Here is a 139807-nt window from a genome sequence, read left to right as displayed (position 1 = left end):
CTGGGAAGGACTGGGTTATACTGGGAGGGGATTGGAATGGACTGGGAGGGAACTGGGACAAACTGGGACAAACTGGGACAAACTGGGACAAACTGGGACAAACTGGGAGGGGATTGGGATGGGATTGGAATGGACTGGGATTGGACTGGGAGGGACTGGGACAAACTGGGACAAACTGGGAGGGGATTGGGATGGGACTGGGGGGACTGGGAGGGAACTGGGACAAACTGGGACAAACTGGGACAAACTGGGAGGGGATTGGGAGGGACTGGGAGGGACTGGGTTATACTGGGAGGGGATTGGGATGGACTGGGAGGGGATTGGAATGGACTGGGAGGGAACTGGGACAAACTGGGACAAACTGGGACAAACTGGGAGGGGATTGGGAGGGACTGGGAGGGGATTGGGACAAACTGGGAGGGACTGGGAGGGAACTGGGACAAACTGGGACAAACTGGGACAAACTGGGAGGGGATTGGGAGGGACTGGGATCAGATTGGCGGGCACTGGGTTATACTGGGAGGGACTGGGAGGGAACTGGGACAAACTGGGAGGGGATTGGGATGGACTGGGTTTGGACTGGATTATACTGGGAGGGACTGGGATGGGATTAAGGGGCACTGGCATGGACTGGGAGAAACTGGGAGGGACTGGGATGGGACTTATCCATACTGGGAGCACTGGTCCATACTGGTTTCTACTGGTCTGTACTGGTCCATACCAGCCCATACTGGGAGCACTGGTCCATAGTGGTTTATACTGGTCTGTACTGGTCCATACTGGTCCATACCAGCCCATACCAGTCCATACCGGTCCACACTGGCCCATACTGGTTCCTACTGGTCCATACTGGGAGCACTGGTCCATAGTGGTTTCTACTGGTCCGTACTGGTCCATACTGGTTCCTACTGACCCATACTGGTCCATACTGGTTTCTACTGGTCTGTACTGGTTCCTACTGGTCCTTACTGGTCCTTACTGGTCCCTACTGGTCCATACTGGTCCATACCAATCCATACCGGTCCCTACTGGTCCGTACTGGTCCATACTGGTCCATCCTGGTTTCTACTGGTCTGTACTGGTTTCTACTGGTCCATACCAGTTTATACTGGTTCCTACTGGTTCCTACTGGTTTATACTGGTCCCTACTGGTTTCAGTGCAGCAGGATCAGATCGGGCTCCGTTTCGGGATCCGGCAGCACCAACTGGAGCAGCAGGAGCTCATTGGTAATGAACAGAATCCCCCCCAAAATTCCCAAAATCTCCCCCAAAAAATTCCCCAAATTCCCAACAATTCCTAAAAAAAAAAAAAAAAAAAAATTCCCTAAAAAAATTCCCCCGAAATTCAAAAAAAAATCCCCAAAATTCTCCCCCAAATGCCCAATTTTTCCCCCATAATTATAAAAAAATCCCCCAAAATTTCCAAAATTATCCCCCAAAAAATTCCCCACAAAAATTCCCGACAATTTCCCCCCCAAAAATTCTCAAAATTCCCCCCAAAATCCCAAAATTCTCCCCCAAAAATTCCCAAAATCCACCCTAAAAATTCCCAACATTTTCCCAAAAATTCCCCCCCTCCCCCCAAAAAAATCCCCTCAAAATTAAAAAAAAAATCCCTCAAAAAATCCCCAAAAATTCCTGGGATTTTTCCCATTTCCCGGATATTTTCCTGGATCATTTCCTGATGTTTTCCTGGATAATTTTCCAGTTTTTTCCAGTAGAAATTTCCCATTTTTGGGTGTTTTTGCCCCAGAGTTGCTGTGCTGAGCCCTGGGCAGCTCCCGGCGCTGCGGGGCCGTTTCCCTGGGGTTTCTCACAGATCATTTCCCCGGATTTTCCTGGATATTTTCCCAAATAATTTCCCAGTTTTTCCTGGATATTTTCCTGGATAATTTCCCGGTTTTTCCCGGAATAATTTCCCAGGATAAATTTCCCATTTTCGGGTGTTTTTCCCCCAGAGTTGCTGTGCCGTGCCCGGGGCAGTCCCCAGCGCTGCGGCCCGGGCTGGCTCCCTCACAGCTCCAGCTGGTTCCTGTATAAATTCCTGTAGAATTTCCCTGTATTTTCCAGGATATTTTCCCGTTTTTTTCCGGATAATTTCCCACATTTCCCATATTAAATTTCCCATTTTCCGGTGTTTTCTCCCCAGAACAGCTGTGCCGGGCCCTGGGCAGTCCCCAGCGCTGCGGCCCGGGCTGGCTCCCTCACGGCTCCAGCTGGTTCCTGTTTCCGGTTTCCTGTATAAATTCCTGTATAAATTCCCTGGATTTTCCCGGATATTTTCCCAGTTTTTCCTGGATAATTTCCCACATTTCCCACATTAAATTTCCCATTTTCCGGTGTTTTCTCCCCAGAACAGCTGTGCCGAGCCCTGGGTAGTTCCCGGCGCTGCGGCCCGGGCTGGCTCCCTCACGGCTCCAGCTGGTTCCTGTATAAATTCCTGTATAAATTCCTGTAGATTTTCCCGTTTTTTCCCGGATAATTTCCCACATTTCCCACATTAAATTTCCCGTTTTTCCCTGTTTTCTCCCCAGAACAGCTGTGCCGGGCCCTGGGCAGTCCCCAGCCATGCGGCCCGGGGTTGGCTCCCTCACGGCTCCAGCTGGTTCCTGTTTCCGGTTTCCTGTATAAATTCCTGTATAAATTCCTATAGATTTTCCCGTTTTTTTCCCGGATAATTTCCCACATTTCCCGTATAAATTTCCCATTTTCTGGTGTTTTCTCCCCAGAACATCTGTGCCGGGCCCTGGGTAGTCCCCAGCCATGCGGCCCGGGCTGGCTCCCTCACGGCTCCAGCTGGTTCCTGTATAAATTCCTGTATAAATTCCTGTAGATTTTCCCGTTTTTTCCGGATAATTTCCGGATAATTTCCCATATTAAATTTCCCATTTTCCCCTGTTTTCTCCCCAGAACAGCTGTGCCGGGCCCTGGGCAGTCCCCAGCCATGCGGCCCGGGCTGGCTCCCACACGGCTCCAGCTGGTTCCTGTTTCCGGTTTCCTGTATAAATTCCCTGTATTTTCCCGGATAATTTCCCGTATTTTCCCGGATAATTTCCCACATTTCCCATATTAAATTTCCCATTTTCCGGTGTTTTCTCCCCAGAACATCTGTGCCGGGCGCTGGGCAGTCCCCAGCCATGCGGCCCGGGCTGGCTCCCTCACGGCTCCAGTTGTTTCTCGTTCTCCCCGGACGCTCTGAGCTGGGGCCGGGCCCTCAACGCCTGCGCGGACCTGGGCGCGCACCTGGCGGTGATCAGAGAGCAGGAGGAGCAGGTGGGGCCTAAATCCCTGAGCCGGGGCCTAAATCCCTGAGCCAGGGGCCTAAAGCACTGAGCCAGGGCCTAAAGCACTGAGAAAGTAGCCTAAATCCCTGAGCCAGGGGCCTAAATCCCTGAGCCAGGGCCTAAATCCCTGAGCCAGAGCCTAAAGCACTGATCCTAAATCCCTGAGCCAGGGGCCTAAAGTCCTGAGACAAGGGCCTAAATCCCTGAGACAGGAGCCTAAAGCACTGAGACAGGGGCCTAAAGCACTGAGACAGGGGCCTAAAGCACTGATCCTAAATCCCTGAGACAGGGGCCTAAAGCACTGAGACAGGGGCCTAAAGCCCTGAGACAGGGGCCTAAAGCCCTGAGACAGGGGCCTAAAGCACTGACCCTAAATCCCTGAGACAGGGGCCTAAAGCACTGAGAAATGAGCCTAAAGCACTGAGACAGGGCCTAAATCCCTGAGACAGGGGCCTAAAGCACTGAGCCTAAATCCCTGAGATAGGGGCCTAAAGCCCTGAGCCTAAATCCCTGAGACAGGGGCCTAAAGCACTGAGAAAGGAGCCTAAATCCCTGAGACAGGGGCCTAAAGCACTGAGAAATAAGCCTAAAGCACTGAGACAGGGGCCTAAAGCACTGAGACAGGGCCTAAATCCCTGAGACAGGGGCCTAAAGCACTGAGACAGGAGCCTAAAGCACTGAGCCTAAAGCACTGAGACAGGGGCCTAAAGCACTGACCCTAAATCCCTGATCCTAAATCCCTGAGCCAGGGCCTAAATCCCTGAGCCAGGGCCTAAATCCCTGATCCTAAATCCCTGAGCCAGGTGCCTAAATCCCTGATCCTAAATCCCTGATCCTAAATCCCTAAGCCAGGCGCCTAAATCCCTGAGCCAGGCGCCTAAATCCCTGAGCCAGGTTTTTCTGCAGCTTTTCCTGCTGGAGAACAGCAACCGCAGCAGCTCCTATTGGCTGGGGCTGAGGGACCTGCAGCAGGCGGGGCAGTGGCGCTGGGTCACTGGAGAGGAGCCCACGGTGATGTAAGAACCCCAAATTTGGGGGAAAAACCCCAAATTTTGGGAAAAAAAAATCACAATTTATGGGGGGAAAAATAATCACAATTTTGGCCAAAAAAAATCCCAATTTTGGGGGGAAAAATCTGATTTTTTTGGTCAAAAAATTTGATTTTTCAATCAAAAATTCTGATTTTTCCCGAGTTTTGGGGGGGGAAAAAATCCCAATTTTGGGGGAAAAATCCCAATTTTTAGCAAAAAAAAATATCAGAATTTTTCTTTAAAAAGAATCCAGAATTCCAGGAAAAATTCCCGAGTTTTGGTTCAAAAAAACGGATTTTGGGAAAAAAAAAAAATCACAATTTTGGCCAAAAAAATCCCAATTTTGGGGAAAAAAATTCTGATTTTTAGGCCAAAAAAGTGGATTTTTTTGGTCAAAAAATTCGGATTTTTCCTGAGGTTTGGGGGGGAAAAATCAGATTTTGAGGAAAGAAATCCTGATTTCCAATAAAATTCTGATATTTGATGAAAATTCCTGGTTTTTTGGATAAAAAAATTTTAAAAATCCCAATTTTGGGGGAAAAAAATAAAAATCAGAATTTTTCTTTGAAAAAAATCCAGAATTCCAGGAAAAATTCCCCAATTTTGGTTAAAAAATCCTGATTTTGGGAAAAAAACCCCCACAATTTTGGCCACAAAATCCCAATTTTGGGGGAAAAAATCTGATTTTTAGGCCAAAAAATTTTGATTTTTTGGTAAAAAAATTCTGATTTTTCCTGAGTTTTGAGGGGAAAAAATTGTGGTTTTCTTGTAAAAAATCCGATTTTGAGTAAAAAATCCTGACTTCCCATAAAAATTTGGAGTTTTGGAAAAAAATCCCAATTTTTGGGTAAAAAAAATCCCAATTTTTAGCAAAAAAAAAAAAAAAAATCAGAATTTTTCTTTGAAAAAAATCCAGAATTCCAGGAAAAATTCCTGAGTTTTGGTTAAAAAAATCCTGATTTGGGGAAAAAAAAATCGGATTTTTTGGGGGAAAAAATTAAAATACTAAAAATTGCTTTAAAAATCCATTAAAAAATTTAAACTATTAAAAATTACAAAAAAAATTTTATAAAAATAAATTAAAAATACTTAAAAAATTAAATTATTAAAAGTTGCTTTAAAAATCCATTAAAAGTTTTTAAACTACTAAAAATTACAAAAAAATCAATAGAAACCCTTTAAAAATTTAAATTCTTAAAAATTGCTTTAAAATCCATTAAAAAATTCAAACTACTAAAAATTACAAAAAAAAAAAAATCAATAAAAAATCCATTAAAATTTAATTAAATTCTTAAAAATTGCTTTAAAAACCCATTAAAATATTTAAACGACTAAAAATTACAAAAAAATCAATAGAAACCCTTTAAAAATTTAAATTATTAAAAATTGCTTTAAAAATCCATTAGAAATTTAAACTATTAAAAATTATGAAAAAGAATTTATAAAAATCAATAAAAAAATCCTTTGAAAATTTAAATTACTAAAAATTGCTTGAAAAAGAACTAAAAGTCAATTAAAACTCAAATCAATTACTAGAAATCATAAAACTCATTACCATTAATAAAAACTACCCCATAAATCCAATTTTTTACTCCATTTCTACCATGAAAAAATTGAATTTCCGGCCTCGTTTTCCCCTCAAAAATCGCTTTATTTGTGCTTTTAAACCCTTTTTTTCGGGTTATTTTCATCCCTCGATTTTACTTTATCGTTTTTGTGATGTTTTCTTTTGTAATTTGTTTTTTTTTTTCGTGGTTTTTTGTGGTTTTTTGTGGTTTTTCTCAGGTTTTGGGACGTGTGGCTGCAGGAGGAGCAGCGGGAGCCCGGGGGCTGCGGGGCCCTGGGGCCCAAGGGGCGCTGGGTGAGCGTGAGGTGCTCGGAGCCGCTGCGCTGGGTGTGCCAGAGACCCAACCGCTGCTGAAACTGGGATTTGGGGCAAAAATCGGGCTTTTATTAAAGGGATTGGTGTAAAAAATCGGGATTTTATTAAAGGGATCGGTGTAAAAAATCGGGATTTTATTAAAGGGATCGGGGTAAAAATCCTCGGAGCCGCTGCGCTGGGTGTGCCAGAGACCCAACCGCTGCTGAGGGCGGGATTGGTGTAAAAAATCCGGGTTTTCTAAAAGGGATTTGTGTAAAAAGTCGGGGTTTTATTAAAGGGATTGGGGCAAAAAAATCGGGATTTTTTTAAAGGGATTGGTGTAAAAAATCGGGATTTTATTAAAGGGATCGGGGTAAAAATCCTCGGAGCCGCTGCGCTGGGTGTGCCAGAGACCCAACCGCTGCTGAGGGCGGGATTGGTGTAAAAAATCCGGGTTTCTAAAAGGGATTTGTGTAAAAAATCGGGGTTTTATTAAAGGGATTGGTGTAAAAAATCGGGATTTTATTAAAGGGATCGGGGTAAAAATCCTCGGAGCCGCGGCGCTGGGTGTGCCAGAGACCGAATCGCTGCTGAGGGCGGGATTGGGGGAGAACATCCGGGTTTTTTTAAAGGGACCGGGGCAAAATGTGAGGGGGAAAATTTGGGAAATGTGAGGGGGAAAAGGGTGGGAAATGTGAAGGGAAAAAGGTGAGAAACATGAGGGGAAAAAGGGAAATATGAAATGGGAAAGGGTGGGAAATATGCAAAAAATACGGGTTTTTAAAGGGATTGGGGCAAAAAATCAGGGTTTTATTAAAGGGATTGGTGCAAAACCTCGGGATTTTATTAAAGGGATTGGGGCAAAAATCCTCGGAGCCGCGGCGCTGGGTGTGCCAGAGACCCAACCGCTGCTGACAACGGGATTGGTGTAAAAAATCCGGGTTTCTAAAAGGGATTTGGGGCAAAAATCGGGGTTTTATTAAAGGGATTGGTGTAAAAAATCGGGATTTTATGAAAGGGATCGGGGTAAAAATCCTCGGAGCCGCGGCGCTGGGTGTGCCAGAGACCGAATCGCTGCTGAGGGCGGGATTGGGGCAGAACATCCGGGTTTTTTTAAAGGGACCGGGGCAAAATGTGAGGGGGAAAATTTGGGAAATGTGAGGGGGAAAAGGGTGGGAAATGTGAAGGGAAAAAGGTGAGAAACATGAGGGGAAAAAGGGAAATATGAAATGGGAAAGGGTGGGAAATATGCAAAAAATACGGGTTTTTAAAGGGATTGGGGCAAAAAATCAGGGTTTTATTAAAGGGATTGGTGCAAAACCTCGGGATTTTATTAAAGGGATTGGGGCAAAAATCCTCGGAGCCGCGGCGCTGGGTGTGCCAGAGACCCAACCGCTGCTGACAACGGGATTGGTGTAAAAAATCCGGGTTTCTAAAAGGGATTTGGGGCAAAAATCGGGGTTTTATTAAAGGGATTGGTGTAAAAAATCGGGATTTTATGAAAGGGATCGGGGTAAAAATCCTCGGAGCCGCGGCGCTGGGTGTGCCAGAGACCGAATCGCTGCTGAGGGCGGGATTGGGGGAGAACATCCGGGTTTTTTTAAAGGGACCGGGGCAAAATGTGAGGGGGAAAATTTGGGAAATGTGAGGGGGAAAAGGGTGGGAAACATGAGGGGGAAAGGGCAGGAAACGTGGGGAAAAAGGGCGGGAAATGTGAGGGGGAAAAGGGTGGAAAATGTGAGGGGGAAAGGGTGGGAAATATGAGGGGGGAAGTTGGGAAATGTGAGGCGGAAATGGTGGAAAATATGAGAGGGAAAAGGGTGGGAAATGTGAAGGGAAAAAGGTGAGAAACGTGAGGGGAAAGAAGGGAAATATGAAGGGGGAAAGGGTGAGAAATGTGCAAAAAATCCGGGGTTTAAAGGGATTGGGGCAAAAATCCTCGGAGCCACTGCGCTGGGTGTGCCAGAGACCGAATCGCTGCTGAAACCGGGATTGGTGTAAAAAATCCGGGTTTCTAAAAGGGATTTGTGTAAAAAATCGGGGTTTTATTAAAGGGATTGGGGCAAAAAAATCGGGGTTTTATTAAAGGGATTGGTGTAAAAAATCGGGATTTTATGAAAGGGATCGGGGTAAAAATCCTCGGAGCCGCGGCGCTGGGTGTGCCAGAGACCGAATCGCTGCTGAGGGCGGGATTGGGGGAGAACATCCGGGTTTTTTTAAAGGGACCGGGGCAAAATGTGAGGGGGAAAATTTGGGAAATGTGAGGGGGAAAAGGGTGGGAAATGTGAAGGGAAAAAGGTGAGAAACATGAGGGGAAAGAAGGGAAATATGAAATGGGAAAGGGTGGAAAATGTGAGGGGGAAAAGGGTGGGAAATATGAGGGGGAAAAGGGTGGAAAATGTGAGGGGGAAAATTTGGGAAATGTGAGGGGGAAAAGGTGAGAAACGTGAGGGGAAAAAAGGGAAATATGAAGGGGGAAAGGGTGGGAAATGTGAGGGGGAAAATTGGGGAAATGTGAGGGGAAAAGGTGAGGGGGAAAAGGGTGGGAAATGCAAGGGAAAAGGTGAGAAATGTGAGGGGAAAAAAGGGAAATATGATGGGGAAAGGGCAGGAAACATGAGGGGAAAAGGGTGGGAAATATGAGGTGAAAAAGTTGGGAAACATGAGGGGGGAAAAGGGTTTTGTGAGGGGAAAAAGTGAGGAAAATGTAAGGGGAAAATGGTAGGAAATGTGAGAAGGGCTGGAAACATGAGAGAAAATTTGGGAAATGTGAGGGGAAAAGGGCAGAAAACATGAGGGGGAAAAGGGTGGGAAATGTGAGGGGGAAAAAGGGAAATATGAGGGGAAAAAGGGAACTAAGGGGGAAAAGGACGGGAAATGTGAGGGGGAAAATTTGGGAAATGTGAGGGGAAAATGGTGGAAAATGTGAGGGGGAAAAGAGAGGGAAATGTGAGGGGGAAAAGAGAGGGAAATGTGAGGGGAAATGGTGGGAAATGTGAGGGGAAAAGGGCGGAAAACATGAGGGGGAAAATGGTGGGAAATGTGAGGGGGAAAAAGGGGAAAATGGTGGGAAGCGTGAGGGGGAAAAAGTGAGAAATGTGACAGGTAAAAGTTGGGAAATGTGAGGGGGAAAGTGCAGGAAACACGAAGGGGAAAGTGCAGGAATTTTCCAGTGCCTGGGTAGATTTTAAGCACCAATCCAGAGCCCATGGATGAGGATTTTGAGCCTTCTTTGTGTAAAAAAGAGGGGGCTGGAGGAGCAAAAAGCTGATTTTAAGGGGTAATTTAACAAAAAATCCTAAATTTTGTATTTTTGGGAGTACTTTATCCCAAAAATGAGGGACTAAGGCACCTTCCAGTCGCCATCCTTGTGCTGGTCCAGAATACCCAGCGCTCCGGGATGTGGTTTGCCAGGAATTTCTGGAAATTCCTGGAAATTTCTGGAAAGAAAGCAAAATAAAGAAGAATCAGAAGATGAAGGGAATGGAGTCTGGAAAATCAGTTGGGAAGAGCTGGGATGTGCCACATGCTGGACAGAAAAGAGAAGTTTTCCTGTGAAGAACACGGAAAGGTGGTGAAATTCCTGACATTTGGAGGAAAATTCCCATTCTGTGAGAACAGGGATCCCAAACCCCATCCCTGGGCATTCCCAGGGTGAAATCCAAAGCTGTGTTCGGTGTCAGGTACAAACAGGCCACGTGTGTATCTGTGAATGTGAAATGTGTGGAGTCTAGCAATGGCAGAGCTGTGAATTCCAATAATAACTGAGGAAAATAAAGCATGGGAAAAGGCCTTTGAACCTATCTTTTGTTTGCAATTAGCCCTGGTGGATTTAGGAGCACTGGAATTAAGGTGTTAAGGATGTTGCTTTTTGCTTGCAGTTAATCCATAAAGAGCTCTGCAATAATAACCTTTTGAAGTATAATTTTAGAATATTACTTGTATCCTTGAAACTATAGCTTTAGAATATATATATAGGAAATATGCTTATCTCACGCCTTATGGAAGCAGAGAAAAACAGCTTGAGAAAGGAAGATGAACATCACCTCAAGGATTTATGGTTTCGACCAAAGGGAAGCTGGACATCACTGTTGTTAATTTATAGTCTCTATAATTAAAAAATAGACCCATATCTGGGGAGCTGGACTCCACCAGATGGGATTCGTCTTTCTTCTTTCGGAAACTGGACCACCACCATGTAAAATACTCCTTTTGAGATACATCCTGAAAAAAAAAACCTAAAATCACAATAGTGTATAGAATTGTGATGTAATAATTTAGAATAAGAATTGCTGATGAGTAAAAATTAGAAATAGAAACTGCTGAAAAAAGCTGATGAGTACCCCTATAAACAGCTGTAACCCTCAATTATCAGTGTGCAGGTGGAGGGAAAACTTCCCCCACTGTACTCAGCGCTGTATTGCTCATACTTTACCATATTAAATAATAAATTGATTGCTGCTTGAATATTGGCCTAGTCAAGCTTCTTATTCATAACACCACATCCCTGAGGGAATGAGGGATCCCCTCAGCCCATTCCTGATCCCTGAGGGAATGAGGGATCCCCTCACCTCATCCCTGGACATTCCCATATCCAGATCCCGAGGGAATGAGGGATCCCCTCACCTTAGATCCCTGATGGAATGAAGCATGCCCTCACCTCATTCCAGATCCCTGAGGGAAGGAGCGATCTTCACTCCATCCCGACTGATCCCTCACCGCTCTCCCCCATCCCTGAGGTCTCCAATGGCGCCGCTCCCCCTCCACACAAGGCTCCTCGACGCCCCATTGGAGCAGATGCCTGTCAATCATCGCCATCGACCAATAGAAGTCAGGACTCTCCCTGGGAGGGCGGGACCAGCGCTGAGCATTGTAGGGCGGGACTCCGCCTCGTATCCGCGCTTCCATTGGCTGTCTCAGCAGCTTCTGCCGCGCAATTGGCTGAGACTCCTGTCAATCACATCCAAGCCTTCAGGTGCAGCGGCGGGGTCTGTTGTCCTCTCCTCTCAGCCAGGTGCCACTCCTCCAAGCGAGACGCGGCAGTTGATTGGCTGTTTAACCCATCAATCATCCTCACCTGAGCCTCAGTTCTCACATCGCTTCCCAGCGCTCCGCACCGGAGCCTTCCATTCGTCGCTTCCACACCTCTTCCCACCGCTTCTCAGGGGGGTGTGGGCGCCGAGCCCCTCCTTGGCTTTCATTGGATAAACCCCCTGCCCATCAACTCTAGTGCGCAATCTCATTGGTTAGAGGAGCGGCGGGCAGGGCTTGTCATTGCAGCTCCCTCTCGTGATTGGCGAAGACGCTGCAGGTGGGCGGTCGCAGACGCGGAACTCGAGCGCTGATTGGACGCGGTGCTTGCCCGCTGTCAGTCAGTGCCGGCCGGGGCGGCGGCGGCGGCTCCGCGATGGCGGCGGGCGCGGGGCTCCCGGTGAGGGGCGAACGGCGCCGAGCGCCCCCGGGAGGGCGGCCGGGGGTCGCCATGGCCACGGACCGCAGGTAGGAGGGGCCGGGGGGGCCGTGAGGCAGCTGTCAGCGAACAATGGAGGAGTTCCCCCCTCAGGGATGAAGGCGATGGGGGGCGGGGCATCGCCCCCCTGAGGGGAAAATGGAGGCGCCCCCCCTCAATGGGGTGAGGGGGTGACAGCCCTGAGGGGCCTCTGGGGTCACCCCCCTTTGTGAGGGGGTTTGGGGTCACCCCCATTTTAGAGGGTTTGGGGTCACCCCCCTTTTAGGGGGTTTGGGGTCACGCCCATTTTAGGGGGTTTGGGGTCACCCCCTTTATGTGGGGGTTTGGGGTCACCGCCCTTTGTGAGGGGGTTTGGGGTCACCCCCATTTTAGGGGGTTTGGGCTCACCCCATTTTTTGGGGGGGGGGTTTGGTGTCACCCCCATTTTAGGGGATTTGGGGCCACCCTCCTTTGTGAGGGGGTTTGGGGTCACCCCAATTTTGAGGGGTTTGGGCTCACCCCATTTTTGGGGGTGGTTTGGGCTCCCCCCATTTTTGAGGGGTATTTGGATTGACCCCCCCCTTTTTAGGGGGGTTTCCAGATCAACCCAATTTTAGGGGATTTGGGCTCAACCCCATTTTGGGGGAACTTTTGGTCTGACCCCCCCATTTTTGGGGCTTTTGGGTCAAATTCTCCCTTTTCTGGGTTTTTGGGGGGGGTTTGGGATTTTTTTGGGAGGGTGAAATATGAAATTGTGAGGGAGAAATGGAACATTTTGGGTCTAAAATGTGAAGATTTTGGGGGCCAAAATAGCAAATTTTGCTTCCAAAAAGTCAAATGTTGGAAATTTTGAATATGAGATTTGGAAATGTGCGATTTTGGGGGTGAAATGTGCAAATTTGGGTCTCAAATGTGGCGTTTTGGGGCCAAAAAGTCAAATTTTGGAAATGAAATGTGGAATTTTTGGGGTAAAATGTGGGATTTGGAGCAATGTGAGATTTTGGGGCCAAAATATCAAATTTTGGCACCGAAATGCAGAAATTTTTGGGACAAAATGTGGGATTTTGGGGGTGAAATGGGAAATTTTGGGGCCGAAATGTCAAATTTGGGGGATGAAATGGGAAATTTTGGCACCAAAATTTGGCATTTGGGGGTAAAATGTGGGATTTTGGGGGCAAAATGTCCAATTTTGAGTAAAATGTGGGATTTTCATGTGAAATTTGGGATTGGGGGCTCCAAAGTTGAATTTTGGAGGTGAAATGTGAAATTTCCAGACCAAATGTCAAATTTTTGGTATCAAATGGGAGATTTTGGGGATAAAATGCAGGAGTTTGGGCAGAAATGTGAAATAATGCTGGATTTTTGTGCTGAAATGGGAATTTTGGAGGTGAATCAGAGGATTTTGGGGCTGAAATGGGAATTTTTGGAGTCACAATGGGAATTTTTGGTGCCAAAATGGGAATTTTTGGGGCTGAAATGTCCAAATAAATCTGGGATTATGGGGTTGAAATGTGGGATTTTGATGCCAAAATGGGAATTTTAGGGCTGAAATGGGAATTTTTGGAGGCACAATGGAGATTTTTGGGGCTGAAATGGGAATTTTTGGAGGCACAATGGAGATTTTTGGGGCTGAAATGGGAATTTCTGATAATGAATGGGAATTTCTGATAATGAATGGGAATTTTTGGAGGCACAATGGGAATTTTTGATGCCAAAATGTCAATTTTTGCTGCTGAAATGGGAATTTTCGATGCCAAAATGTGAATTTTTCCTTCTGAAATTTGAATTTTTGCTGCTGCAATCTGAATTTTTGATACCGAATCGGAATTTCGATGTTGGAATGGGAATTTTTGCTGCCGAAATGGGAATTTTTGGTGCCAAAATGTGAATTTTGCTGCTGCCAAAATGGGAATTTCTGATACCAAGTGTGAATTTCTGATACTGAATGTGAATTTTTTGCTGCCAAAATTCAGGATTTTCAAGGCTGCAATGGGAATTTTTGTTCCTAAATGTGAATTTTGCTGCTGCAATCTGAATTCCTGATACCGAATGGGAATTTCTGATATCAAATGTGAATTTTGAGTTCTGCAATGTGAATTTTCATTCTGAAATGTGAATTACTGCTGCTGCACTGTGAATTTTTGTTCCTCACTGTGAATTTTTGTTCCTCACTGTGAATTTCTCTTCCTCAATGTGAATTTCTCTTCCTCACTGTGAATTTCTCTTCCTCAATGTGAATTTCCCTTCCTCAATGTGAATTTCCCTTCCTCACTGTGAATTTCCCTTCCTCAATGTGAATTTTCCTTGCTCATATGAATTTCCCTCCTTCACTGTGCATTATTTCCATTCCCCAATATCAATTATTTCCCCCCCCTCACTGTGCGTTATTTCCCTCCCTCTCTGTGCATTATTTCCCCCCTCACTGTGCATTATTCCCCTCCCCACTGTTCATTATTCCCCTCCCCACTGTTCATTATTCCCTCCCCCTGTGCATTATTCCCCTCTCTGTGCATTATTCCCCTCCCTCACTGTGCGTTATTTCCATCCCTCACTGTGCATTATTCCCCTCCCTCACTGTGCGTTATTTCCATCCCTCACTGTGCATTATTTCCATTCCCCAATATGAATTTCCCCCCTCACTGTGCATTATTCCCATGCCTCACTGTGCATTATTCCCATCCCTCACTGTGCATTATTTCCATTCCCCAATATGAATTTCCCCCCTCACTGTGCATTATTCCCATCCCCACTGTTCATTATTCCCCTCCCCACTGTGCATTATTTCCCCCCTCACTGTGCATTATTCCCATCCCTCACTGTGCATTATTTCCATTCCCCAATATGAATTTCCCCCCTCACTGTGCATTATTCCCATCCCTCACTGTGCATTATTTCCCCCCTCACTGTGCATTATTCCCCTCCCCACTGTGCATTATTTCCCCCCTCACTGTGCATTATTCCCATCCCTCACTGTGCATTATTTCCCCCCTCTCTGTGCATTATTCCCATCCCCACTGTTCATTATCCCCTTCCCCCTGTGCATTATTCCCCTCTCTGTGCATTATTCCCATCCCCAATATGAATTTTTCCCCCTCTCTGTGCATTATTCCCCTCCCCACTGTGCATTATTTCCCCCCTCACTGTGCATTATTCCCATCCCTCACTGTGCATTATTTCCCCCCTCACTGTGCATTATTCCCATCCCTCACTGTGCATTATTTCCCCCCTCACTGTTCATTATTCCCATCCCTCACTGTGCATTATTTCCCCCCTCACTGTGCATTATTCCCCTCCCCACTGTGCATTATTTCCCCCCTCACTGTGCATTATTCCCATCCCTCACTGTGCATTATTTCCCCCCTCTCTGTGCATTATTCCCCTCCCCACTGTTCATTATCCCCTTCCCCCGTGCATTATTCCCCTCTCTGTGCATTATTCCCATCCCCAATATGAATTTTTCCCCCTCTCTGTGCATTATTCCCCTCCCCACTGTGCATTATTTCCCCCCTCACTGTGCATTATTCCCATCCCTCACTGTGCATTATTTCCCCCCTCACTGTGCATTATTCCCATCCCTCACTGTGCATTATTTCCCCCCTCACTGTTCATTATTCCCATCCCTCACTGTGCATTATTTCCCCCCTCACTGTGCATTATTCCCCTCCCCACTGTGCATTATTTCCCCCCTCACTGTGCATTATTCCCATCCCTCACTGTGCATTATTTCCCCCCTCTCTGTGCATTATTCCCCTCCCCACTGTTCATTATCCCCTTCCCCCCGTGCATTATTCCCCTCTCTGTGCATTATTCCCATCCCCAATATGAATTTTTCCCCCTCTCTGTTCGTTCTTGCCCAGGTAGGGCCATGGCGTCCCCGCAGGGCCCGCAGCCGCAGCCGGAGCCGTCCCGGGAGGGCCCCGCGGGGTCCCCGGGGGCGGAGCCCGAGACGCTGAGCCCGGACGAGCAGGAGCTGCTGGCCAAGCTCGAGGAGCAGAACCGGTGAGGAATGAACGGGATTGGATCGGTTCTGGCCTGGATTTAGGAAAAATTGGGATTAAAACCCATTTGGTGAATGTCTTCATTGTTAGGGGAAATATCTCCATTTTTGGGGGAAATATCTCCATTTTTGGGGTCATTTTGGGGACAAGATCTCCATTTTTGGGGTCATTTTGGGGACAAGATCTCTATTTTTGGGGGAATTTCTCCATTTTTGGAGTGGTTTTAGGAGAAATATTTCCATTTTTGGGGTAATATCTCCATTTTTTGGGGTAATATCTCCATTTTTGGGATATTGAAGTTTTGGCCAAGCTCGAGGAGCAGAACCGGTGAGCAAGGAACGGGATTGGATCGGTTCTGGCCTGGATTTAGGAAAAATTGGGATTAAAACCCATTTGGTGAATGTCTTCATTGTTAGGGAAAATATCTCCATTTTTGGGGTAATATCTCCATTTTTTGGGGTAATATCTCCATTTTTGGGATATTGAAGTTTTGGCCAAGCTCGAGGAGCAGAACCGGTGAGGAATAAAGCAGATTTTATCAATTCTGGCCTGGATTTGGGCAAAAATTGGGATTAAAATCGATGTCACGTGGGTTTGGGCCAATGGCTCCATTTTTGGGGGCATTTTGGGGACAATATCTCCATTTTTGGAGTGGTTTTAGGAGAAATATTTCCATTTTTGGAGTGGTTTTCGGGGAAATATCTGCATTTTTGGGGGTAATATCTCAATTTTTTGGAGTAATATCTCCATTTTTTGGGGTCATTTTGGGGACAATATCTCCATTTTTTGGGGTCATTTTGGGGACAATATCTCTATTTTTGGGGTCATTTTGGGGACAATATCTCCATTTTTTGAGTCATTTTTCACATCCTCTGGGCATATTTTGGGTCAATTTTGGGTCACTCTCTCCAGGTCAGCTTTGGGTCACTCCCACCTCCTTTGGGCCCATTTTGGGTCACTCCCACCTGCTCTGAGGACATTTGTGTGTCACTCCCACCTGCGCTGTGCCCATTTTGTGCCCATTTTGTGCCCGTTTTGTGCCCGTTTTTGGTGATTTCTGCCCGATTTTTCCCCCCAGGCTGCTGGAGGCCGACTCCAAGTCCATGCGCTCGGTGAACGGCTCCCGGCGCAACAGCGGCTCCTCCTCCTTGTGTCACTCCCACCTGCTCTGTGCCCATTTTGTGCCCCTTTTGTGCCCATTTTGTGCCCATTTTGTGCCCGTTTTGTGCCTGTTTTTGGTGATTTCTGCCCGATTTTTCCCCCCAGGCTGCTGGAGGCCGACTCCAAGTCGATGCGCTCGGTGAACGGCTCCCGGCGCAACAGCGGCTCCTCGCTGGTCTCCAGCTCCTCGGCCTCGTCCAACCTGAGCCACCTGGAGGAGGACACCTGGATCCTCTGGGGCCGCATCGTCAACGAGTGGGACGAGTGGAGGAAGAAGAAGGAGAAGCTGCTCAAGGTGGGTGGGGCTGGAATTCTCCAATTCCTCGGGTTTTGGGGTGGAATTCTCCAATTCCTTGGGTTTGGGGTGAAATTCTCCAAGTCCTTGGGTTTTGGGGTGAAATTCTCCAAGTCCTTGGGTTTTGGGGTGAAATTCTCCAATTCCTTGGGCTTTGGGGTGAAGTTCTCCAATTCCTTGGGTTTTGGGGTGGAATTGTCCAATTCCTTGGGTTTTGGGGTGGAATTGTCCAATTCCTTTGGTTTTGGGCTGGAATTCTCCAGTTCCTTGGGTTTGGGATGAAATTCTCCAATTCCTTGGGTTTTGGGGTGGAATTGTCCAATTCCTTTGGTTTTGGGGTGGAATTCTCCAATTCCTTGGGTTTTGGGGTGGGTTTGTCCAATTCCTTGGGTTTTGGGCTGGAATTCTCCAATTCCTTGGGTTTTGGGCTGGAATTCTCCAGTTCCTTGGGATTTGGGGTGAAATTGTCCAATTCCTTGGGTTTTGGGGTGGGTTTGTCCAATTCCTTGGGTTTTGGGGTGAAATTCTCCAATTCCTTGGGTTTTGGGGTGAAATTCTCCAATTCCTTGGGTTTTGGCTGGAATTCTCCAATTCCTTGGGTTTTGGGGTGGAATTGTCCAATTCCTTGGGTTTTGGCTGGAATTCTCCAATTCCTTGTGTTTTGGGCTGGATTTGTTCAATTCCTTGGGTTGTGGGGTGGAATTGTCCAATTCCTTGGGTTTGGGGTGGAATTCTCCAATTCCTTGGGTTTTGGGGTGAAATTCTCCAATTCCTTGGGTTTTGGGGTGGGATTCTCCAATTCCTTTGGTTTTTGGGGTGAAATTCTCCAATTCCTTGGGGTTTGGGGTGAAGTTCTCCAATTCCTTGGGTTTTGGGGTGGAATTCTCCAATTCCTCGGGTTTTGGGGTGAAATTGTCCAATTCCTTGGGTTTGGGGTGGAATTCTCCAATTCCTTGGGTTTGGGGTGAAATTCTCCAATTCCTTGGGTTTTGGGGTGGGATTCTCCAATTCCTTGGGTTTTGGGGTGAAATTGTCCAATTCCTTGGGTTTTGGGGTGGAATTCTCCAATTCCGTGGGTTTTCAGGTGAAATTCTCCAATTCCTTGGGTTTGGGGTGGAATTCTCCAATTCCTTGGGTTTTGGGGTGAAGTTCTCCAATTCCTTGGGTTTTGGGGTGGAATTCTCCAATTCCTCGGGTTTTGGGGTGAAATTGTCCAATTCCTTGGGTTTGGGGTGAAATTCTCCAATTCCTTGGGGTTTGGGATGAAATTCTCCAATTCCTTGGGTTTTGGGGTGGAATTGTCCAATTCCTTGGGTTTTGGGGTGGAATTGTCCAGTTCCTTGGATTTTGGGGTGAAATTCTCCAATTCCTTGGGTTTGGGCTGGAATTCTCCAATTCCTTGGGTTTGGGGTGAAATTCTCCAATTCCTTGGGTTTTGGGGTGAAGTTCTCCAATTCCTTGGATTTTGGGGTGAAATTCTCCAATTCCTTGGGTTTTGGGCTGGAATTGTCCAATTCCTTGGTTTTTGGGGTGGAATTGTCCAATTCCTTGGGTTTTGGGGTGGGTTTGTCCAATTCCTTGGGATTTTGGATGGGTTTTTCCAATGGGAGGAGTTTTGGGGTGGTTTTGTCCAGTTTGTTCAGTTTTGGGGTTAAATTGTCCAATTTTGTGGTGTTTTGGGATGGATTTGTCCAATGGGAGCAGTTTTGGGGTGGATTTGTCCCACTTGTCATGTTTTGGGGTGAAATTGCCTCAATTTCTTGGGTTTTGGGGTGGATTTGTCCAGTTTGTTCAGTTTTGGGGTGGATTTGTCCAGCAGGAGGTCACAGCTTGGGTCCTGCTTTGACCACGCCACGTTCTGAGCACGTTTGGGGTCACCCTGACCCCACTGTCCCCATTGTCCCCATTGTCCCCATTGTCCTATTGTCCCATTGTCCCCATTGTCCCATTGTCCCCACTGTCCCCATTGTCCCCATTGTCCCATTGTCCCCATTGTCCCCATTGTCCCCATTGTCCTATTGTCCCATTGTCCCCATTGTCCCCATTGTCCCCACTGTCCCCATTGTCCCCATTGTCCCATTGTCCCCATTGTCCCCATTGTCCTATTGTCCCATTGTCCCCATTGTCCCCATTGTCCCCACTGTCCCCATTGTCCCCATTGTCCCATTGTCCCCATTGTCCCCATTGTCCCCATTGTCCCCACTGTCCCCATTGTCCCCATTGTCCCCATTGTCCCCACTGTCCCCACTGTCCCCATTGTCCCCATTGTCCCCATTGTCCCCATTGTCCCCACTGTCCCCATTGTCCCCATTGTCCCCATTGTCCCCACTGTCCCCACTGTCCCCATTGTCCCCATTGTCCCCACTGTCCCCATTGTCCCCACTGTCCCCATTGTCCCCATTGTCCCCATTGTCCCCATTGTCCCATTGTCCCCATTGTCCCCATTGTCCCCACTGTCCCCACTGTCCCCACTGTCCCCATTGTCCTATTGTCCCATTGTCCCCATTGTCCCCATTGTCCCCATTGTCCCCACTGTCCCCATTGTCCCCACTGTCCCCATTGTCCTATTGTCCCATTGTCCCCATTGTCCCCATTGTCCCCACTGTCCCCACTGTCCCCATTGTCCCCATTGTCCCCATTGTCCCCACTGTCCCCATTGTCCCCATTGTCCCCACTGTCCCCACTGTCCCCACTGTCCCCAGGAGCTGATCCGCAAGGGGATCCCGCACCATTTCCGCGCCATCGTGTGGCAGCTGCTGTGCCCTGAGCAGGAACAGGGGAATTTGGGATCCCATTTAGGGTCACATTTGGGGTTTTGGGGTCACATTTGGGATTTTTCCACGTCCCCAGGAGCTGATCCGGAAGGGGATCCTGCACCATTTCTGCGCCATCGTGTGGCAGCTGCTGTGCCCTGGGCAGCAGATCTGGGGACAATGGGATGACTCTGGGGTCACATTTAGGATCACATTTAGGGTTTTGGGGTCACATTTGGGATCTCTCTCCCCCCAGGAGCTGATCCGCAAGGGGATCCCGCACCATTTCCGCGCCATCGTGTGGCAGCTGCTGTGCCCTGAGCAGGAACAGGGGAATTTGGGATCCCATTTAGGGTCACATTTGGGGTTTTGGGGTCACATTTGGGATTTTTCCACGTCCCCAGGAGCTGATCCGCAAGGGGATCCCGCACCATTTCCGCGCCATCGTGTGGCAGCTGCTGTGCCCTGGGCAGGAACAGGGGAATTTGGGATCCCATTTAGGGTCACATTTGGGGTTTTGGGGTCACATTTGGGATCTCTGTCCCCCCAGGAGCTGATCCGCAAGGGGATCCCGCACCATTTCCGCGCCATCGTGTGGCAGCTGCTGTGCAGCGCGGCCGAGCTGCCGCTCAAGGCTCAGTACTCGGAGCTGCTGCGCATGAGCTCCCCCTGCGAGCGCCTGATCCGCCGCGACATCGCCCGCACCTACCCCGAGCACGACTTCTTCAAGGGCCAGGACAGCCTGGGCCAGGAGGTGCTCTTCAATGTCATGAAGGTGACACTGGGGACATGGGGACACTGCTGGGGTGGCACTGGGACAGAGACAGGGACAGGGACAGGGCCAGGGCCAGGAGGTGCTCTTCAATGTCATGAAGGTGACACTGCTGGGGACACTGCCAGGGGTGGGACAGGGCCAGGAGGTGCTCTTCAATGTCATGAAGGTGACACTGCTGGGGACACATGGGGACACTGCTGGGGTGGCACTGGGACAGAGACAGGGACAGGGCCAGGAGGTGCTCTTCAATGTCATGAAGGTGACACTGGGGACACCTGGGGACATTGCTGGGGTGGGACAGGGCCAGGGCCAGGGCCAGGGCCAGGAGGTGCTCTTCAGTGTCATGAAGGTGACACTGGGGACACCTGGGGACACTGCTGGGGTGGCACTGGGACAGGGACAGGGACAGGGACAGGGACAGGGACAGGGACAGAGACAGGGCCAGGAGGTGCTCTTCAATGTCATGAAGGTGACACTGCTGGGGACACGGGGACACTGCTGGGGTGGGACAGGGCCAGGGACAGGGACAGGGACAGGGCCAGGAGGTGCTCTTCAATGTCATGAAGGTGACACTGCTGGGGACACCTGGGGACATGGATCTGGGGTGGCGTTCTCCTCAGCGACCTGGAGGTGACATTGGAGACACAGGGACAGGAGGTGGCACAGAGGTGACCCTGGGGACACAGGGGTGGCCCAGAGGTGACACAGGGGACACAGGGACAGGAGATGTCCCCGAGGTGTCCCAGAGGTGACCCTGGGGACACAGGGGTGGCACAGAGGTGACACTGGGGACACAAGGGTGGCCCAGAGGTGACCCTGGGGACACAGAGACAGGAGGTGTCCCCGAGGTGACCCTGGGGACACAGGGGTGGCCCAGGGACAGGAGGTGTCCCCGAGGTGACCCTGGGGACACAGGGGTGGCACAGAGGTGACCCTGGGGACACAGGGGTGGCCCAGGGACAGGAGGTGTCCCCGAGGTGACCCTGGGGACACAGGGGTGGCACAGAGGTGACCCTGGGGACACAGGGGTGGCCCAGGGACAGGAGGTGTCCCCGAGGTGACCCTGGGGACACAGGGGTGGCCCAGAGGTGACCCTGGGGACACAGAGACAGGAGGTGTCCCCGAGGTGTCCCCGAGGTGACCCTGGGGACACAGGGGTGGCCCAGGGACAGGAGGTGTCCCCGAGGTGTCCCCGAGGTGTCCCCGAGGTGTCCCCGAGGTGACCCTGGGGACGATTTCCAGGCCTACTCGCTGGTGGATCGCGAGGTCGGTTACTGCCAGGGCAGCGCCTTCATCGTGGGACTGCTGCTCATGCAGGTGGGAGCTGCGGGATCCGCTGGGAATTCCGGGATCCGCTGGGAATTCCGGGATTCGCTGGGAATTCCAGGGATTCTGGGGGAATTCCGGAGATTCTGGGGGGATTCTGGGGGAATTCCGGGATTCTGGGGCAATTCCGGGATTCTGGGGGGATTCTGGGGGAATTCCGGGGGTTCTGTGGGAATTCCAGGGATTTTTTGGGAATTCTGAGAGGTTTTGTGGGAATTCTGGGGATTCTGTGGGAATTCCAGGGATTTTTTTGGGGATTCTGTGGGAATTCCAGGGGTTTTTTGGGAATTCTGAGAAGTTTTGTGGGGATTCTGTGGGAATTCCAGGGATTTTTTTGGGGATTCTGTGGGAATTCCAGGGGTTTTTTGGGAATTCTGGGGATTCTGTGGGAATTCCAGGGATTCTGTGGGAATTCTGGGGACTTTTTTGGAATTCCAGGGGTTCTGTGGGAATTCCAGGGGTTCTGTGGGAATTCCAGGGGTTTTGTGGGAATTCCAGGGGTTCTGTAGGAATTCCAAGGGTTTTGTGGAAATTCCAGGGACTTTTTGGGAATTCTGAGAGGTTTTTTGGGAACTCCAGGGATTCTGTGGGAATTCCGGGGATTTTTTGGGAATTCCGGGGTTCTGTGGGAATTCTGGGATTCTGTGGGAATTCCAGGGATTTTTTGGGAATTCTGAGAGGTTTTGTGGGAATTCCAGGGATTTTTTGGGAATTCTGAGAGGTTTTGTGGGAATTCCGGGATTCTGTGGGAATTCCAGGGATTTTTTGGGAATTCTGAGAGGTTTTGTGGGAATTCTGGGGATTCTGTGGGAATTCCAGGGATTTTTTGGGAATTCTGAGAGGTTTTGTGGGAATTCTGGGGATTCTGTGGGAATTCCAGGGATTTTTTTGGGGATTCTGTGGGAATTCCAGGGGTTTTTTGGGAATTCTGTGGGAATTCCAGGGATTCTGTGGGAATTCCAGGGGTTCTGTAGGAATTCCAGGGGTTCTGTGGGAATTCCAGGGACTTTTTGGGAATTCTGAGAGGTTTTGTGGGAATTCCGGGGATTCTGTGGGAATTCCAGGGATTTTTTGGGAATTCTGAGAGGTTTTGTGGGAATTCCGTGACTCTGTGGGAATTCCAGGGATTTTTTGGGAATTCTGAGAGGTTTTGTGGGAATTCCGGGATTCTGTGGGAATTCCAGGGATTTTTTTGGGAATTCTGAGAGGTTTTGTGGGAATTCTGGGGATTCTGTGGGAATTCCAGGGATTTTTTTGGGGATTCTGTGGGAATTCCAGGGGTTTTTTGGGAATTCTGTGGGAATTCCAGGGGTTCTGTGGGAATTCCAGGGGTTCTGTAGGAATTCCAGGGGTTCTGTGGGAATTCCAGGGATTTTTTGGGAATTCTGAGAGGTTTTGTGGGAATTCTGGGGATTCTGTGGGAATTCCAGGGATTTTTTGGGAATTCTGAGAGGTTTTGTGGGAATTCCGGGATTCTGTGGGAATTCCAGGGATTTTTTTGGGAATTCTGAGAGGTTTTGTGGGAATTCTGGGGATTCTGTGGGAATTCCAGGGATTTTTTTGGGGATTCTGTGGGAATTCCAGGGGTTTTTTGGGAATTCTGTGGGAATTCCAGGGGTTCTGTGGGAATTCCAGGGGTTCTGTAGGAATTCCAGGGGTTCTGTGGGAATTCCAGGGATTTTTTGGGAATTCTGAGAGGTTTTGTGGGAATTCTGGGGATTCTGTGGGAATTCCAGGGATTTTTTGGGAATTCTGAGAGGTTTTGTGGGAATTCCGGGATTCTGTGGGAATTCCAGGGATTTTTTTGGGAATTCTGAGAGGTTTTGTGGGAATTCTGGGGATTCTGTGGGAATTCCAGGGATTTTTTTGGGGATTCTGTGGGAATTCCAGGGGTTTTTTGGGAATTCTGTGGGAATTCCAGGGATTCTGTGGGAATTCCAGGGATTTTGTGGGAATTCCAGGGGTTTTGGATGGGAATTCCTGGGGTTTTTTTGGGAATTCCAGGATTTTCCCACCAGATGCCGGAGGAGGAGGTGTTCAGCGTTTGATGTGAATTCTGATGGGAATTTAGTGGGTTTTGCTGGGAATTCCTGGGATTCTTCTGGGAGTTCCAGGATTCTGCTGGGAATTTAGTGGGTTTTGCTGGGAATTCCAGGATTCTGATGGGAATTTAGTGGGTTTTGCTGGGAATTCCAGGATTCTGATGGGAATTTAGTGGGTTTTGCTGGGAATTCCAGGATTCTGATGGGAATTTAGTGGGTTTTGCTGGGAATTCCAGGATTCTGATGGGAATTTAGTGGGTTTTGCTGGGAATTCCCGGGATCCTGATGGGAGTTCCCGGGATTTTCTCGGCCGCAGATGCCGGAGGAGGAGGCGTTCAGCGTTCCATGGGAATTTAGTGGGTTTTGCTGGGAATTCCTGTGATTCTTCTGGGAATTCCAGGATTCTGATGGGAATTTAGTGGGTTTTGCTGGGAATTCCAGGATTCTGATGGGAGTTTAGTGGGTTTTGCTGGGAATTCCCGGGATCCTGATGGGAGTTCCCGGGATTTTCTCGGCCGCAGATGCCGGAGGAGGAGGCGTTCAGCGTCTTCGTGCGCCTGATGCAGGAGTATCGCCTGCGGGAGCTCTTCAAGCCCAGCATGGCCGAGCTGGGGCTCTGCATTTACCAGTTCGAGTTCCTGCTGCAGGTGGGCACGGGCACGGCCCCCAAATTCCCACTCTTGTCCCCGTGTCCACGTCCCAAATTCCCATTTTTGTCCGACCCCAAATTCCCATTTTTGTCCGACCCCAAATTCCCATTTTTGTCCGACCCCAAATTCCCATTTTTGTCTGACTCCAAATTCCCTTTTTTCTCCCCAAAACCAACCCCAAATTCCCATTTTTCCCCCCGAATCCAACCCTGAATTCCTGTTTTTATTTGGTCCCAAGTTCCCATTTTTGTCTCCAAATCCAACCCCAAATTCCCATTTTTCTCCCCAAATCCAACCCCAAATTCCCATTTTTATCTGACCCCAAATTCCTCTTTTTCTCCCCAAATCCAACCCCAAATTCCGGTTTTTGTCCAACCCTGAATTCCCATTTTTGTCCGACCCCAAATTCCCATTTTTGTCTGACCCCAAATTCCCATTTTTCTCCCCGAATCCAACCCCAAATTCCTGTTTTTATCTGACCCTTAATTCCTGTTTTTCTCCCCAAATCTGACCCTGAATTCCCCATTTTTGTCCGACCCCAAATTCCTGTTCTTCTCACTAAATCCAACCCCAAATTCCCATTTTTGTCCCCAAATCCAACCCCAAATTCCCATTTTTGTCTGACCCCAAATTCCCATTTTTGTCCCCAAATCCAACCCCAAATTCCCATTTTTGTCTGACTCTGAATTCCTGTTTTTCTCCCCAAATTCACATTTTTGTCCGACCCCAAATTCCCATTTTTCTCCTGCAATTCCTGTTTTTCTCCCCAAAACCGACCCAAATTCCCCTTTTTCTCCCCAAATTCCCATTTTTTGTCCAACCCTGAATTCCCATTTTTGTCCGACCCCAAATTCCCGATTTTTTCTGACCCCAAATTCCCATTTTTCTCCCCAATTCCCCTTTTTCTCCCCAATTCCCATTTTTCCCCCCCAATTCCCCTTTTTCTCCCCAATTCCCATTTTTCCCCCCCAATTCCCCTTTTTCTCCCCAATTCCCATTTTTCTCCCCAAATCCAACCCCAAATTCCCAATTTTGTCTGACCCCCAATTCCCCTTTTTCTCCCCAATTCCCATTTTCCCCTCCAATTCCCATTTCCCCCCCCAATTCCCATTTTCCCCCCCAATTCCCCATTTTCCCACCCCCCAATCCCCGTTTTCCCCCCAATTCCCATTTTTCTCCCCCAATTCCCCTTTTTCTCCCCAAATTCCTATTTCCCCCCCCCAATTCCCATTTCCCCCCAATTCCCATTTTCCCCCCCAATTCCCATTTCCCCCCCCAATCCCCGTTTTCCCCCCAATTCCCCTTTTTCTCCCCCAATTCCCATTTTTCTGCCCCAATTCCCCATTCCCCCCCCCAATTCCCATTTCCCCCCCCCCAATCCCCATTTTCCCCCCAATCCCCATTTTTCTCCCCCAATTCCCATTTCCCCCCCCAATTCCCATTTTCCCCCCCAATTCCCCTTTTTCTCCCCCAATTCCCTTTTCCCCCCCAATCCCCATTCCCCCCCCAATTCCCATTTTCCCGCCCCCCAATCCCCGTTTTCCCCCCGAATCCGCCCCAACCGCGGCCGTTGTCCCCAGGAGCAGCTGCCGGAGCTGAACGTGCATTTCCGCTCCCAGAGCTTCCTCACCTCCATGTACGCCTCCTCCTGGTTCCTCACCCTCTTCCTCACCACCTTCCCCCTGCCCGTGGCCACGCGCGTCTTCGACATCTTCATGTACGAGGTACCCCAGACCCGCCCCTTCCCACCAAAACTGGGGCTGGGGGGAGCAAAAATCCCAAAAAAATGGGTTGGGGTTGGACCGAATCACTAAAAAATGGGTTTGGGGTGGATCAGACTCCTCAAAAATGGGCTTGGGGTGGATCAGACTCCTCAAAAATGGGTTTGGGGTGGATCAAATCCTTTAAAAATGGGTTTGGTTTGACCAAGTCCCTCAAGAATGGGTTTGGTTTGACCAAGTCCCTCAAGAATGGGTTTGGGGTGGATCAGACTCCTCAAAAATGGGCTTGGGTTTGACCAAATACCTCAAAAATGGGTTTGGGGTGGATCAAACCCATCAAAAATGGGTTTGGGTTAGGGTTAGGGTTAGGGTTAGGATCAGACTCCTCAAAAATGGGCTTGGGTTTGTCCAAATCCTTTGGTTTGATCAAACTCCTCAAAAATGGGTTTGGGTTTGACCAAGTCCCTCAAGAATGGGTTTGGGGTGGATCAAACTCCTCAAGAATGGGTTTGGGTTTGACCAAATACCTCAAAAATGGGTTTGGGGTGGATCAAACCCATCAAAAATGGGTTTGGATTGATGAAATCCCTCAAGAATGAGTTTGGGGTGGAACCAAATCACTCAAAAATGGGTTTAGGGTTGACCCAGTCCCTCAAGAATGGGTTTGGTTTGATGAAGTCCCTCAAGAATGCATTTGGGGTGGATCAAATCCCTCAAAAATGGGTTTTGGTCAAAGAAATTCCTCAAAAATGAGTTTGGGGTGGAACAAACTCCTCAAAAATGTGTTTGGGTTTGACCAAATCCCTCAAGAATGGCTTTGGTTTGATGATGTCCCTCAAAAATGAGTTTGGGGTGGATCAAATCCTTCAAAAATGAGTTTGGGTTTGAGCAAGTCTCTCAAAAACGAGTTTGGGGTGGATCAAACTCTTAAAAATGGGTTTGGGGTGGATCAAACTCCTCAAAAATGGGTTTGGGGTGGATCAAACTCTTAAAAATGGGTTTGGTTTGACCAAGTCCCTCAAAAATTAATTTGGGTTTGACCAAATCCCTCAAGAATGAGTTTGGGGTGGAACCAAATCACTCAAAAATGGGTTTAGGGTTGACCAAGTCCCTCAAGAATGGGTTTGGTTTGATGATGTCCCTCAAGAATGAGATTGGCGTGGGTCAAATCCCTCAAAAATGGGTTTGGATTGATGAAATCCCTCAAGAATGAGTTTGGGGTGGAACAAATCCCTCAAAAACGAGTTTGGGGTGGATCAAACTCCTCAAAAATGGGTTTGGGTTTGAGCAAATCCCTCAAGAATGGCTTTGGTTTGATGATGTCCCTCAAGAATGGGTTTGGGGTGGATCAAATCCTTCAAAAATGGGTTTGGGTTTGACCAAATCCCTCAGAAATGGTTTTGGGGTGGAACCAAATCCCTCAAAAATGAATTTGGGTTGGACCAAATCCCTCAAAACTTGAGGTAGGACCAAATCCCTCAGAAATAGTTTTGGGGTGGAACCAAATCCCTCAAAAATGAATTTCAGGTGGAGCAAATCCCCCAAAAACGGGCTTGGTTTGATGAAGTCCCTCAAAAACGAGTTTGGGGTGGGTCAAGTCCCTCAGAATTGGGTTTGGGTTTGACCAAACCCCTCAGAATTTGGGGTGGGACCAATCCCCCCCGGTGGCCCTGGGAATGGCTCTGGTGACCATTGCCTGACCCAGGGTGGCCCCAGGGTGGCCTTGGGGTGGCTCTGGTGACCATTGCCTGACCCACGGTGGCCCCGGGGTGGCCTTGGGGTGGCTCTGGTGACCTGGGATGATCTGAGGTGGCCCCAGGGTGGCCTTGGGGTGGCTCTGGTGACCTGGGATGATCTGAGGTGGCCCCGGGGTGGCCTTGGGGTGGCTCTGGTGACCTGGGATGATCTGAGGTGGCCCCGGGGCGGCCGTGGTGGCCCCGTGACTGCTCATGGGGACCCTGGGGTGACCAAAGGTGGCCCTGGGGCGGCCCCGGGGACCCAGGGATGAGCTGAGGTGGCCCCAGGGCGGCCGTGGTCATCTGGGATGACCCAGAGCAGCCCTGGCATGGCCACAGGGTGACCACGGTGACCAGGAGTGGCCATGGTGACCCAGGGGTGACCCAAGGTGGCCCTGGCGTGGATGTGGGGTGGCCCCGATGACCCAGGGTGGCCCCATGGTGGCCCCAAGGTGACCCAGGGGTGACCCAAGGTGGCCCTGGCGCGGATGTGGGGTGGCCCCGATGACCCAGGGTGGCCCCATGGTGGCCCCGTGGTGGCCCTGATGGCCATGCTGACCGCCAGGGCGGTGGCAGGGGTGGGGTGGCCCCAATGACCCGGGGTGGCCCTGAGGTGACCATGGTGGCCCCAATGGCCGCAGTGACCGGGCGGGCGGTGGCAGGGATGGGGTGGCCCCAGGGTGACCATGGTGGCCCCGTGGTGGCTCCATGGTGGCCGCAGTGACCAGGCAGGGCTGTCACAGGGGTGGGGTGGCCCCAGTGACTCAGGATGGCCCCAGGGTGACCATGGTGGCCCCGTGGTGGCTCCATGGTGGCCATGGTGGCCCAGGGATCACCCAGGGTGGCCATGGTGGCCCTGTGGTGGCCCCAATGGCCGCAGTGACCAGGTGTGGTGGTGGCAGAGGTGGAGTGGCCCCAATGACCCAGGGTGGCCCCATGGTGACCGTGGTGGCCCCGTGGTGACCGTGGTGGCCCCGTGGTGGCCATGGTGTGACCGTGGTGGCCCCGTGGTGACCGTGGTGGCCCCATGGTGACCATGGTGGCCCCATGGTGACCGTGGTGGCCCCGTGGTGACCGTGGTGGCCCCATGGTGACCATGGTGGCCCCGTGGTGACCGTGGTGGCCCCATGGTGGTCCCATGGTGTGACCGTGGTGGCCCCATGGTGGCCTCGCTGACCGGGTGCGGGGGTGGTGGCAGGGTCTGGAGATCGTGTTCCGCGTGGGGATGGCCCTGCTGCAGTTCAACCAGGCCGAGCTGGTGCAGCTGGACATGGAGGGCATGTCCCAGGTACCGACCCCGCAACGGGGGACCCTGGGGTGGCCTTGGTCAGTGGGGTGCGCTTGGGATGGGTTTGGGGTGGGGTTGGTCAATGGGGCGGCCATGGGGCTGGTTTGGTCAGTGGGGTGGGTTTGGTCAATGGGGCGGCCATGGGGCTGGTTTGGTCAATGGGGTGGGTTTGGTCAATGGGGCGGCCATGGGGCTGGTTTGGTCAATGGGGTGGGTTTGGTCAATGGGGCGGCCATGGGGCTGGTTTGGTCAGTGGGGTGGGTTTGGTCAATGGGGCGGCCATGGGGCTGGTTTGGTCAGTGGGGTGGGTTTGGGGTGGGTTTGGGGTGGGTTTGGTCAATGGGGCGGCCATGGGGCTGGTTTGGTCAGTGGGGTGGGTTTGGTCAATGGGGTGGCCATGGGGCTGGTTTGGTCAGTGGGGTGGGGTTGGGGTGGGTTTGGGGTGGGTTTGGTCAATGGGGCGGCCATGGGGCTGGTTTGGTCAGTGGGGTGGGTTTGGGGTGGGTTTGGGGTGGGTTTGGTCAATGGGGCGGCCATGGGGCTGGTTTGGTCAGTGGGGTGGGTTTGGGGTGGGTTTGGGGTGGGTTTGGTCAATGGGGCGGCCATGGGGCTGGTTTGGTCAGTGGGGTGGGTTTGGTCAATGGGGTGGCCATGGGGCTGGTTTGGTCAGTGGGGTGGGGTTGGGGTGGGTTTGGGGTGGGTTTGGTCAATGGGGCGGCCATGGGGCTGGTTTGGTCAGTGGGGTGGGTTTGGGGTGGGTTTGGGGTGGGTTTGGTCAATGGGGCGGCCATGGGGCTGGTTTGGTCAATGGGGCGGCCATGGGGCTGGTTTGGTCAATGGGGTGGGGTTGGGGTGGCCTTGGGTTGGACTTGGTTAATGGGGTGGGGTTGGTCAGTGGGGTGGGATGGGTTTGGTCAGTGGGGTGGGGTTGGGATGGGCTGGGCTTGGTGGCCTTGGGGTGGGTTTGGGATGGGGTTGGTCAATGGGGTGGGTTTGGGGTGGGGTTGGTCAATGGGGTGGGGTTGGGGTGGCTTTGGTCAGTGGGGTGGCTTTGGTCAATGGGGTGGGTTTGGGGTGGGGTTTAGGGTAGGGTTGGTCAATGGGATCAGATCGGGAGGGCTTGGTCAGTGGGATGAGTTTTGGGGTGGGTTTGGCCAATGGGGTGGGATTTGGGGTGGATTTGGGGTGGGTTTGGTCAATGGGGTGGGATTTGGGGTGGGTTTGGGGTGGGTTTGGTCAATGGGGTGGGATTTGGGTGGATTTGGGGTGGGTTTGGGGTGGGTTTGGCCAATGGGGTGGGGTTTAGGGTGGGATTTGGGGTGGGTTTGGTGAGTTCATCCCCATTTTGCCCTGGTTTTCCCCCATTTGGGGTTGGTTTTCCCTGTCTTGTGTGGTTTTTCCCCATTTTCTGCCGTTTTCCCCCAATTTGGGCTGAATTCCCCATTTTTGTTCTGAATTCCCCATTTTTTGTGTGAATTCCCCATTTTTGTTCTGAATTCCCCATTTTTTGTGTGAATTCCCCATTTTTGTTCTGAATTCCCCATTTTTGGGGTGAATTCCCCGTTTTTGGTCTGAATTCCCTGTTTTTTGGTGTTCATTGCCCGTTTTTGGTGTTCATGGCCCGTTTCTGGTGTTCCTGGCCTGTTTTTGGTGTGAATTTCCCCGTTTTTGGGTGAATTGCCCGTTTTTGGTGTTCATGGCCCGTTTTTGGTGTTCATTGCCCATTTTTGGTCTGAGTTCCCCATTTTTGGTGTGAATTTCCCCGTTTTTGGTCTGAGTTCCCCATTTTTGGTGTGAATTTCCCCGTTTTTGGTGTTCATGGCCCGTTTTTGGTGTTCCTGGCCTGTTTTTGGTCTGAATTCCCCATTTTTGGTGTGAATTTCCCCGTTTTTGGTGTTCATGGCCCGGTTTTGGTGTTCCTGGCCCATTTTTGGGTGCATTGCCTGTTTTTGGTGTGAATTTCCCTGTTTTTGGTGTTCATGGCCTGTTTTTGGGTGCATTCCCCCGTTTTTGGTGTTCCTGGCCTGTTTTTGGTGTTCCTGGCCCATTTCTGGTGTTCATGGCCCGTTTTTGGGTGAATTCCCTGTTTTTGGTGTTCATTGCCCGTTTTTGGTCTGAATTCCCCATTTTTGGTCTGAATTCCCCATTTTTGGTGTGAATTTCCCCATTTTTGGTGTTCATGGCCCGGTTTTGGTCTGAATTCCCCATTTTTGGTGTGAATTTCCCCATTTTTGGTGTTCATGGCCCGGTTTTGGTCTGAATTCCCCGGTTTTGGTGTGAATTTCCCCGGTTTTGGTGTTCCTGGCCCGTTTTTGGTATTCATTCCCCGTTTCTGGTGTTCCTGGCCCGTTTTTGGTATTCATTCCCCGTTTTTGGTGTTCCTGGCCCGTTTTTGGTGTGAATTCCCCGTTTCTGGTGTGAATTTCCCCATTTCTGGTGTTCATGGCCCGTTTTTGGTGTTCATTCCCCGTTTCTGGTGTTCATGGCCCGTTTTTGGTGTTCATTCCCCGTTTCTGGTGTTCATGGCCCGTTTTTGGGTGCGTTCCCCGTTTCTGGGCAGTATTTCCAGAAGGTGATCCCTCACCAGTTCGACTCGTGCCCGGACAAGCTGATCCTGCGCGCCTGCCAGGTCAAATACAACCCCCGCAAGATGAAGAGGTCAGGGGACACCTCTGGCCCTGGTCCCTGCGTCCGTGTGTCCGTCCCTGGCCCTGTGTCCTTGTGTCCCCTCTGGCCCTGTGTCCCTGTCCCCATCCCTGGCCCTGTGTCCTTGTGTCCCCTCTGGCCCTGTGTCCCTGTCCCCATCCCTGGCCCTGTGTCCTTGTGTCCGTCCCTGGCCCTGTGTCCCTGTCCCTCCATCCCTGGCCCTGCGTCCTTGTGTCCCCTCTGTCCCCATCCCTGTCCCTGTGTCCTTGTGTCCCCTCTGGCCCTGCGTCCTTGTCCCCATCCCTGTCTCTGTGTCCTTCTGCTTGTCCCATGTCCCTGTCCTTGTGTCCCCTCTGTCCCTGTGTCCTTGTCCCCCCATCCCTGTCCCTCTGTCCTTGTGTCCCCATCCCTGTCCCTGTCCCCTCTGTCCTTGTCTCTTTCCCTTCTGTCCCTGTCCCTTTCCCATCCCCATCCCTGTCCCCACCCTGTCCCCATCCCCATCCCTGTGTCCCTCTGTCCCCATCCCTGTTGTCCCCCCTGTCCCTGTCCCCTCTGCCCCTTTCCCATCCCTGTCCCTGTCCCCCACTGTCCCCTGTCCTGTCCCTTCCCCTCTCCCTTTGTCCCCTGTCTCTGTCCCCTCTCTGTCCCGGTCCCTGTCCCCTCTCCCTGTTCCCTTTGTCCCTTTCCCATCCCTGTCCCCTCTCCCTGTGCCCTGTCCCCACCCTGTCCCTGTCTTTGTCCTCTCTCTGTCCCTGTGTCCCCATCCCTGTCCCCACCTGTCCCTGTCCCTGTCCTTGTGTCCCCATCCCTGTCCCTCTGTCCCTGTCCCTCTGTCCCTGTCCCTGTGTCCCTGTCCCCCTGTCCCTGTGTCCCTCTGTCCCTGTCCCTCTGTCCCTGTCCCTGTGTCCCTGTGTCCCTGTGTCCCTGTCCCTCTGTCCCTGTCCTTGTGTCCCCATCCCTGTCCCTGTGTCCCTGTCCCTGTCCCTCTGTCCCTGTGTCCCTGTGTCCCTCTGTCCCTGTCCCTCTGTCCCTGTCCCTGTGTCCCTGTGTCCCTGTGTCCCTGTCCCTGTGTCCCTGTGTCCCTGTCCCTCTGTCCCTGTCCCTCTGTCCCTGTCCCTCTGTCCCTGTGTCCCTGTGTCCCTGTCCCTCTGTCCCTGTCCCTGTCCCTCTCCCTGTGTCCCTGTGTCCCTGTCCCTGTCCCTGTGTCCCTGTCCCTCTGTCCCTGTCCCCGTGTCCCTGTCCCTGTCCCTGTGTCCCTGTCCCTGTGTCCCTGTCCCTGTCCCTCTGTCCCTGTCCCTCTGTCCCTGTCCCTGTGTCCCTGTCCCTCTGTCCCTGTCCCCGTGTCCCTGTCCCTGTCCCTGTGTCCCTGTCCCTCTGTCCCTGTCCCTGTCCCTGTGTCCCTGTCCCTGTCCCTCTGTCCCTGTCCCTCTGTCCCTGTCCCTGTGTCCCTGTCCCTCTGTCCCTGTCCCCGTGTCCCTGTCCCTGTCCCTGTGTCCCTGTCCCTCTGTCCCTGTCCCTGTCCCTGTGTCCCTGTCCCTGTCCCTCTGTCCCTGTCCCTCTGTCCCTGTCCCCAGCTGTCCGTGTGTCCCCAGGCTGGAGAAGGAATACGCCGCCCTCAAGAGCAAAGAGATGGAGGAGCAGATCGAGATCAAGGTGACCCAGCTGGGGACACTGCAGGGACACCTGGGGACACCTGAACACACCTGGGGACACCTGAGGGACACCTGAGGGACACTGCAGGGACACTGCAGGGACACCTGAACACACCTAGGGACACTGCAGGGACACATGGGGACACTGATGGAACATGGGGACACTGCAGGGACACATGGGGACACCTGAACACACCTGGGGACACCTGAGGGACACTGCAGGGACACATGGGGACACTGCAGGGACACCTGGGGACACCTGGGGACACCTGCAGGGACACATGGGGACACCTGGGGACACTGCAGGGACACCTGAACACACCTAGGGACACTGCAGGGACACCTGGGGACACCTGAACACACCTGGGAACATCCCTGGGGACACTGCAGGGACACGTGGGACCATCCCTGGGGACACACGGGGGGACACCTGAACACACCTGGGGACACCTGAGGGACACTGCTGGGACACACCTGGGAACATCCCTGGGGACACTGCGGGGACACGAGGGGGACACCTGAACACACCTGGGGACACTGCAGGGACACCTGGGGACACCTGAACACACCTGGGGGCACCTGAGGGACACATGGGGACACCTGAACACACCTGGGAGCATCCCTGGGGACACCGCAGGGACACCTGAGGGACATTTCTGGGACATGGGGACACCTGGGGACACCTGAACACCCCTGGGGACATCCCTGGGGACACTGCAGGGACACCTGGGCACACCTAGGAGGTACCTGGGGACATCTCTGGGGACACCTGGGGGACATGGGGACACCTGGATCACCACTCACTGTCCCCTCCGTGTCCCCTCAGCGGCTCCGCTCTGAGAATCGCCTGCTCAAGCAGCGCATCGAGACCCTGGAGAAGGTGAGCACCCCAAAAACCTCCCCAAAAAACCCCCCAAAAACCCCAAAACACTGCATGGAACCCCAAACCAAACCTGAAAAAACCCCCAAAATCCCAAACAAACCCCAAAACACTGCATGGAACCCCAAAATCCCCCCCAAAACCCCAAACCACTGCATGGAACCCCAAACCAAACCCCAAACACTGCATGGAACCGAAAACCACCCCAAAACCCCCAAGAAAACCCTAAAATCGTTCATGGACCCCCAAAACCACCCCAAAACCCCATAGAAAACCCTAAAATCGTTCATGGACCCCAAAAACCACCCCAAAACCCCCAAGAAAACCCTAAAATCGTTCATGGCCCCGCCCTGCGGCCATTTTGAGGTGGCCCCGCCCCCATTTGGCCCCGCCCCCATTTGGCCCCGCCCCCTCATTCAGGCCCAACCAATGGGGTCTCAGCCCCACCCAAACGGTCCCAAATCCTCGGGAATGGGGAAATCCCAGAGCGTGGGGCGGGCTCGGGATGGCGCTGCCACTGGCACTGGCACTGTCACTGTGTCACTGTGTCACTGTGTCACTGTCATTGTCACTGTGTCACTGTGTCACTGTCACTGTGTCACTGTGTCACTGTGTCACTGTCATTGTCACTGTGTCACTGTGTCACTGGCACTGTGTCACTGTGTCATTGTGTCACTGTGTCACTGGCACTGCTGGCATTGTCATTGTCACTGTGTCACTGTCATTGTCACTGTGTCACTGTGTCACTGTGTCACTGTGTCATTGTGTCACTGTGTCACTGTGTCACTGTGTCACTGTGTCACTGTGTCACTGGCACTGTGTCACTGTGTCACTGGCACTGTCACTGTGGCACTGTCATTGTCACTGGCACTGTCACTGTGTCACTGGCACTGGCACTGGCACTGTCACTGTGTCACTGTCACTGTGTCACTGTCACTGTCACTGCTGTCATTGTCACTGCTGTCATTGTCACTGGCACTGCTGCCACTGCCACTGTCACTGCTGTCATTGTCACTGGCACTGTCACTGTCACTGGCACTGCTGTCATTGTCACTGTCACTGCCACTGTCCCTGTCACTGTCACTGTCACCAATCGGGCACTGTCCCTGGCCCGTCTCTGTCCCTCTGTCCCCACTGTCCCTGACCTGTCCCTGTCCCTGGCCCTGTCTCTGGCCCTGTCTCTCTGTCCCTGTCCCCACTGTCCCTGTCCCTGTTCCTGACGTGTCCCTGTCCCTGTCCCTGTCTCTCTGTCTCTGTCCCTGTCCCTGTCACTGTCCCTCTGTCCCTGTCCCTGTCCCTGACGTGTCCCTGTCTCTCTGTCCCTGTCCCTGTCTCTCTGTCCCTGTCCCTCTGTCCCCCCTGTCCCTGTCCCTGTCCCTGTCTCTCTGTCCCCCTGTCCCTGTCCCTGTCTCTCTGTCCCTGTCCCTGACATGTCCCTGTCTCTCTGTCCCTGTCCCTGTCCCTGTCCCTGTCTCTCTGTCCCTGTCCCTGACGTGTCCCTGTCTCTGTCCCCTCCCCAGGAGAGCGCAGCCCTGGCCGATCGCCTCATCCAGGTACGGCCGGGCCCCGCGGGAATCCTGCAGAGTTCCCATAGACCCCATAGACCCCATAGACCCCATAGACCCCAAATGTCTCCATAGACCCCAAACGTCCCCATAGACCCCATAGACCCCAAATGTCCCCACAGACCCCATAGACCCTAAATGTCCCCATAGACCCCATAGACCCCAAACGTCCCCATAGACCCCATAGACCCTAAATGTCCCCATAGACCCCATAGACCCCAAACTCCCCATAGACCCCATAGACCCTAAATGTCCCCATAGACCCCAAACGTCCCCATAGACCCCATAGACCCCATAGACCCCATAGACCCCATAGACCCCAAACCCTCATTGCCCCATAGACCCCAAACGTCCCCATAGACCCCATAGACCCCAAATGTCCCCACAGACCCCATAGACCCTAAATGTCCCCATAGACCCCATAGACCCCAAATGTCCCCATAGACCCCATAGACCCTAAATGTCCCCATAGACCCCAAACGTCCCCATAGACCCCATAGACCCTAAATGTCCCCATAGACCCCATAGACCCCAAACTCCCACTGCCCCATAGACCCCAAACTCCCCCATAGACCCCATAGACCCCAAACCCCCATTGCCCCATAGACCCCAAACCCCCATTGCCCCATAGACCCCAAACCCCCATAGACCCCAAACCCCCAGAGACCCCAAACTCCCCCATAGACCCCAAACTCCCCCATTTCCCTATTGAATTCCCCATTTTTCTGCTGTTTTCCCAATTGATTTCCCCTTTTTCCCAGTTGATTTTCCCATTTTCCCAGTTGATTTTCCCATTTTCCCAGTTGATTTTCCCCATTTTCCCAATTGATTTCCCCTTTTTCCCAGTTGATTTTCCCCATTTTCCCAGTTGATTTTCCCATTTTCCCAATTGATTTCCCCTTTTTCCCAGTTGATTTTCCCCATTTTTCCCCCAATTTTTCCCCCCTCCAGTTTATTCCCTCAATTTTCCCAATTCCCTCAATTTTCCCAATTTATTTTCCTGATATTTCCCTGATTTTTTCCCAATTTTCCTGATATTCCCAAGGTTCTCCCAATACTTTCCCAATATTTTCCCAATAATCCAAATATTTTCCCAATAATCCCAATACTTTCCCAATATTTTCCCAATACTTTCCCAATATTTTCCTGATATTTTCCCCAATATTTTCCCCATATATTCCCAATATTCCGAATATTTTCCCGATATTTTCCCAATATAATCCCAATATAATCCAAATATTTTCCCAATTTTCCCTGTAATCCCAATATTTTCCCGATATTTTCAGGATTTTTTCCCAATTCTCCCAATACTTTCCTGATATAATCCCAATATAATCCCAATTTTCCTGAGATTTCCCGATAATCCCAATATTTTCCCCATTTCCCAATATTTTCCTGATCATTTCCCTGATTTTCCCAATATTTTCCTGATATTTTCCTGATATTTTCCCAATATTTCCCCAATTTTCCTGATTTTTTCCCCAATTTTCCCAATATATTCCCAATTTTCCTGATTGATTTTCCCAATTTTCCTGATTTTTTCCTGATTTTCCCAATAGATTTTCCCAATTTTTTCCCAATTTTCCCGATTTATTTTCCCAATTTATTTTCCCAATTTATTTTCCCTATTCCCCCCCCCAATTTTCCCGATTTTTCCCCGATTTCCCAGATTTTTTCCCCGATTTTTTTCTGTTATTTTCCCCCAATTTTCCCCCTGATTTTCCTGATTTATTTCCCCAATTTCCCCCCAATTTTCCCCCCAATTTTCCCGATATTTTCCTGATATTTTCCTGATTTTCCCTCCAATTTTCCCGATTGATTTTCCTGATATTTTCCCTGATATTTTCCCGATTTTCTTCCCCATTTTACTGATTTGTTTTCCAGATTTTCCCGATTTTTTTCCTAATTTTCCTCTCTGATTTTCCTGATTTATTTCCCTGATTTTCCCAATTGATTTTCCCAATTTTCCCAATTTATTTTCCCAATTTATTTTCCCCCTATTTTTCCCGACTTTTCCCCGATTTCCCAGATTTTTTCCCCAATTTTTTTCTGTTATTTTCCCCCAATTTTCCCAAGATTTTCCCGATTGATTTTCCTGATTTTCCCCCCAATTTTCCCAATTTCCCCCCGATTTTCCCGATTTTTTTTTCCTAATTTTCCTCTCTGATTTTCCTGATTTATTTCCCTGATTTTCCCCATTGATTTTCCCAATTTTCTTCCCCATTTTACTGATTTGTTTTCCAGATTTTCCTGATTTTTTTCCTAATTTTCCTCTCTTATTTTACTGATTTATTTCCCCAATTTCCCTGATTTTCCCACTTTTTTCCCACTTTTTTCCCAATTTTTTCCCAATTTTTTCCCAGTTTTCCTCCTTTTCCTCCCTCCCCTTCCCAGCCCCACTTTTGGGGGGATTTTCCTTTTTTCTGCCTTTTTTTCCCCACCTTTTTTTTCCGCTTCTCTGAGGCTCCCGCGCACCCTGGGGGGAATTTGGGGGAATTTCGATGGAATTTGGGGGAAATTCGGGGAGATTTTGGTGAATTTTGGGGAAATTCGGGGAATTTTGGTGAATCTTGAGGGAATTTGGGGGGAATTTTGAATGTTGGGGGATTTGGGGGGAATATTGGGGATTTTGGTGAAATTTTAGGGGAAATTCTGGGGAATTTTGGGAAAAATTTGAGGAATTTGGGGGGAATTCTGGTGAATTCGGGGGGAATTTCGAATTTTGGGGTATTTTGGGGCAATTTTGATGGAATTTTGGGGGATTTGGAGGATTTGGGGGGAATTTTGGGGGATTTTTTTGGAATTTTAGGGAAATTTGGGGGAATTTTGGGGGAATTCTGATGAATTCAGGGGAAGTGTTGGGGGATTGAGGGATTGGGGGGAATTTCGAATTTTGGGGAAATTTTGAGGCAATTCAGGGAATTTGGGGGGGGATTTTGGGGGAATTCTGGTGAATTTTGAGGAATTTTGGGGGGGGGAATTTGGGATTTTTGGGGTTTGGGGTGGGGAGGGGACAAACAGGGCTGGTGGCACCTCCAGTGTCACCTCCCTGTCCCCAGTGTCACTCACTGTGCCCCCAGTGCCACCACAGCCCTGGGGGCAGGAGGTGACAGCGTCCCCAGTGTCCCCATTGCCCCCAACGTCCCCAGTGTCCCCAAGGCCTGGTGGCACAGGCCCAGGAGGTGACGCTGTCCCTGCTGTCCCTGCTGTCCCCAATGTGTCCCCATTGCCCCCAAGGTGTCCCCATTGTCCCCAGGGCCAGGTGACGCAGGCACAGGAGGTGACACTGTCCCCATTGTCCCCAATGTCCCCAGTGTCCCCACGGTGTCCCCTCTGTCCCCAATGTCCCCAGGGCCAGGTGACACTGTCCCCATTGTCCCCATTGTCCCCATTGTCCCCAAGGTGTCCCCATTGTCCCCCCTGTCCCCAGGGCCAGGTGACGCGGGCGCAGGAGGTGACACTGTCCCCAATGTGTCCCCATTGTCCCCAATGTGTCCCCAATGTCCCATTGTCCCCAGGGCCAGGTGACGCGGGCGCAGGAGGTGACACTGTCCCCAATGTGTCCCCATTGTCCCCATTGTCCCCAAGGTGTCCCCATTGTCCCCAAGGTGTCCCCATTGTCCCCAGGGCCAGGTGACGCGGGCGCAGGAGGTGACACTGTCCCCAAGGTGTCCCCATTGTCCCCAAGGTGTCCCCATTGTCCCCAATGTGTCCCCAATGTCCCCAGGGCCAGGTGACGCGGGCGCAGGAGGTGACACTGTCCCCAATGTGTCCCCATTGTCCCCATTGTCCCCAAGGTGTCCCCATTGTCCCCAGGGCCAGGTGACGCGGGCGCAGGAGGCCGAGGAGAACGACGTCATCCGGCGGGAGCTGGCGCTGGTGCGGCAACGCTGCAGCTCAGCCACGGAGAGCCTGCGGCGGGCACAGAGCACCATCAGGGAGCTGCAGGTGTGTCATTGTCACCTGTGTGTCACCTGTGTGTGTCACCTGTGTGTGTCATTGTGTGTGTCACTGTCACTGTGTGTCATTGTCACTGTGTGTCACTGCCCCAACGCTGCAGCTCAGCCACGGAGAGCCTGCGGCGGGCACAGAGCACCATCAGGGAGCTGCAGGTGTGTCACCTGTGTGTCACCTGTGTGTGTCATTGTCACCTGATTGTCACCTGTGTGTGTCACTGTGTGTCACTGTGTGTGTCACTGTGTGTGTCACTGTGTGTGTCACTGTGTGTGTCACTGTCACTGTCACTGTGTGTCACTGCCCCAACGCTGCAGCTCAGCCACCGAGAGCCTGTGGCGGGCACAGAGCACCATCAGGGAGCTGCAGGTGTGTCACTGTGTGTCACCTGTGTGTCACCTGTGTGTCACCTGTGTGTGTCATTGTGTGTGTCACTGTCACTGTGTGTCACTGTCACTGTGTGTCACTGCCCCAACGCTGCAGCTCAGCCACGGAGAGCCTGTGGCGGGCACAGAGCACCATCAGGGAGCTGCAGGTGTGTCACTGTGTGTCACTGTCACCTGTGTCACCTGTGTGTCACTGTGTGTGTCACTGTCACTGTGTGTCACTGTGTGTGTCACCTGTGTGTGTCACTGTGTGTCACTGTCACCTGTGTGTGTCACTGTGTGTGTCACTGTGTGTCACCTGTGTGTGTCACTGTGTGTGTCACTGTGTGTGTCACTGTCACTGTGTGTCACTGCCCCAACGCTGCAGCTCAGCCACGGAGAGCCTGCGGCGGGCACCCCCATCTCTTGGAGTGGCTCATGGCAGGTGGGAGATGGCCTTTGGTGGCCTTTGGTGACATGTGGGGACACTGGGGACAGGGTAACCCCCGCCTGAGCGAGGAGTTCATGGCGGGCATTGGGGAGGTGACATTGGCGACATTTGGGGACATTTGGGGACATTTGGGGACATTGGGGACAGGGTAACCCCCGCCTGAGCGAGGTTGGGGCGGTTGGGAGGTGACATTGGTGCCATTTGGTGACATTGGTGACATTGGTGCCATTTGGTGACACTGGGGACACTGGGGACAGGGTAACCCCCGCCTGAGCGAGGAGTTCGTGGCAGTTGGGTGGTGACATTGGTGACATTGGTGACATTGGTGCCATTGGTGACACGGGGGACAGGGTAACCCCCGCCTGAGCGAGGTTGGGGCGGTTGGGAGGTGACATTGGTGACATTGGTGCCATTTGGTGACATTGGTGACACTGGGGACACTGGGGACAGGGTAACCCCCGCCTGAGCGAGGTTGGGGCGGTTGGGAGGTGACATTGGTGACATTGGTGCCATTTGGTGACATTGGTGACACTGGGGACAGGGTAACCCCCGCCTGAGCGAGGAGTTCGTGGCGCACCTGGAGACGGAGCTGGAGCGGTCGCGGCTGCGCGAGAGCGAAACCCTGGGAGCCCTCAAGGAGATGCAGGACAAGGTCCTGGACATGGAGAAGGTGACACCGAGGGGACACCGGGGTGACACCAGGGGTGGCAGGGTCCCAGTGGGGTGGGGAGGGTCCCATGGGTGCCCCTGGGGACAGGGAGGGGACAGGGAGGGTCCCGTGGGTGCCCTTGGGGACAGACAGGGTCCCATGGGTGGCTCTGGGGACAGGGAGGGGACAGACAGGGTCCCATGGGTGCCCTTGGGGACAGACAGGGTCCCATGGGTGCCCCTGGGGACAGGGAGGGGACAGACAGGGTCCCATGGGTGCCCTTGGGGACAGACAGGGTCCCATGGGTGCCCCTGGGGACAGGGAGGGGACAGACAGGGTCCCGTGGGTGGCCCTGGGGACAGGAGCTGTCGCAGGTGGCCTGTGAGGGTCCCTCTGTCCCCTCTGATGTCCCTTGTCCCCTGTGTCCCTGTCCCTGTCCCCAGTGTGCCTTGTCCCTGTCCCTGATGTCCCCCTGTCCCTGTCCCTGATGTCCCCCTGTCCCCGCTGTCCCCCTGTCCCTCTGTCCCTGTCCCTGTCCCTGTCATCCCCCTGTCCCTGTCCCTGATGTCCGTCTGTCCCTGTCGTCCCCCTGTCCCTCTGTCCCTGTCCCTGATGTCCGTCTGTCCCTGTCCCTGTCCCCCTGTCCCTCTGTCCGTCTGTCCCTGATGTCCGTCTGTCCCTGATGTCCGTCCCCCTGTCCCCCTGTCCCTCTGTCCCCCTGTCCCTCTGTCCCTGTCCCTGATGTCCGTCTGTCCCTGTCCCTGTCCCCCTGTCCCTCTGTCCCCCTGTCCCTGATGTCCGTCTGTCCCTGATGTCCCTCTGTCCCTGTCCCTGCTGTCCATCTGTCCCTGATGTCCGTCTGTCCCTGCTGTCCATCTGTCCCTGATGTCCGTCTGTCCATCTGTCCCTGATGTCCGTCTGTCCCTGTCCCCAGCGGCAGCCGCTGCTCCCGGATGACTCCAGCGTGGTTCGGCTGCAGGAGGAGCTGCAGGAGCTGGCACTGAGGGACATCGGGGACATCGGGGACATCGGGGACACCTGGCAGGTGAGACGGGGACACCTGAGTGACCCTGGGGACACCTGAGTGATCCTGGGGACATTGGGGACACCTGGCAGGTGAGATGGGGACATTGGGGACACCTGAGTGACCCTGGGGACATTGGGGACACCTGAGTGACCCTGGGGACACCTGAGTGACCCTGGGGACATTGGGGATACCTGAGTGACCCTGGGGACATTGGGGACACCTGGCAGGTGACACAGGGACATTGGGGACACCTGAGTGACCCTGGGGACATCGGGGACACCTGGCAGGTGAGACAGGGACACCTGAGTGACCCTGGGGACACCTGAGTGACACTGGGGACATTGGGGACATCGGGGACAGCTGGCAGGTGAGACGGGGACACTGGGGACACCTGAGTGACCCTGGGGACACCTGAGTGACACTGGGGACATTGGGGACACCTGGCAGGTGACACGGGGACATTGGGGACACCTGGGGGATGCCTGGCAGATGTCCCAGCTGTCCCCAGGTGTGTCCCCATACCTGACCAGGTGTGTCCCAAGTGTCCCCCAGGTGTCACCAGGTGCGTGCCACCTGACCAGGTGTCCCCAGGGTGTGTCCCCCAGGTGTCCCAGGTGTGTCACCTGACCAGGGGTGTCCCCAGGTGTCCCCATACCTCACCACATGGGTCCCCAGGTGTCCCCATACCCGACCAGGTGTCCCCCAGGTGTCCCTATACCTGACCAGATGTTCCCAGGGTGTGTCCCCAGATGTCCCAGGTGTCCCACACCTGACCAGCTATGTCCCCAGGTGTCCCTATACTTGACCAGGTGTTCCCAGGGTGGGTCCCCACGTGTCCCCATGTGTCCCCATACCCGACCAGGTGTCCCCAGGGTGGGTCCCCAGATGTCCCAGGTATCCCCACACCTGACCGGGTGTGTCCCCAGGTGTCCCTATACCTGACCAGGTGTTCCCAGGGTGTGTCCCCAGGTGTCCCAGGTGTCCCCAGATGTCCCAGATGTCCCCACACCTGACCAGGTGTCCCCCAGCTGTCCCCAGATGTCCCAGGTGTCCCCACGCCTGACCAGGTGTCCCCAGGGTGTGTCCCCAGGTGTCCCCAGGTGTTCCCAGATGTCCCCACACCTGACCAGGTGTCCCCCAGGTGTCCCCAGGTGTCCCAGGTATCCCCACACCTGACCGGGTGTGTCCCCAGGTGTCCCTATACCTGACCAGATGTTCCCAGGGTGTGTCCCCAGGTGTCCCCAGGTGTCCCAGGTGTGTCACCTGACCGGGTGTGTCCCCAGGTATGCGGGGGCCGCTGGAAGGAGCCGCGGGCGCTGCACGAGGCCGTGCTGGGGGTGCAGCTCCGCGAGAGCCAGGCCCAGGCGGAGCTGAGGGCGCTGAGACAGAGGGTGCTGCACCTGGAGACACAGGTGAGGGACTGGGAGGGACTGGGAATGGGGCTGAGGGTGCTGGGACAGAGGGTGCTGCACCTGGAGACACAGGTGAGGGACTGGGAGGGACTGGGAGCACTGGGTGCTGCACCTGGAGACACAGGTGAGGGACTGGGAGGGACTGGGACGGACTGGGTGCTGCACCTGGAGACACAGGTGAGGGACTGGGAGGGACTGGGACACAGAGTGCTGCACCTGGAGACACAGGTGAGGGACTGGGAGGGACTGGGAGGGACTGGGACAGAGGGTGCTGCACCTGGAGACACAGGTGAGGGACTGGGAGCACTGGGTGCTGCACCTGGAGACACAGGTGAGGGACTGGGAGGGACTGGGAGGGACTGGGACAGACTGGGACAGAGGGTGCTGCACCTGGAGACACAGGTGAGGGACTGGGACGGACTGGGAAGTGAACTGGGAGCACTGGGAGAGCAGGAACCAGGGTTTATCCCCAGGTTTATCCCAAATTAACTTTGTGTTTATCCCAGGATTTTGATGGGTTAATCCTGGGGTTTATCCCAGGTTAATCCTGGGTTTAATCCCGGGTTTATCCCAGGTTTATCCCAGGTTAATCCTGGGTTTAATCCCGGGTTTATCCCGGTTTAATCCCGGTTTAATCCCAGTCCAGGGGCGCATCCAGCGCTCAGTGCTGGGCCAGGCCGAGCAGGCCTGCGCTGGCCTAAGGGAGCAGGGCTGGGTTGTGCTGGGTCTATCCCGGGTCTATCCCGGGTTAACCCCGGTTTAACCCCGGTTTAGGGGCGCATCCAGCGCTCGGTGCTGGGCCGGGCCAAGCAGGGCTGGGTTGGTGCTGGGTCTATCCAGGTTAATTCCAGGTTAATCCTGGTTTAGGGGCGCATCCAGCGGTCGGTGCTGGGCCGGGCCGAGCAGGCCTGCGCTGGCCTAAGGGAGCAGGGCTGAGTTGGTGCCAGGTCTATCCTGGGTCTATCCCGGGTCTATCCCGGGTCTATCCCAGTTTAACCCCGGTTTAACCCTGGTTTAGGGGCGCATCCAGCGGTCGGTGCTGGGCCGGGCCGAGCAGGGCTGGGGTTGTGCTGGGTCTATCCCGGGTCTATCCCGGTTTAACCCCGGTTTAACCCCGGTTTAGGGGCGCATCCAGCGCTTGGTGCTGGGCCGGGCCGAGCAGGCCTGCGCTGGCCTAAGGGAGCAGCAGGGCTGGGTTGGTGCTGGGTCTATCCAGGTTAATTCCAGGTTAATCCCGGTTTAGGGGCGCATCCAGCGGTCGGTGCTGGGCCGGGCCGAGCAGGCCTGCGCTGGCCTAAGGGAGCAGGGCTGGGTTGGTGCCAGGTCTATCCCGGGTTTATGCTGGGTCTATCCCGGGTCTATCCCGGTTTAACCCCGGTTTAACCCCGGTTTAACCCCGGTTTAGGGGCGCATCCAGCGGTCGGTGCTGGGCCGGGCCGAGCAGGCCTGCGCTGGCCTAAGGGAGCAGGGCTGGGTTGGTGCCAGGTCTATCCCGGGTTTATGCTGGGTCTATCCCGGGTCTATCCCGGTTTAACCCCGGTTTAACCCCGGTTTAACCCCGGTTTAGGGGCGCATCCAGCGGTCGGTGCTGGGCCGGGCCGAGCAGGCCTGCGCTGGCCTAAGGGAGCAGCTCCGCGCCGCGGCCGCCCAGAGCCAGGGGCTGCAGGCCCAGCTCAGCGAGAGCCACCGGAAACACGCGGAGGCTCAGTGCAAGGTGGGGACAGCAACGGGGACAGCAATGGGGACACTGGGGGCATCGGGGACAGTGGGGACACTGAGGACAGTGGGGACATTGGGGACATCAGGGACAGGAGTGTATTGTGAGGATTGGGGACATTGAGGACACTTGGGACATTGGGGCCATTGAGCACATTGAGACATTGGGAACACTAGGGACACTTGGGGATGCTGGGGACATTGGGGACACTGAGGGTATTGGGATGTTGGGGACAGTGGGGACCCTTGGGGGTGTTGGGGGCATTTGGGACATCCTAAGGGATGCTGGAGATGTTGGGGACATCATCGCAGACATCAGGGACACTGGGGACATTATTGGGGACAACTGGGGACACTGGAGACAGCTCTGGAGACAGCAGGGATGTTGGGAACATTGGGGGTGTTGGGGACATTTGGGACATTGGGCACTCTTGGGACACACACGGGGATGTCCCCAGGGCCCTGAAGTGTCTCTGGGTGTCCCCAGGGCTGTCCCTGTGGGTGTCCTTGGGGCTGTCCCCACGGTGTCCCAGGGCTGTCCCAGGCCTGTCCCTGGAGTGTCCCTGGGGGTGTCCCTGGGGCTGTCCCCACGGTGTCCCAGTGCTGTCCCTGGGTGTCCCAGGGCTGTCCCCGGGTGTCCCCGCGGTGTCCCCGGGCGCCCCGCGGTGACAGCGCTGTCCCCAGAGCAAGGAGGAGGTGATGGCCGTGCGGCTGCGCGAGGCCGACAGCATGGCCGCCCTGGCCGAGATGAGGCAGCGCGTGGCCGAGCTGGAGATCCAGGTACGGGGACACTGGGGGACACTGGGGGACAGGGGGACATGACCGACATGGGGATATCGGGGGGACATCGGAGACATTGGGGACATCGGAGACATTGGGGGATGTGGGGGATATGGGGACATCAGAGATGCTGGGGGGACATGGGGACATCAGGGACATCGGGGACGTGTCAGGGACAATGGGGACATCGGGGGGACATGGAGACATTGGGGGATGTGGGGGATATGGGGACATCAGAGATGCTGGGGGGACATGGGGACATCAGGGACATGGGGGATGTGGTGGGGACATGGGGACATTTGGGACATCAAGGACATGGGGACATGGAGCGGATGGGGGACGTGAGGGTCATGGGGACATCAGGGACAATGGGGACACTGGGGGATGTGGGGAAATGGAAACATCAGGACATGGGGACATCGGGGACATGGAGGGGATGGGGATACTGGGGACATTGGGGACATCAGGGGGACATGGGGACATCAGGGGGACATCGGGGACATGGAGTGGAGGGGGGACATGGGGGACATTGGGGACATCAGGGGGACATGGGGGACATTGGGGACATCAGCAGGACATTGGGACATGGGGGACATTGGGGACATCGTGGGGACATGGGGTGGAGGGAGGACATGGGGACATTGGGGACAGGGAAGGGATTGTGGGGGACACGGGGACATGTGGACATGGAGGGGACATGGGGGGGACATGAGTGGGACATGGAGGGGATGGGGGACCTTGGAGACACTCGGGACATGAGTGGGACATGGAGGGGATGGGGGACACAGGGACGTGGGGACATGGGGGGACACGGAGGGGACAGAGGGACATGAGTAGGACATGGGGGACATCGGGGACATGGAAGGGATGGGGGACACGGGGACTTGGAGGGGATGGAGGACCTTGGGGACACTGGGGACATTGGGGACATGGCGGGGATGGAAGGGATGAGGGACATTGGGGACATCAGGGGGACATCAGGGACATGGAGGGGATGGGGGACACAGGGATGGGGGGACATGGGGGGACACGGAGGGGACAAGGGGGGACACGGAGGGGACATGGAGGGGTTGGGGGACACGGGGATGGGGGGACATGGGGGGACATGGAGGGGACAGGGGGACATGGAGGGGACATGGGGGGACACGGAGGGGACACGGGGGGACACGGAGGGGACATGGGGGGACACGGGGATGTGGTGGACATGAAGGTCATGGAGACATGGAGTGGACACAGGGGACATGGGGGGCACAGGAGGGGCCAGGTGGCCGCGGTGTCCCCTCAGCGTCCCCTCGGTGTCCCCTCGGTGTCCCCAGCGGGAGGAGGGGCGGCTGCAGGGCCAGCTGGAGCACTCGGATGCGGCGCAGTACATCCGGCACCTGCAGGGCCACATCCGGCAGCTCAAGGCCGAGGTGGGGACACCACTGGGGACATCACTGGGGACACCACTGGGGACATCACTGGGGATATCACTGGGGACACTGGGGAGATCACTGGGGACATCATTGGGGACATCACTGGGGACATCACTGGGGACACGGGGGGCGCAGTACATCCGGCACCTGCAGGGCCACATCCGGCAGCTCAAGGCCGAGGTGGGGACACCACTGGGGACACCACTGGGGACATCACTGGGGACATCACTGGGGACACCAGGGGACATCACTGGGGACACTGGGGGCCAGGGACGTAGGGAGACACCCAGGTGGCATCCAGGGGGGCTGGGGCAGGTGACAGGGGTTGGGGACACCCACGTGGCACCCACAGGTCCTGGGGGATCCCCAGTCTGGCCCCAGTGCCACTGGTGGCATTGCCAGTGCCACCAGCCATGTCCCCTCAGTGCCACATGGCCTGGGGACAGCTGGTGACAGCGTGTTCCCCCTGTGTCCTCCCTCCTGCCCTTCCCTGTTGGCCTTTGTCCCCTCCTGTCCCCTCCTGTCCCCATCTCCATTCCTGTCCTTGTCCTCATCACCTCCCCTGTCCCTGTCCCTGTCCCTGTCCCTGTCCCTGTCCCTGTCCCTGTCCCTGTCCCTGTCCCTGTCCCTGTCCCTGTCCCTTTCTTGTCCCCTCCCCTCTCTGTCCCTCCTGCCCCCTCGCTGTCCCCTGTCTCTGTCCTCACTGTCCCCTGTCCCCTGCCTGTCCCTCACTGTCCCCCCTCTGTCCCCTCTCTGTTCCTGTCCCTGTCCCCTGTCTCTGTCCCCTGTCCTGTCCCCTGTCTCTGTCCCCTGCTGTTCCCCCCGTCCCCTGTCCCTGTCCCCTCCCTGTCCCCACTGTCCCCACTGTCCCCTGTCCCAGATCCGGCTGCTGCGGGGGCCGCTGTCCTTTGGCGCGGTGGCCTTGGGGACGCGCCTGGGGGACGAGGACTCGCTGGGCTCCTCGGACGAGGAGCTGCCACCGCCCTTCGCCCTGACCCCGGGGGACATCGGGGACACCGGGGACACCGGGGACAGCAGCGACAGCGAGCCCGAGGTGGCACCCACAGCACCGTGACACCCAGGGGACACCGGGGACACAGGACAGCAGTGACACCGAGCCCGAGGTGGCACCGACGGCACCGTGACACCCAGGGGACACCGGGGACATTGGGGACAGCAGTGACACCGAGCCCGAGGTGGCACCCACAGCACCGTGACACCCAGGGGACACTGGGGACACCGGGGACAGCAGTGACACCGAGCCCGAGGTGGCACCGACGGCACCGTGACACCCAGGGGACACCGGGGACATCGGGGACACCGGGGACAGCAGCGACAGCGAGCCCGAGGTGGCACCAACAGCACCGTGACACCCAGGGGACACTGGGGACACTGGGGACACCGGGGACAGTGAGCCTGAGGTGGCACCAATGGCACCGTGACACCCAGGGGACATTGGGGACATTGGGGACACCGGGGACAGTGAGCCTGAGGTGGCACCGATGGCACCGTGACACCCAGGGGACACCGGGGACATTGGGGACAGCAGCGACACTGAGCCTGAGGTGGCACCAGCAGCACCATGACCTGAGGGGACACTGGGGACATATGGGACAGCAGTGACAGCCCAAGGTGGCACCAATGGCACCGTGACTGACAGAGGACATTGGGGACAGCAGTGACACCGAGCCTGAGGTGGCTGCACTGTGACCTGAGGGGACACTGGGGACCGTGGGGACATCGAGGACAGCAGTGACACCGAGCCTGAGGTGGCGCCCATGGCACCGTGACCTGAGGGGACACTGGGGACAGCCTGAGGTGGCACCCAGGGACCCACAGGGACACTGGGGACACTGGGGACACCTGTGGGTCCTGTGGCACCTCGGGGACATCCCAGGTCCCTGTGGCACTTTGGGGACACCAGGGGACCCTGAGGGACATCCAGGGGACACTGAGGGACACCAAGGGACACCCAGGGGACACGGAGGGAGGACACGTGGGACACCCAGGGGACACCCAGGGGACACCAAGGGACATCTGTGACACCTGAGGGACAGCCCTGGCCTGGCTGATCCCGCACAGGGACAGGGACAGAGGGGACAGGGGTGGGGACAGGGACAAGGATGGGGACACATCTGGGACAGGGACAGAGGGACAGGGACAGGGGTGGATCCTGGGATGGGGACAAGGATGGGGACACATCTGGCACAGGGACAATCCCAGGGCACAGCTGGATCTGGGACAGGGACAGGGACACACCTGGGACAGGGACACACCTGGGACAGGGACACAACTGGGACAGGGATGGGGTTGGGGACAATCCCAGGGCACCCCTGGATACAGCCAGAGCCCAGGACACGACAGGGACAGGGACAGGGACAGGGACAGGGACAGAACACAGCCAGGCCCTGGGACAGGGACAGTGCCACAACAGGGACAGGGACAGTGCTGGACACTGGACATGGCCAGAGCCCAGGACACAGTGGGGACAGGGACAGAGACACAGCCGGACACTGGACACAGCCAGGCCCTGGGACAGGGACACAGATGGACACTGGACATGGCCAGAGCCCAGGACACAGCCAGGTCACTGCTGGACACAGCACAGCTGGACAGGGACAGGGACAGGGACACAGCTGGGACAGGGACAGGGACAGGGACACTGCTGGACAGGGACAGGGACGGATACTGCTGGGACAGGGACAGGGACACTGCTGGGACAGGGACACAGCTGGACAGGGACAGGGACACAGCTGGGACAGGGACAGGGACACTGCTGGACAGGGATGGACACTGCTGGGACAGGGACAGGGACACTGCTGGGACAGGGACAGGGACAGGGACACAGCTGGGACAGGGGCAGGGACAGGGACACTGGACACGGCCAGATCCCAGGACATGACAGGGACAGTGCTGGGACATGGCTGGACACTGGACACAACCGGATCCCAGGACATGGCCGGACACTGGGACACAGGGACAGACACTGGGACAGGGACAGATCCCAGGACACGGCCGGACACTGGGACAGGGACAGACACTGGGACACAGGGACAGACACTGGGACACAGGGACACTCCCAGGACAGATCCCAGGACACCGGGCAGGGCCGGATCCCGGCTGTGGTGGATCCCGGGCTCGGTTCCCTCCTGGATGCTCTGGGACCAACACGGACGTGAGCGGATCCCCCTGGACAGCCCCGGGTGGGTCCCGGACCCCTCAAATGGATCCCAGATCCCCCCAAATGGATCCTGGGCCTCTCTGGATGGATCCCAGATCCCCCAAATGGATCCTGGGCCTCTCTGGATGGATCCCAGACCCCTCTGGACTCCCTGGACGGATCCCAGATCCCCCAAATGGATCCCAGACTCTTCAAATGGACCCTGGACCCCTCTGGACTCGCAGGATGGGTCCCAGATCCCTCCGGACTCCTCCCAAATGGATCCTGGGCCTCTCTGGACGGATCCCAGATCCCCTTGGACCCCTCAAATGGAACCCGGACCCCCCAAATGGGTCCCGGAACCCTCTGGACCTTCTGGACGGATCCCAGATCCCCCAAATGGACCCCAGACTCTTCAAATGGATCCTGCGCCTCTCTGGATCTCTGGGATGGATCCCGGGTCCCCCTGGACCCCTTGAACGGATCCTGGACCCCTCTGGATCTTCTGGGTGGATCCTGGAGCCCCCAAATGGATCCCAGAGCCCCCCGGACCCCTCGGATGGACCCCAGAGCCCCCGAATGGATCCTGGACCCCCAGATGGATCCCCCAGGCAGATCCCGGATCCCCTGGGTGGATTCTGGAGCCCCTTGGATGGATCTCAGATCCCAAATGGACCCCCTGGATCCCCCTGGACCCCTGGAATGGATCCTGGACCACCCAAATGGGTCCCGGACCCCTCTGGACCCTGGGCAGATCCCGGATCCCAAATGGACCCACAGGACGGATCCCGGATCCATGGATGGATCCCAGACCCCTCTGGACCCTGGACAGATCCCGGATCCCAAATGGATCCCCCGGACAGATCCTGGATCCCAAATGGACCCACAGGACAGATCCTGGATCCACGGATGGATCCCAGACCCCTCTGGATCCCCCAGACAGATCCCAAATGGATCCCAGATCCCAAATGGATCCCCCGGGCGGATCCCGGACCGGGACAATTGTGGGGACCCCCCCGTCCCCTCCCCCGCTGTACAGAAATACAGGATCCCAAAAAGCCTCGAGTCCACCCCAAAATTCCTCAGAGCGACCCCAAAAACCCCGGCCGGGACCCCAAAATCTCAGAGATTCACCCCAAAATTTCTGGGACCCCAAAATCGCTGAGATTGGCCCCAAAACCTTTGGGGGTTGACCCCAAACCCTCCTGGAATTCCCAAATCCCAGAAATCAGCCCAAAAACCTTTTAAATTCACCCCTAAACCCTCCTGGAATTCCCAAATCCCTGAGATCGACCCCAAAACCTTTGGGATTGACCCCAGAACGCCCCTGGGGGGACCCCAATGAGCACAGGGGGGTTCAGCCGGTGTGCACAGGTGTGTAACGGGTGTGCACAGGTGTGTAATGGGTGTGTACAGGTGTGTGACAGGTGTGTAAATGTGTGTACAGGTGTGCACAGGTGTGTAATGGGTGTGTACAGGTGTGTGACAGGTGTGTAAATGTGTGTACAGGTGTGCACAGGTGTGTAATGGGTGTGTACAGGTGTGTGACAGGGGTGCACAGGTGTGTACCGGTGTGCACAGGTGTGTAAGAGGTGTGTACAGGTGTGTAATGGGTGTGTACAGGTATGTGACAGGTGTGTAAATGTGTGTACAGGTGTGCACAGGTGTGTTACAGGTGTGTAATGGGTGTGTACAGGTGCGCACAGGTGTGTGACAGGTGTGTACAGGTGTGTAATGGGTGTGTACAGGTGCACACAGGTGTGTGACAGGTGTGGAATGGGTGTGCACAGGTGTGCACAGGTGTGTAATGGGTGTGCACAGGTGTGTAATGGGTGTGCACAGGTGTGCACAGGTGTGTAATAGGTTTGCACAGGTGTGTAATGGGTGTGTTCAGGGGTGGTACAGGTGTGTAATGGGTGTGTTCAGGGGTGGTACAGGTGTGTAACGGGTGTGTTAGAGGTGTGTAAAGGTGTGTGACAGGTGTGTACAGGGCTGTAATGGGTGTGCACAGGTGTGTAATGGGTGTGCACAGGTGTGTAAGAGGTGTGACAGGTGTGGACAGGGGTTTAACAGGTGTGTAACGGGTGTGTAACCGATACAGGTGTGTAATGGGTGTGTAACAGGTGTGTAACCGATACCAGGTGTGTGACCCCTCCCCCAATCCCCTCCCCGGCTCCGTTCCCGCCCCGCCCCCTTTGGGCTCCGCCCCTCCCCTTTGCGGTCTTAGCCCCGCCCCCTTGGGCTATACCCCTCCCCCCTTGGGGTCTGAGCTCTGCCCCTTTGATCCCGGCTCCGCCCCTTTGGGGTCTGAGCCCCGCCCCTTTGATCTCGGCTCCGCCCCTTTGGGGTCTCAGCCCCGCCCCTTTGTGCTCCGCCCCTCCCCCCTCCTTCGCTCTTCTGGCCCCGCCCCTTCGCACCCTCCCCGTCCATGCCCCGCCCCCGTAACGCTCCGTGCTGGCTCCTGATTGGCTGCGAGCGCGGGCGCGCCCATTGCCGGCGGCGCTGGGGGGGGGGAGGGAGCGGCCACGCCTTTTCCTGCCCCCCCCCGCCGCCCATTGGGCCGCGCGGGGCGGGGCGGCCGCGCTGATTGGTCGGGGCAGGGCGGGGCGGTGGCGCTGATTGGTGCGGGCGGGGTTTGGCCACGCCCTCCCGGAAGTGCCGCTCCGGCAGCAGCGCCCGGCCGGTGAGGGGGGACCGGGACCGGGACCGGGACCGAAACCGGAACCGGAAACGGAACCGGGACCGGGACCGGGGCAGAGCTCGGGGGGGCCGGGACCGCGTGCGGGAGGGGGCGGGGCCGGGGGTCGGTGGGAACCGGGGCCGGGACGGGCCGGGGGTCCCGGGGGGGAGCCGGGCCCGGGGAGCGGGAGGGCCCGGGGGGGAACCGGGAGGGTTCCGGGGGGTTCCGGGGCTCGGGGACCCCCCCCGCGTGCCTCAGTTTCCCCTCTCGCCTTTCAGCCCCCAGCGGAGCAGAGCGGGACCCCCCCCGAACCTCGGGGTGGGGGCAGCGAGAGACCCCCGGGAACACCGGGAGCCCAAAAGAAACCCCGGGGACACCGGGACCCCCCCGGGAACACCGGGAGTCCAAAAGAAACCCCGGGCACACCGGGACCCCCCCGGGAACACCGGGAGCCCAAAAGAAACCCCGGGGACACCGGGACCCCCCCGGGCACACCGGGACCCCCCCGGGCACCCTCCAAAACCAACTCAGCGCCCCCCAGAAAGCCCCGAACCCCCCCAAAATCCCCCCTGAACCCCACACCAGACCCTCCCAGACCCCCCAAACCCCCCCGGCCCCCCTCGGCTCCACCTTAATCCCCCCAGACCCTCCCAGAACCCCCCAAAATCCCCTCTTAGACCCCCCCAAACTCTCCCAGACCCCCCAAAATCCCCTCCTAGGTGTCCCAAAACTCCCCCAGACTCCCTAAAACCGCCTCAGACCCCCCTAAGAGCCCCCAAAATCCCCTCTAGACCCCCCCAAAACCGCTCCAGATCCCCTCAGCTGCACCTAGATCCCCCCAAAGCCCCAAAAATCCCCTCCTAGACCCCCCAAAACCCCCTCAGACCCCCCCAAATCCCCCAAAATCCCCTCCTAGACCCGCCCCAATCCCTTCTAGTAGAGCCCCCCAAAACCCCCCAAACGCCCTCTTAGACCCCCTCAGCTCCACCGAGATCCCCCCAGACCCCCCAAACTCCCCACCAGACCCTCCCCAGACTCCCCCCAGACCCCTTCCAGCCCCCCCAAATCCCCTCCTGGACGCGCCCCCCAGTCCCTTGTAGCCCCCCAAAGCCCCGATGCCGCTGGGGCTGGGCCGCCGCAAGAAGCCGCCGCCGCTGGTGGAGAACGAGGAGGGCGCCGGGGGGCGCGGGGGGGCCCCGGGAGAGCCCGGGGGGGCCCCGGGGGGGGTCCCGGGGGCGGCGCCCCCTCCCCACCCGCTGCGGCCCCGCCTGGTGTTCCACACGCAGCTGGCGCACGGCAGCGCCACCGGCCGCGTGGAGGGGTTCGGGAACGTGCGGGAGCTGTACGGGAAAATAGGAGAGGCCTTCGGCATCCCGGCCAGCGAGGTGAGACTGGGATGGACTGGGATGGACTGGGTTATACTGGGAATGGGCTGGGATATACTGGGATATACTGGGAATGGGCTGGGTTATACTGGGTTATACTGGGAATGGGCTGGGTTATACTGGGATGGGGCTGGGAGGGGTTCGGGAACGTGCGGGAGCTGTACGGGAAGATCGGGGAGGCTTTCGGGATCCCGCCCAGCGAGGTGAGACTGGGATGGACTGGGATATACTGGGATGGACTGGGTTATACTGGGAATGGGCTGGGTTATACTGGGATATACTGGGAATGGGCTGGGATATACTGGGATATACTGGGAATGGGCTGGGATATACTGGGATATACTGGGATGGGGCTGGGTTATACTGGGATATACTGTGTCCCCAATGTCCCCACCTGTCCCCAGGTGCTGTCCCAGGTGCTGTCCCCAGGTGCTGTCCTGTGTCCCCAATATCCCCACCTGTCCCCAGGTGCTGTCCTGTGTCCCCAATGTCCCCAGGTGTCCCCAGGTGCTGTCCCCAGGTGCTGTCCTGTGTCCCCAATATCCCCACCTGTCCCCAGGTGCTGTCCTGTGTCCCCAATGTCCCCAGGTGTCCCCAGGTGCTGTCCCCAGGTGCTGTCCTGTGTCCCCAATGTCCCCACCTGTCCCCAGGTGCTGTTCTGCACGCTGAACACGCCCCAGGTGGACATGGAGAAGCTGCTGGGGGGGCAGATCGGGCTCGAGGATTTCATCTTCGCGCACACGCGGGGCCGCCAGAAGGACGTGCAGGTGCTGAAATCTGAGGAGGCGCTGGGGCTGACCATCACCGACAACGGAGCTGGATACGCCTTCATCAAGGTGAGACACACCTGGCACAGGTGAGACACACCTGGGGACACAGCTGGGACAGGTGAGACACACCTGGGGACACAGCTGGGACAGGTGAGACACACCTGGGGACACAGGGACACACGGGGACACACGGGGACAGTGCAGGTGCTGAAATCTGAGGAGGCCCTGGGGCTGACCATCACCGACAACGGAGCTGGATACGCCTTCATCAAGGTGAGACACACCTGGCACAGGTGAGACACACCTGGGACACACCTGGGATAGGTGAGACATACCTGGAGACAGCTAGGCTAGGTGAGATACTCCTGGGGACACACCTGGGGACACACCTGGGGACACACCTGGGGACACACCTAGAGACAGGTGAGACACACCTGGGATAGGTGAGACACACCTGGGTGGGGGCAATGGGCCTCACCATCAGCAACAATGGAGCTGGATACGCCTTCATCAAGGTGAGACACACCTGGGACAGGTGAGACACACCTGGGGACACCTGGGGACAGCTGGGGACACACCTGGGTGTGTGTGCTGGGGCTCACCGTCGCCAACAACAGAACAGGCCACACCTTTGTCAAGGTGAGACACACCTGGGGACACACCTGGGGACACAGCTGGGGAGGTGAGATGCACCTGGAGACAGCAGGGTGGGGACAATGGGACAATGCTGGGGCTCACCATCACCAACAGCAGGTGACCCCGGGTGCCCCCAGGTGACTGAGATGACCTCAGGTGTGACCCAGGTTACCCAGATGTGACCCAGATGTGACCCAGGTGGCTCAGGTGTCCCCAGGTGTGACTCAGGTGTCCCCAGGTGTGTCTGTGTCCCCCAGCGCATCCGGGAGGGCTCGGTGATGGCGCGCACGCCCCAGGTTACACAGGTTACCTGGGTTACACAGGTTACACAGGTGTCCTCAGGTGTCCCCAGGTGTCCCCAGGTGTGTCCCAGGTGTCCCCAGGTGTGTCTGTGTCCCCCAGCGAATCTGGGAGGGCTCGGTGATGGCGCGCACGCCCCAGGTTACCTGGGTTACCCAGGTGGCTCAGGTTATCCAGGTGTCCCCAGGTGTCCCCAGGTGTCCCCAGGTGTGACCCAGATGTGTCTGTGTCCCCCAGCGCATCCGGGAGGGCTCGGTGATGGCGCGCACGCCCCAGGTGTGACCCAGGTTACACAGGTGGCTCAGGTTATCCAGGTGTCCCCAGGTGTGACCCAGGTGTGACCCAGGTGTGTCTGTGTCCCCCAGCGGATCCGGGAGGGCTCGGTGATGGCGCGCACGCCCCAGGTGGGCGTCGGGGACGTGCTGGAGGCGCTGGACGGGCGCAGCCTGGTGGGGACGCGGCACTTTGAGGTGGCGCGGCTGCTGCAGGAGCTGCCCCGCGGGCACCGCTTCAGGCTGAGGCTGACTGAACCACGGAGAGCGTGGGGTGAGCAACTGGGAGAACTGGGATTGAACTGGGAATGAACTGGGAATGAATGGGATTGAACTGGGAATGAACTGGGAATGAATGGGATTGAACTGGGAATGAATGGGATTGAACTGGGGTCGATGGAGCTGGAGCTGCCCCGCGGGCACCGCTTCGGACTGAGGCTGACCGAGCCCAGGAGGGCCTGGGGTGGGTACTGGGATGGACTGGGAGCGATTGGAATGGGCTGGGAATGAATGGGATTGGACTGGGAATCAATGGGATTGGACTGGGAATCATTGGGATTAACTGGGATTGGACTGGGATTGAACTGGGATTGATGGAGCTGGAGCTGCCCCGCGGGCACTGCTTCAGGCTGAGGCTGACCGAGCCCAGGAGGGCCTGGGGTGGGTACTGGGAGGGACTGGGATTGAACTGGGAGCACTGGGATTGAACTGGGCTGTACTGGGGAGGTCTGAAGGTGCCCTCGCAATGGGGACCCCCTGTGTCCTCCCGTGTGACCCCTGTGTGACCCCGTGTGTCCCCTCCTTGTCCCTGTGTGACCCCTCTGTGTCCCCGTGTGTCCCCTCCCTGTCCTTCTGTGACCCCTGTGTGACCCCTGTGTGACCCCGTGTGTCCCCTCCTTGTCCCTGTGTGACCCCTCTGTGACCCCTCTGTGACCCCTCTGTGACCCCTGTGTCCCCTCCCTGTCCCTCTGTGACCCCTGTGTGACCCCTCTGTGACCCCTGTGTGACCCCTCTGTGACCCCTGTGTGACCCCCTGTGTCCCCTCTCTGTCCCCAGACGGGGTCGGGCCCCGCTCCGGGGGGGTCTCGGCTCGGGGGGGGCCCCCCCAGGTGCTCTCGGGCCGGGGGACGCTGAGGCTGCGCTCGAGGGGCCCGGCCACGCTGCAGGAGCAGGTAGGGACCAAAACCACCCCAAAATCACCCCAAAATCACCCCAAAAACACCCCCAAAACACCCCAAAACATCCCCTTGAGACCCCAAAAGTGGCCACGCTGCAGGAGCAGGTAGGGACCAAAACCACCCCAAAACCACCCCAAAATCACCCCAAAACTGGCCACGCTGCAGGAGCAGGTAGGGACCAAAACCACCCCAAAATCACCCCAAAATCACCCCAAAAACACCCCCAAAACACCCCAAAACCACCCCAAAAACACCCCAAAATCAGCCCAAAATCACCCCAAAACAGGCCACGCTGCAGGAGCAGGTAGGGACCAAAACCACCCCAAAACCACCCCAAAATCACCCCAAAAACACCCCAAAAATCACCCCAAAACAGGCCACGCTGCAGGAGCAGGTAGGGACCAAAATTGGCAAAAAAACACCCTGAAAACACCCTAAAAACACCCCGAAAACACGCCAAAACCAGCCACGCTGCAGGAGCCGGTACAGACCCAAAACAGCACAAAATCACCCCAAAAACGCCCCAAAACATCCTTTAGAGACCCCAAAAGTGGCCACGCTGCAGGAGCAGGTACCGCCCCAAAACCACTCCAAAATATCCATGGGAACCCCAAAACATCCCCTGGGGACCCCAAAACTGCCAGGGGACCCTCAAAATCCCTTTGGGACCCCCAAAATCCCCTTGGGATCCTCGGGGACCCCCTAAAATCCCCTCAGGACCCCCAAAATGCCCTTGGGGGCCCCCCAAAATCTCTTTGGGACCCCCACAATCCACCCAGGACCCTCAGGGACCCCCCTCCCCCAAAATCCCCTTGGGACCCTCGGGGACCCCTCAAAATCTCTTTGGGACCCCCAGGGACCCCCCAAAATCTCTTTGGGACCCCCAAAATCCCCTTGGGACCCTCGGGGACCCCTCAAAATCTCTTTGGGACCCCCAGGGATTCCCCAAAATCTCTTTGGGACCCCCAAAATCCCCTTGGGACCCTCGGGGATCCCCCAAAATCTCTTTGGGACCCCCAAAATCCCCTTGGGACCCTCGGGGATCCCCCAAAATCTCTTTGGGACCCCCAAAATCCCCTTGGGACCCTCGGGGATCCCCCAAACTCCCCCAAACTCCCGCAGCCGTCGGCGTTCGAGGAGCGCGCGGTGGCCAAGGTGGACGATCTGCTGGAGAGCTACATGGGCATCCGGGACAGCGAGCTGGGTGAGCCCCCCAAAATCCCGGGGACCCCAAAATCCCAGGGAAACCCCAAATCCTGGGGGACCCCGAAATCCAGGACACCAAAACCCAGGGGAACCTCCAAAAAACCCTCCGGGATTACCCCAAAACTGCCCCGATCACCCCAAACCCCCGGGCTCTGCTGGGGAGAGCTCCAGGGGGATCGGGACAGCGAGCTGGGGGAGCCCCCCAAAATCCCGGGGACCCCAAAATCCTGGGAAACCCCAAATCCTGGAAACCCCCTAAAAAAAACCCCCAGGATCACCCCAAACTGCCCCGATCACCCCAAACCCCCGGGCTCTGCTAGGGAGCTCCAGGGGAATCAGGACAGTGAGCTGGGGGAGCCCCCCAAAATCCGGGACCCCAAAATCCTGGGGACCCCCCCAAAACCCCCTGGGACCCCTGGACTGTCCCCTGATGTCCCCAATGTCCCCATGTCCCTGATGTCCCCAGTGTCCCTGACAGTGTCCCCAATGTCCCCAATGTCCCCAATGTCCCTGACGGTGTCCCCAATGTGTCCCCTATGTGTCCCCACAGCGGCCACCATGGTGGAGCTGGGCCGCGACGCCCGGGACCCCAATGTCCCTGACAGTGTCCCCAATGTCGCCAATGTCCCCAATGTGTCCCCAATGTGTCCCCATGTCCCCAATGTGTCCCCAATGTGTCCCCAATGTCCCCAATGTCCCTGGCAGTGTCCCCAATGTCCCCAATGTCCCCAGTGTCCCTGACGGTGACCCCAATGTCCCCAATGTGTCCCCAATGTCCCCAATGTGTCCCCAATGTGTCCCCAATGTCCCCACAGCCGCCACCATGGTGGAGCTGGGCCGCGACGCCCGGGACCCCAATGTGACCCCAACGTGTCCCCAATGTGTCTCCAATGTCCCCAATGTGTCTCCAATGTGTCCCCAATGTGTCCCCAATGTCCCTGACAGTGTCCCCAATGTCCCCAATGTCCCCACAGCCGCCACCATGGTGGAGCTGGGCCGCAATGCCCGGGACCCTGATGTGTCCCCAATGTCCCCAATGTGTCCCCAATGTGTCCCCAATGTCCCCACAGCCGCCACCATGGTGGAGCTCGGCCATGACGCCCGTGACCCCAATGTGACCCCGACGTGTCACCAATGTCCCCAATGTGTCCCCAATGTGTCCCCAATGTCCCCAATGTGTCCCCAATGTCCCCAATGTCCCCAATGTCCCCAATGTCCCCAGTGTCCCTGACGGTGTCCCCAATGTCCCCAATGTTGCCAATGTCCCCAATGTGTCCCCAATGTGTCCCCAATGTCCCCAATGTCCCCACAGCCGCCACCATGGTGGAGCTGGGCCGCGACGCCCGGGACCCCGACGCGCTGGCCGAGGCTCTGGACGCTCAGCTCGGCGACTTCGCCTTCCCGGACGAGTTCGTGTTCGACGTCTGGGGCGCCATCGGCGACGCCAAGGCCGGGCGGTGCTGAGAGCCCCGAAACCGGGACCCCCCAAAAACACCTGGGCGGGACCCCAAAACTGCCGGGAGCCCAGAACCCCGAGACACCCCTACATGGGGACCCCAAAACCACTGGGACCCCAAAAACCACTGGGACCCTAAAAACCACTGGGACCCCAAAACCCTGGGATGCCCCTAAATGGGGACCCCAAAACCCCGGGATCCCCAAAAACAACTGGGACCCCAAAACCCAGGACACCCAAAAACCACTGGGACCCCAAAAACCACTGGGACCCCCCTAAATGGAGACCCCAAAACCCGGGACCCCAAAACCACTGGGACCCCAAAAACCACTGGGACCCTAAAAACCACTGGGACCCCAAAACCACTGGGACCCCAAAACCCAGGACACCCAAAAACCACTGGGACCCCAAAAACAACTGGGAACCCAAAACCCTGGGACCCCAGAAACCGCAGGACACTACAAAACTCCCTGGGACACCCCAAAAAACCCAGGACACCCCCCTGAATGGGACCCCCAAAAACTGCTGGGACCCCAAAAATCCTGGGACCTTCCCTAATGGGGACCCCGAAACCCCCCAGGATTGGGGACCCCAAAACTCTGGGACACCCCAAAAACCACTGGGACCCCTCTTGATAGAGACCCCAAAATCCCAGGACCCTCAAAACCCCGGGAAACCCCAAAAACTACTGGGACCCCAAAAACCCCTGGGTTCCTCCCAAAATGGGGACCCCAAAACCCCTCAGGACTGGGGACCCCAAAACCCTGGGACACCCCCAAAACTCCCAGGGGCTCCCCTGAATCAGGACACCCCAAAACTCCCTGGGACACCCCAAAAACCGCTGGGACCCCTCTTGATGGGGACCCCAAAATCCCAGGACCCTCAAAACCCCGGGACACCCCAAAACCCCCCCAGGGCCTGTGGGATTGGGGACCCCCCAAAACCTCCCGGGACCCCCCCAAGGGATTGGAGCCCCCCATAATTAGGGGGGACCCCCCCCAAAAGCTGGAACCCCCCCCAAAATCTGCTGGACCCCCAAAGTGCCCTGAGCCCCCCCCCACTGGGGAGCCCCCCCAAAATTCCCTGTGCCCCCCCCGGGCCTGGGGACCCCCAAATCCTTTGTGGGTCCCCCCCCGGTGCCACCTGAGCCGGTCACCGTCACTGTCACTGTCACCTGTCACTGTCACACACCTGTCACACACTGTCACTGTCACTGTCACACACCTGTCACTGTCACCTGTCACTGTCACACACTGTCACACACCATCACTGTCACACACCTGTCACACACACTGTCCTGTCACACACCTGTCACACACTGTCACTGTCACACACCTGTCACACACACTGTCCTGTCACACACCTGTCACACACCTGTCACACACCATCACTGTCACCTGTCACACACCTGTCACACACCTGTCACACACCTGTCACACACCTGTCACTGTCACACACTGTCACTGTCACACACCTGTCACTGTCACACACCTGTCACACACCTGTCACTGTCACCTGTCACTGTCACACACCTGTCACACACTGTCACACACCATCACTGTCACCTGTCACACACCTGTCACACACCTGTCACACACCTGTCACACACCTGTCACTGTCACACACTGTCACTGTCACACACCTGTCACTGTCACACACCTGTCACACACCTGTCACTGTCACCTGTCACTGTCACACACTGTCACCTGTCACACACCTGTCACTGTCACACACCTGTCACTGTCACACACCTGTCACTGTCACCTGTCACACACTGTCACTGTCACACACCTGTCACACACCTGTCACTGTCACACACCTGTCACTGTCACCTGTCACTGTCACACACTGTCACCTGTCACACACCTGTCACTGTCACCTGTCACTGTCACACACCTGTCACTGTCACACACCTGTCACTGTCACTGTCACACACCTGTCACCTGTCACACACCTGTCACACACCTGTCACCTGTCACACACCTGTCACACACTGTCAGTCACCCCCACCTGGTGTCACCTGGCGCTGTCACACCCCGGCCCCCCCCCCCCCCCCCCCCCCCGGTGTCACCTGCTGGCCCCTCCCCCCCCCGGGATATTTTTTGTATTTTCGTGGAAAAGATTTGGAGATAAAAAACCAGAGAAACGGGAACGGCTGTGGGGGAGGGGAGGGACACACCCATAACACACCTGGGGACACACCTGGGGACACACCTGGGGACAAACCCATTACACACCCATTACACACCTGGGGACACAGCCATTACACACCTGGGGACAGCTGTGGGGGCACCTGGGACATCTCAGACACACCTGGATACACCTGGGCACGCCTGAAACATCTTGGACACACTTTGGGAACATCTGGGATACACCCAGGCACACCTGGGATACACCTGGGGTACACCTGGGCACACCCATTACACACCTGAGACACACCTAGGACACACCTGGGACATCTCAGACACACCTGGGCACACCTAGGGTACACCTGGGGTACACCTGGATACAGCTGGGGCACACCTGGGATACACCCATTACAAACCTGGACACACCTGACACAAACCTGGCCACACCTGAGACAGACCAGGGTTACACCTGGGACATCTCGGGGACACCTGGGCACACCTGGATACAGCTGGACACCTGGGACACACCTAGGACATCTTGGACACACATGGGCACACCCATTACACACCTGGACACACCTGGAACATCTTGGACACACTTGGGGTACACCGGGGCACACCTGGACATTCCTGGGGACACACCTGGGATACACCTGGGCACACCTGGGGACACATCTGGCTACACCTGGGGCACACCTGGGACACACTTGGGCACACCTGCGCACACCTGGAACATCTTGGACACACTTGGGGCACACCTGGGACATCTCAGACACACCTGGGACATCTCAGACACACTTGGGCACACCCATCACACACCTGGGCACACCTGGGCACACCCATCACACACCTGGGCACACCTGTGTCGCTCTTGCGCCGAGGTGGAGGCAGGGGCAGGTGAGGGCAGCAGCGTAGAAATGCCCCAGAGACCCCCCCAAAACTGCCCCGGGTGCGGGGTTTGGGGGTGGGAAATGAGGGGGGCAGGGTCTGGGGTGGGAAATGTGGGGTGCAAAATTTGGGGTGTGGGGTTTGGGGTGCGAAATGTGGGGTGTGAAATGTGGGGTGCAGGGTTTGGAGGTGCAGAGTTTGGGGTGCAAAATTTGGGGGGTGGGGTTTGGGGGTGGGAAATGTGGGGTGCAGATTTTGGGGTGTGGGGTTTGGAGGGCCAGAATTTGGGGTGCTGAGTGTGGGGTGCAGAATTTGGGGTCCAGAGTTTGGGGTGTGAAATTTGGGGTGCAGAAATTTGGGGTGTGGGGTTTAGGGTGCAAAATTTGGGATGAGAAATGTGGGGTTCAGGGTTTGGAGGTGCAGAGTTTGGGGTGTGGGGATTGGGGTCCCTTGACCCCTGTGGTGTCCCCATGACCCCTCTGATGTCCCTTATGGTGTCCCCATGTCCTCTGTGATGTCCCCATGTCCCTCATGGTGTCCCCATGTCCCTCACGGTGTCCCCATGTCCCCTGCCATGTCCCCCCCCCCTTCAAGGACACACCAAAGCCAATTGCTCAGAAATGACTTTTTTAACCAAAAACAAACAAACAAACAAACAAAGGCGGGGAGGGGACAAAAAGTGACCGGACAAGAGCGGTGACACCCCAGAACCGGGTGCCACCAGCAGGGTGGTGACACCCCAGGGAGGTGACACCCCAGGGTGGTGACACCCCAGGGTTGGTGATACCCAGGGTTGGTGACACCCAGGGTTGGTGACACCCCAGGGTTGGTGACACCCCAGGGTGGTGACACCCCAGGGTTGGTGACAGCCAGGGTTGGTGACACCCCAGGGTGGTGACACCCAGGGTTGGTGACACCCCAGGGTGGTGGCACCCAGGGTTGGTGACACCCCAGGGTTGGTGACAGCCAGGGTTGGTGACACCCAGGGTTGGTGGCACCCCAGGGAGGTGACACCCAGGGTTGGTGACACCCCAGGGTGGTGGCACCTCGGGGACTCAGGTGGGACAGCCGAAGAACGCCATGTTCTCGGAGAACTCGACGAAGTCCTGGCAGCGGCGCTGGAGCGGCGCGTCCTGGCACGCGGCCTCCGAGGGCCACTGCTCCAGCCAGGTGTCCTTCCCAATCAGGTACCTGTACCTGGGGACACGGGGACAGCTGGGGACACGGGGACAGACAGGGGGCATGGGGACGGACAGGGGGACATGGGGACAGTGGGGATAATAGGGACAATGGGGACATGGGGACAATGGGGACAGTGGGGATATAGGGGTGGCCTCCGAGGGCCACTGCTCCAGCCAGGTGTCCTTCCCCATCAGGTACCTGTACCTGGGGACACGGGGACAGTGGGGACACGGGGACAGTGGGGACAATGAGGATAAAGGGGATATAGGGGACCATGGGGACACAGGGGACAGCCATGGGGACAGCAGGGACAATGGCATCAATGGGGGCAATGGGGACAGTGGGGACAGTGGGGACAGCCATGGGGACACAAGGACAGCCATGGGGACAGTGGGGACAGTGGGGATAAAGGGGATGGAGGGGACAATGGGGATATAGGGACAGGGGACACGGGGGACAGTGGGGACAATGGGGACAATGGGGACATCCGGAATTCAGGGGACAATGGGACAATGGGGACAATGGGGCAACGGGGACATTGGGAATTTAGGGGACAATGGGGACCATGGGGATAGAGGTACAATGGGGATATGGGGGACAATGGGGTCAGTGGGGACAATGGGGTCAGTGGGGACAATGGGGACATTGGGCCCGTGTCCTACTGTCTGCCGCTGGCCCAGAGGTCGCTGGCCTGTCCCCAGACCAGGTAGTCCTGTCCCCTCTGCAGCCTCAGGGTGTCCCTGCACTGCTGGTGGCTCATGAAGGTCCTGTTGCTGCCGGCCGGGTTCTCGTCCGTGCCTGTCACCGTGGCACCGTGATGTCACCGTGATGTCACCGTGATGGCACCATGATGTCATCGTGGCACTGTGTCACCATGTCCCCCCCTGTGGTGGCCTTGTCGCTCCCAAGGTGGCCGTGTCCCCCCATGATGGCCATGTTCCCACCCATGGTGACCTTGTCCTCCCTGTGGTGGCCTTGTCCCCGCCAACGTGGCCGTGTCCCCACCGTGGTGGCCTTGTCCACCCTATGGTGGCCTTGTCTCCCCCTCAGGTGACCATGTCACCTTGTTGAGGTGACCTTGTCCTCCTTCCATGGGCACCCATGACAGCCTTGTCCCCCCCCGTGGTGACCTTGTCCCCACCCCCGTGGTGGCCTTGTCCCCACCCCCGTGGTGGCCTTGTCCCCATCCCCGTGGTGACCTTGTCCCCAGCCCATGGTGGCCTTGTCCCCATCCCCATGGTGGCCTTGTCCCCCCCCAAGGTGGCCTTGTCCCCAGCCCATGGTGGCCTTGTCCCCATCCCCATGGTGGCCTTGTCCCCCCCCAAGGTGGCCTTGTCCCCACCCCCGTGGTGGCCTTGTCCCCATCCCCATGGTGGCCTTGTCCCCAGCCCATGGTGGCCGTACCCATCTTGATGACCGACAGCACCTCCATGACGTAATTGTCGTAGGCCGGGGTCTCCTCCTGTGCCACCACCCTCACCTTGTACACTGCCAGGGGACACATTGGGGACAATGGGGACAGTCACCCCCGCCAGGGTGGCCCTTCCGTGTCCCCTGTCCCCACCGTGTCCCTCCCTGGTCCCGCCATGTCCCTGATGTCCCCAATGTCCCTGATGTCCCCAATGTCCCCGATGTCCCTAACGTCACCCGTCATGATCCCTTATCACCCCATGTCCCCAGTGTCCCCAATGACCACTCCCAATGTCCCCCAATGTCCCCCGATGTCCCCAATGCCCCTGATGTCCCCAGGGTCCCCAACATCCCCATTGTTCCCAATGTCCCCTATGTCCCTGTTGCCCCCAATGTCCCCAATGCTTGCAATGTCCCCATTGTCCCCCAATGTCCCCAATGTCTCCATTGTCCCCAACATCCCCATTGTTCCCAATGTCCCCTATGTCCCTGTTGCCCCAATGTCCCCAATGTCCCCCCAATGTCCCCCCCAATGTCCCTGATGTCCCCATTGTCCCCCAATGCCCTCCAGTATCCCCATTGTCCCCAATGTCCCTGATGTCCCCATTGCCCCCATTGTCCCAATGTCCTCAATGTCCCCAATGTCTCCATTGTCCCCAACATCCCCATTGTCCCCACTGTCCCCAGTGTCCCCATGTCCCACCGAAGTCCACCCCGGGCTCGCAGGCCTTCTCGATGCGTTGGTTGACCGTGATGTCCCTGGGCTCCTCCTGGCGCTTGAAGCAGTTCTCTATGGGGACATCATGGGGACATTGTGGGGACATCACAGGGACAACACCGGGATATCACAGGGACATTGTGGGGATGTCATGGGAACATCACGGGAACATCACTGGGACATCGTGGGAACAACATGGGGACATCGTGGGGACATCACGGGGACACAGCCATGACAAGGTCAGCTGTGGCAGGGACGTGTCCCCATCACAGTCATGACATGTGACATCTCATCAGTGACGTGTCCCCACCAGGGTCGTGACGTGTCCCACCATGGCCATGACGTGTTCCATCACATCAACGTGTCCCACCATGGCCATGATATGTCCCCATTGTGGTGACATGTGACATCTCATCATTGACGTGTCCCACCATGGCCATGAAGTGTCCCATTGAATCAACGTGTCCCACCATGACCATGACTTGTCCCCACCATGGCCATGTAGTGTCCCATCACAACATGTCCCACCATAGCCATGACACGTCCCCATCATGGTGACATGTGACATCTCATCATGGATGTGTCCCACCATGGCCATGACGTGTCCCACCCCGTCCCCGTGTCCCCGTGTCACCTTCGGCGCAGCGACAAACGTCCCCCTGGCAGATCTTGTTCAGTTTCCCTCCCTCCTTGTCCGGGTGGTAGAACCGGGTGCAGCGATCGTCTGCGGGGACACGGGGACATCAGGGGACAGGGGGGGACATCAGGGGACAGGGGGGACAGTAGGGACAGCTGGGGACATCAGGGGACAGCGGGGACAGCAGGGACAGCAGGGGACAGTGAGGACAACAGGGGACAGTGGGAAGAGGGACAGGGAAGGGACAGGGATGGGGACAGAGGGGACAGGGACAGTGACAGTGACAGTGACAGGGACAGTGACAGTGACAGTGACAGTGACAGTGACAGTCACACACCGATGCTGTAGTAGCTGTAGACAGTGACAGTGACAATGACAGTGACAGTGACAGTGACAGTGACAGTGACAGTGACAGTCACACACCGATGCTGTAGTAGCTGTAGACAGTGACAGTGACAGTGACAGTGACAGTGACAGTGACAGGGACAGTGACAGTGACAATGACAGTCACACACCGATGCTGTAGTAGCTGTAGACGCTGACGGCCGCGGGCTGGATCAGCCCCACCTGGAACCTCTGGTGGGCCTTGAAGGTGAAACACTCCTGGGCCCTGTGTGACACCTGGGGACAGCGCGGGGACAGGGATGGGGACAGGGGACATTGATGGGGACAGGGACAGCCATGGGGATGAGAACAGGGACGGGAGACAGGGACAGGTGACACAGGCAGGGGACAGGGAGAGAGGAAAGGGGACAGGGACAGGGACAGGGACATGGGGGTGGCACTCAGGCTGCGAGCCACCTCCCCAGCGCGCCCGGTCCTGTCCCCAGCCATGTCCCCGTGCTGTCCCTGCTCATGTCCCCAACTCCATCTTGGTCTCTGTCCCACCTTGTCCCTGTCCCTGTCCCTGTTCCTGTCCCATCATGTCCCCACCCCTGTGTCCCCATCCTGTCCTATCCCGGTCCCACCTTGTCATTGTCCCATCCTGTCCCTGTCACCACCCCAGTCCCATCCCCACCCCCTGTCCCCAGTGTCCTCAGTGTCCTCAGTGTCCCCAGTGTCCCCAGTGTCCCCAGTGTCCCCACCTTGTCCAGGTAAATGACGACGTTGCTCCGCTCTTTGTCCTGGTCCAGCTCGAACTTGGAGATGTACCTGTCCACGCCCTCGGACAGCTGGGGACAGGGACACAGTGACATTGGGGACAGTGGGGACAGTGTGACACTGGGGACAGTGTGACACCAGGACCATGGGGACAACAAGGATGTGGGGACACAAGGACGCACATGTGGCAAGGAGGGGACATGGTGGCACATGATGGCACAAAGACTTGGGGTCCCTTGTCTTTGTCCCCATGTCCCCGCAGTGTCCCCATGTCCCCGCGGTGTCCCCATGTCCCCCTGTGGTGTCCCCATGTCCCCGCAGTGTCCCCATGTCCCCCTGTGGTGTCCCCATGTCCCCTCACTGACCCTCCTGAGGTCCTGCACGTCCGGTGTGAATCCCGTGAGCATGGACACGTCCAGGATGGACATGGTGGCATCCACGGTGTCCAGGTACCTGTGGGGACACAGCTGAGGCCACCCCGCCTGTCCCCACCCCCCTGTCCCTCCCGAGGTCCCCAACGTCCCCATGGGACAAGGTGAGTGCTTTTTGTCCCCAGTGTCACCATCCCTGTCCCCAGTGTCCCCAGTGTCCCCAGTGTCCCTCCATCCCATTCCCCACCCTGTCCCCAGTGTCCCCAAAGTCCTCAGTGTCCCCAGTGTCCCCAATGGCCCCAGTGTCCCCATCCTTTCCCTGATGTCCCTGTCCCATGGTCCCCAATGTCCCCAATGTCCCCAATGTTCCCAATGTCCCCATCCTCTCCCCGATGTCCCTGTCTCCAACATCCCCTCTCTGTCTCCGTTGTCCCCAGTGTCCCCAATGTCCCCAGTGTCCCCACACTTTCTCAGCTGTCCCTGTCCCCAATGTCCCCAATGTCCTCACCCTGTCCCTGATGTCCCCAATGTCCCCATTTTCCTCCTTGTCCCCAGTGTCCCCAGTGTCCCCAGTGTCCCCAGTGTCCCCACCTGGTGCAGATGTTGATCTTGACCGTCCTGATGACATCCTCCTCTTCCCTGCCTGGTGGGGACACCGAGGTGACATCGAAGGTGACACGGGGCGCTCACAGAGGGGACACGGGGAGGGGCTGGCGGTGACACCGCCAGGACAGGGAGGGGACAGTTGGGGACCCACCCTTGTTGACCTCCTCCACGTCCACGCTCAGGTGGAACTTGTCACACTTGTCCTCCCTCTCGGGGACCTTGGCGTGGTACACGGTCACCACCGTCATTGTCCCCTTGCCCACGCCCTCGGCCTTGACCGTGAAGTCCTCGTTGTGCTTGGTCTGAGGGGACAGGGGACGGTGGGGACATCGGAGGGGACACTGGGGACATTGGGGACATCGGGAGGGGACATTGGGAGGGGACATTGGGGACACTGGGGACGTGGTACACGGTCACCACCGTCATTGTCCCCTTGCCCACACCCTCGGCCTTGACCGTGAAGTCCTCGTTGTGCTTGGTCTGAGGGGACAGGGGACGGTGGGGACATTGGGAAGGGACATTGGGAGGGGACATTGGGAGGGGACAGGGACATTGGGGACATTGGGAAGGGACAGGGGATGTTGGGAAAGGACAGGGGACATCAGGAGGGGACATCAGAGGGGACACTGGGGACATCCCCAGGAGGAACAGGGGATGTTGGCATTGGGAAGGGACAGGTGACATTGGGAGGGGACAGGTGCCAAGGACAGGTGACAAGGACAGGTGACAGGTGCCAAGGACAGGGACAGGTGCCAAGGACAGGTGCCAGGGACAGGTGCCAAGGACAGGTGCCAAGGACAGGTGACGAGGACAGGTGCCAAGGACAGGGACAGGGACAGGTGCCGAGGACGTTACCTCGGCGGAGCGCGCCACCAGCGCGTTGCGGTTCTCGATGCGGTACTTGATGGGGCTGGCGCGGCGCGGCAGCAGCACCGACACGTCCAGCTCCAGCTGCTCCTGGGCCTGCACGGACACCTGGTACTGGGCCAGCGCTTGGAACACCAGGATGGTGGCCTGAGGGGACACTGGGGTCACCACAGCTTGGGGACACTGGTGGAGAACCCACAAGGGGTCATGGGTGGGCATGGTGGCCTGAGGGGACATCGGGGTCACCAGGGCTTGGGGACACCACCTGTGTGTGCTGGGCCAGTGCTTGGAACACCAGGATGGTGGCCTGAGGGGACACCGGGGTCACCACAGCTTGGGGACACTGGTGGAGAACCCACAAGGGCTCCGGGGTGGTCTGAGGTGACTTTGGGGTCACTGGGGCTTGAGGACACTGGTGGAGAACCCACAAGGGGTCACGGGTGGGCATGGTGGCCTGAGGGGACATCGGGGTCACTGGGACTTGGGGACACTGGTGGAGAACCCATAAGATCTGAGTGGCCTGAGGGGACATCAGGGTCACTGGGGCTTGGGGACACTGATGGAGAACCCGCAAGGGCTCCGGGGTGACAGTGGAGGCCTGAGGGGACATCAGGGTCACTGGGACTTGGGGACACTGGGTGGAGAACCCGCAAGGGCTCCGGGGTGGCCTGAGGGGACACCAGTGTCACCAGGCCTTGGTGACATCACCTGGAGCTCCCCAAACTCTTCTGAGCGCCCTTTGGCTCCTGCGCCACCCAGGACGTCCCCAAAACGACCACGCCCCTCCCTGTCACCCCCAGCGCGGCCGGGTGTCCCGGGGATGTCCCCGCGGTGGCCGGGGCTGTCCCGTGTCCCACCTGGGTGGAGCCGTAGCCCCCTCCGTAGTAGTTCTGCTGGGCCAGCCACCGGACCACGGGCCCGGCCAGCTCGGCCTTCTCCATCTGCACCAGGGCCAGCAGCGCGTAGGACGTGCCCTCGATGTTGTAGGTGCGGGCGTTGTGCTCCTCCCAGCTGGCCCCATCTGCGGGGACATCGGGGACACCTTCGGCCACCAGGGACCCCCACGGCCACCTCAGCCCGGCCACAAATGACAGCCCCGGCTGAGGCGTTATCTCAGGAGGGTCCTAAACCACTTCTGGAGAAGCTCAGGAGGACCCAAAACCACCTCCTCTTAGCCCAGATCTCAACCCTGGGTGAGGATTCAGTTCTGGAGAACCTCATGAGGACCCAAAACCACCTCCCCCGGCCCCAAATTCCAACCCTGGGTGAGGATCAGTTTTGGAGAACCTCATGAGGACCCAAAACCACCTCCTTTCACCCCCATTTTGACCCCTCTTGAGATGTCACCTTTGAGAGAACCTCATTAGAACCCAATCCCACCTCATTTCACCTCAATTTTGACCAATTTCCACCCCAGGTTTGGTGTCATCTTTGGAGAACCTCGTGAGGACCCAAACCCACCTCCTTTCACCCCAGTTTGACCCCTCTTGAGACGTCACCTTTGGAGGACCTCCTGAAGACCCAAACCCACCTCCTTCCACCCCGATTTTGACCAATTTCCACCCCAGGTTTGGTGTCACCTTTAAGAGAACCTCGTGAGAACCCAATCCCACCTCATTTCACCTCAATTTTGACCAATTTTCACGCCAGTTTTGGTGTCACCTTTGGAGAACCTCATGAGGACCCAAATCCACCTCCTTTCACCTCAATTTTGACCCCTCTTGGGGTGTCTACTTTGGAGAACCTCATGAGAACCCAAACCTCCCTCCTTTCACCCCAGTTTGACCCCTCTTGAGACATCACCTTTGGAGAACCTCATGAGGACCCTCTCGCTCTTGAGCTTCCCGGCCAGGGCCAGCGCGTAGGACGCCAGGGCCACCGTGTAGGGCCGGGCCAGCTGCTCGTAGCGCCGCGCCAGGAACCCAGCGGCCTTGTTGATGCTGTCGTCCAAGCTCTGGGAACCAAGGATGGAGAATTTGGCATCTCAGGTGGCTTCCACGACGGTCTGGAAGCTCAGGAATGTCACCTGTGGGGCCACTCACGTTGATGTGGTCCTTGCAGATGTCCCGTGCCTCCTGCAGGGCGATGAGCACGAAGGCGGTGAGGGACACCTCGGGCTCGGCGCCGGCGTAGCCTCCCTGCGGGACGAAAAAGAGGGAAAAAACCTCGGGATTGGGGTTTTCCAAGAGCTCAGTGGTCCACAGCAGCTCATTCCAAAGATGTGTCCTTGACCGGTCCGAGGGACAGCCAAGGGACAGCCAAGGGACACCCAAACTTCACCCTAGGGACACCCAAAGGGTCTCTGACCTTCATGTGACCTTCAGGTGAGGAACACCCAAGGAGCATCCAAAGAATATCTGACCTTCACCTGACCTTCACCTGACCTTCAGGTGAGGAACACCCAAGGAACATCCAAGGAACACCCAAAGGACACCCAAGGGACACCCAAAGGGTCTCTGACCTTCATGTGACCTTCAGGTGAGGAACACCCAAGGGAGATCCAAAGAATATCTGACCTTCACCTGACCTTCACCTGACCTTCAGGTGAGGAACACCCAAGGAACATCCAAGGGACACCCAAGGGACACCCAAAGGACACCCAAGGGACACCCAAGGGACACCCAAAAATATCTGACCTTCACGTGAGGAACATCCAAGGGACACTCAAGGGACACCCAGTGGACACTCAAACGTCACCCAAGGGACATCCAAAGGGTATCTGACCTTCACCTACCTTCACATGAGGAACACTCAAGGGACACCCAAGGGACACCCAATGGACACCCCAACTTTGCCCAAGAGACACCCAAAAAATACCCAAGAGGCACCCAAGGAAGACCCAAGGAATGTTTGACCTTCACCCGAGGGATGCCCAAGGACATTTCTGAGGCTCACCTGACCTTCACCACAGGAAACTCCAGGGAACACCCAAAAACCACCCAAGGAGCGCCCAAAACCCACCCGAACTTCAACCAAGGAACACTGAAAGAATTCCTGAGGTTCACCTGACCTTCACCCAAGGAACTTACCCAAAAACCATCTAAGGAACACTTGACCTTCAGGCAAGGAACACCCAAAACCCACCCGAACTTCAACCAGGGAACACTGAAAGAATTCCTGATGCTCACCTGACCTTCACCCAAGGAACGCCCAAGGAACACCCAAAAAGCGCCCAAGGAACACCCAAAAAGCACCCAAGGAACACCGGACCTTCACCCAAGGAACGCCCAAGGAACACCCAAAGTTCACCAGACCTTCACCCAAAACCTCCCACCCTCCACCCGAGGTCCCCCAAGCTTCGGCCACCAGCAGTGACAGGGTTGAGGTGTCCCCCTACCATCATCTCCTTTTGGATGACGGGCGCGTCCTCCTGGAAGACCCCGTCCGGCTTCTGCTTGTTGAGGATGAGCCACTTGATGGGGCCGCAGATCTCGCTGTGCTCGATGTCCGTCAGCTTCCTGGCCATGGCGAACACCTTCACCACGTAGGCGGTCAGCCTGGGCATGGGGACACCTGAGGGTCACACCTGGCCGTGTCACCTGGGCTGGGTGGTGGCAGTGGTGGCAGCAGGTCCCTCACCAGGTGCTGGAGGGACGCTTGAGGAAGGCAGCATAGGAGCTGTCGGGCTTGCGGTAGGCCAACTGTTGGGTGTAACCTGCGAGGAGATGGCCATCGGTCAACGTGAGGGGTGGCCGGGGTGGGCTTCAGGCCACCAATGTCCTCCAGCCGTTGGTCAACACAAGGGGTGGCCTCAGGCCATCAATGTCCTCCAGCCATTGGTCAACATGAGGGGTGGCCTGGGTGGGCTTCAGGCCACCAATGGCCTCCAACTGTTGGTCAACGCAAGCGGTGGCCTCAGGCCATCAATGTTCTCCAGCCATCGGTCAACTGAGGGGTGGCCTGGGTGGGCTTCTGGCCATCAATGTCCTCCAGCCGTTGGTCAACATGAGGGGTGGCCAGTGGTGGCCCGAGGCCACGGGTGTCCTCCAGCCATTGGTCAATGTGAGGGTTGGCTGGTGGTGGCCTCAGGCCACCAAGGTCCTCCAACCTTTGGTCAACATGAGGGGTGGCCTGGGTGGGCTTCAGGCCACCAATGGCCTCCAGCTGTTGGTCAACGCCAGGGGTGGCCAGTGGTGGCCTCAGGCCACCAAGGTCCTCCAACCGTTGGCCAACACAAAGAGCACCCACCCAAACTGAGGAACCCTCAGGCCGCCAGCCTGCTCTGGAGCCCGTCCCAGTGCACACCAGTAACTCTGGAAACCCCAAACTGGCGTCGCCCAACCCAGGTCACCTCCAGAGGAGCGACCTTCTGCACCACCTCGGATGATGGGGACCTTCTGCGACCCAAGAGAGGACACCGAGGGACACTGCCACCATTTTGTGGACATTCCCACCTCTTTTGAGGACCGTTCCCACCACTTCTGTTGCCAGCCCCACCATTTTTGGTGCCGTTCCCACCATTTTGAGGACGTTCCCACCATTTTGAAGACATTGCCACCATTTTGAGGACATTTTCCACCACTTTGGTGCCGTTCCACCCATTTTCAGGACATTCTCCTCACTTCTGGTGCCATTCCCACCATTTTGAGGACATTCCCAAAACTTTTGGTGCTGTTCCCACCATTTTGTTGCCGTTCCCACCATTTTGAGGACTTTCCCAGCACTTTTGTTGCCGTTCCCACCATTTTGAGGACTTTCCCACCATTTTGAGGACGTTCCCACCATTTTGAGGACATTCCCACCATTTTGAGGACATTCCCACCACTTTCGTTGCCTTTCCCACCATTTTGAGGACTTTCCCACCATTCTGAGGACATTCCCACCATTTTGATGACATTCCCACCACCTTTGTTGCCGTTCCCACCATTTTGAGGATATTCTCACCATTTTGATGACATTCCCACCACTTTTGTTGCCGTTCCCACCATTTTGAGGACATTCTCACCATTTTGAGGACATTCCCACCACCTTTGTTGCCTTTCCCACCATTTTGAGGACATTCCCACCATTTTGTTGCTGTTCCCACCGCTTTGATGACATTCCCACTATTTTGGAGCCGTTCCCACCATTTTGAGACGTTCCCACCATTTTGAGGACATTCCCACCATTTTGAGGATGTTCCCTCCATTTTGAGGACATTCCCACCACTTTTGTTGCCGTTTCCACCATTTTGAGGACTTTCCCACCATTTTGTTGCCGTTCCCACCATTTTGAGGACATTCCCACTATATTGTTGCCTTTCCCACCATTTTGAGGACATTCCACCATTTTGAGGATGTTCCCGCTATTTTGATGACATTCCCACCATTTTGAGGACGTTCCCACCACTTTGATGACATTCCCAGCATTTTGATGACATTCCCACCATTTTGAGGATGTTCCCACCATTTTGAGGACATTCCCACCATTTTGAGGACGTTCCCACCATTTTGAGGACATTCCCACCATTTTGAGGACGTTCCCACCATTTTGAGGATGTTCCCTCCATTTTGAGGACGTTCCCACCATTTTGAGGACATTCCCACCATTTTGAGGACGTTCCCACCATTTTGAGGATGTTCCCTCCATTTTGAGGATGTTCCCACCATTTTCAGGACATTCCCACCATTTTGAGGACGTTCCCACCATTTTGAGGACATTCCCACCATTTTGAGGACGTTCCCACCATTTTGAGGATGTTCCCTCCATTTTGAGGACTTTCCCACCATTTTGAGGACATTCCCACCATTTTGAGGACGTTCCCACCATTTTGAGGACGTTCCCACCATTTTGAGGACATCCCCTCCCTTCTGGGGCCGTTCCCACCTTTCTTGATCAGCTCGATGGCGCCGGCCCGGCGGTCGACGCCGAAGGTCTCCCACTGCATGGTCTTGTCCAGGTAGTGGACGGCGATGACCGTGGGCGTCATGCCGATCATGTTCTGCTCCCCACAGCCCGACGGGGTCACGATCAGGTGCTTCAGCTTGGCCCCATCGATGGCCTTCTCCACGATGATGGACACGGGGTTGCCTGGGCCAGGAGAGGACGTGTCACGCTCAGGATGTCCCACCTGTCCCCCTCCCCAGCCAGGTTGTCCCCACGTGTCTTCTCCGTGGTGCTCACCCTGGATGCTGACTTTGGTCTCCGACTCGGTGTTGGGGACGATGTCCGAGAGGTCGGTGGCCTTCACCCGCTCCTCCTGCACCCCATCTGTGGGGTGGGGTGGCCGTGGTGACCCCAAATCCTCCCCTGAGGTGACCCAGCCCCACCCCACATCAGGGTGTCCCTTGTCCCTTGAGATGCCCCAGTCCTCTGGCGGGATGTCCCCTGTCCTCCAAGCTGTCCCAAACCTGAGCTTGGAGGTTCCTCCTTGATCCCTCCAGATGTCCCAAACCCACAGTGGGACCTTCCTGGTCCCCAAAGATGTCCCAAACCCACAGTGGGACCTTCCTGGTCCCCAAAGATGTCCCAAACCCACCACGGGACCTCCATGGTGCCCAGAGATGTCCCAAAGCCACCGTGGGACCTGCCCAGAGATGTCACTCACTGACTCCCTTCTTCTGCGGGTCCAGCTCCACGATCTTCACCGTCTTCTCCAGCCGCATCCCCTCGGGCTGTCCAGGGCAGAGTCCGGCACTGAAGGTGGGCTTGGGTCTGGGGTCCTCCCCGTCCCAACCCCTCTGGACCACTGGGAGAGGCCTCCCAGTATAAACCAGTACCCCCAGCGACACATGGGGACAGCCCCAGGAGGCCACACCGGGTCACACAGGTCGCTGAGGTCCTGGAGACCCCAAGGTCACTCTTGTGTCTTGGTCAACTTCATTGTGTGGCCACCATGGTCAGCCTGAGCTTGGTGACCCCACCCAGATCATCAATGAAGATATTGATTGAAAACACCAAATCAATGAGGGCATCGAGTCCCATGGTCATCCTGGCTTTGGTGATCTCATCAATGAAGATATTGATTAAAAATATCAAATCAATGAGGGCATCAAGTCCCATGGTCATCCTGGCCCTGGTGACCCCATCCAGGTCACCAATGAAGATATTGATTACAAGCATCAAGTCCCATGGTCATCCTGGCCCCATCCAGGTGATCAATGAAGATATTGATTGAAAACACCAAATCAATGATGCAACCAAACCAAACTGGCCACACACGCTGACCCCTTGGTGCCACCACGGCTGACTGGACGTGCCACCACCCACCCCCCACCTCTGCCGTGGTGGACCTGGCCCACCCATGGTGGCCGCCCAACCACTGAAGGAGAACACCATGGATGCCACCATGCTGGGAGCATCTCAAGAACGTAGATGCCACCACTGGTGGCCACTCACCACCACCCGGAGCTTCTTCTTGACCCCATCACCCACGTATCGGTCACGGACAGACGCCTTGACCTCGACGTCCAGCTGGCCAAGCTTGAGGGGGACGATGACGAAGGGCACGGCGCGCGAGGACTCGGCCTTCACCCGCAGCACCTGCTGGAAGCGCCGCTTGGCCGTGGAGGGGCTGCACAGGTCGGGGTTGTAGATCAGCTCCACGCGCACCTGGACGGTGACAAGGAGGTCACACCTGAGGTCTGGACAGGGTGACCTTTGGCGTCCCCAAAAAAATGTCCCCAGCTGACCGTGATGTCGTGGAGCCAGTAGTTGTAGAGGATGGCGCGGATCTCCACCTGCTCGTTCCTCACCACCGAGTAGGGCAGGCGGAGGTCGATGAAGAACTGCTTCATCACCGTGACCTCGTAGGGGGTGGCCACGCACAGCCCTGGGGTTGGGGACACGTGAGGGCTTGGGGTTGGGGACACCTCGTGTCCCCAAGGCAGCCCCGAGGTCTTCAGAGGTCCCTGGAAGGCCAGGGAGTCCTCAAAAGGCTTGGGAGATCCATCAAGACCCACAGAGCCCTCAAAAGGTTTGGGAGATCCATCAAGAACTGTGGGATCCTCCCAAGGTTTGGGAGATCCATCAAGAACTGTGGGATCCTCCCAAGGTTTGGGAGATCCATCAAGAACTGTGGGATCCTCCCAAGGTTTGGGAGATCCATCAAGAACTGAGGGATCCTCCCAAGGTTTGGGAGATCCATCAAGAACTGTGGGATCCTCCCAAGGTTTGGGAGATCCATCAAGAACTGTGGGATCCTCCCAAGGTTTGGGAGATCCATCAAGAACTGTGGGATCCTCCCAAGGTTTGGGAGATCCATCAAGACCCACAGAGTCCTCACAAGGTTTAGGAGACCCCTTGAATCCCAAAGTTTAGGAGATCCCTCAAGTTCCATGGAGATCCCTCAAATCCCAAGGATGGCCACCAGGCTTTGGGGCATCTCCCCCTCAGATTTTGGAGATCCCTCAAATCCTGGTGAACCCCTCCAGGCTTTAGGGGACCCTTCAGGGACCCCCCACGAGGTTTGGGGACGTTCTGCTGGCCCCAGGAACCCCCTTGTCCTCCATGACCCCATACCTTTGGTGGGGGAGAGGCTGACGGCCAGGATCTCCCAGGTGGTGATGGAGTCCTGCAGGTACACGGGCACCGTCTTGGCCGAGACCCTGGAGAGGACAGGAGTGACCAAGAGGGTCAGGGGTGTCACCATGGGACTTCTCTGGTCCCCAAAGATGTTCCAGCCCCACAGCTGGACTTCCATGGTCCCTAAAGATGTCCCAAACCCACTACGGGACCTCTCTGGTCCCCAGAGATGTCCCCACCCCACGGACCCCCAAGCAGGACCAGGAGCTTGGAGATGACCCCTGAGAGGACCAAGAACCCCTGAGGCTGGACCGGGAGTTTAGCAGGGACCTTTGTGTGGCTTTGGGGTGACCATAACTGCTCTCCAGAGATGTCCAAGCTGGATGGGGACAGGGTGCCCAGGCTGGGCTGTGGGGTGGGAGGGTGGTGGCACAGGAGGGTGGTGGCACAGGAGGTCCAGGCTCACCCCAGCTTGTTGGGTGGATCCGTCAGCTGCTCCACCTGCCACAGCCAGCTCTCGGGGAAGAGGGTCCGCGAGACGATGTCCGAGTCCTCCAAGAAGGGATCCTCGTCCTCATGGCCTGGGGGTGGTGGCATCGGACCTCTCGAACGTGGCCTCAGGGCTGAGACCCCTGAGTGGAGCCGGTATCACCCCAGCGCCACCCCAGTGTCACCCAGTGCCACCCAGTGTCACCCCAGTGTCACCCCAGTGTCACCCAGTGCCACCCAGCACCACCCCAGTGTCACCCAGTGCCACCCAGTGCCACCCAGTGCCACCCAGCGCCACCCCAGTGTCACCCAGTGCCACCCAGTGCCACCCAGTGCCACCCAGTGTCACCCCAGTGTCACCCAGTGTCACCCCAGTGTCACCCCAGTGTCACCCAGTGCCACCCAGCACCACCCCAGTGTCACCCAGTGTCACCCAGTGCCACCCAATGCCACCCAGCGCCACCCCAGTGTCACCCAGTGTCACCCAGTGTCACTCAGTGCCACCCCAGTGTCATCCAGTGCCACCCAGTGTCACCTCAGTGCCATCCCTTGTCTTGCCCAAGGTCACCCAACTGCCACACAAGCATTGCCCAATGGGTTGTCCAAGGGCCACTTGACCTTCACCCAAGGAATGCCCCAAACCCACCCAAGACCCTCCCAACCTTCACCCAAGCTCCACCTGAGGAGCACCCAAGGAACACCCAAGGTCCACCTGACCTTCCACCAGGGAAAGTCCAAGGAACACCCGAAGAACACCCAAGGAACATCCAGAGAACACCCAAGGAACACCCAAGGAACACTCAAGGTTCTCCTGACCTTCCACCAGGGAAAGTCCAAAGAACGCCCAAGGAAAACCCAAGGAACATTCAAGGAACACTCAAGGTTTGCCTGACCTTCACCAAAGAACACCCAAGGAACACCCAAGGTCCACCTGACCTTCACCAAGGAACACCCAAGGAACACCCAAGGTCCACCTGACCTTCACCAAGGAACACCCAAGGAACACCCAAGGTCCACCTGACCTTCACCAAGGAACACCCAAGGAAAACCCAAGGTCCACCTGACCTTCACCAAGGAACACCCGACCTTCACCCAAGCTCTGCTCAAGCTCACCTTCACCTGAGTTCCACCGAGGAACACCCAAAACCCACCCAGGACACTCCACCAACCTCCACCCGAGGTTCCTCCAAGCTCCCCGACCTTCTCCCACCCTCCGTGACCCAACACTTGCTTCTGGCCAGGCCGGTGCTGGGCGAGAGGTTCTGCTGGTCCCGCTTGGCCTTGATGTATCTGCAGCAGTCGAGGAAGGCGCGGACGCAGGCGTCGCCCTCCAGGATGTACTCGCTCCTCTGCTCGCAGCCGTGTCCCATCGGGTTGTCCTTCATCCCGTCCTCGCAGCACCTCCTCTCCAGCTTGTCCGAGTACTCGGCCGCTGGTGGACACCAGGAATGGGCTGGGACAGGCCCTGGTGGCTCGAGGGAGTGGGGACCTCGGGGTGTGGGACACTCTGGTGGCTCTGGAATGGGGACCTCGGCGTGTGGGACACTCTGGTGGCCCTCAGGGCTGTGGGACACTCTGGTGGCTCTTTAGGACATGGGGACCTCGGGGTGTGGGACATTCTGGTGGCTCTGGAATGGGGACCTCGGCGTGTGGGACACTCTGGTGGCCCTCAGGGCTGTGGGACACTCTGGTGGCTCTGGAATGGGGATCTCAGGGGTGTGGGACATTCTGGTGGCCCTCAGGGACATGGGGACCTCGGGGTGTGGGACATTCTGGTGGCTCTTTAGGACATGGGAATCTCAGGGGTGTGGGACACTCTGGTGGCTCTGGAATGGGGACCTCGGGGTGTGGGACACTCTGGTGGCCCTCAGGGACATGGGGACCTCGGGGTGTGGGACACTCTGGTGGCCCTCAGGGGTGTGGGACACTCTGGTGGCTCTTTAGGACATGGGGACCTCAGGGTGTGGGACACTCTGGTGGCCCTCAGGGGTGTGGGACACTTTGGTGGCTCTTTAGGACATGGGGACCTCGGGGTGTGGGACATTCTGGTGGCCCGCAGGGTGTGGGACACTCTGGTGGCCTTTGGGACATGGGACACTCTGGTGGCTCTGGCATGGGGACCTCAGGGGTGTGGGAGACTCTGGTGGCCTTTGGGACACGGGACACTCTGGTGGCCCTTAGGGAAATGGGACACTCTGGTGGCCCTCAGGGACATGGGACGCTCCTCTGGTGGCATCTGGGACATGGGACACTCTGGTGGCACTTGGGACAGGGGTTGCTGTGGGACATGGGACACTGGTTGACCCTCAGGGTCTGGGACACTTTGGCAGCCCCAGGGACAAGGGACACCCTGGGGACCTTGGGGACAAGGGACACCCTGGGGACCCCTGGGGACAAGGGACACCCTGGTGACCCCTGGGGACCAGGGACACCCTGGTGACCTTGGGGACAAGGGACACCCTGGTGACCTTGGGGACCAGGGACACCCTGGTGACCCCTGGGGACAAGGAACACCCTGGTGACCTTGGGGACCAGGGACACCCTGGTGACCTTGGGGACAAGGGACACCCTGGTGACCTTGGGGACCAGGGACACCCTGGTGACCTTGGGGACAAGGGACACCCTGGTGACCTCGGGGACAAGGGACACCCTGGTGATGTTGGGGACAAGGGACACCCTGGGGACCTTGGGGACAAGGAACACCCTGGGGACCTTGGGGACAAGGGACACCCTGGTGACCCCTGGGGACCAGGGACACCCTGGTGACCCCTGGGGACAAGGGACACCCTGGTGACCTTGGGGACAAGGGACACCCTGGTGACCTTGGGGACCAGGGACACCCTGGTGACCTCGGGGACAAGGGACACCCCAGTGCCACCCACCCTTGGTGCCCTTGTACTCGGCGAGTGCCAGCGAGCGCCGCTTGCGTTTGGCAGGCTGGGGACACAGGAGCTCTGGGGACAGAGGGGACACTGGTCAGGACCCCAAGGTGTCCCAGGTGTCACATCCCAAAGCTCAGCGTCACCTCCACCATCTCTGAGATGTCACCTCCTCCACCATCCCTGAGGTGTCACCTCCACCATCCCTGAGATGTCACCTCTCCCATCCCTGAGGTGTCACATCCTTGAAGTGTCACCTCCACTATCCCTGAGGTGTCACCTCCACCATCCTTGAGGTGTCACCATCCCCATCCCTGAGGTGTCACATCCTTGAAGTGTCACCTCCACCATCCCCAAGGTGCCACCACCTCCACCATCCCTGAGATGTCACCTCCTCCACCATCCCTGAGGTGTCACCTCCACCATCCCCAAGGTGCCACCTCCTCCACCATCCCCGTCCCCTGCTCCATCCCCAAGGTGCCACCTCTGTAAGATGCCACCTCTCTGAGGTGCCACCCGCCTGTCCCCGAGGTGCCACCACAGCTGTCCCCACCTGACCGCTGGGGCGTGGTGACCTTGACGCTGGTGGCCAGGCTCAGGCCGGCGTCCGCGAAGACGCCGACGTTGTCCCGGCCACTGCCCGCCGTGCAGCCGATGTCACTTTTCTCCACCGTGTCCCAAACCTGCGCCCACAGGGGACAGCTGTGACACTGCCACCACCACCCAGGGGTGACAGGGACAGCCGTGACACTGCCACCACCACCCAGGGGTGACAGGACAGCTGTGACCATTGCCACCACCCAGGGGTGACAGGACAGCCGTGACACTGCCACCACCACCCAGGGGTGACAGGGACAGCTGTGATGGCCAGTGCCACCACCCAGGGATGATGGGGACAGCTGTGATGGCCACCACCCCAACCTGGGGACAATGGGGACAGCTGTGACGGCCACGGCCACCACGCAGGGATGGCAGGGATGGGGGACACCCGTGACAGCCACCACCACCACCAGGGGTGACAGGGACAACCATGATGGCCACCAGGAGGGGACGATGGGGACGGGGACAGCCGTGACAGCCACCACCCAAGGATGCTGGGGATGGCCATGGCCACCCCTTGGGGACATCGAGGACAGGGCCACCCACCCTGGTCTGGGTGAGCTTGTTCTTGTTGAGGACAAAGACCCCCTTGTCCACGGCCACCACCAGGGGACAGCAGGGACAGGGACAACCATGGTGGCCACCACCAGGGGACAGCAGGGACATAGACAATCATGGTGGCCACCACCAAGGACCAATGGGGACAGGGACAACCATGGTGGCCACCACCAGGAGATGATGGGGACAGGCACAACCATGGTGGCCACCACCAGGAGATGATGGGGACAGGGACAACCATGGTGGCCACCACCAGGGGACAGCAGGGACACAGACAATCATGGTGGCCACCACCAGGAGATGATGGGGACAGGCACAACCATGGTGGCCACCACCAGGGGACATGGAGGACAGGGCCACCCACCTTGGCCTGGGTGAACTTGTTCTTGTTGAGGACGTAGACCCCCTTGTCCACGGCCACCAGCCCCACATAGGCCTTGTGGTCGCCCTCGATGTGCAGCCTCATCCCTGACCCCGGCTCTTGGATATGGCTGTCACGTTCTGTCTCCCCCTTCACCACCAGCTGCCACAGACACAGGAGGTGACGTCCCCAGGATGTCCCCAAAAGACACTTTTGTCCTCCCCCCACCACGGGAGACACCACATTTGGACATGGGGTTCATGTCTGGGCCACCAGGGCCACCAGGGCCACCTGGGTCACCCAGGAGATGTCCAAGCTCCTCGTGGAGTGTCCAAAACCGCACAAGTGACACCAAATCCCCACCAGGGGCCACTCAGGTCCCTCAATGTCCCCTCGAGTTCTTCCAAAGGTCCCCAAGGATCTCAAGGTCCTCCCAAACCCTTCCAAAGGTCCCCCAGATCCCTCAAGGGTCCCTCAAGGCCACCCAAACCCTTCCAAAGGTTCTCCAGATCCCTCAAGGGCCCCCAAACCCCTCAAGGACCTCTCAGTTCCCTCAAGGACCTCCCAAACCCCTCAAGAACCTCCCAGGTGCCTCAAGGACCCCCCAAACACCTCCAAGACCTCCCAGGTCCCTCCAGGGCCACCTCAAGGACCACTCCACCACCACCAAGGCCCATCCAACGTCTCCAAGACCCCCTGTGACCCCCCTGGGACCACCAGGGGACACTGACGGAGCCCATGCAGGTGTCCTTGACGTCCACCCAGACGGAGTCGGCCACGATCTCGCCGGGCAGGACGTAGTAGAAGGCCACGATGCGGAAGGACGGGATGAGCTCGGGCGTCACCGGCAGGGTCATGGTCACCAAGCTCTGGCCGGGCTCGTGCCGCTGCCGGCCGGCTCGGAGGATGCGGCCCTTGGTCATGATCTGCCAGGAACCCAGGCTTGGTGACCACCTGGACGCCCCTCAATGACCCCTCAAGGACCTCCCAGACCCCTCAAGAACCTCCCAAACACCTCCAAGGACCTCCCAAACCCCTCAAGGATCTCTCAGTTCCATCAAGAACCTCCCAAACCCCTCAAGAACCTCCCAAACCCCTCAAGGACCTCCCAAACCCTTCAAGGACCTCCCAAACCCTTCAAGGACTTCCCAAACCCCTCAAGAACCTCTCAGTTCCCTCAAGGGCCTCCCAAACCCTTCAAGGATCTCCCAGGTCCCCCCAAGCTCATCCAAATGTCCTCCAGGTCCCTGGATGTCCAGGTGGTCACCAAGGTGGAGGCACCACCGATCAACCACGGGTACCTACCAGGTAGGTGAAACCTCCCAGGTCCCTCAGGGACCTCCCAAACCCCTCAAGAACCTCTCAGTTCCCTCAAGAACCTTCCAAACCCCTCATGGACCCCCCAAAATCCTCAAGGACCTCTCAGTTCACTCAAGAACCTTCCAAACCCTTCGAGGACCTCCCAGGTCCCTCAAGGACTGCTCAGTTCCTTCAAGAACCTTCCAAACCCCTCAATGACCCCCCAAACCCCTCAAGGACCTCCCAAAATCCTCAAGGACCTCCCAAGTCCCTCAAGGGCCCCCCAAACACCTCCAAGGCCTCCCAAACCCCTCAAGGACCTCTCAGCTCCCTCAAGAACCTTCCAAACACCTCATGGACCCCCCAAACCCCTCAAGGACCTCCCAAACCCCTCAAGGATCTCCCAAACCCCTCAAGGACCTCCCAAGTCCCTCAAGGGCCCCCCAGGCTCATCCAAATGTCCTCCAGGTCCCTGGACGTCCAGATGGCCAAGGTGGGGGCACCACCGATCAACCGCGGGTACCCACCAGGTAGGTGAAGAACGGGACGGAGTTGCGGACGTTGTTGTCGCTGGTCTTGAGGTGGAAGTTGACGGCCAGGTTGTCCCCGGGCTGGAGCTCGGTGGCGGCCACCGCCAGGTGCAGGAAGTTGCCCGAGCCGGCCTGGCTGCGATAGGCCTGGGCCGTCATCTGCCGCGAGGCCTGGCGCTCCGGGGGCAGCCCCTCCTGCGCCGTCCGCACCTGGCACAGGGGACACGGTGGCGCTCGGTCAGCGGGGAGGGACACGGGCCGGGCTGGGGGCAGCGGGGAGGCCTTGGCCACCAGAGAGGTTCCATAGAGGAACCATCATGGAGAGCTTGGCCACCAGAGAGGTTCCATAGAGGAACCATCATGGAGAGCTTGGACATCACGGAGAGCTTGGCCACCAGAGAGGTTCCATAGAGGCCTTGGCCACCAGAGAGGTTCCATAGAGGAACCATCATGGAGAGCTTGGACACCAGAGAGGTTCCATAGAGGCCTTGGCCACCATGGAGGGTTTGGCCATCATGGAGAGCTTGGCCACCAGAGAGGTTCCATAGAGGCCTTGGCCATCATGGAGGGCTTGGCCACCAGAGAGGTTCCATAGAGGCCTTGGCCACCAGAGAGGTTCCATAAAGGCCTTGGCCATCATGGAGGGCTTGGCCACCAGAGAGGTTCCATAGAGGTTCCATAAAGGCCTTGGCCACCATAAAGGGCTTGGCCACCATAGAGATCTTGGCCACCATAGGGGCTCCATAAAGGCCTTGGCCATCATGGAGGGCTTGGCCATCATGGAGGGCTTGGCCATCATAGAGGGCTTGGCCACCAGAGAGGTTCCATAGAGGCCTTGGCCACCATAGAGGTTCCATGGAGGTCTTGGCCACCATAAAGGGCTTGGCCACCATAAAGGGCTTGGCCATCATGGCAGTCTTGACCACCATAGAGATCTTGGCCATCATGGAGGCCTTGGCCACCATAGGGGCTTCATAAAGGTCTTGACCACCATAGAGGGCTTGGCCACCATGGAGGGTTTGGCCATCATGGAGGGCTTGGCCACCAGAGAGGTTCCATAGAGGTCTTGGCCATCATGGAAGTGTGTTGGTTATCATGGAGATTTTGGCCACTATGGAGGTCTCTGGACATCTTGACCACCACAGTGCACTGACCATCACGAATGTCCAGTCCTGCTGTCCTGAGCCGTGGTCATCACCACCTCAGCCACCTCAAGCCCCGGTCACCTCCCCAGCCCTGGGCCACCCTGGTGAGGTGACAGCGGTGTCCCCACTCACGGTGATGGGGACGCTGTCCCTGGTGGCCGGCATGTTGAGGACCATCCTGGCCGTGCCATCACCCCGCGTGGACACCTGGCCCTGGAAGCCATCGGCCTCGACTCTGACACGCGACGCTGGGGACCCGTCAGGGTTGGTGACATAAACCTGGAGGGGACACCAGGGGTGGTGACATAAACCTGGAGGGGACACCAGGAGATTGGTGACATAAACCTGGAGGGGACACCAGGGGTGGTGACATAAACCTGGAGAGGACACTGAGGGACTGGAGGGATGTGGGAGTGAGGGAAGGGACACTGGGAAGGGGTGGTGACACTGGGAAGGGACACTGGGAAGGGGTGGTGGCACTGGGGACAATGACACTGGGAAGAGGTGGTGACACTGGGAAGGGGTGGTGACACTGGGAAGGGGCGGTGACACCGGGAAGGGGCGGTGGCACTGCAAAGGGACACTGGGAAGGGGTGGTGGCACTGGGAAGGGGCGGTGGCACTGCAAAGGGACACCAGGAAGGGGCGGTGACACCAGGAAGGGGCGGTGGCACTGCAAAGGGACACCGGGAAGGGGCGGTGACACCAGGAAGGGGCGGTGGCACTGCAAAGGGACACCGGGAAGGGGTGGTGACACTGGGAAGGGGCGGTGGCACTGCAAAGGGACACTGGGAAGGGGCGGTGACACCAGGAAGGGGCGGTGGCACTGCAAAGGGACACCGGGAAGGGGCGGTGACACCAGGAAGGGGCGGTGACACCAGGAAGGGGCGGTGGCACTGCAAAGGGACACTGGGAAGGGGCGGTGACACCAGGAAGGGGCGGTGGCACTGCAAAGGGACGCTGGCACCAGCAAGTGCCACCCCAGGGACACGGGGACAGCTCACGGTCCCCAGCCCCTCTCAGGTGACACAGGGACATCACCCAGGCACCGACTCCTCCTCCAGCCCCAGCTGTGCCCTGTCCCCGCCCCAGGACACCCCGTGGGTCCCCGTGCCACCACCCTGGGCCACCGCTGTCCCCAAGATGTCACCAACCATGAGGTCAAAGGGCATCCCCGGCTTGAAGTACTTGGGGGTGCGGGTGAAGTGGATGCTGTAGGGGGACGTCACGATCTTGATGTCACCAAGCTGGGTCTCCACCATGTCACTGCCTGTGGGGACACCGAGGCGGCCGTGTCACCTCCGGGCCCTGTCCCCACCCCAAGTGTCCCCCATCCTCACTGTCCCTGTCCCCTCACTGTCCCCCTGCCACCCTCCATGTCACTGCCTGCGGGGACACCGCGGCGGCCGTGTCACCTCTGGGCCCTGTCCCAGGTGTCCCCCATCCTCACTGTCCCTTTCCCCTCACTGTCCCCCTGCCACCCTCCTGTGGGGACACCACGGTGGCCGTGTCACCTCCGGGCCCTGTCCCCACCCTCACTGTCCCTTTCCCCTCACTGTCCCCCTGCCATCTGCTGTCCCTGTCCCCTCGTTGTCCCTGTCCCCTGTGTCCCCCTGATGTCCCTGTCCCCCCGTGTCCCCCCGTGTCCCCCCGTGTCCCCGCACAGACCCGACTCGGTGATGACGGTGACAGTGACATAGAGGGAGTGTCCCACCAGCTCCTGGGGCTTGGGGAAGCGCTCGCGCAGATGAGCCATGGACAGCAGGACGTCAGCGTCACCGTCCTGCACCTGGGGACACATTGGGGACACATTGGGGATAGGGTTAGGGACAGCAGGACGTCAGCGTCACCGTCCTGCACCTGGGGACACATTGGGGACACATTGGGGACAGGGTTAGGGACAGCAGGACGTCAGCGTCACCGTCCTGCACCTGGGGACACATTGGGGACACATTGGGGACAGGGTTAGGGACAGCAGGACATCAGCGTCACCGTCCTGCACCTGGGGACACATTGGGGACACACTGGAGACAGGGTTAGGGATGGCACAGGGACAGCAGGGCGTCAGCGTCACCATCCTGCACCTGGGGACATGGTTGGGGACACGGTTGGGGACAGGGTAAGGACAGGGTTGGGGACAGGAACAGTGTCAGGCTCACCGGGACAGGGCTGGGGACAGGCTTGGGGACAGTGCCAGGGACAGGGACAGGGTTGGGACAGGGCTGGGGACAGTGCCAGGCTCACCGGGACAGAGCTGGGGACAGGGACAGTGGCAGCGTTGGGGACAGGGACAGTGGCAGTGCCAGGCTCACCGGGACAGAGCTGGGGACAGGGACAGTGGCAGCGTTGGGGACAGGGACAGTGACAGTGCCAGGCTCACCGGGACAGAGCTGGGGACAGGGACAGTGGCAGCGTTGGGGACAGGGACAGTGGCAGTGCCAGGCTCACCAGGACAGGGATGGGGACAGGGACAGTGGCAGCGTTGGGGACAGGGACAGTGGCAGTGCCAGGCTCACCGGGATGCGCTGCAGGGACTGGGGGATGCTCTTCCTCTCATCGTCCACCATGACCCCAAACAGGACAAAGGCCATCCCGTCCACGCGCTTCCCATACAGGTACCTGGGGACAGCCACTGTGTCACCCTGTCACCCTGTCACCGTGCCACTCTGTCACCGTGTCACTGTGTCCCCTGCACATCCCCGTTACAGCCATTCCTGTCCCCACAGGTACCTGGGGACAGACACCGTGCCACTGTGCCACCCTGTCACCATGCCACCGTGCCACTGTGTCACTGTCCCGATGTCCCCATGCTGCCACCCCATCTCTGTCGTCCAACCTCTGCCACCACCACCAATGTCCCCATGTCCCCATGCTGCCACCCCTGTCCCTGCCATCCCACCCCTGTCACCATCACCAATGTCGCCCCATGTCCCCATGTCACCCCATGTCCCCATGCTGCCACCCCATCTCTGTCGTCCCATCCCTGCCACCACCACCGATGTCCCCAAGCGACCCCGTGTCCCCATCGTGCCACCCCCAGGGCCACCAGCCAAGCCCAGCTGTCCCCTGTCCCCCCCACACAGCTGTGACCCCAGAGGGGACACTGTTGTCCCCAAAAAGGGACATTTTGGTGTCACCTGGCCAGGATGGACACCTTGAAGTCCTGCTGGCTGTCGATGTAGAGGAACTTCTCGTCAGGAATCAGGGACACCTCGAAGCTGGGCAGCACTGCGGGGTGACATCGGTGACACCGGTGACACGGTGACACCGCCACCCCTTGGGGACAGCCCCCGATGTCCCCAAGGCCACCCTCACCCCTCACCCACCGTATTCCTTGACCTCGAATTTGGTGCTGAAATCCTGCTCCGGAGAATCCTCGAATTTGGCCGAAATCGTCCACATGCCCAAGCTGGGGGAGGTGACAGGGAGGTGACAGGGAGGTGACAGTGCCAGGGGTGTCCCCAGGCCACCGCGGGGGACGGTGACACCCACCTGATGACCTCGGGCAGGTTGTGGGTGAGGGACAGGATCCCGTTTTTGGTCGGGGACGACACCGGGATTTGTTTGATGATGACGTTGTCGGGCGTCTGAGGGGACACGCGGGTGGCACCGTGTCACACCTGTGTCACCCACCCGTGTCACCTCTGTGTCACCCACCCGTGCCACCCCAGGGCACTCACCTTGACCTCCACGGTGACCGTCTTGGCCACCGGCTGCATGAGGTGGTTCACGGTGAAGAGGCGGCAGAGCACTGGGAGGGGACACAGGGGACAAGGTCAGGGGACACAGGGGACACGTGGGGACAGCCAGCACTGGGAGGGGACACAGGGGACAAGGTCAGGGGACACAGGGGACACAGGGGACACCCAGCACTGGGAGGGGACACAGGGGACTGGGAGGGGACAAGGTGAGAGGGGACAAGGGGGACAAGGTGAGGGGACAACATGAAGGGACACAGGGGACAAGGAGAGAGGGGACACAGGGGGGACACGTGGGGGACACGTGGGGACACCCAGCACTGGGAGGGGACACAGGGGACAAGGTCAGGGGACACAGGGGACACAGGGGACACCCAGCACTGGAGGGGACACTGGGGACTGAGAGGGGACACAGGGGACAAGGGGAGCAGAGGGGGACCTGAGGGACAAGGGAGGGGACACAGGGGACAAGGTGAGGTGACAACGTGAGGTGTCCCCACAGTGTCCCAATCCCTTCGGTGTCCCCATCCCCTCCAATGTCCCCAGCTGTCCTCGCAGTGTGTCCCCAGGCTGTCCCCACAGTGTCCCCAGGTGTCCCCAGCTGTCCCCAGGGTGTCCCCGCAGTGTCCCCAGGTGTCCCCAGGCTGTCCCCAGGCTGTCCCCAGGCTGTCCCCGCAGTGTCCCCAGGGTGTCCCCGCAGTGTCCCCAGGCTGTCCCTGCAGTGTCCCCAGCTGTCCCCAGGCTGTCCCCAGGTGTCCCCAGCTGTCCCCACAGTGTCCCCAGCTGTCCCCAGGGTGTCCCCGCTGTGTCCCCAGCTGTCCCCAGGATGTCCCCGCAGTGTCCCCAGGCTGTCCCCAGGCTGTCCCCAGGTGTCCCCAGGCTGTCCCCACTGTGTCCCCAGGTGTCCCCAGGCTGTCCCCGCAGTGTCCCCAGGTGTCCCCGCTGTGTCCCCAGGTGTCCCCAGGTGTCCCCAGGCTGTCCCCGCAGTGTCCCCAGCTGTCCCCGCTGTGTCCCCAGGTGTCCCCAGGTGTCCCCAGGTGTCCCCTCACCGGTGCTGCCCGGGGTGTAGATGGGTTTGTCGGTCTGCACGAAGATGTGGCCGCTCTGCAGGGACACCAGCAGCACCTTCTCCAGTGTCACCGCGCCCACCCGCGCTGTCACCGCCACAAACTGCTTCCCTGGCGCCTGCGGCAGCGCCTTGGCTGGCACCTGGGGACAGGGGGACAGGGGACACTGGGGATATGGGGACACTGGGGACAGTGGGGACATTGGGGACATTGGGGACAGGGGGGACAGGGGGACACTGGGGATATGGGGACAGTGGGGACAAGGGGGACATTGGGGACACTGGGGACACTGGGGACATCTTTGGGGACAGGAGACAATGAGGACATTGGGGACATTGGCGACACTGGGGACATCTGTGGGGTCACCTGGAGGAGACCACCCTGCTGTCCCCAGCAGTGACCACCCCAAGGACACCAGGACTGACCACTGTCCCCAGCAGTGACCACTGTCCCCAGCACTGACCATCCCGCTGTCCCCAGCAGTGACCACTGTCCCCAGCAGTGACCATCCCACTGTCCCCAGGACTGACCATCCCGCTGTCCCCAGCAGTGACCACTGTCCCCAGCAGTGACCATCCCACTGTCCCCAGCACTGACCATCCCGCTGTCCCCAGCAGTGACCACTGTCCCCAGCAGTGACCATCCCACTGTCCCCAGGACTGACCACTGTCCCCCCCCGGCCATTCCCCACCCCCGCTCAGGGTCAGTTCCCGTTTCCCGTCCTGGGCAGTGACCGCAGGGACAGTGACCCGTGCTGGCCACCAGGGGGGTGGCACTGACCAGAGAGGGGACAATGACCCGTGCTGGTCACCAAGGGGATGGCAGTGACCAGGGGGTGACACTGACCAGAGAGGGGACAGTGACCCGTGCTGGTCACCAGGGGGGTGGTGGCAGTGACCAGAGGGAGGCGACAGTTACCAGAAGGGGGTGGTGACAGTGACCACAGGGTGGTGGCACTGACCAGGGAGGTGGCACTGACCGGAAGGGGGTGGTGGCAGTTACCAGAAGGAAACGGTGACACTGACCAGGGGGAGGTGACGGTGACCAGAAGGGGGTGGTGACAGCGACCAGGGGGAGGTGGCACTGACCGGAGGGGGTGGTGGCAGTTACCAGAAGTGGATGGTGACACTGACCAGGGGGAGGTGACACTGTACCTTGATGGTGGCACTGACCAGGGGATGGCGGCACTGACCAGGGCATGGTGACAGTGACCAGGGTGGGGAGGTGACCCCGTACCTTGATGGTGACAGTGACCAGGGGATGGTGGCACTGACCAGGGCATGGTGACAGTGACCAGGGCATGGTGACAGTGACCAGGGTGGGGAGGTGTCCCCGTACCTTGATGGTGACAGTGACCAGGGGATGGTGGCACTGACCAGGGCATGGTGACAGTGACCAGGACACGGTGACAGTGACCAGGACACGGTGACACTGACCAGGGGTGGTGACAGTGACCAGGGCATGGTGACAGTGACCAGGACACGGTGACAGTGACCAGGGGTGGTGACAGTGACCAGGACATGGTGACAGTGACCAGGGGATGGTGACACTGACCAGGGCATGGTGACAGTGACCAGGGCATGGTGACAGTGACCAGGACACGGTGACAGTGACCGTACCTTGATGGTGGCCGTGGCCATCATGCCCTGCTCCGGGCTCAGCTCCACGTTGGTCCGGAACAGGACCTGGCGCTTCTGGGGGAAGTCCTGGACCAGCAGCAGGGCCTGGGTGGCCGCGGTCACCCCGGGGGCCTCCAGGAGCACCCGCTCGTCCGTCTCCAGCCGCAGCACGGCCGGGGTCACCATGGTCACCCTGGGGACAGCCAGGGGCTGGCCGGGGCTCGGGGGGCACGGGGCACAGGAACCCCGGAACCTGCCCCGAAACCCCAAAATCTGCCCCGAAACAGCTAGGGGACCTCAGAAACACCAAAATCTGCCCCGAAAACCCCAAAATCTGCTCCAAAACACCTAGGGGACCTCAGAAACACCAAAATCTGCCCCAGAAACACCTTGGGCACCTCAGAAACACCAAAATCTGCCCCCAAAACCCCAAAATCTGCCCCGAAACCCCCAAAATCTGCCCCAAAAAATACCTAGGGGACCTCAGAAACCCCAAAATCTGCCCCAAAACCCCCCAAATCTGCCCCAAAAACACCTCGGGCACCTCAGAAACACCAAAATCTGCCCCAAAAACCCCCAAATCTGCCCCCAAAACCCCAAAATCTGCCCCTAAACCACCATGGGCACCCCAGAAACACCAAAATCTGTTCCCACAGCACCCATGGGTGGGTCCCAAAAAGGGGCTTCCATGGGGGTCCCTTCAATGGGGATGGGGTCCCATGGGTGGGTTTGGGTTTGGGGTGGGGCCCCATGGGTGGGGTTTGGTTGGGGTGGGGGTCCCATGGGTGGGTTTGGGGTGGGTCCCATGGGTTGGGTTTGGGTGGGGGTCCCATGGGTGGGGTTGGGTTCGGGGTCCCATGGGTGGGTTTGGGGTGAGGGTCCCATGGGTGGGGTTTGGGTGGGGGTCCCATGGGTGGGGTTTGGGTGGGGGTCCCAATGAGGGTCCCATGGGTGGGGATGGGGTTTGGGGGGGGGTCCCACGGGTGGGTTTGGGTTTGGGGGGGGGTCCCAATGAGGGTCCCACGGGTGGGGTTGGGTTTGGGGGGGGGTCCCAATGAGGGTCCCATGGGTGGGGTTGGGTTTGGGGGGGGGTCCCACGGGTGGGTTTGGGTTTAGGTGGGGGTCCCAATGAGGGTCCCACGGGTGGGGTTGGGTTTGGGGGGGGTCCCCAGTGTCTCACAGCTCAGCGCGGGCGGGGGTCCCGAGCAGCGCCAGGAATCCGAGGAGGAGGAAGAGGCGAGGATGAGGATGAGGAGGGTGAGGAGGGGGCAGCGCCGGAGCCCCCATGGCCGCAGGGAGGGGGCGGCGACAGCGACGGCGACAGCGACGGCGACAGCGACAGCGACAGCGACAGGGACAGCGACGGCGACAGGGACAGGGACAGGGACACGGGGGGGGGGGTGGGGGGGGGGTCCCTTGTCCCTTTATGGGGGCGGCCCCGGGGGGGTTATTGGGTAACCCGAGCCCCGCCCCCACCCATGGGGGTGGGGTCAGGGTGGGGGCGGGGCGCTCCGGCCACCCCCGGTCACCTTTGGTCACCTGCGGCCACCTTTGGTCACCCCCGGCCACTTTCGGCCGCCTGTTGTGGGTCTGGGGGTGACACCTTGGGGACCCCGGTGACAAAGGGGGAGTGAGGGTGGGGCTCCGGCCACCTCCGGCCACCTGTGGTCACTTTCGGCCACTTTGGTCACCTCCGGCCACCCCCGGCCACCCCCGGCCGCCTGCGGCCACCTTTGGTCACTTTCGGCCACCTGTGGTCACTCCCGGCCACCTGTGGTCACCTTCTGTCACCTGCGGCCGCCTGTTGTGGGTCTGGGGGTGACACCTTGGGGACCCCGGTGACAAAGGAGGGGGGGGGTGGGGGGGGGTGGGGGAGGTGGCAGCGGTTGGGGTGGGGGAGGGGCGGGGCGGGGTGGGGGAGGGGCGGGGCGGCCGCTCCTCATTTCGGGGAAGGAGCGGGCGCGGGGCCAGCGCGGGGCTTGCGACACCGCGGGGACAGCGCGGGGACAGCGGGGACAGCGGGGACAGCGGGGACAGTGGGGACAGCGGGGACAGTGGGGGACAGCGGGGACAGTGGGGGGACAGCGGGGACAGTGGGGACAGTGGGGACAGTGGGGGACAGTGGGGGGACAGTGGGGGACAGCGGGGACAGTGGGGGGACAGCGGGGACAGCGGGGGGACAGTGGGGGACAGCGGGGACAGTGGGGGGACAGCGGGGACAGTGGGGACAGTGGGGGGACAGTGGGGACAGCGGGGACAGTGGGGGGACAGTGGGGACAGCGGGGACAGTGGGGGGACAGTGGGGGACAGTGGGGACAGTGGGGGGAGAGTGGGGACAGTGGGGGGACAGCGGGGACAGCGGGGACATCAGGGAGGGACAGGGGACAGCAGGGACAGTGGGGACAGGAGGAGACACAAGGGACAGGAGGGGACAGCGGGGACAGCGGGGGACAACAGGGGACACAAGGGGACAGCGAGGGACAGTGGGGACAGCGGGGACAGCGCAGGGACAGCGCGGGGACACCAGGGGACAGTGGGGGACAGTGAGGGACAGTGGGGACAGCAGGGAACAGTGGAGGACAACAGGGACATTGGGGACAGCAGGGGACATCAGGGGACACGAGGGGACAATGGGGGACAGCGAGGGACAGAGGGGACAGTGGGGGACATTGGGGACATTGGGGACAGTGGGGGACACCGGGGGGTGAGGAGGGTCCTCCTTGAGCCCCCCCCTCAATGGGTCATGGACAGCTGGGTCACCCTGGTGACCCCTGGAAGGTCCTGGGTGACCTCCTGGAGCTTTGGTGGCACCTGGAGAACGGCGTCACCCCCTGGGCCTGCACACCTGGGTCCATCCTGAGACCTTGACAGGTCCTGGGTCCCTCCTGGACACCCTGGGCCACCACGTCCAGCCCACCTGGAGCCCTTGGTCCACCACGTCCAGCCCACCTGGACCCACCTCCACCATGTCCAGGTCACCTGGACCCACCTCCACCATGTCCACACCACCTGGACCCACCTCCACCATGTCCACACCACCTGGACCTCTCCAGGACCACCATGTCCAGACCACCTGGACCTCTCCTGGACCTCTCCTGGTCCACCATGTCCAGACCAGCTGGACCCACCTCCACCATGTCCAGCCCACCTGGACCCACCTGGGCCACCATGTCCACCCCACCTGGGCCCACCTCCACCATGTTCTGGCCACCTGGACCCCTCCTGGATCTCCTGGGCCACCATGTCCACCCCACCTGGACCCTCCTGGTCCACCATGTCCAGACCACCTGGACCCACCTCCACTGTGTCCAGGTCACCTGGACCCACCTGGGCCACCATGTCCAGACCACCTGGACCTCTCCTGGACCTCTCCTGGTCCACCATGTCCAGACCAGCTGGACCCACCTCCACCATGTCCTGGCCACCTGGACCCCTCCTGGATCTCCTGGTCCACCATGTCCAGACCACCCGGATCTTTCCTGGACCTTTCCTGGGCCACCATGTCCACCCCACCTGGACCCTCCTGGTCCACCATGTCCAGACCACCTGGACCCACCTGGGCCACCATGTCCAGCCCACCTGGACCCTCTGGTCCACCATGTGCAACCCACCTGGACCCACCTGGGCCACCATGTCCAGACCACCTGGACCTCTCCTGGATCTCCTGGTCCACCATGTCCAGACCACCCGGATCTTTCCTGGACCTTTCCTGGGCCACCATGTCCACCCCACCTGGACCCTCCTGGGCCACCGTGTCCAGACCACCTGGACCTCTCCTGGATCTCCTGGGCCACCATGTCCACGTCACCTGGACCCCTCTGAGACCACCACATCCAGACCACCTGGACCCTTCTTGGACCCTCTGGGCCACCACGTCCAGGTCACCTGGACCTCTCCTGGACCCACCTCCACCATGCCCAGCCCACCTGGAGCCCTCCTGTGACCTTGTCCCCTCTCCAAGCCCCAGGAGCCCAGATCCCTCCCCCCCACCGTGTCCCACGTCCCCCCCGTTGTCCCCTCGTGGCCACCACCCCCTTGGTGGCAGCTCCTCCCCGGTGCCACCGCTGGGACAGGAAGTCACCCTGTGTCACCTCCGGGGCGCAGGCGCCACCGCCGTTGTCCTCCGTGTCACCTCCGGGGTGTGACACTTCTGCCTCGGGCCACCAGGCCACCAGGCCACCCCAGCAGCTCCTCCAGGCCACCGGAGCTTCTCCAGCAGCAGCAGGAGGAGGAGGAAGAGGAGGAGGAGCCCACCGGGGCCATCCGGAGGTGGCGGTGGCACCGGGAGCGGCGTTTGTCACTTGTCACCGGTGGTGGCCCCACGGGGCCCCAGCGCCTCCGGTTCCTCCCTTTCCTGGGGGGAGGGGACCTCCTGAGCCGGGGGAGGTGGCCCAGGAGCGCTTGGAGGGGCTGAGGTTGGTGCAGGGGTCATCCAGGGGTCATCCAGGGGTCATCCAGGGGTCATCCAGGGGTTCCTCGCTGGACGTGGTCCTGCCAGGTCACACAAGGCAGGGCCTCAGCTGGTGCTGGTCTGGACAGGAGTGGTGACACCAGGATCTCACCCACATCAGGATCTCATCTCCACCAGGGTCTCACCCACATCAGGATCTCATCTCCATCAGGATCTCATCTCCACCAGGGTCTCACCCACATCAGGATCTCACCTCCACCAGGGTCTCACCTACATCAGGATCTCACCCACATCAGGATCTCATCTCCACCAGGGTCTCACCCACATCAGGATCTCACCTCCACCAGGATCCCATCTCCACCAGGATCTCATCTCCACCAGGATCCCATCTCCATCAGGGTCTCACCTTCACCAGGATCTCACCCACATCAGGATCTCGTCTCCATTGGGATTTCATCTCCACCAGGATCCCATCTCCATCAGCTCCTGGCCAGAAGTTGATGGTTGGACCCTCTTCCTTCAACTCCTTCACTGAAGTTCATCCTGCCCAGGACCCACCTCCACCAGTTCCTCCACAGGAGCTCATCCCACCAAGACCCACCTCCATAGAAGTTCATCCCACCAGGACCCACCTCCATTGAAGTTCATCCCACCAGGACCCACCTCCACTGAAGTTCTTCCACTGAAGTTCATCCCACCAGAACCCACTTCCATGGAAGTTCATCCCACCAGGACCCACCTCCACTGAAGTTCTTCTACTGAAGTTCATCAGGAACTTCTACACTGAAGTTCATCAGGTGCCAGGACCCACCTCCATTGAAATTCATCCCAGCAGGACCCACCTCCATAGAAGTTCTCCACTGGAGCTCATCCCACCAAGACCCACCTCCACTGAAGTTCATCCCACCAGGACCCACCTCCACTGAAGTTCTCCATTGAAGTTCATCCCACCAGGACCCACCTCCACTGAAGTTCTCCATTGAAGTTCATCCCACCAGGACCCACCTCCATAGAAGTTCATCCCACCAGGACCCACCTCCACTGAAGTTCATCCCACCTGAACCTGCCTCCACTGAAGTTCTCCCCAGCAGTTCACCCCGCCAGGAGCCGCCTGCCCGCGGTGTCCCGTGGTGTCCCCATGGAGGTGTGGCGGCAGTGCGCCCACTGGCTGGTGGCCGCGCGCGTCCTGCCCGCGGGACACCGGGCCAGCAGCCCCGGGGGACAGGTGTGGGACCTGGCGCAGGCGCTGCGCGACGGGGTCCTGCTGTGCCACCTGCTCAACGCGCTCCTGCCCCGCGCCGTGCCACCGCGGGACATCTGCCCCCGGCCACAGATGTCACAGGTGAGAGCCCCAATGGGTGGGGACATTGATGGGGACAATGGTGGGGACAATGGGGATGGGGACAATGGTGGGGACAATGTCCTCCTGCCCCGCACCATGCCACCAAGGGACATCTGTCCCCGGCCACAGATGTCACAGGTGAGAGCCCCAATGGGTGGGGACATTGATGGGGACAATGGTGGGGACAATGGGGATGGGGACAATGATGGGGACAATGTCTTCCTGCTCCACGCCGTGCCACCAAGGGACATCTGTCCCCAGTCACAGATGTCGCAGGTGAGAGCCCCATGGGGACAATGATGGGGACATTGATGGGGACAATGATGGGGACAATGGTGGGGACATTGATGGTGACCATGATAGGTGTGGATGAGGGTGGTGGAGACGATGGGGACAATGGGGATGGGGACATTTGGATTGTGTTGGTGATGGTGTCAAAGATGGGTGTGGATGAGAGTGGTGACCGTGATGGGGACAATGGGGATGATGATGATGATGATGATGATGAGGAGGACACTGGGGTTGTTGGTGATGGTGACATTGATGGTGACAATGACAGGACTGGCGTGATTGAGAGACCTGGGGTGATGATGATGATGACGATGATGATGACGATGATGACGATGAGGAGGACATTGGGGTTGTTGGTGATGGCGACATTGATGGTGACAAAGATGGGTGTGGATGAGAGTGGTGACCGTGATGGGCACAATGGGGATGATGATGATGATGACGATGAGGAGGACACTGGGGTTGTTGGTGATGGTGACATTGATGGTGACAATGACAGGACTGGCGTGATTGCGAGACCTGGGGTGATGATGATGATGATGATGACGATGATGATGATGATGACGATGACGATGACGATGATGATGACGATGAGGGTGGTGGTGACAATGCTCACGGGGTTGACAGCGACAATGACGGCACCGATGGCGGAGATGATGCCACCATCGGTGACAACGGTGGTCACAACCGTGGCGAGACAGAGACCCTGATTTTGATGGCGATGACGGGGGGGGTGCCGGTGGTGACAGAGGTGACACCGGTGGCGCCGGTGACACTGGTGCCACCGGTGCCCACCACAGTTCCTGTGTCTGAGGAACATCCGCACCTTCCTGACCGCCTGCGCCGACAAATTCGGGCTCCCCAAGCACCGGCTCTTCGGCGCCTTCGACCTCTTCGACGTCCAGGACTTCGGCAAGGTGGGCTCAGGGGTCCGGCTGTCCTGGGGGGTGGGACCCGCGGGTCCGGGTCCCCCCTCAGTGCCCCGGTGTCACCTCGGTGTCCCCAGGTGATCGAGACGCTCTCCACGCTCTCCTGGACGCCCATCGCGCAGAGCAAAGGATTCACGTGAGTGGGCGGGACGCGGGCGTCCATCCCGGAGGGTCCAGGTGTCCAGGGCCCGGTCCGAGGGATGCCAGGGTCCAGTCCCAGTGTTCCCAGTGTCCAGTCCCAATGTCCTGTCCCAGTGTCCAGTCCCTGACGGTCCCAAATGTCCAGTCCCAGTGTCCAGTCCCAATATCCTGTCCCAGTGTCCAGTCCCAGTGTCCAGTCCCAGTGTTCCCAGTGTCCAGCAGTGTCCAGCAGTGTCCAGTCCCAGTGTCCAGTCCCAGTGTCCAGCAGTGTCCAGTCCCAGTGTCCAGTCCCAGTGCCCAGTCCCCAGGGGTCACTCCTGTCCAGTCCCAGTGTCCAGTCCCAGTGTCCAGCAGTGTCCAGCAGTGTCCAGCAGTGTCCAGTCCCAGTGTCCAGTCCCAATGCCCAGTCCCCAGGGGTCACTCCTGTCCAGTCCCAGTGTCCAGTCCCAGTGTCCAGTCCCAGTGTCCAGCAGTGTCCAGCAGTGCCCAGTCCCAGTGTCCAGTCCCAGTGTCCAGCAGTGTCCAGCAGTGTCCAGTCCCAGTGTTCAGTCCCCTCTCTGAGGAACCCCAGTGTCCAGTCCCTGGTGTCCAGTCCCTGAGGAACCCCAGTGTCCAGTCCCTGAGCGTCCCAAATGTCCAGTCCCTGGTGTCCAGTCCCCTCTCTGAGGAACCCCAGTGTCCATCTCAGTGTCCATTCCCAGTGTCCAGTCCCAGTGTCCATCTCAGTGTCCAGTCCCAATGTCCAGTCCCCAGGGGTCAGTCCTTCCCATTCCCAGTGTCCAGTCCCAGTGTCCAGTCCCAGTGTCCAGCAGTGTTCAGTCCCAGTGTCCAGTCCCAGTGTTCCCACTGTCCATCCCAGTGTCCAGCAGTGTCCAGCAGTGTCCAGTCCCAGTGTCCAGCAGTGTCCAGTCCCAGTGTCTAGTCCCAGTGTCCAGTCCCAGTGTTCCCAGTGTCCAGTCCCAGTGTCCAGCAGTGTCCAGTCCCAGTGTCCAGTCCCAGTGTCCAGCAGTGTCCGGCAGTGTCCGGCCGTGTCCGGCCGTGTCCCCCCAGGCCGTTCCCGTCCGAGGACAGCGTTGGGGACGATGACGTTTACAGCGGCCTCTCCGACCTCATCGAGTGAGCACTGGGGATACTGGGGTTACTGGGGATACTGGGATATACTGGGATATACTGGGGATACTGGGATGTACTGGGGATACTGGGAGATACTGGGATATACTGGGGTTACTGGGGATACTGGGGGATGCTGGGAATACTGGGGGGTATTGGTATTTACTGGTGTGTACTGGGGGATACTGTGGTACTGGGATATACTGGGGGATACTGGTATGTACTGGTGGATACTGGAGGATACTGGGATGTACTGGGGTACTGGGGGTACTGGGATATACTGGGGATACTGGGATGTACTGGGGATACTGGGACATACTGGGATGTACTGGGAGATACTGGGATGTACTGGGGATACTGGGATGTACTGGGGATACTGGGACATACTGGGATGTACTGGGGATACTGGGGGATACTGGGGATACTGGGGGATGCTGGGAATACTGGGGATACTGGTATTTACTGGTGGATACTGGAGGATACTGGGATGTACTGGGGATACTGGGAGATACTGGGATGTACTGGGAGATACTGGGATATATTGGGGATACTGGGAGATACTGGGGATACTGGGATGTACTGGGGATACTGGGAGATACTGGGATATACTGGGGAGGTCTGGGGTCATTGGGGGCCACCGGGGTCATTGGGGGTGGCATTGGGAACAAAAAGAGAGACATTTGGGGACAAAAAGGGACATTTGGGGACAAAAAGGGACATTTGGGACACTGGGGGACACTGGGGTGCCAGGGGCTACTGGGGGATACTGGGGGCTACTCGGGGGTTTGGGGGTGGCACTGGGGACATTTGGGGCCATTGTGGGATTCTGGGGACAGTCAGGGACATTTGGGGACCCCCGATGGATTTTGGGGACAGTCAGGGACATTTGGGGACATTGGGGGGTGGCATTGGGGACAATCGGGGACAGTCAGGGACATTTGGGGATCCCCGAGGGATTTTGGGGGACATTAATGGGTCTGTGGGGGGCACCGGGGGACATTTGGGGACCCTGTGGGATTTTGGGGACAATCAGGGACATTTGGGGATCCCCGGGGGATTTTGGGGGGCATTAATGGGTCTGTGGGGGGCGCTGGGGGACATTTGGGGACATTGGAGGGACTTTGGGGACAATCAGGGACATTTGGGGACATTGGTGGGATTTGGGGGACAAAAAGGCACATTTGGGGACCCTGTGGGATTTTGGGGACAGTCAGGGACATTTGGGGATCCCCGGGGGATTTTGGGGGGCATTAATGGGTCTGTGGGGGGCACCGGGGGACATTTGGGGACATTTGGGGGACCCCCGAGGGATTCTGGGGACAATCAGGGACATTTGGGGACATTGGAGGGTGGCACTGGGGACACTGGGGGACATTGGTGGGATTCTGGGGACAATCAGGGACATTTGGGGATCCCCGAGGGATTTTTGGGGGCATTAATGGGTCTGTGGGGGGCACTGGGGGACATTTGGGGACATTTGGGGACATTGAGGGATTTTGGGGACAACAAGGGGCCCCCGAGGGATTTTGGGGGGTTGGCTCCGGGGGGGAGTCCCGAAGTGTCCCCAGGTGTCCCCAGGTGTCCCCAGGTGTCCCCAGGTGTCCCCAAGTGTCCCCCGCCCGCAGTGACACGGCCGAGGAGGACGATGACCTCTACGACTGCGTGGAGGCCGAGGGCGACGACGGCGACGACGTCTACGAGGACCTGATGAGGGTCGAGCCCCCCCCGGCCGCGGTGGGTGGGACCCCCCAGCCCCAAAAAACAGCTGGGACACGCCCCCAAAAACAGCTGGGACACGCCCCAAAATCAGCTGGGACACGCCCCAAAAACGGCTGGGAAACCCCACCCCAAAAACAGCTGGGACACGCCCCAAAAACGGCTGGGAAACCCCACCCCAAAAACAGCTGGGACACGCCCCAAAAACAGCTGGGACACGCCCCCAAAAACGGCTGGGAAACCCCACCCCAAAAACAGCTGGGACACGCCCTAAAAACAGCTGGGACACACCCCAAAAACGGCTGGGACACGCCCCAAAAAACAGCTGGGACACGCCCCAAAAACGGCTGGGAAACCCCACCCCAAAAACAGCTGGGACACACCCCAAAAACAGCTGGGACACACCCCAAAAACGGCTGGGAAACCGCCCCCAAAAACAGCTGGGACACGCCCCAAAAACAGCTGGGAAACCACCCCCAAAAACAGCTGGGACACGCCCCAAAAACGGCTGGGACACGCCCCAAAAAACAGCTGGGACATGCCCCAAAAACGGCTGGGAAACCCCCAAAAACGGCTGGGAAACCCCACCCCAAAAACAGCTGGGACACGCCCCAAAAACAGCTGGGAAACCGCCCCCAAAAACGGCTGGGAAACCCCACCCCAAAAACAGCTGGGAAACCGCCCCCAAAACGGCTGGGACACGCCCCCAAAAACGGCTGGGAAACCCCACCCCAAAAACAGCTGGGACACGCCCTAAAAACAGCTGGGACACACCCCAAAAACGGCTGGGACACGCCCCAAAAAACAGCTGGGACACGCCCCAAAAACGGCTGGGAAACCCCCAAAAACAGCTGGGACACGCCCCAAAAACGGCTGGGACACGCCCCAAAACCAGCTGGGAACTTCCAAAAATGTCTGGGAACCCCCCAAAAACAGCTGGGAAACCCCACCCCAAAAACAGCTGGGAAACCCCCAATAATATCTGAGAACCCCCCCAAAACCAGCTGGGAACTTCCAAAAATATCTGGGAACCCCCCCAAAAACACCTGGGAGTCCCCAAAGAGAGCAAGGAGCCCCCAAAAACACCTGGGTGGTGTCCCAGGTGTTTTTGGGGTGGTTCCCAGGTGGTTTTGGGGTGGTTCCCAGGTGTTTTTTGGGGTGGTCCCAGGTGTTTTGGAGACTCCCAGATCTTTGGTGGCGTCCCAGGTGGTTTTGGGGTGGTTCCAGGGGTTTTTGGGGTGGTCCCAGGTGTTTTGGGGACTCCCAGATGTTTGGTGGTGTCCCAGGTGCTTTTGGGGTGGTCCCAGGGGTTTTGGCTGGTGGTCCCAGGTGTTTTTTGGGGTGGTTCCAAGGGTTTTGGGGACTCCCAGATCTTTGGTGGTGTCCCAGGTGCTTTTGGGGTGGTTCCAGGTGTTTTGGGGACTCCCAGATCTTTGGTGGCGTCCCAGGTGCTTTTGGGGTGGTTCCAGGTGGTTTTTAGGGGGTCCCAGGTGTTTTTTGGGTGGTGGTTCCAGGTGTTTTGGAGACTCCCAGATGTTTGGTGGCGTCCCAGGTGGTTTTTAGGTGGTCCCAGGTGGTTTTTGGGGTGGTCCCAGGTGGTTTTGGGGTGGTCCCAGGTGTTTTGGAGACTCCCAGATCTTTGGTGGTGTCCCAGGTGCTTTTGGGGGGGTCCCAGGTGGTTTTTAGGGGGTCCCAGGAGTTTTTTGGGGTGGTTCCAAGGGTTTTGGGGACTCCCAGATGTTTGGTGGTGTCCCAGGTGGTTTTGGGGTGGTTCCAGGTGGTTTTGGGTGGTGGTCCCAGGGGTTTTTTGGAGGTTGATTGATTGATTGTCCCCTGTGTCCCCGATGTCCCAATGTCCCCACTGTACCTGATGTCCCCAATGTCCCCAATGTCCCCATTGTCCCCGATGTCCCCAATGTCCCCACAGAAGGGGGGCGTGGACCGGCGGCTCTGCTGCCTCCAGGAGCTGCGGCAGACGGAGGAGAGGTACACGGAGACGCTGGAGTCCATCTGCCAGGTGGGGACACCTTGGGGACACCTTGGGGACATTGGGGACAATGGGGACAATGGGTACACGGAGACCCTGGAGTCCATCTGCCAGGTGGAGACACCTTGGGGACATTGGGGGTATTGGGGACATTGGGGACAATGGAGACACTGGGGGACACTGGGGACATTGAGGGTATTCGGGGACACTGGGGACATTGGGGGCACTGGGTACACGGAGACCCTGGAGTCCATCTGCCAGGTGGGGACACCTTGGGGACACCTTGGGGACACTGGGGGTATTGGGGACGTTGGGGACATTGGGGACACTGGGGGTATTGGGGACATTGGGGACTGAGGTGGGAAATGGGGACACCTTGGGGACACTGGGGACAGAGGTGGCCTCACGGGGCCTCCCAGTGCTCCCAGCAAGGCCCGGTGTCACCTGCTGTCCCCTGATGTCCCCTGGTGTCCCCTGATGTCCCCTGATGTCCCCTGGTGTCCCCTGGTGTCCCCTGATGTCCCCTGATGTCCCCTGGTGTCCCCTGGTGTCCCCTGATGTCCCCAGCATTTCCTGCGGCCACTGCGGCACTTCCTGAGCCCCCGGGACATGGAGAGCGTCTTCATCAACGTGGAGGTGACAATGGGGACATGGGGACACTGACCGGTGACATCAGTGACACTGACCAGTGACGGGGAGGTGACAGTGACAATGGGGACATGGGGACAGAGGGACAGGGGACATGGGGACGGGGGGACAGGGGGACATGGAGAGCGTCATCAACGTGGAGGTGACAATGGGGACATGGGGACACTGACCGGTAACACCAGTGACGGGGAGGTGACAGTGACAATGGGGACATGGGGACAGGGGGACATGGAGAGCATCGTCAACGTGGAGGTGACAATGGGGACATGGGGACACTGACCGGTGACACCAGTGACAGTGACAATGGGGACATGGGGACACTGACCGGTGATGTGGAGGTGACAGTGACACTGGGGACACAGGACAGGGGGACACTGACCAGTGACACCAGTGACACCAGTGACACCAGTGACACCGGTGACACCAGTGACAGGGAGGTGACAGTGACAATGGGGACATGGGACAGGGGGACATGGGGACAGGGGACACCAGTGACACTGACCAGTGACACCAGTGACACCAGTGACGTGGAGGTGACAGTGACACTGGGGACAGGGGGACAGGGGGACACTGACCAGTGACACCAGTGACACCAGTGACACCAGTGACAGGGAGGTGACAGTGACACTGGGGACAGGGGACAGGGGGACATGGGGACAGGGAGACACCAGTGACACTGACCAGTGACACCAGTGACCCCTCCCAGCCCCTCCCAGTGCTCCCAATACCACCCCCTGAGCTCTCCCAGTGCTCCCAGTTCCCTCCCAGCTCTCCCAGTTCTCCCAGTAACCCCTCCTACCTCTCCCAGTCCCAGCTCCCAGTGTTCCCAGTGCTCCCAGTGCTCCCAGTGCTCCCAGTGACCCTGGTTCGCAGGAGCTGCTGGGACACTCTCAGTGCTCCCAGTCCCCGTTCCCAGTGCTCCCAGTCCTGTCCCAGTGACCCCGTTTCGCAGGAGCTGCTGGAGCGCTCCCAGTCCCCATTCCCAGTCCCCATTCCCAGTATTCCCAGTGCTCCCAATCCCCATTCCCAGTCCCATCCCAGTGTTCCCAGTCCTGTCCCAGTCCCCCCAGTATTCCCAGCGTTCCCAGTGCTCCCGGTTCGCAGGAGCTGCTGGGACACTCCCAGTCCCCGTTCCCAGTGCTCCCAGTCCCCATTCCCAGTCCCCGTTCCCAGTGCTCCCAGTCCCTGTTCCCAGTATTCCCAGTATTCCCAGTATTCCCAGTATTCCCAGTATTCCCAGTGTTCCCAGCGTTCCCAGTGCTCCCGGTTCGCAGGAGCTGCTGGAGCACTCCCAGTTCCCCCATTCCCAGCGCTCCCAGTGCTCCCAGTCCCCATTCCCAGTGCTCCCAGTGCTCCCAGTCCCCGTTCCCAGTATTCCCAGTATTCCCAGTGTTCCCAGTATTCCCAGTGTTCCCAGTATTCCCAGTATTCCCAGCGTTCCCAGTGCTCCCCGTTCGCAGGAGCTGCTGGAGCACTCCCAGTTCCCCCGTTCCCAGTATTCCCAGTATTCCCAGTATTCCCAGTATTCCCAGTGCTCCCGGTTCGCAGGAGCTGCTGGAGCACTCCCCGTTCCCCCATTCCCAGCATTCCCAGCACTCCCAGTGTTCCCAGTATTCCCAGTATTCCCAGTATTCCCAGCATTCCCAGTATTCCCAGTGCTCCCGGTTCGCAGGAGCTGCTGGAGCACTCCCAGTTCCCCCGTTCCCAGTGTTCCCAGTGTTCCCAGTATTCCCAGTATTCCCAGTATTCCCAGTGCTCCCGGTTCGCAGGAGCTGCTGGAGCACTCCCAGTTCCCCCATTCCCAGTGTTCCCAGTGTTCCCAGTCCCCATTCCCAGTATTCCCAGTATTCCCAGTGTTCCCAGTATCCCCAGTGTTCCCAGCGTTCCCAGTGCTCCCGGTTCGCAGGAGCTGCTGGAGCACTCCCAGTTCCCCCATTCCCAGCACTCCCAGTATTCCCAGTATTCCCAGTGCTCCCAGTCCCCGTTCCCAGTACTCCCAGTATTCCCAGTGTTCCCAGTGTTCCCAGTGTTCCCAGTCCTCTCCCAGTGACCCCGGTTCACAGGAGCTGCTGGGACACTCCCAGTCCCATCCCAGTGCTCCCAGTCCCCGTTCCCAGTATTCCCAGTATTCCCAGTCCCCGTTCCCAGCTTTCCCAGCTTTCCCAGTATTCCCAGTATTCCCAGTATTCCCAGTGCTCCCGGTTCGCAGGAGCTGCTGGAGCACTCCCCGTTCCCCCATTCCCAGCACTCCCAGCACTCCCAGTATTCCCAGTATTCCCAGTATTCCCAGTATTCCCAGTATTCCCAGTGCTCCCGGTTCGCAGGAGCTGCTGGAGCACTCCCAGTTCCCCCATTCCCAGTGCTCCCAGTGTTCCCAGTATTCCCAGTATTCCCAGTATTCCCAGCATTCCCAGTCCCCATTCCCAGTGTTCCCAGTCCCCATTCCCAGTATTCCCAGTATTCCCAGTGCTCCCGGTTCGCAGGAGCTGCTGGAGCACTCCCAGTTCCCCCATTCCCAGTGCTCCCAGTGTTCCCAGTATTCCCAGTATTCCCAGTGCTCCCAGTATTCCCAGTGCTCCCGGTTCGCAGGAGCTGCTGGAGCACTCCCAGTTCCCCCGTTCCCAGTGTTCCCAGTATCCCCAGTATTCCCAGTGTTCCCAGTATTCCCAGTATTCCCAGTGCTCCCGGTTCGCAGGAGCTGCTGGAGCGCTCCCAGTTCCCCCATTCCCAGCACTCCCAGCACTCCCAGTATTCCCAGTATTCCCAGTATCCCCAGTATTCCCAGTATCCCCAGTGTTCCCAGTGTTCCCAGTATTCCCAGTATCCCCAGTATTCCCAGTGCTCCCGGTTCGCAGGAGCTGCTGGAGCACTCCCAGTTCCCCCATTCCCAGTGCTCCCAGTATTCCCAGTCCCCATTCCCAGTGTTCCCAGTATTCCCAGTATCCCCAGTATTCCCAGTATTCCCAGTATCCCCAGTGTTCCCAGTATCCCCAGTGTTCCCAGTGTTCCCAGTATTCCCAGTATCCCCAGTATTCCCAGTGCTCCCGGTTCGCAGGAGCTGCTGGAGCACTCCCAGTTCCCCCATTCCCAGCACTCCCAGCACTCCCAGTATTCCCAGTATTCCCAGTATCCCCAGTATTCCCAGTATCCCCAGTGTTCCCAGTGTTCCCAGTATTCCCAGTATTCCCAGTATTCCCAGTGCTCCCGGTTCGCAGGAGCTGCTCTGCCTCCATCGCCGGTTCCTGGGGGAGCTGCGGGCGGCGCTGGGGGGGCCCGGGGGGGGGCGGGCGCTGCCCCCCCTGTTCCTGCAGTACAAGGAGAGGTACGGGGGGGCCGGGGGGATTTGGGGGGGTCCTGGGGGGATTTAGGGGGTCCTGAAGGGATTTGGGACAATTTGGGGGGATTTGGGGGGGTCCTGGGGGGATTTGGGGGGGTCCTGAGGGGGTTTGGGACAATTTGGGGGGATTTGGGGGGGTCCTGAGGGGGTTTGGGGGGTCCTGAGGGGGTTTGGGGGGTCCTGAGGGGATTTGGGGGGGTCCTGGGGGGATTTGAGGGGATTGGGGGGGTCCTGGGGGGATTTGGGGGGTCCTGAAGGGATTTGGGGGGATTTGACGGGGTTTGGGAGGATTTTGGGGACAATTTGGGGGGTCCTGAGGGGATTTGGGGGGGTCCTGAGGGGGTTTGGGACAATTTGGGGAGATTTGGGGGGGTCCTGAGGGGATTTAGGGGTGCCTGAGGGGGTTTGGGGGGTCCTGAGGGGATTTAGGGGGGTCCTGAGGGGATTTGGGGGCGTCCTGAGGGGATTTAGGGGTGTCCTGAGGCGATTTGGGACAATTTGGGGGGATTTGGGGGGGTCCTGAGGGGATTTGGGGGAATTTGGGGGGTCCTGAGGGGATTGGGGGGGTCCTGAGGGGGATTTGGGGGCTCCTGAGGGGATTTGGGGGTCCTGAGCAGATTTGGGGGTCCTGAGGGGATTTGGGGGGATTTGAGGGGATTTGAGGGGGTTTGGGAGGATTTTGGGGACAATTTGGGGGGTCCTGAGGGGGATTTGGGGGGATTTTAAGCAGATTACCACGAATATTTTTTTGTTTTGGGTGAATTTTGTTGGATTTTGGGTGAATTTTATTGGATTTTGTTGGATTTTGGGCGGATTTTGAGTGAATTTTGTTGGATTTTGGGTGAATTTTGTTGGATTTTGCGTGGATTTTGTTGGATTTTGGGTGAATTTGGTTGGATTTTGGGTTAATTTGGGTGGATTTTGTTGTATTTTGGGTTAATTTGAGTGGATTTTGTTGGGTTTTGGGTGGATTTTGTTGGGTTTTGGGTGGATTTTGTTGGATTTTGGGTGGATTTTGTTGCACTTTGTTGGATTTTGGGTTTCCACTCAGGTTCCTGCTCTACGGCCGCTACTGCAGCCGGGTGGATTTTGTTGGATTTTGGGTGGATTTTGTTGGATTTTGTTGTATTTTGGGTTAATTTTGTTGGATTTTGTTGTATTTTGGGTTAATTTGGGTGGATTTTGTTGGATTTTGGGTTAATTTGGGTGGATTTTGTTGGTTTTTGGGTGGATTTTGTTGTATTTTGGGTTTCCCCCGCAGGTTCCTGCTCTACGGCCGCTACTGCAGCCGGGTGGATTTTGTTGGATTTTGTTGTTTTTTGGGTGGATTTTGTTGGATTTTGGGTGGATTTTGTTGGATTTTGGGTTAATTTGGGTGGAATTTGTTGGATTTTGGGTGAATTTTGTTGGATTTTGGGTTAATTTGGGTGGATTTTGTTGGTTTTTGGGTTTCCACGCCAGGTTCCTGCTCTACGGCCGCTACTGCAGCCAGGTGGAGGCGGCCGCGCGGCGCCTGGACCAGCTCTCCACCTGCACCGACCTGCGCATGAAGCTCCAGGTGAGCCCCGAGAAACCCCGAAACGACCCCAAAGTGGCTCCAAAATGACCCCAGGCTGACCCCAAACCGATCCTAAATGACCCCAAACAACCCTGAACTGACCCTAAATGAACCCCAATTACCCCAAACGGCCCCAAAGTGACCCCAAATGGCCCCAAAGTGACCCCAAATGGCCCCAAATGGCCCCAAAGTGACCCCAAACAGCCCCAAAATGACCCTAAACTGACCCAAATGTCCCCCAAATGACCCCAAACCGACCCAAAACAGCCCCAAATGACCCCAAACGTCCCCAAATGTCACCAAATTGACCCCAGGGTGACCCTAAAACGTCCCCAGACTGACCCTAAATGTCCCCAAAATTTCCCCAAAGTGACCCCCAATGTCCCCAAACTGGCCCTGAAGTGACCCCAAAATGACCCCAAAAAGCCAAAATCTGACCCTAAATGACCCCAGAGTGCCCCCAAATGTCCCCAAAGTGACCCCAAAGTGACCCCAATGTCCCCAAATGACCCCAAACTGACGCCAAATTGACCCTAAAATTACCCCAAAATTACCCCAAAGTGACCCCAAACTGACCCTAAATGTCCCCAAAATTACCCTAAAGTGACCCCAAACTGGCCCCAAATGTTCCCAAAATGACCCCAAATTACCCCTAAATTACCCCACCTGTCCCCAAAGCGACCCCAACTGTCCCCAAAATTACCCCCAAAGTGACCCCGAATTGCCCCCAAATGGCCCCAAAAGTCCCCAAAGTGACCCCAAATGTCCCCAAAATTACCCCACCTGTCCCCAAAGTGACCCCAAATGTCCCCAAAATTACCCCAAAGTGACCCCGAATTGCCCCCAAATGGCCCCAAATGTCCCCAAAGTGCCCCAAAGTGCCCCAAATGTCCCCAAATGTCCCCAAAGTGCCCCAAATGTCCCCAAATGTCCCCAAATGTCCCCGATGTCCCCAGGAGTGCTCCCAGCGCGCCACCAACGGGCGATTCACCCTGCGGGACCTGCTGATGGTGCCCATGCAGAGGGTGCTGAAATATCACCTGCTGCTCCAGGTGACACCTGGGGACATGGGACATACCTGGGACACACCTGGGACACACCTGGGGACACACCTGGGCACACCTGGGCACACCTGGTATCAGCAGCTGCTGATGGTGCCCGTGCAGAGGGTGCTGAAATATCACCTGCTGCTCCAGGTGACACCTGGGGACACCTGGGGGGACATGGGGACACCTGGGACACACCCATTACAAACCCGTTACACACCTGGGGACACCTGGGACACCTGGAGGGACATGAGGACACCTGGGACACACCTGGGGACATGTGGGAACACCTGGGCACACCTGGGGACACCTGAGACACATCTGGGATGCACCTGGGGACACCTGGGACACACCCATTACACACCTGGGCACACCTGGGGGGTACCTAGGGACACCTGGGGACATTTGGGAACACACCTGGTACACACCTGGAGACACCTGGGGACACCTGGGGACATTTGGGAACACACCTGGTACACACCTGGAGACACCTGGGGACACCTGGGGACATTTGGGAACACACCTGGGGACACCTGGGCACACCTGAGACACACCTGGGGACATTTGGGGACACACCTGGGCACAACTGTGGACACCTGGGGGGGACATGGGGACACCTGGAGGAGGAGGGACACACCTGGGCACACTTGGGGACACACCTGGGCACACTTGGGGACACTGGGGACACACCCATTACACACCTGGAGACACCTGGGGACACCTTAGACACACCTGGGACACACCTGGGGACATCTGGGGACATTTGGGGACACACCTGGGGACACCTGGGACACACCTGGGGACATTGGGGACACACCTGGGACACACCTGGGCACACCTGGGCACACCTGGGGACATTGGGGACACACCTGGGACACACCTGGGCCACACCTGGGCACACCTGGGCACACCTGGGGACATTGGGGACACACCTGGGACACACCTGGGCCACACCTGGGCACACCTGGGCACACCTGGGGACATTGGGGACACACCTGGGGCACACCTGGGGACATTGGGGACACACCTGGGCACACCTGGGACACACCTGGGCACACCTGGGGACATTGGGGACACACCTGGGGCACACCTGGGCCCACGGTGACCTTTGACCCCAGGAGCTGGTGAAGCTGACCCCGGACGCGGCCGAGCGGGAGCGGCTGAGGGGGGCCCTGGACGCCATGAGGGTGGGGCTGGGGGCGGCCTGGGGGGGTTTGGGGCATTTTGGGGGGATTTGGGGGTCCTGGGGAGGATTTAGGGGGAATTTGGGGGGCATTTTGGGGGGGGATTTTGGGGCGTTTTGGGGGTCCTGAAGGGGATGGGGGGGGATTTGGGGGTCCTGGGGAGGATTTGGGGGGTCTTGGGGGGGAATTTGGGGGTTCCAGGGATAATTTGGTGGTTCTAGGGTGGGATTTGGGGATTCCGGGGGAGCGATTTTGGGGGTTCCAGGGATAATTTGGGGGTTCCAGGTGAGGATTTGGGGTTCCAGGGATAATTTGGGGGTTTCAGGGGGGGGATTTTGGGGTTCCAAGGGGGATTTTGGGGTTTCAGGAGGGGATTTTGGGATTTCTGAGTGGGATTTTGGGGTTTCTGGGTGGGGATTTTGGGATCCAGGGGGGGATTTGGGGTTCCAGGGGGGGGGATTTTGGGGTTTCTGGGGGGGATTTTGGGGTTCCAAGGGTGATTTTGGGGTTTCTGAGTGGGATTTTGGGGTTTCTGGGGGGATTTTGGGATTTCTGAGTGGGATTTTGGGGTTCCAGGGGGGATTTTGGGATCCAGGGGGGGATTTTGGGGTTCGAGGCAGGTTTGGGGTTCCAGGGGGGATTTTGAGATTTCTGGGGGGGATTTTGGGGTTTCTGGGGGGAATTTTGGGGGTCCAGGGGGGGATTTTGGGATTTTGGGGGTCTCTGACCGGAGCCCCCCCAAAACCCCCCCAGGACCTGGCCCAGTGCGTGAACGAGGTCAAACGGGACAACGAGACCCTGAAACAGCTCACGAGCATCCAGCTCTGCCTGCACAACATGGTGGGGACCCCAAAATCCCCAAATCCCCCCCGGGAACCCCAAAATCCCCAAATTCCCCCCTGGGATCCCCAAAATCCCCATCCTCTCCCCCCACAAAGAACCCCCCCAAAAAAAACCCCTAAATAAACCCCGGGACCATCAAATACCCTTGTGCCCCCCAAATTCCCCAAAGAACCCCCCAAAATAACCCCAAATAAACCCCTGGGACCCCCAAATTACCCCGGTACCCCCAAATTACTTCGGGACCCCCAAATCCCCCCTGGGAGCCCCAAATCCCCCCTGGGACCCCCAAATTCCCCAAACCTCCCCAAAGAACCCCCCAAAATAACTCCAAATAAACCCATGGGAACCCCAAATTCCCCCTGGGAGCCCCAAAATCCTCCCTGGGACCCCACATCTGCCCCCTGGGACCCCTAAATTCCCCCTTGGGACCCCCAAATTCCCCCAGGACCCTCAAATCCCCCCGGGATGCCCAATTTCCCCCCTGGGACCCCCAAATTCCACAGGACCCCCAAATTCCTCCACGGGACCCCCAAATTCCCCCCCTGGGACCCCCAAATATCCCCAGGACCCCCAGATTCCCCCAGGACTCTCAAATTCCCCCCGGGACCCCCAAATTCCCCCCAGGAGCCCCAAATCCCCGCTGGGACCCATTCCTGATGTCCACCCCGTTCCTGATGTCCTGTTCCCGATGTCCATCCTGTTCCTGATGTCCACCCCCTTCCTGATGTCCATCTTGTTCCCGTGTCCCATTCCCGTTGTCCCAATGTCCATCTCATTCCTGATGTCCATCTCGTTCCCGCTGTCCATACCCCTCCCAATGTCCCAATGTCCACCCCATTCCCCTGTCCTGTTCCCACTGTCCTGATCCTGATGGTGTCTTCCTGATGTCCACCTCGTTCCCAATGTCCATCCCATTCCCAATGTCCATCCTGTTCCCAATGTCCATCCCATTCCCAATGTCCACTCCATTCCTGATGTCCACCCCATTCCTGATGTCCATCCCGTTCCTGATGTCCACCTCGTTCCCAATGTCCATCCCATTCCCAATGTCCACTCCATTCCTGATGTCCACCCCATTCCTGATGTCCATCCCATTCCTGATGTCCCGATGTCCATCCCATTCCCAATGTCCATCCTGTTCCCAATGTCCATCCCATTCCCAATGTCCACTCCATTCCTGATGTCCACCCCGTTCCTGATGTCCACCTTGTTCCCAATGTCCACCCCATTCCCGATGTCCACCCCATTCCCAATGTCCACCCCGTTCCCGATGTCCCAATTTCCACCCTGTTCCCGATGTCCATCCCATTCCTGATGTCCCAATGTCCCAATGTCCACCCCATTCCTGATGTCCACCCCATTCCCAATGTCCACCCCATTACTGATGTCCCAATTTCCACCCTGTTCCCGATGTCCATCCCATTCCTGATGTCCCAATGTCCCAATGTCCACCCCATTCCCAATGTCCACCCCGTTCCTGATGTCCCAATGTCCCAATGTCCACCCCATTCCTGATGTCCACCCCATTCCCAATGTCCACCCCGTTCCTGATGTCCACCCCATTCCTGATGTCCACCCCGTTCCTGATGTCCACCCCATTCCTGATGTCCACCCCATTCCCAATGTCCACCCCGTTCCTGATGTCCTGATGTCCACCCCGTTCCTGATGTCCACCCCATTCCTGATGTCCCAATGTCCCAATGTCCACCCCATTCCTGATGTCCACCCCGTTCCCAATGTCCATCCCGTTCCTGATGTCCCAATGTCCACCCCGTTCCTGATGTCCACCCCATTCCTGATGTCCACCCCGTTCCTGATGTCCACCCCGTTCCTGATGTCCACCCCATTCCCAATGTCCACCCCGTCCCTGATGTCCCAATGTCCCAATGTCCACCCCATTCCTGATGTCCACCCCGTTCCCAATGTCCATCCCGTTCCTGATGTCCCAATGTCCACCCCGTTCCTGATGTCCACCCCATTCCTGATGTCCACCCCATTCCTGATGTCCACCCCATTCTCAATGTCCACCCCGTTCCTGATGTCCTGATGTCCACCCCATTCCTGATGTCCACCCCATTCCTGATGTCCACCCCATTCCTGATGTCCACCCCGTCCCAGCCGCAGTCCCTGGCACAGTTCGGGCGCCCCAAGATCGATGGGGAGCTGAAGGTCTCCAGTGCTGAGAGACGCTCCAAGGCGGACAGGTGGGCTGGGGACACCTGGAGACACCTGGGGACACCACAGGGACACCACAGGGACATCACAGGAATATGGGGACACCACAGAGACATGGGGCCACCTCAGGAACATCTCAGGAACACCTTGGGGACACCTCAGGAACATCTCAGGCACAGGGGGATACCTGGGGACACCTGGGGACACCACAGGGACATCACACGAACACCTTGGGGACACCACAGAGACATGGGGCCACCTCAGGAACATCTCAGGAACACCTTGGGGACACCTCAGGGACATGGGGACATCCATGGGGACACGAGAACATCCATGGGGACACCTCAGGGACACCTCAGGGACACGTTGGGGACACCTCAGGGACATGGGGACATCTCAGGGACATGGGGACATTCATGGGGACACCTCAGGAACACCTTGGGGACACCTCAAGAACATCTCAGGAACACCTCAGGGACATGGGGACATCATGGGGACACCATGGGGACATGAGAACATCCATGGAGACACCTCAGGAACACCTCAGGGACACCTCAGAGACATGGGGACACCATGGGGACATGAGAACGTCCATGGGGACACTGCAGGGACACCTTGGGGACACTTCAAGGACATGAGGACATCCATGGAGACACCTCAAGGATACCTCAGGGATATGGAGACACCATGGGGACATGAGAACATCCATGGAGACACCTCAGGAACACCTCAAGAACATGGGGACACCATGGGCACACCACGGCCACACCATGGGGACAGGAGACCGTCCATGGGGACACCTCAGGGACACCTCAGGGACGTGAGGACACCATGGGGACATGAGATAACAGAGACCTCCCCTTGGGGACACCCCTGGGGACACCACAGGGACACTTGGAGGCCGGTCCAGGGCAGCCATGGGGACACCCTGTGGAGCGCGGTGGCCTCAGGGACACGGTGCCACCCTTGTCACCGTCCCCAGGTACGGCTTCCTGCTGGACAAGGCCCTGATCATCTGCAAGCGCCGCGGGGACTCCTACGAGACCAAGGACGTGGTGGACCTCCAGAGCCACCAACTCCACGATGGTGACCTCGAGCCTCGTGATGGCAAGAAGGTACTGGGGACACCGTGGGGACATCAGGGGGACACCAGTGGCCAGGTTCCTCCAGTCCCAGTGTCCTCTTCCCAAAGGACCCCGGTGGACACAGGTGTCCAGTCTTGTGGACCTCAGGAACCTGGTCACCGGTGGACACTGGTGTCCAGTTCCAAGCGGTCCCAAGTGTCCAGATCCTGGTGGTCCCCAGGTCCTCTTCCCCATGACCTCAGAGGTCCAGGTCTGGTGGATCCCAGGAATTTGGTTCCTGGTGGTGCCAACATCCAGGTCCCTGGTGGATCCCAAAACCCCATTCCCTGGTGGATCCCCAAAATCCTGGTCCCTCGTGGACCCCCAAACCCTGTTCCCTGGTGGACCCCAACATCAAGGTCCCTGGTGGGTCCCCAAAATCTGGTCCCTGGTGGACACAGATGTCCAGGTCAGGTGGATCCTGGTTCCTCTTCTCTGGTGGATCCTCAAATTCTGTTCCCTGGTTGATCCCAGGATTCTGGTCCCTGGTGGACCCCAGAACCCCATTTCAGGTGGATCCCAAAACCCAATACCCTGATGGATTCCAAGATCCTGGTCCCTGGTGAACCCCAAACCCCCATTTCCTGGCGGATCCCCAAAATCTGGTCCCTGGTGAACCCCAAAACCCAATACCCTGATGGATTCCAAGATCCTGGTCCCTGGTGGATCCCCAAAATCTGGTCCCTGGTGCACCATGATGTCCACGTCCCCAGTGGACACCCCACCACCCCATGACCCCAAGAGGGGGGTGTGACCCCAATGTCCCCAGTGTCCCCATGTGACCCTGCCCCACTTGGGGGGCGTGGCTGACCCCACCCCACCCCACCCCACCCCACAGTGGTCCCACACCTTCATGCTGCTGGACATGGCTGGGCTGCCGGACTACGAGCTCTTCTTCAAGACGCGCGAGCTGAAGAAGAAGTGGCTGGAGCAGTTCGAGATGGCCCTGTAGGTGGCCCTGTCCCCACCGAGGAGGTCCCACCTGCCCCACTGGGTGGCCCTGGGGACGTCCAGGTTGTCCCCACCTGACCCAGGTCCTCCCCATGTCCGGCAGGTCCAACATCTTCCCTGAGAATGCCCTGGCTGATGGACACGACTTCCAGATGTTCTCCTTCGAGGACACCACGTCCTGCAGGGCCTGCCAGATGTTGCTGAGGTAGGACCCCAAAATTGTGTCCACATGGTCCTGGAGAGGCCACGGGGGGGGGGGGTCTGGGAGAGGAGGAGACCCCCAGGAGGTTGGAGGTGGGTGGGTCACGTTCTTGGGGTGGTGAGGTCAAGGTGGAAGTTGGTGATGGAGGGGCTGGTGGGGTCGTGGGAAGGTCAAGCTCAAGGTGGGTCAAGCCTTGGAGGGTGGTCAAGGGCTGGGGAGGGGTCAAGGAGCTCCTTGGGGGTCAAGCTGTGAGTGGCCTCAAGGTGGGTCAAGGTTGGGTTGGAGTCAAGGTGGGTCAATGGTTGAGTGGAGGCCAAGGTGGGTCAAGGTTGAGTTGGAGTCGAGGTGGGTCAAGGTTGGGTGGAGATCAAGAAGTCCGGGTGGGCCAATGGTTGGGTAGAAAACAACAAGGTGGGTCAAGGTTGGGTGGAGGTCAGGAGATCAAGGTAGGTCAATGGTTGCGTAGAAAATGACAAGGTGGGTGAAGACCAAGCTGGGTCAAATGTTGGTTGGAGGCCAAGGCCAAACTGGATCAAGGTTGGGTGGTGGTCAAGGTTGAGGTGGGTCAAGGCCAAGGTTGGATGGAGGCCAAGGTTGGCCAAGCCCCAGGTGGGCCAAAGTCAAGGTGAGACCCTCCTGGTTGGGTTGATGCTGGTGGGACCAACCTGGGCCAAGACTCAGGTGGATCAAGAGCTCTGCTGGACAACCTGGGTGGGTCATGGATGGGTCAGTCCTGGATGGGCTCAGGTCAATCATGGACTGGTCAGTCATGGACAGGCTCAGGCCAACCATGGACTGGTCAGTCCTGGACAGATTCAGGTTGGTCCTGGACTGGTCAGTCTTGGACTGGTCAGTCCTGGTTGGGCTCAGGTCAATCATGGACTGGTGAGTCCAGTGTGGCCTCAGGTGGGTGTGGGGCATGGCTGATGGTGTCCCCTGTGACCATGACCTTGTGTCCCCCTGTGTGCCCCCCGTGTCCCCAGGGGCACCTTCTACCAGGGCTATCGCTGCAGCCGCTGCCGAGCCCCCGCCCACAAGGAGTGCCTGGGGCGCGTGGGGACCTGCGGGAAGGCCGGAACTGGTGAGCGGCATCATGGGATTGGGGAGGGGCATCATGGGATTGGGGAGGAGGGAAACAGTGGATGGGGGCAGGAGGGTAATGGGGGAGAGAGAGGCATTGTGGGATACAAGATGGCTGACAGCACAGGGTATTGTGGGATACAAGATGGCTGACATTTAGCAGGGCATTGTGAGATACAACGTGGCTGACACTGAGTATCATAGGATACAAAATGGCTGACATTTAACAGGGCATTGTGGGATACAAAATGGCTGACACTGATAATACAAGTTGGCTGCTAAGGCAGGGAATTGTGGGATACAAGATGTCTGACACTGATCACTATGGAATACAAGATGGCTGCCAAAGCAGGGCATTATGGGATACAAGATGGCTGACATTGCGCTGGGAGTTGTAGGATACAACATGGCTGACAGTTAGCAGAGCATTGTGGGATACAAGATGGCTGACACTGAGCACTGTAGGATACAAGATGGCTGACACAACACAGGGCTTTGTGGGATACAAGATGGATGACACTGAGTAGCATAGGATACAACATGGCTGACATTTAGAAGGGAATTGTGGGATACAAGATGGATGACACAGATGACACAGTAGCATAGAATACAAAATGGCTGACACAGCTCAGGGCATAGTGGGATACAAGATGGCTGACAGAACAGGGAATTGTGGGACACAAGATGGCTAACAGAGAGCATTATGGAATACAAGATGGCTGACGCAACTAAGGGAATTCTGGGATACAACATGGCTGACCGTAAGCATTATGGAATACAAGATGGCTGACATTTAGCAGAGCATTGTGGGATACAAGATGGCTAACACTTAGCAGGGCATCATGGGATACAACATGGCTGACACTGAGTATCATAGGATACAAAATGGCTGACATTTAGTAGGGAATTGTGGGATACAAGATGGCAGACAGCACAGTGCATTGTGGGATACAAGATGGCTGACACTGATCACTATGGAAGGCAAGAAGGCTGCCAAAGCAGGGTATTGTGGGATACAAGATGGCTGACAGCACAGTGTATTGTGGGATACAAAATGGCTGTCACTGATCATTACAGAATACAAGATGGCTGCTAAAGCAGGGCATTGTGGGATACAAGATGGCTGACACAGCACAGGGCATTGTGGGATACAAGATGGCTGACACAGAGCATCATGGGATACAAGATGCCATAATGGGATACAAGATGGCTGACACAAAGCACTGTAGAATACAAGATGGCTGCCAAAGCAGGGCATTGTGGGATACAAGATGGCTGACACTGAGCACTATGGAACACAAGATGTCTGCCAAAGCACAGGGCATTGTGGGATACAAGATGGCTGCCAAAGAAGGGTATTGTGGAATACAAGATGGCTGACACTGAGCACTATGGAATACAAGATGGCTGCCAAAGCAGGGCATTGTGGGATACAAGATGGCTGACACAAAGCACTGTAGAATACAAGATGGCTGCCAAAGCAGCGCATTGTGGGATGCAAGATGGCTGACACAGCACAGGGCATTGTGGGATACAAGATGGCTGACATTTAGCAGGGTATTGTAGGATACAAGATGGCTGACACTGATCACTGTAGGATACAAGATGGCTGCCAAAGCAGGGCATTGTGGGATACAAGATGGCTGACAAAGCACAGGGCATTGTGGGATACAAGATGGCTGACACAAAGCACTGTAGAATACAAGATGGCTGCCAAAGCAGGGCATTGTGGGATACAAGATGGCTGACACAGCAGGGTATTGTGGGATGCAAGATGGCTGACATTTAGCAGGGTATTGTAGGATACAAGATGGCTGACACTGATCACTGTAGGATACAAGATGGCTGCCAAAGCAGGGCATTGTGGGATACAAGATGGCTGACAAAGCACAGGGCATTGTGGGATACAAGATGGCTGACACTGATCCCTATGGAATACAAGATGGCTGCCAAAGTAGGGCATAGTGGGATACAAGATGGCTGACACAGAGCATCATGGGATACAAGATGGCTGACACAAAGCGCTGTGGAATACAAGATGGCTGATAGAGCAAAGGTCATTGTGGGATACAAGATGGCTGACACAAAGCACTGTAGGATACAAGATGGCTGCCAAAGCAGGGCATAGTGGGATACAAGATGGCTGCCAAAGCAGGGCATTGTGGGATACAAGATGGCTGACACTGATCCCTATGGAATACAAGATGGCTGCCAAAGCAGGGCATTGTCGGATACAAGATGGCTGACACAGAGCATCATGGCATACAAGATGGCTGACACTGAGCACTATGGAACACAAGATGGCTGACACAGCACAGGGCATTGTGGGATACAAGATGGCTGCCAAAGCAGGGCATTGTCTGATACAAGATGGCTGACACTGAGCACTATGGAATACAAGATGGCTGACACAGCACAGGGCATTGTGGGATACAAGATGGCTGCCAAAGCAGGGCATTGTCTGATAAAAGATGGCTGACACAGAGCATCATGGGATACAAGATGGCTGACACAGCACTATGGAATACAAGATGGCTGACATGGAGCATTATGGGATACAAGATGGCTGACACAGGACACGGCATTGTGGGATACAAGATGGCTGACACAGGACAGGATATTGTGGGATACAAGATGGCCGACAAGGAGCAAGGCATTGTGGGATACAAGATGGCTGACACAGCACAGGGCATTGTGGGATACAAGATGGCCGACACAGCACAGGGCATTGTGGGATACAATATGGCGGACACGGAGCAAGGCATTGTGGGATGCTGTAATGACGGCCTCAGGCTGAGCCCAATTCAATGCAAGCATCAATTAAGAGAGGCATTCATTAGTGGCTGCATTAATTAGGGCTGGGCCCAATTACCCCATCATTAATAAGGGGGTGGAGTCATTGGCTGTCATTAATTAGTGGTGGATCTATTTTCCCGCTATTAATTAGGGCTGGGCTAATTACCATATCATTAATAATAGGATGGACTAATTACCATATAATTATTTAGGGGATGGACTAATTATCCTCAGGTCTAAATACCCCAGCATTAATTAATAGAGGGACTAATTGCCATATCATTAATTAGGGGATGGACTAATTACCCTCAGCCCTAATTACCCCACCATTAATTAAGAGAGAGGCTAATTGCCATATCATAAATTAGAGGATGGGCTAATTATGCCAACATTAATTAAGAGAGAGACTAATTACCATACCATTAATTACCTGATGGACAAATTACCCCAATGTTAATTAAGACACAGGCTAATTACAATATTATTAATTAGGGGAAGGGTTAATTACCCCACCATTAATTAGAACATAGGTTAATTACCATATCAGTAATTAGGGGATGGACTAATTACCCTCATCCCTAAATACCCCAACACCAATTAAGAAGGAGGCTAATTACCATATCATTAATAAGGGGTTGGACTAACGACCCTTAGCCTCAATTACCCCAACAATAATTAATTACTCTAATTATTCAGGAAACTAATGACCAATTACTCCATCGCTATTAAGTTGCCACCTAATTACCCCTCATTAATTAAAGCAGGACCTGATTACCTCCTCGCTAATTAAGAAAACCCCTAATTACCCCTCCCTAATGAATTTTCTCCTCCCCAGATCCCGGATCGGGCGCACGGAAGGTACCAAAATCCCCCAAAAACGGGGGGGGGGGGGGGGGGGCCGCTCGGGACGAACCAAAACCCGAATTCTGGGGGGGGATCCCGGGGGCCTCTGGGTGGGATTTTGGGGTCCCGGGTGGGGTTTTGGGGGTTTTTGGGGTCGGGGTTGGGGTTTTGGGGTCCCGGCTGGGGTTTTTAGGGTCCGGGTGGGGTTTTTGGGGTCCCGGGTGGGGTTTTTGGGGTCCCGGGTGGGGTTTTTGGGGTTTTTGGGGTCCCGGCTGGGGTTTTTAGGGTCCGGGTGGGGTTTTTGGGGTCCCGGGTGGGGATTTTGGGGACCGGGTTGGGTTTTTCGGTCCCGGTGGGGTTTTTGGGGTCCCGGTCGGAGTTTTTGGGGTCCTGGATGGGGTTTTTGGGGTCCCGGGTGGGAATTTTGGGGTTTTTGGTGTCCGGGTTGTGGTTTTTGCGGTCTGGGTTGGGATTTTGGGGTCCCGGGTGGGGTTTTTGGGGTCCCAGTCGAAGATTTTGGGGTCCCGGGTTGAAATTTTGGGGTCCGGGTGTGGTTTTGGGGTCCCGGATGGGGTTTTTGGGAACCAGGGTCAGATTCTGGGGTCCCGGTCGGAGTTTTTGGGGTCCGGGTGGGGTTTTGGGGGTTTTTGGGGTCCGGGTGTGATTTTGGGGTCGGGGTTGGGGATTTTGGGGTCTCAGTTGGGTTTTTTTGGGTCCGGGTTGGGATTTTTGGGGTCCCTTTTGGGGTTTTTGGGGTCCCGGGTTGTGATTTTGGGGTCCCAGGTGCGGTTTTTAGGGTCCGGGTTGGGTTTTTGGGGTCCCGGGTGTGATTTTGGGGTCCCGGTCGGGGTTTTTGGGGTCCCGGGTGGCGATTTTGGGGTCCCGGCTGGGGTTTTTGGCATCCCGGGTAGGGATTCTGGGGTCCTGGGTGGGAATTTTGGGGATTTTGGGGTCCCGGGTTGGGATTTTGGGCCCCAGGTTGGGGTTTTTGGGGTCCCGTGTTGGGGTTTTTGGGGTCTCTGGGTGGGGGGGGGGGTTCAGACCCCCCCCCCAACCCCTCCCCCACTCACGGGGGTCTCTGTCCCCCCCTCCCCCCCCCAGAACAAATCGCAGCGCCCGGGACCCGACAAGAAACGGGGGGAGCTGGGTGAGGAATTTGGGGGGTCCCGACCCCCACATTTCAAATTTTGGGGGTGGTTTGGGTGGTCCTGATCCCCCTCAGATCAAATTTGGGGGTCCCGACCCCCCCGGGCAGATTTTGGGGGGTCCCGACCCCCACATTTCAAATTTTGGGGGTGGTTTGGGTGGTCCTGATCCCCCTCAGATCAAATTTGGGGGTCCCGACCCCCCCCGGGCAGATTTTGGGGGGTCCTGACCCCCACAGTTCAAATTTTGGGGGTGGTTTGGGTGGTCCTGATCCCCCTCAGATCAAATTTTGGGGGCTCCTGATCCCCCCGCGAGTTGAAATTTGGGGGTCTTGACCCCCCGCCCCCAGTTCAAATTTTGGGGGTTCAGACCCCCCCCATTTTAAATTTCGGGGGGTCCTGAATCCCCCAAGTTCCAATTTGGGGGGTCCTGACCCCCCCCCCCGAGTTGAAATTTGGGGGGACCCAGCCCCGATTTTGGGGGGGTTTTGGGGGGTCCTGGTCCCCCTCAGATCAAATTTTGGGGGTTCTGACCCCCCCCAGGACAGATTTGGGGGAGCCCCGGGTGGTTTTTGACCCCCCCAAATCCATTTTTGGGGTTCCCTGGGGGTTTTTTGACCCTCCCAAATCCATTTTTGGGGTTTTTTGACCCCCCAAATCCATTTTTTGGGGGCGTTTGACCCCCCCAAATCCATTTTTGGGGTTCCCTGGGGGTTTTGAACTCCCCAAATGAATTTTGGGGGTCCCTGGGGGTATTTGCCACCCCAAATCCATTTTTTGGGGGTTTTTGACCCCCCCAGATCCATTTTTCGGGGTCCCTGGGGGTATTTGCCACCCCAGATCCATTTTTGGGGGTCCCTGGGGGTTTTTTAACCCCCCAAAATCCATTTTTGGGGTTTTTGACCCCCCCAAATCCTTTTTTGGGGTCCCTGGTGGTATTTGCCACCCAGATCCATTTTTGGGGGTTTTTGACTCCCCCAAATCCATTTTTGGGGGTCCCTGGGTGTTTTGTCCCCCAAATCCATTTTTGGGGGTTCCTGGGGGTTTTTTAACCCCCCAAAATCCATTTTTGGGGCTTTTTGCCCCCCCCCCAGATCCATTTTTGGGGTTCCCTGGGGGTATTTGCCACCCCAGATCCATTTTTGGAGGTTTTTGATTCCCCAATTCCATTTTTGGGGTTCCCTGAGGGGTTTTTGACCCCCCCCAAATCCGTTTTTGGTGGTCCCTGGTGGTTTTTGAACCCCCCCAATCCATTTTTGGGGGTCCCGGGGGGGTTTGGCCCCCCAAAATCCTCTTGGGGGGGGTTTGAGCCCCCCGACTCCATTTTTGGGGTTCCCTGGGGGTTTTTGACCCCCCCAAATCCATTTTTGGAGGGTCCTGACTCAGGGTTCCCCCCCCCCCAGGTCTCCCCAAAATGGAGAGCACCCAGCCCTACCTTGGGGTGCCCCCCCCGCCGGGGCTCCTGGCCCCGCCCCTTCGCCTCAGCCCCGGTGACGTCATCGAGGTGACCGCGGCCGAGGCCGAGGAGCTCTGGTGGCAGGTGGGGGATGGGCGGGGGGGGGTCCCAAAAATTTGGGGGGCGGGGGGGGGGCCTGAAATGGGAGGGGTTCGGTCCTAAAATGGGGGGGGGGGGGTAAAAAATGGGGGTTCGGTCCTAAAAAGGGGGGACCCCAAAAATGGGGTTGGGACCCCAAAAATGGGGAGGGGGCTCCTGAAATGGGGGGGTTCCAAATAATGGGGGGGGGGGGGGGGGGAGTGTCCTAAAAAGGGAGGAACCCCAAAAATGGGGGGGGGGGGGGGGAGACCTGAAATTGGGGGGGGTCCTAAAATGGGGAGGGGGTCCTAAAATAGGGGGGGGCAACCCCTGAATTTGGGGGGGGGTCCTGAAATTGAGGGGAGGGTCCTGAAATCGGGAGGGGGGAATGGGTTTGGGACCCCCTAAAATGGGGGGGGGGTTGTTAATTGGGGGGGGTCCTGAAATGGGGGGGACCCCAAAAATGGGAGGGGGCTCCTGAAATGGGGGGGGGGGTCCTGTAATGGAGGGGACCCCAAAAATGGGGGGGTCCTAAAATGGGGAGGGGTCGACCCCTGAAATGGGGATGGGACCCCTGAAATGGGGAGGGGTCCTAAAATGTCGGGGGGGGGGACCCTAAAAATGGGGAGGGGGGTCCTAAAATGTCGGGGGGGGGGACCCCAAAAATGGGGAGGGGGCTCCTAAAATGGAGGGGGACCCCAAAAATTGGGGGGTGTCCTATAAAGGGGGGGACCCCAAAAATGGGGAGGGGGCTCCTGAAATGGGGGTGTCCCTAAAATGGCGGTGGCCTGAATTTGGGGGGGGGTCCTAAAATGTGGGGGGGGTCCTGATATTGGGAAGGGACCCCAAAAATATGGGGGGTCCTAAAATGGGGGGGGAGGTCTCAGAGCACCCCAATAACCACTGGAAACCCCTCATAATTTAGGGGAGACCCCCAAAATTTAGGGGAGACCCCCACCCCAAATTCCTGGGGGTCTCCCCACCCCTTTTGGGGGTCTCGGGACCCCCCTGGACCCCCCAAATTTGCCCCTTATAACCCTGGGAGGGGTCTCAAGACACCCCAAAAAATGAGAGAAGACCCCTCCCAAAAATTAGGGGGACCCCCCCCAAAATTTAGGGGAGACCCCACCCCAAATTCCTGGGGGGGTCTCCCCACCCCTTTTGGGGGTCTCGGGACCCCCCTGGACCCCCCCAAATTTGCCCCTTCAATCATTGGGGGAGCTCTCAGAGCATCCCAAAACCCACCAGAGATCCCCCAAAAATTGAGGGGAACCCCTGGAATTTAGGGGAGACCCCACCCCAAATTCCTGGGGGTCTCCCCCACCCTTTTGGGGGTCTCGGGACCCCCCCCGGACCCCCCAAATTTGCCCCCCCAGGGTCGGAACGTGGCCAGCGGGGAGCTGGGCTGGTTCCCCAGCAGCGCCGTCAAACCGTTCGTGGCCGTGAGTTTTGGGGGGATCCCCCCCCAAAAAATCCCCCCCCAAAAAATTCCCCGAATTTGGGGAGGGGGTCTGGGGGGGTCTGGGGGGTCTGGGGTGGGGTTTGGAACCTCGTCCCGAACCCCAATTTTGGGGTTTTTTTCTCTCTTTTTGTCGCAGGCGCCGCTGCCGGATCTCTCCGCCTATCCCTGGTCAGTGCGGGGAGCCCCCAAAATTCGGGGCTGAACCCCAAAAATTCGGCCCTGAACCCCCCCCAAATTCACACCCGGGACCCCAAAAATTCGAACCTGGAACCCCAAAAATTCTGCCCTAGAATCCAAAAATTCACACCTAAAACCCCAAAATTCTGCCCTGAAAAACCTGAAAACCCAAAAAATTCTGCCCTGAACCCCCCCAAATTCACACCCGGGACCCCAAAAATTCCAACCTGGAACCCCAAAAATTCTGCCCTGAACCCCAAAATTCGAACCCGGGTTGGGGTTTTTGTGATCCCGAGCGTATTTTGGGGTCCCGGGTGGGGATTTTGGGGTCCCGGATGTTTTTTGGGGTCCCGCGTGTGATTTTTGGGGTCCCGGTTGGTGTTTTTGTGATCCCGGATGTTTTTTGGGGTCCCGCGTGTGATTTTTGGGGTCCCGGTTGGTGTTTTTGGGGTCCTGCATGTGATTTTTGGGGTCCCGGTTGGGTTTTTGGGGTCCCGGGTGTTTTTGGGGTCCCGGGTGTTTTTGGGGTCCCGGGTGGGGGTTTTTGGGGTCTTGTGTGTGATTTTTGGGGTCTCGGGTGATTTTTGGGGTCCGGGTTGGGTTTTTGGGGTCGTAGTCAGGGTTTTTGGGATCCCGGTTGGGTTTTTGGGTCCTGGGCTAGATTTTGGGGTCCCGGGTGGGGATTTTGGGGTCCCGGGTGTTTTTTGGGGGTCCCGGGTGTGATTTTTGGGGTCCCGTTCCCCGTTTCCAGGTTCGGGGGGTCCCTGGAGCGCGCGGGGGCCGAGCAGTTGCTGTCCCCCCCCGGGTGGGGATTTTGGGGTCCGGGTTGGAGATTTTGGGGTCCTGGGTGTTTTTGGGGGGTCCCGAGTGGGTTTTTGGGATCTCGGTTGGGTTTTTGGGTCCTGGACGGGATTTTGGGGTCCCGGGTGGGGATTTTGGGGTCAGACCCTTCCCTGGAGCTGGGGGGATCCTGGGTGTGGTTTTGGGGGTCCGGGTCGGGGTTTTTGGGGTCCCGGGTGTTTTTGGGGTCCGGGTTGTGGTTTTTGGGGTCCGGGTTGTGGTTTTTGGGTCCGGGTCCGGGTTTTTTGGGGTCAGAGTCGGGATTTTTGAGATCCCGGGTGTTTTTTGGGGTCCCGGGTCGGGGTTTTTGGGGTCCCGGGTGTTTTTGGGGTCCGGGTTGGGATTTTTGCGGTCTTGTGTGTGATTTTTGGGGTCTCGGGTGATTTTTGGGGTCCGGGTTGGGTTTTTGGGGTCGTAGTCAGGGTTTTTGGGATCCCGGGTGTGATTTTTGGGGTCCCGGGTGTGTTTTTTGGGGTCCCGGGTGTTTTTTGGGGTCCCGGGTGTGATTTTTGGGGTCCCGTTCCCCGTTTCCAGGTTCGGGGGGTCCCTGGAGCGCGCCGGGGCCGAGCAGTTGCTGTCCCCCCGCTCCGACGGCGCCTTCCTGGTGCGGCAGCGGCTGCGGGAGCCCGGGGACTTCGCCATCAGCGTCAAGTGAGGGGCACGGGGACACCTGGGGACACCTGGGGACACCTGGGGACAGCTGGGGACATTTGGGGACACCTGGGGACACTGGCGACACTGCGGGGACGCTGGGGACATTTGGGGACACTGCGGGGACTGCTGGGGACACTACGGGGACACCTGGGGACACCTGGGAGCACCTGGGGACACTGCAGGGACACCTGGGGACACTGGCGACACTGCGGGGACGCTGGGGACAGCTGGGGACATTTGGGGACACCTGGGGACACTTGGGGACACTGAAGGGACGCTGGGGACAGCTGGGGACACCTGGGGACACTGCAGGGACACCTGGGGACACTTGGGGACACTGGGGACACTTGGAGAGGACTTTTAGGGACACCTTTGGGGACCATGGGCACAGTTGAGGACACCTGGGGACACTTTGGGGACAGCTTGGGGACACCTGGGCACAGCTGGGGACAGCTTGGGGACAGGGACACCTTGGGGACAGCTGGGGACAGCTTGGGGACAGTTGGAACACTTGGAGAGACTTTTGGGGACACTTTGGGGGACATCTGGGGACACTTAGGGTCAGTTTTGGGGTTGCAGAGAACACCTGGGGACACCTTGGGGACAGTTTGGGGACACTTGGAGACACATTAGGGACACCTTGGGGACACTTGGAAAGACCTTTGGGGACACTTTTGGGGACAGTTTGGGGGACAGTTTGGGGACACTTTTGGGGTCGCAGAGGACACTCGGGGACCTTGTGGAGACGCCTCGGGACAGTTTTGGGGACACTGCAGGGACACTTTTGGGGACACTTGGGGGCACCTTGGGGACACCTCTGGGACATCTCTGGGGACACCTTGGGGACAGTTGGAACGCTTGGAGAGACTTTTGGGGACACTTTGGGGACACTTTGGAGACACTTTGGAGACATTTGGGGACAATTAGGGCCAGTTTTGGGGTCGCAGAGGACACCTGGGGACACCTCTGGGGACACCTTGGGGACACCTCTGAGGACACCTGGGCTACCTTGGGGGACACCTCTGGGGACACTTTGAGAGACTTTTGGGGACACTTTGGGGGACGGCTGGGGACAATTAGGGTGACTTTTGGGGTCGCAGAGGACACCCGGGGACACCTCTGGGGACACTTGAGGACATTTGGGGACATTGCAGGGACACTTTTGGGGGCACTGGGGACACTTTTGGGACACCTGGGGACACCGCGGGGTCATGAGGAGACTTTTGGGGACACGTTTGGGGTGACGGGGACACCTTTGGGGACACTTTGGGGACACCCTGGGGTCATGAGGGGACTTCTGGGGTCGCGGGGACACCTTTGGGGACAGTTGGGGATTGCAGGGACGCCTCTGGGGACACTTTTAGGGAGGGGGAGGGAGAGGGAGGGAGGAAGGGAGGGGGGAAGGGAGGAGGAGGAGGAGGAAGAGGAGAGGAAGGAAATGGCGGAAGGGAGGGAGGAAGGGAGGAAGGGAGGAAGGAAGGAAGGAAGGAAGGAAGGAAGGAAGGAAGGAAGGAAGGAAGGAAGGAAGGAAGGAAGGAAGGAAGGAAGGAAGGAAGGAAGGAAGGAAGGAAGGAAGGAAGGAAATAGGGGCACGAAAAGAAGAAATTGGGGCATGGAAAGAGGGAAAAGGAGAAGGAGGTGAGGAAGAAAGGAATTGGGGAAAGGGAAGGGAAGGGAAGGGAAGGGAAGGGAAGGGAAGGGAAGGGAAGGGAAGGGAAGGGAAGGGAAGGGAAGGGAAGGGAAGGGAAGGGAAGGGAAGGGAAGGGAAGGGAAGGGAAGGAAAGGAAAGGAAAGGAAAGGAAAGGAAAGGAAAGGAAAGGAAAGGAAAGGAAAGGAAAGGAAAGGAAAGGAAAGGAAAGGAAAGGAAAGGAAAGGAAAGGAAAGGAAAGGAAAGGAAAGGAAAGGAAAGGAAAGGAAAGGAAAGGGAGGAAGAGGAAGAGGAGGAGGAAGAGGAGGAGGAAGAGGAGGAGGAAGAGGAGGAGGAAGGGGAGGGTTCGTGTCTGGGTCGCCGCAGGTTCCGCGGGCAGGTGAAGCACATCAAGGTGACGGCGAGCGAGGGGCTCTACAGGGTGACCGAGAGGAAAGCGTTCAGGGGGCTCGTGGTGAGACACCCGCACCCCAAAAACCCCGAAATCGGCCCGGGGGAACCCCAAAAACAACCCGGGGGACCCCAAAAACCCCAAAATCCGCGTGAGGGAGCCCAAAAACCCGGGGAGACCCCAAAATCCGCGTGAGGGAGCCCAGAATCCCGGGAGACCCCAAAAACCCCAAAATCTGCGTGAGGGACCCCAAAAACCCGAGGGGGACCCCAAAATACGTGTGAGGGAGCCCAAAATCCCGGGGGGGGACACAAAAACCCCAAAATCTGCGTGGGGCAACCCAAAAACAAAGTGGGAGATCCCAAAAACCCCAAAATCCAAGTGAGGGACCCCAAAAACCCGGGGGGACACAAAAATCCCAAAATCCGTGTGGGGCACCCCAAAAACCCCAAAATATCCCGGGGGAACCCCAAAATATCCCGGGGGAACCCCAAAAAACCCCAAAACCGGCAGGGGGACCCCAAAAATATCGCGGGGAACCCAAAAACATCCCGGGGTCCCCAAAAAACTCCCAAAAATACCCCGGGCACCCCAAAATGGCCAAAATGCGCGTGGGGGACCCCAAAACATCCCAGGGGACCCCAAAATCTGCGTGGGGGACCCCAAAAACAAACCGGGGACCCCAAAAACCCCCAATAGGGGTGGGACACTCACTTTGGGGTGGTTTTGGGGTTTTTTGGGGTCCCTGACCCCCTTTTGGGGTGGGTTTTGTGTTTTTGGGGTCCCTGACGGGGTTTTGGGTTGGGTTTTCTGTTTTTGGGGTCCCTGACGGGATTTTGGGGCGGTTTTGGGGCAGTTTTGTGTTTTTGGGGTCCCTGACGGGGTTTTGGGGTGGGTTCTGGGTTTTTGGGTTGGGTTCTGTGTTTTTGGGGTCCCTGATGGTGTTTTGGGATGGGTTTTGGGTTTTTGGGTTGGGTTCTGTGTTTTTAGGGTCCCTGACGGGGTTTTGGGGCAGTTTTGTGGTTTTGGGGTCCCTGACGGGATTTTGGGGCGGTTTTTGGGGCAGTTTTGTGTTTTTGGGGTCCCTGAAGGGGTTTTGGGGCGGTTTTGGGGCAGTTTTGTGGTTTTGGGGCAGTTTTGTGGGTTTTGGGGTCCCTGACGGGGTTTTAGGGCAGTTTTGTGTTTTTGGGGTCCCTGACGGGGTTTTGGGGCGGTTTTTGGGGTGGCCAGGAGCTGGTGGAGTTCTACGGGCGGAATTCGCTGCGCGATTGCTTCAAGGGCCTGGACACGACCCTGGCCCTGCCCTACAGAGACCCCGAGAGCCGCGCGGGACCCCGGGAACCCCGTACGGCACCGGGGCTTTGGGGCGTTTTGGGGCGTTTTGGGGCGTTTTGGGGCGTTTTGGGGGGTTTTATGGGGTTTATGGGGTTTGGGGTTGTGGGGTTATGGGGTTATGAAGTTGTGGGGTGGTGGGGTTGTGGGTTATGGGGTTTTATGGGGGTTTATGGGGGTTTATGGGGTTTTAAAGGTGTTTACAGGGTTTTATGGGGTTGTGGGGTTATGGGGTTATGGGGTCGTGGGGTTGTGTGTTATGGGGTTATGGGGTTTGGGGTTTTATGGGGTTTTGGGGGATTTTGGGGGGTTTTATGGGATTTTGGGGGGTTTTATGGGGTTTTATGGGGTTTATGGGGGTTTATGGGGTTTTCTGGGGTTTGGGGTTGTGGGGTTATGGGGTTATGAAGTTGTGGGGTGGTGGGGTTGTGTGTTATGGGGTTTGGGGTTTTATGGGGTTTTGGGGGATTTTGGGGGGGTTTTATGGGATTTTACGGGGTTTTATGGGGCTTTGTGGGGTTGTGTGTTATGGGGTTATGGTGTTTTATGGGGGTTTATGGGGTGTTATGGGGTTGTGGGGTTATGGGGCTTTATGGGGTTTTATGGGGTTTTGTGGGGTTTTATGGGGTTTTTATGGGGTTTTGTGGGGTTTTATGGGGGTTTATGGGGCTTTATGGGGTTTGGGGTTGTGGGGTTATGAGGTTGGGGGTTGTGGTGTTGTGGGGTGGTGGGGTTGTAGGTTATGGGGTTTTATGGGGCTTTATGGGGCTTTATGGGGTTTTATGGGGGTTTATGGGGTTTGGGGTTATGGGGTTATGGATTTGTGGGGTTATGGGCTTGTGGGGTGTTGGGGTTATGGGGTGTCACCCTCTGTCCCCTCTGTCCCCTGTCCCTGTGTTCCCAGATTTCTGTTTGGGGTTGGATTTGGGTTTTGGAGGTGTCCCCGTGTCCCCTGTCACCCTGTCCCCTCTGTCCCCTCTGTCCCTGTGTTCCCAGATTTCTCTTTGGGGTTGGATTTGGGTTTTGGAGGTGTCCCCGTGTCCCCTGTCACCGTGTCCCTGTGTCCCCTCTGTCCCCAGGTGCCACCCGCAGTCTCGGCTCTATTTAGGGCTGGCTTTGGGGTGTCCCCGTGTCCCCTGTCACCCTGTCCCCTCTGTCCCCTGTGTCCCCTCTGTCCCCAGGTGCCACCCGCAGTCTCGGCTCTATTTAGGGTTGGCTTTGGGGGTGTCCCCGTGTCCCCTGTGTGTCCCCAGGTGCCACCCGCAGTTTCGGCTCGGCCAAGGCCCGTTACGCCTTCAGCGCGCGGGACAGGACGGAGCTGTCCCTGCGGGAAGGGGACATCGTGCGCGTCCTGAGCAAGAGGGGACAGCCGGGATGGTGGAAAGGGGAGATCTACGGGCGGGTACGGCACTGTCCCCAACCCTGGGGATATCGGGGACATTGGGGATGTTGGGGACACTGGGGACAGTGGGGACACTGGGGGACATTGGGGACATTGGGGACAGTGGGGACATTGGGGACACTGGAGACATTGGGGACACTGGGGGACACTGGGGACAATGGGGACAGTGGGGACATTGGGGACACTGGGGGACACTGGGGACAATGGGGACAGTGGGGACATTGGGGACACTGGGGGACATTGGGGACATTGGGGACATCGTGCGCGTCCTGAGCAAGAGGGGACAGCCGGGGTGGTGGAAAGGGGAGATCTACGGGCGGGTACGGCACTGTCCCCAACCCTGGGGACACTGGGGGACACTGGGGACAGTGGGGGACATTGGGGACACTGGGGGACATTGAGGACGTTGGGGACACTGGGGATGTTGGGGACATTGGGGACGTGGAGGACATGGTGGACATTGGGGACATCAGGGACAATGGGGACACTGGGGGCATTGGGGACATGTGGAATGTTGGGGACATTGGGGACATTGGGGACACCCCTGAGCCTGTCCCCAGTACCGCGTGTCCTCCCTGTCCCCTGACCCTGTCCCCCTGTCCCCTCACCCTGTCCCTGTGTCCCCTCACCGTGTCCCCCTGTCCCCTCACCCTGTCCCTCTGTCCCCTGACCCTGTCCCTCTGTCCCCAGGTCGGTTGGTTTCCCGCCAATTACGTCGACGAGGATTTTTCTGATTATTGCTGATTTTGGGGCCACCCCGATGTCCCCAACGATGTCCCCAACGATGTCCCAACAATGTCCCCAACGATGTCCCCACAATGTCCCAATGATGTCCTCAAGGACGTGCCCGAGGATGTCCCCAAGGATGTCCCCAAGGATGTCCCCGATGATGTCCTCACTGATGTCCCGATGATGTCCCCAAAAAGTTCTCCAATGACGTCCCAAGGATGTCCCCAATGATGTCCCTGGTGATGTCCCCGAGGATGTCCTCAAGGACGTCCCCCGAGGATGACCCAAATTATGTCCCAGGGATGTCCCCAATGGCGTCCCCAAGGATGTCCCCAATGATGTTCCCAGCGATGTCCCAAGGATGTCCCTGAGGATGTCCCCAGCAATGTCCCCAATGATGTCCCTGAGGATGTCCCAATTATGTCCTCAGTGATGTCCCCACAATGTCCCAGTGATGTCCTCAAGGACGTCCCCGAGGATGTCCCAAATTATGTCCCGATGGTGTCCCCTGGGATGTTCCCGAGGATGTCCCAACAATGTCCCCAAGGATGTCCTTGTTGATGTCCCCAAGGATGTCCCAACGATGTCTCCAATGATGTCCCCAATGATGTCCCCAGAAATGTCCCAAGGATGTCCCAACGACGTCCCCAATGACATCCCAAGGATGTCCCCAATGACGTCCCTGATATGTCCCCAACAATGTCCCAATGATGTCCCCGAGGATGTCCCCAGCAATGTCCCACGGATGTCCCCAATAACGTCCCCAACGATGTCCCCAAGGATGTCCCCAGGATGTCCTCATTGATGTCCCGATGACATCCCCAAAGATGTCCCAACGATGTCCCCAGCGATGTCCCCAATGACGTCCCCGATGAATGTCCCCAATGACGTCCCAAGGATGTCCCAAATGACGTCCCCAAGGATGTCCCCAAGGATGTCCCCAAGGATGTCCCCAAGATGTCCCCAACTCGTTTCTGTCCCATTAAACCGGGCTGGGCTCCAGGGCTGTGGATTTTGACCGATTTTGTCAGGAATTGACCCAAAACGATTCCGGGAACGTCCGGCAAAAGGGCCAAAGGTCAAAGGTCACTGGCTTTGGGAATTTCAGGATTTGGGGATTTATGGGATTTTGAGGATTTCCAGGATTTTGGGAAGGGGAATTTTGGGGATTTACGGGATTTTGAGGACTGAGGGATTTTAGGATTTCTGGGATTTTGGGATTTCGGGAATTTCAGTATTATGGGAAGGGAATTTGGGGATTTTGGGGAATTTTGGGATTTGGGGAATTATGGGGTTTGGGGGTTGTGGGATTTTGGGGATTCTGGGATTTTGGGGTTTACAGGATTTGGGGAATTTCGGGATTTTGAGAAGGGGAAATTCAGGATTTTTGGAGTTCCAGGATTTTGGGAATTCTGGGATTTAGGGGATTTTGGGATTGGGGGATTCCGGTGAAGCCCCTAAAACAGTTACTTTCAAGAGATGATGGGTTAAAGCATAGAATATAAAGCAGTTATGAGAAATATTCAATGTTAGGAAATCACATAGAGCAATAAATTGGGTAAGGTATGGAACACAATGGCAGGGAAGAGATAAGGACAGGCAGTGATAAGTTCAGTGCATTTCAGAACCAAGAAGAACTGCTGGGTAAAGCACGTTTAGGGCCAACATGTCAAATTGACCCTGAGACCCTTGCCAAGGCCTGGAGACTAAGCCAACTACACCGGGAATTGACCAAATTTGGGGAGAGGTTCAAAAGTTTAAAGAGGAAGACTCCTCGAAGCTGATGAAGGCCGACCGGAACGACCCCTGAGAAGATCCTCAAAAGAGAAGTCCCCGCCCACGCTCCGCCTACACCACTCCCCATATGTATATGCATGAATATGATGTAATCCCAAACCTAAAATTGTATAAAAAGGTATGCTTTTGCTGTAAAGATTCAGAAATCCCATTTTAGGATTTCTCCGACGTCGTAATAAAATACCTCCTGCTTATTTGACTGAGTCTCTTAAGCAGTAATTTCTCGCCTTTTGGGGCAAAAATCGGCATCATTTCTGGCGACCCAGATGGGACGAAGCAGGGGATCCAGGATCTGAGGAGTCCCCTCGCTGGGTCCGGGGCTGGGACCCTCTGGGCGCCCCTGACGACTTTTTGTCAGAAGAGACTCCCCCTCGGACCAAGCGCTCTTTGGTGGACGAAGGGTTCCCTGCATCTCCTGCTTCTCCTGCTCCAAATTAAAGAGGTATTTTTATCATTGTTCATTGGTTTTAGGATAAAGCGCTTTATGGGAACACGGGGTCAGACGTGACCACCGGAGGGTAAACCAGAGGACGCTCTGGTAAAAAATCCCTAATTGGTATTTTTGGGTACCTTTTGGTAATTGGTGTCTTTGCTAACCAGTAATTGATGCCTTTGGTGGGTACCTTTTGGTAATTGGTGTCTTTGCTAACCAGTAATTGATGCCTTTGGTGGGTACCTTTTGGTAATTGGTGTCTTTGCTAACCAGTAATTGATGCCTTTGGTGGGTACCTTTTGGTAATTGGTGTCTTTGCTAACCAGTAATTGATGCCTTTGGTGGGTACCTTTTGGTAATTGGTGTCTTTGCTAACCAGTAATTGATGCCTTTGGTGGGTACCTTTTGGTAATTGGTGTCTTTGCTAACCAGTAATTGATGCCTTTGGTGGGTACCTTTTGGTAATTGGAAGAAAAAAAAAAAGAAAAAAAAAAAAAAAAAGAGGAAAAAAGAAAAAAAAAAAAAAAAAAAAAAAGAGAAAAAAAAAAAAAAAAAAAATAATAATAAGGAGAGTAAGAAAAAAGAGGCAAGACTCTGATGCACTTTTTCTTCTTGCATTGATCTTGTTGGTTTGTTTGAAACTGTGATTTAAGGGTTAAAAAGAGTGGTCAGTTTTTGTTTTTATTTGAACTGAACTAAATTCCGGGACTCGGTCCAATTTTCTCCACTCCCTTGGAGGAACTTGGAAGGAGTGTATATGTTTTATACCTTTGTTTAACCCTGTTGTATGCTTTGATGTATTGACTGTAAGATTTTTGCAAAGGGACGAGTTTAGTGGTTTTTATGTTGTCTGAAATTTGTTGTGATATTATCGGCAAAACCGTACTATTGATTTACAGTTTTGCGAGTGTGTGACGGCCTGGAGCCGACCAATATCGGTATCTTACGGTCTGCCGGCGACATCTTACGGTAAAGCAGTGTATTCTGATAGAACGGAAAGGTAGGACAGTTTGAATGAATTGGCACCGTGTATGAGAGAGTGTGTCTGAGACGCAGCCCGGCTGCGAAGCGAGTGGGAGTCCGGCTCTGCAGTTCCTGTCCCTCGCGAGAGGCCAGGTCAGAAAAGGACGAAGCGCTTGGATATTGTATGAATGAGGTGCTAAGATAAACTGGTATATAGTGCTTGTGGGAAGGAGATTTACTTAGTGAGATAAGAAACACCGACCCAGAAAATAGCAATGGGGAGTCAACCGAGCAAAGATATAAATATGAAAACCCCCTTAGGATGTATTCTGAAGCATTGGAAGGACTTAGGGGGGATTCCAGAAGGAAATATAAGTAAAAAGACACTCCTTAAATACTGCACGCAGTGGTGGCCGTTGTATAAATTGGATGATGGTGAGAAATGGCCACCAGAGGGGACAATTAATTATAATACCATTTTACAACTAATGCTCTTCCTCCGCCGGCTCAATAAATGGGATGAGGTGATGTATGCAGACATGTTCTTCACCCTGAGGAATAAACCTGAGTGGCAAAAGGAGTGTGGAATTAATGCAGCCCCTCAAGACCCTCTGGTACTAGCCCTGGAAAAGGATAAGAAAGGCTCAAAACCTAAAGAACGTTGCTGCGATGCATGTAGCATTGGGCAGCGATGTCTTAAGCTAACAAGGAGGGACAATGGAAAAGAGAGTGAAATAAGCCTGTGGGAATACCATCCAGGGCCCCTCCCCAAACCAGGAGTTAGATAAGAGTTGGGGGAAGGCTAGCCCGTTAAGGTCGGAAGAAAGAGAAAGAATCGAGAAGGCACCGAGGTACAGGAAGAAGATCCCGGGGAAGGGATCAGCCACTCGTATTATACCAGATCTGTGGCACGGGAGGAAGCAAAGCAAAGAGAGGGGGGGAACCACACGATAGCTCCCCTCCGACAAGTTGTGCCAATGGTAGGGGAAAGGACAAGAGTAAAGGTGCCGTTCTCGACCAATGATTTAAATAATTGGAGGGATGAGGCAAAGAATTTTAGAAGGAATCCGGAGGGAGTAGCAAAGAGGTTTGAATTAATGGTAAAGAATTTGGATATTGATTGGGAGGATATAGAGGTGATGTTGTCAGAGCTGACAGATACAGAAAGGGAACTCGTATTGGAAACAGGAAAGCGACATGCTCAACTATTATCGGGGAGACTAGAAGATAATTTTCCCAGCAGCAAACCAGAATGGGACCCGGGCAATGCAGACCACTATCAGCGGTTAGTGCAGTATAGAAAACTGATAGCAATGGGCTTGCGTAACGCGATCCCCAAGGCTATCAATTGGTCAATGCTATATGACATCAGGCAGGGAAAGGATGAGACCCCATCAGAGTTCTTGGATAGACTTAGGGCAGCCATGAGACAATACACACCCCTGGACCCAGCAACGGAAGAAGGGAAACAACACCTGTTAGGATTAATGATGGGACAAAGTAATCCAGACATCAGGAAGAAATTGCAAAAGCTTGAGCATCCAGCAAATAAAAACCTGGAGACACTGCTAAATGAGGCATGGAAGGTGTATAATAATAGAGAAATTGAAGAGAAGAAAAAGGAGGACAGGAAGATAGCTCGAGTGGTTGCTGTAGCCGTGGCAGCTCAGAATACAAGTTACTCGGGACCTGGAACCAGGGGAAGAGGTAGAGGCAATCCGGCAAGAAGGGGGGGGAGACTCCAACCCCACCCAACTAGAGTGGGGCCAAACCAGTGTGCGTACTGCCTGAAAATGGGACACTGGAAGCAGGAATGCCCCCAGTTAAGGGAGAGACTATTGGGCACTACTACGGCCACACAACAGGATAACGACTGAGGGGGACCGGTGGGCCGTTCCCTAGCAGACCCACTGGTTAAAATAGAGCTAGGAGAAGGTGAAAAGGAATTGGACTTTTTGATTGATACGGGAGCAACCTTTTCGGTTCTAAATCAGGAATTGGTACCTAAAAGTGATGAATTTGTGCAAGTTGTGGGAGCAACAGGCCAACCAGAAAAAGCTTACTTT

At 57.1% G+C, this 139807-nt stretch overlaps 6 protein-coding genes and 1 long non-coding RNA gene across 12 annotated transcripts in view; 5 read left to right on the top strand and 2 right to left on the bottom strand.

Moving 5' to 3' along the window:
* Nucleotides 1-6484, top strand: part of LOC136570060 (C-type lectin domain family 17, member A-like) — a 17355-nt gene extending 10871 nt beyond the window's left edge. Inside the window, exons 5-8 of one of the 3 annotated variants that reach the window (XM_066570497.1) lie at nucleotides 1159-1227; nucleotides 3104-3273; nucleotides 4191-4300; nucleotides 6101-6484. In XM_066570497.1, coding sequence (XP_066426594.1) covers nucleotides 1159-1227; nucleotides 3104-3273; nucleotides 4191-4300; nucleotides 6101-6236 — 485 coding nt within the window. In that variant the 3' untranslated portion in view covers nucleotides 6237-6484. Of the gene's footprint in view, nucleotides 1-1158; nucleotides 1228-2149; nucleotides 2835-3103; nucleotides 3274-4178; nucleotides 4301-6100 lie in introns of those variants that run through there. The other 2 variants (XM_066570496.1, XM_066570498.1) reach the window with 2 other exon arrangements.
* LOC136570121 (uncharacterized) lies at nucleotides 5946-10929 on the bottom strand. Its single transcript, XR_010785509.1, has 2 exons — nucleotides 10837-10929; nucleotides 5946-10400 (listed from the first exon to the last, which is right to left on the bottom strand). It is a non-coding gene; the product is annotated as an uncharacterized lncRNA (long non-coding RNA).
* A 659-nt stretch (nucleotides 10930-11588) lies between these two features.
* On the top strand, nucleotides 11589-52102 carry EVI5L (ecotropic viral integration site 5 like). Of its 4 annotated transcripts, XR_010785495.1 has the most exons (21): nucleotides 11589-11675; nucleotides 15483-15624; nucleotides 16890-17079; nucleotides 20383-20607; nucleotides 21850-21924; nucleotides 24497-24622; nucleotides 26206-26349; nucleotides 29281-29370; nucleotides 31931-32028; nucleotides 33609-33669; nucleotides 34495-34548; nucleotides 36069-36101; nucleotides 39930-40061; nucleotides 41425-41553; nucleotides 42467-42577; nucleotides 43843-43971; nucleotides 45539-45685; nucleotides 46372-46467; nucleotides 47784-47879; nucleotides 48763-49577; nucleotides 49652-52102. XR_010785495.1 is itself a non-coding variant. In XM_066570372.1 (20 exons), exons 2-20 carry the CDS (start codon nucleotides 15491-15493, stop codon nucleotides 48955-48957), a joined length of 2244 nt encoding a protein of 747 aa, XP_066426469.1. In that variant the 5' UTR covers nucleotides 11589-11675; nucleotides 15483-15490; the 3' UTR covers nucleotides 48958-52102. The 4 variants fall into 4 exon arrangements, 3 of the variants coding, with proteins under 3 accessions (XP_066426469.1, XP_066426470.1, XP_066426467.1); XM_066570372.1 differs by having other exon boundaries at nucleotides 20383-20586; nucleotides 48763-52102; XM_066570373.1 differs by having other exon boundaries at nucleotides 31958-32028; nucleotides 48763-52102.
* LOC136570052 (proline-rich protein HaeIII subfamily 1-like) lies at nucleotides 50635-52305 on the top strand. The gene is made up of 2 exons (XM_066570486.1): nucleotides 50635-51139; nucleotides 51181-52305. The coding sequence occupies exon 2, from the start codon at nucleotides 51259-51261 to the stop codon at nucleotides 52288-52290; it is 1032 nt and encodes a 343-aa protein (XP_066426583.1). The 5' UTR covers nucleotides 50635-51139; nucleotides 51181-51258; the 3' UTR covers nucleotides 52291-52305.
* Nucleotides 52306-54412: 2107 nt separating this feature from the next.
* Nucleotides 54413-61722, top strand: LOC136570058 (PDZ domain-containing protein GIPC1-like). Its single transcript, XM_066570493.1, has 6 exons — nucleotides 54413-55107; nucleotides 55758-55943; nucleotides 57179-57359; nucleotides 58142-58257; nucleotides 59386-59467; nucleotides 60782-61722. Exons 1-6 carry the CDS (start codon nucleotides 54838-54840, stop codon nucleotides 60931-60933), a joined length of 987 nt encoding a protein of 328 aa, XP_066426590.1. The 5' UTR covers nucleotides 54413-54837; the 3' UTR covers nucleotides 60934-61722.
* Nucleotides 61723-64552: 2830 nt separating this feature from the next.
* On the bottom strand, nucleotides 64553-94881 carry LOC136569948 (venom factor-like). Its single transcript, XM_066570314.1, has 40 exons — nucleotides 94701-94881; nucleotides 93521-93713; nucleotides 91884-92043; nucleotides 90817-90887; nucleotides 90629-90723; nucleotides 90463-90545; nucleotides 90274-90364; nucleotides 89653-89755; nucleotides 88805-88925; nucleotides 88291-88406; nucleotides 87270-87416; nucleotides 85990-86202; nucleotides 84895-85089; nucleotides 84167-84325; nucleotides 83198-83327; nucleotides 82648-82719; nucleotides 80997-81197; nucleotides 79743-79857; nucleotides 79274-79359; nucleotides 78445-78584; nucleotides 78152-78364; nucleotides 77361-77427; nucleotides 76937-77023; nucleotides 76640-76843; nucleotides 74414-74489; nucleotides 74172-74331; nucleotides 72877-72972; nucleotides 72638-72788; nucleotides 71692-71855; nucleotides 70823-70981; nucleotides 70119-70269; nucleotides 69953-70004; nucleotides 69356-69443; nucleotides 68975-69061; nucleotides 68405-68510; nucleotides 67887-67976; nucleotides 67238-67324; nucleotides 66529-66612; nucleotides 65787-65922; nucleotides 64553-65139 (listed from the first exon to the last, which is right to left on the bottom strand). Exons 1-40 carry the CDS (start codon nucleotides 94805-94807, stop codon nucleotides 64998-65000), a joined length of 4998 nt encoding a protein of 1665 aa, XP_066426411.1. The 5' UTR covers nucleotides 94808-94881; the 3' UTR covers nucleotides 64553-64997.
* A 4188-nt stretch (nucleotides 94882-99069) lies between these two features.
* VAV1 (vav guanine nucleotide exchange factor 1) lies at nucleotides 99070-135539 on the top strand. Its single transcript, XM_066570272.1, has 27 exons — nucleotides 99070-99273; nucleotides 100365-100481; nucleotides 100571-100629; nucleotides 101685-101750; nucleotides 103370-103478; nucleotides 105391-105477; nucleotides 106015-106083; nucleotides 109311-109417; nucleotides 110894-110990; nucleotides 111947-112042; nucleotides 113155-113223; nucleotides 113974-114060; nucleotides 116182-116267; nucleotides 117221-117353; nucleotides 118201-118310; nucleotides 118417-118518; nucleotides 119499-119596; nucleotides 123227-123249; nucleotides 124336-124381; nucleotides 125783-125919; nucleotides 127290-127355; nucleotides 127512-127543; nucleotides 128927-129043; nucleotides 131061-131148; nucleotides 132316-132422; nucleotides 133654-133819; nucleotides 134510-135539. Exons 1-27 carry the CDS (start codon nucleotides 99070-99072, stop codon nucleotides 134561-134563), a joined length of 2532 nt encoding a protein of 843 aa, XP_066426369.1. The 3' UTR covers nucleotides 134564-135539.
* The last annotated feature ends 4268 nt before the right edge of the window (nucleotides 135540-139807 follow it).

Source organism: Molothrus aeneus, unplaced genomic scaffold (assembly GCF_037042795.1).
Source record: "Molothrus aeneus isolate 106 unplaced genomic scaffold, BPBGC_Maene_1.0 scaffold_30, whole genome shotgun sequence".
NCBI classification, from domain to species: Eukaryota; Metazoa; Chordata; class Aves; order Passeriformes; family Icteridae; genus Molothrus; species Molothrus aeneus.
Note: the sequence above shows the minus strand (reverse complement) of the source record. Positions and strands in the feature narration are given on the sequence as shown.

Coding starts and splice junctions, on each gene's coding strand:
- EVI5L (XM_066570370.1), top strand. CDS start 15,491: ATGGCGTCCCCGCAGGGCCCGCAGCCGCAGCCGGAGCCGTCCCGGGAG. Junction 17,080..20,382: donor AGAAGGAGAAGCTGCTCAAG/GTGGGTGGGGCT, acceptor CTGTCCCCCCAG/GAGCTGATCCGCAAGGGGAT. Junction 26,350..29,280: donor TCGACATCTTCATGTACGAG/GTACCCCAGACC, acceptor GGGTGGTGGCAG/GGTCTGGAGATCGTGTTCCG.
- LOC136570052 (XM_066570486.1), top strand. CDS start 51,259: ATGGACCCTGGACCCCTCTGGACTCGCAGGATGGGTCCCAGATCCCTC.
- LOC136570058 (XM_066570493.1), top strand. CDS start 54,838: ATGCCGCTGGGGCTGGGCCGCCGCAAGAAGCCGCCGCCGCTGGTGGAG. Junction 55,944..57,178: donor CTGGATACGCCTTCATCAAG/GTGAGACACACC, acceptor TGTGTCCCCCAG/CGGATCCGGGAGGGCTCGGT. Junction 57,360..58,141: donor TGAACCACGGAGAGCGTGGG/GTGAGCAACTGG, acceptor CTCTGTCCCCAG/ACGGGGTCGGGCCCCGCTCC.
- LOC136569948 (XM_066570314.1), bottom strand. CDS start 94,807: ATGGGGGCTCCGGCGCTGCCCCCTCCTCACCCTCCTCATCCTCATCCT. Junction 84,326..84,894: donor AGGACACCTGCATGGGCTCC/GTCAGTGTCCCC, acceptor TGTCTGTGGCAG/CTGGTGGTGAAGGGGGAGAC. Junction 72,789..72,876: donor TCTGCAAGGACCACATCAAC/GTGAGTGGCCCC, acceptor CTTGGTTCCCAG/AGCTTGGACGACAGCATCAA.
- VAV1 (XM_066570272.1), top strand. CDS start 99,070: ATGGAGGTGTGGCGGCAGTGCGCCCACTGGCTGGTGGCCGCGCGCGTC. Junction 114,061..116,181: donor AGCTCTGCCTGCACAACATG/GTGGGGACCCCA, acceptor ACCCCGTCCCAG/CCGCAGTCCCTGGCACAGTT. Junction 127,544..128,926: donor GATCTCTCCGCCTATCCCTG/GTCAGTGCGGGG, acceptor CCCCGTTTCCAG/GTTCGGGGGGTCCCTGGAGC.